Source organism: Dipteris shenzhenensis, chromosome 2 (assembly GCF_047967505.1).
Source record: "Dipteris shenzhenensis isolate YYH24624 ecotype China chromosome 2, Dip_SZ_1.0, whole genome shotgun sequence".
NCBI lineage: Eukaryota > Viridiplantae > Streptophyta > Polypodiopsida > Gleicheniales > Dipteridaceae > Dipteris > Dipteris shenzhenensis.
This window is the reverse complement of record NC_141597.1, coordinates 36,803,491-36,927,464: the sequence shown is the minus strand read 5'-3', so window position 1 is coordinate 36,927,464 and position 123,974 is coordinate 36,803,491. Positions and strand designations below refer to the sequence as shown.

General features: G+C 42.2%; 1 protein-coding gene across 2 annotated transcripts; it reads left to right on the top strand.

Annotated features, from left to right (window-relative positions):
- The first annotated feature begins 6,930 nt into the window (after positions 1 to 6,930).
- LOC147904704 (uncharacterized) lies at positions 6,931 to 85,316 on the top strand. 2 transcript variants are annotated; one of them, XR_015542414.1, is made up of 12 exons: positions 6,931 to 7,220; positions 8,950 to 9,076; positions 38,015 to 38,138; positions 58,007 to 58,197; positions 58,394 to 58,489; positions 58,610 to 58,705; positions 58,900 to 60,938; positions 61,169 to 61,299; positions 61,518 to 62,497; positions 62,665 to 62,780; positions 71,513 to 72,063; positions 85,114 to 85,316. XR_015542414.1 is itself a non-coding variant. In XM_087387993.1 (11 exons), the coding sequence occupies exons 2-11, from the start codon at positions 9,059 to 9,061 to the stop codon at positions 71,889 to 71,891; spliced, it is 4,170 nt and encodes a 1,389-aa protein (XP_087244119.1). In that variant the 5' UTR covers positions 6,931 to 7,220; positions 8,950 to 9,058; the 3' UTR covers positions 71,892 to 72,231. The 2 variants fall into 2 exon arrangements, 1 of the variants encoding a protein (XP_087244119.1); XM_087387993.1 differs by lacking the exon at positions 85,114 to 85,316 and having other exon boundaries at positions 71,513 to 72,231.
- The last annotated feature ends 38,658 nt before the right edge of the window (positions 85,317 to 123,974 follow it).

The window sequence follows — 123,974 nt, the reverse complement described above, 5'->3', positions numbered from 1 at the left end:
AAGTTGCATGTAGGAGTTGCAAGTTACATGTAGGAGTTGCATGTTGCATGTAGGACTTTCCTCATTCTTTCCTCATTTTTATAATTGAACTTTCTTGCTTTGGACTTGTTGTGGAATGATTTTTTTCAGAAATAAATAAAGAAAAAGGTTTATCTAAAAAGTACAATGTAGTATCTACTTCCTTGTTATTTTTTTGAGATCTCTGAGTTCAATTGTGAAGTTGAAACAATCCTCTTTCATACATTTTTGCTTTATGGGTTTATGAGAGTGAACACCCGAGTGCAATTAAAAGGTAGAGGATGTCAAAATTTGGCATTTTTTTATTTGCCAAAATAGGCATTGTCTTCTCAATCCCTATTATGGGAAACCTTGCTTTACGTTTGGTGCAACAAATTGGCTAAAAATTCACAAAATTCATATTGTGATGCACACAATTTTTTTAGATGGTGCAAAAAAGCATGATATTCATCTAAATCATTCCTTGTCATTTGATTTGATATATAATATTATGCCATTTGTATTTGACAATCACAAGATGCAGGGATGTTAAAAACTCATCTTTTGAGCCAAAACAACCAACTTTTGACAACTTTCAAAGATATAGGTATGTAAAAATGTCATCTTTTGGGCCAAAATAGGGAGCGCATTAATGCGCTCCCTATTTTGGCCCAAAAGATGACATTTTTACATACCTATATCTTTGAAAGTTGTCAAAAGTTGGTTGTTTTGGTAATGCGCTCCCTATTTTGGCCCAAAAAATGGCTTTTTCGCATCCCTGTATCTTTTTATTTAAAAGTCCAAATGGGGTCATGTTACATATCAAATCAAATGGCAAGGCATGATTTAGATTATTATTATGCCTTTTTGCACCATCTAGTAAAATTTCATGCACCACAATATGAATTTGTGGTTAATTTTTTGCATTGCATTAGTGGTATGTAAGAGTGAACCATTGTGGAGGGATGTTTTTGTAGTATCAAGGGTTTTGTTCCAAGAGTGAATAGAGTTGGAAAAGCTAAGCATTTACATATGCATGTAATCTAAACTAATCCATTCAAGGAGTCCTTGGAAACACCCCACTTGTGTGAAAGGTTGCATTGATGATCTCAGTTACTATTGTGGAAAGAGAGAGAACTTGATTGTTGTAGGGTTTGTTTTTCATACTAACAATGATGTGGAAATGAAACATACAAGCTCTCTTATGGGTGATGCGAAATTTAGTGTTAGTGGCTTTAAAGTTATATGCATATTTAACCATTAAGCATGAGGAAACATATGGACTTTTAAATAAATTATATTTTTTTGTTACTCAAATAGGATATTTATAAATGTTTTATTGTTTTGGTGTCGCTCACTTCTTGTCACTTACTTTTTGGTAATCCTCCTTTGGAAGAGAAGAGATTGGGATAAAATGGATCTTTGTTTTAGCAAAGAAAAGGGGATGAGCAAAAAAGAGATTGGGATAAAATGAATCTTTGTTTTAGCAAAGAAACGGGGGAGGGGTTTTAAAAACATGTGTGATGTGGCTTTTTACAAAGTTCATCAAGCTTTTAGCTAGCCCGGAAGGGTAGGTTTTCGGTTTTGAAGAACTAAAATCGAATCTAGAATTTTAGAAATTCATTGCCCTTTGATGATAAGTCCAAGTTCCACTTGTTATTTTCTACCGCCTCTTCCCCCCCCTCTCTCTCTCTCTCTCTCTCTCTCTCTCTCTCTCTCAGCTTTCAATTCATCATCTGCCCTCTTTTCCACGTTGCATGGCCAATTCGTCATCTCTTTCGCTATTTTGGATCTCGAGAAGGCCTTATGAATGATTTATTAATCATTTACCTTGTTTTTTTTAATGAGCTATACTGGGTTTTTTTTTACTGGTTTTTTCCCCTCGAGTTGTACTAGAATTGAAAGTGCCCCCATATGGGGTAACCAAGATAGAGTATCTTGTTTTTTCTTCCCCTGAGCTGTACTGGAAGGTAGAGCCATGAGCTGCTGAATTGAGTCCCTCGGGCTTAAAGTCAGGACGTGCACATACATCCCCAGGTGTTATAGCCACTCAAAAGTTGGGACATCTCAAGCTTTATTGGAATTGAAAGTAGATAGAACCCTAAGGTGTCAAATTGAGCCCTTGCTGAGTATCTTGTTTTTTTTCCCTGGAGCTAATTGGAATTGAAAGTAGATAGAGCCCTGAGCTGTCAAATTGAGCCCTTGGGCTTGAAGTCAAGACCGGCACATACATCTCGATGCGTTTTAGCTGCTCAAAATTTGGGACACAAGATATGTGTTTGAGTAATGGAGGACTAGTGGGAAACCTGAGTGTTACGGTGGTAGTCACAAAAGAAATAGCTCAACAACTTCAATGCTAAATGTGTGATAAGGAACTCCAAGCAAGTCTGTGTGCATAACTTTCACCTGAGTTGCATTTATGGCTCCCATGAAATACTCCGTGTTGAGGAGACATACATCTTCAAACCATCAGTCCTGTGAAATCATCTTCAAACCACCAGTCCCCTGGAATCATCTTCTCTAAATAATCAGACAATGAATTATGCGATTGCTTCTTCCCTCCACTTGCCATGGCTGTGAATGACTAATGGATGCCTTTCAGATCTATACAAGTCTTCCAAGCAATGGACTCAAGGCATCTCTGAACATTGTCTACGCTGCCGCAGGGAAAGCGGCTCATTGCTCACATCTTTGCAATACGAAGATCGAGGTCTTCCATGGTGCTAAGATCATGCAAAGCTCATGAAAGCGTCTGTCTTGGACATAAGGTTCCCCTCTTCTAAAGCCTCCATCATATTGAGGCACTCCGTAGTGCACTATAAACATCAAACAACGTTGAATGGTTAGTGTTAACTCTATAGTCACCCCATGACAAAAATTTCATGCAAGCCTTAGTACCTATTAACATGATGTGATATTTCTCGATATCCCTTGATTCAAAGACGTTAACCCGTTGAGATGTAAAAGACATCCACTCGACTTCTTTCACTCTATACTTCTGGCATGCCCTCCTCTAATCTCACCCTTCCTTCATCAACCCCCTTGCTTTCCCTTCTACATTCTCATGGCTTGGAATCATCTATTTTTGTCCAGTTCCTTTGCCTTGCTCACCATCTCTTAACGTTGCCCAACCTTCCTAGCTGCTCATGCTGCTTCCACACTCGTCACCTCCTAATGCTTTGCAAGATAATCAATCTTACCTCAAGTTGTTTCTTTTGAGCAACTTTCTCAATAGCAATGCTTGCCACATGCTTGCAAATGTGTTTCAGGTTAAGGACTTAACCTAAGGTTCATTCAATTCAATAACACTTGATGTTATTTTATAGCAATAGGTGGGATTTGAAAGTTGCAAATCCCTTGGTTTGTTCTGGTTTCCAATCTTATCTCATCATCTTGTAGCAACCAAGGAAAAGAGGCTACATACAATACATTAGTCATGAAACAACTTGTGTGGTTTCTCTTCATTGTTCTTGGATTGATGATTGTTGTTCCTAGATTGATGATATTTTGTGTATAGAGCTCAGCACCCTCCTCCCCTCCTTAGTGCCTTAGATGTGTTGTTGGCATTCAAGTAGGCCATCACCAATCCCTTGCCTCTTGGAATGTAATCACCATAGCCCATGCTTACAATGCATGGATCGGCCCACAATACCACCCAAATTGTCTATCTCGAAGGAGTCTTTAGGGTTCCATCACCCCCATGCTCTCCTACCCTTGACCTATCCTCCAATAATGTGTCTCAGACCTCCTCCCTCAACCTACCTAATCCATCCTCAACTTGTCCTACAAAAACCTCTCAGGTTTCCTTCCTCCACAACTCGGCCTCAGCTGCCCAACCTCTCCTACCTCGTGGGCACCTTGCCTCCCTCGTTTGCTAACCTTTCAACCATCCAAGTCCTCGCCTTAGAAAACAATAGCCTCCATGGCTTCATCCCACCCCAGGTGCTAGCTCACCTTCGTAGCTTGCTTTCTTTCACTTTGTTCAACAACTTTTGTTCCAGCATCTTGCCTGCAAAGATAGGCCATTGTGGCTCTGTCAATAGCTGGGGTCGTCAAAATTTAAATCCCAGCCATTCGATCAACAATCTTTCAGAATCGTAATCGACATCGCACAGATTAATCAGATAAATTACCACAATGATTCCAAGAAAAATAAAACTACAAAAAATAAATAAATTACAATTACAACAAATACATGTAACATAACAACTCAGATCATTAAAAACATGAAGTAAAATTTTATTCCATATAATCCAAGAATATTTACAACAATCGGCTAAACTGGCAACATCTAATTTCTTTCCCAAAACACTACCGAAAAAACGGCACCCCCACTAGATATAGCACCAATATCCTTCTCAACAGAAGCATCACCAACAACACCAACAAAAGAACCTGCGAAACACAACAAACACACAGATCCGTGAATAACGTACACCCACTCTCCTACAAATCAAAAACCATATTCCAACAATACATCCAAGACTTGCTACTACCAACTCTCCAATCCAATTCTGCAGACACGTAATACCGAAGTGTTCGTTGCAAATTATCGTCTCTCTTGCAATTTTGTTCGCGTTTGTGCAAGAAAGGATAAGCCCTTATAAACCCTCTCCAATTACAAACATACTTGGCAAAACACCAACACTAGCACAACCAACCGAACAAACAACAAAACCCAAACCACCACTAGAAATACTCCCAGCACCCGAAAGCTCATCAACTCTAGGAGCAGCAACAACTAAAACAACACCTATAACAACAAAAAAGACAAAATCAATACCAAAAAGTTTAATAAAAAAAACACAAAACATTTACTAACAACACATACTTGAAGAAAGTCCACTGCAGCAATCAACATTGACAACAATAGAATCAGAAACATTGGATAGCCCTGCACCTACAGGCACATTCATAGAAACTACACAAAACAAAATCAATACATTTAAAATGACAATACATCAAATATAATCAACAACAAACAATACAATACAAAATAAGCTAACCAATAGAAACTTGAAGAGCACCATCACCAACATTAACAACCTCACTAGAAAACACGCCATCCACCTTTTTTTAATACAATTTAACATTCTCTTCAAGCACATCAGGATACTTCCTCAATTTCCCAGACTTCTCGTAAGGATTAGAGATGATAGAATGATGAGCTACAACTGTCTTCAGTGAGCTGCTCTTATCATACTTTCAATAACTCAACATCCTCTTATGCCCAGTCACCAATTGCCCAACATCCTCAGGGACCTGACAAAGACTCAACCGAGTAATTGTAGAAGACCTTACACTCCTATTACTCCTTTTTTGAGCCAATTCGTGACCAATAGTCGACAACATCGAGTGTATGAGTTTATTCAACATTTTTTCACTCACTCGATTTGTATTAAGCCCGAGTGTATTCCTTCCTCTCGCAAATAAAGAATTTGGACAAGCAATAATATGTGAACCTTCGTTGAACCCCACGAGGATGATACATGTTGGAATCAATATTCTCCAAGATTTTACGCTCCTCCCCCACACCGACAACACAACCACCATCCTTCTCACCACCGTACCACGTTGCACAGAGCGATCCATTGTAGTAACAACAGCCACTTGACTTGACCTAAACATAGGATTCTTCACGATGTCGAAAGGAACTTCCATCTTCCTAGAAGCCGCAACCCTCACATTCTTGTTCCCTCCTCAACATCCGCCCAAAACACCGGTACATACCCATCAAAGATTACAGAAGATAAAGACTCTCGTCACTCTTCACCATTTGCAAAAAGAGCTGCTTCAGAAGATCATTCAGCTTCCTATATTCCAAACTCTCTAACCTGACAGACACATCCAACCCATTAACCTACCTCCACAAATCGACACCTCACCCACTCATCCTTAGCAATACTCTTGTTAGACCCAGCTTCACTAACAATGCACTCCTCCTCCTCATTGATCACCAAGAAGGGAACAGACACAATAGAAGACGCGGCAGCTGAAACACACAAACCACCTCCGCCAACCTCAAAACAAGAAACACCCGAACTAGCAACAAACCTGACTCCAAATCATCAGAACCTCCAGTAGATACCCCTAACAAAAAGATGGCACTTCAACACCATCCATCGCAGAAGAGACAACCACAACAACACACCCACTGACCTCACAATAGAAACCCGTATAAATAATAGAAGATTCGACAAAGGAATCGCCATGCCCAACACTCGCCATTGCCAGCCCCATAGAGAAACCTTTAGTGTCACCTCCCGCAAGCCATGCATGATCAACTTCCCTCAGCAAACAAAGAGAAACAAAAAACACAAACGAAGACAAAAATCCAACCGTCAAACCACACTAATCCAATGGCTCCAAATACAAACCTATGTGCACAACCCACAACCGTTTGATTAAAACACATCTAACGACCCAAAACCAAAATCAACAAGCACAAAAAACAACCAACCCACAAACAACACGTACCCAACCAATCACATGACCATACACACATGCATCACACAACCACAAGCCAACAGCCACACTAAATGCACCCAACAGAAAACAAACATGCGTCCAACAATCACGCACACACACACACACGCACACACACACACACACACAACTACCACACACAAGCACAAACCACCAAAAACACCACGCCACACAAGCACATACCTGCCACGTCAAACAACACATCATTCGTCGTCGCGCCACATAAGCCGCGCACACAAACATGCCACTGCCCCCATCCGCAATCACACCAAATCCTCCGCCAACTTGTGACCAACACGTGGACACCTCCGCCTCCCAACATCTGCTCGCGGCCGAGAATTGGCACTGGTCGCCGATCCCAATCGAAAACCGGCAATAGAGTGCCAACCTCCGGTAGGTTGCCGGTATGCCAAGTTTCCACCCGAGCCGATTCCCTACGCGTTGCAGCTGATGGAACTTGCTCTCGGGCCCTTTGCACCTATCTACACAGTGTGATAGGCCATACTTTGAAGAATTGGTTCCAAACTGAATTCGTTCGTCTCGAAGTACGGTGCTGTTGCATTGCACATGCTTATCTCTCCTATCTTTTTGGGGCAATTTGTTCTTAGGAAACATCCATAGACGCCTTTTCCTAGCTCTCTTAGTTCGGAATGTGGAACAACTGCTTGTCTGCAACTTCACCTGCATCTCTCGTTCCAGCCTTGGCAAACTGACGCTGGGCTAGAATCTATTTTCAGGTATCATTTCCAAACCCGTCAACCATCACCTCCAATGCTTTGCTTTCCTCGTCCTCTCTTTCCTGGTGTTCACAGATTGACGTTGGCAATACGTTTTGGAGCGTGAACCTTTCTCGAACTGGAAGGTAGAATGAATTTGGCAAGACCCCGACTCTCTCTCTCTCTCTCTCCCCGCTCCCTGTTTCTCTCTCTCGAGCAACCGATTGTTGAGCTTGAAGGTAGAACTCTCTATTAGATGACACTTGCCATGTTCTGCGCCTCCAAGCCTCCACGGGTCCTCCCTTTTGTCCATGGTTAATAGTTAATAATAGGTTAAAGATTACTTGTGGCAGACAAGTTCTTCATGTTCGACCTTATCTTTCTGACGACGTAGGTTTTTGGTCTGCTACATGTTTTCCCTAGAAAGGTATGCTAATTCAAATTCTACTCTTACTCTGCGCTTGTTTGAATGTCGCAAATAGTCCTCAGTCTCAGCAAACCATTGTTCCACCAAGCCTGACGATCAAACAAAGCTTAGTGTAGGAAATCTTTCTGTTTCTTCTGTGAAACCACCATCATGAGGTGTGAAAGAGTCTTACTTATGAGGTAATCACTAGAATCACTCGAGGGTTGCAAGTCCCCTGGTCGTAAAAATGGCACCACTAGTCTTGGGAAATGCTCAGAAAGGCGGTGGATAATTAATAGGAGCTCAACAATTTGGTCCACGTGGATTGTTAGATGTACCTTCGCGCACGAGACCTATATGTGTGTTTGCGGTACTGACGTGATGAAGGGATGCTAGACAAGGTTTCTTATCAAGATTGTATTCTTTGAAATGATATCAAGTTTTCAAATGATTGTTGATGCATTCTATTTCTTTTATGCATATATTTGTTGCTGCTGTTATTTCTTTTATGCATATATTTGTTGCTGTGTTCCTGCATCCAATGCTTCTAAGCCTAGGTCTGCCCATGTAAATCTATGAACTCCTGCTATTGCCACATGAAATCAATAAAATTAAGTCACCGTGGAGAAGTTCTCAAAATTGGTGAGTAGAAATTCCCATTCAAGCGTATGATTATAAGTACTGCTCAATGAAAATTCTTTATTTTTTTGTTCACATGTTGTCAATGACAAATATCTGAACTGGGGATCCAAAGCATCGGATCAAGTTCAAATGGTTTTTCCTTGAGCTTACCATGCATTGTTTGTGTACAACCTGTAAGCACACTTCCCATGAGAGACTCTTCCTTGCGAAATCATAGAATTTTCTTAGGTTAGAGGCATCACCATCTCATGGCTCATAGACATCCTTTCTTCGAATGTGTGAAAGTTTGTAAAGGTAACTTGTGGAAGGGTCTTTGAATTGATAGGCATTCTCCGTTCTATGCCACTGAACGCATGAAGCGTTATGCTTTCAAGAAGCTTGATGTGGTTGGGTTCAGGGGTACGGCCAGGACATGAATAAACATTTGTCTGCCCTGACATCCTCTCACATTGCATTTTTGCATTTATAGCAACTGAGAAAAGGATTTTGTTTTCCATAAGGGTGGCTTGGCAGTTGTTTTAACAACAGGTTCTTTTAATAATATAGCGGAGGTGGGATTTGAATTTTATTAATTCAATTTATGCAAGTCTTAAACTGGCTTATTTCCATGTTACGGTGTTTCAGCATTTGGATTTAATGCAATGAGGTACACGCTTTTTCCTAAGCATGCAATTTATAGGGTGGCTCTTCTACATGTGACAGGATAACAACACATGTTGAAACTTGGTGCTTCAAACCTAATGAGGATTGGAGCTTTTTCAGAAGACAATTTTCTTCACATCATTATATGTAAATAATATCCAGGGGATCCATGTTGTCTGCAGAACAGGTATGATTCATACTCCCTTCCCTTTGCTGAGTTACAATTAGTAAGTTCTCAAAAAATTGCAGTGATTTAAGACTGAATTGCTCAATCTCTGCATAAGGTGACACCTGGCTTTCTTGCCCTGGAGATTCTATGGACATGTGTGAAAAAGTTGCGGCCTGCTGGTATTGTGATAATTCTTTCTATCTTAAATGGTGCGTTGCCCTATCGGCTAGATTTAGATTTAGATGCTCGTTGGGGAGAGACTAAAATGAAAATGTTTAGACTTCACAAGCAGTTGTAGCTTGAATGAAGAGATTTTGGACTACCTTTTGATTAGCCTTCTCCTTTAGTGCTAGCCTTCATCATGGCTGAGTCTGCCCTTCACCTCCGGAGTGCCGACAGAAACTCAGTACGAAGACTGTGTATAAATGTATGCTCAAGTATGTGTGGGTGTGTGGATTTGTATGTGTGAGAGCATATTTTTATACTATGGTCTACACCCACTGTTGGGCACTGATGACGTCAGTGGGGATGTCATAGTAGCTAGTCCCTGCTATGCATGATGGAGTTTATGGTTTTCAACCTTGTGAGTGACTATCATGAGATTGAAACTGCACTATGTTGTGTTTTTAGAGGATGAGTTTGGGAATGTTCCTGGATTCATCTAGGTATATGCTTCTGCCGTATTAGCGGACATGCAAATTTCACCTTGTGAAGTTTTCGTCCAAGTTGCGGCCTGCTGGTATTGTGATAATTCTTTCTATCTTAAATGGTGCGTTGCCCTATCAGCTAGATTTAGATTTAGATGCTCGTTGGGGAGAGACTAAAATGAAAATGTTTAGACTTTACAAGCAGTTGTAGCTTGAATGAAGAGATTTTGGACTACCTTTTGATTAGCCTTCTCCTTTAGTGCTAGCCTTCATCATGGCTGAGTCTGCCCTTCACCTCCGGAGTGCCGACAGAAACTCAGTACAAAGACTGTGTATAAATGTATGCTCAAGTATGTGTGGGTGTGTGGATTTGTATGTGTGAGAGCATATTTTTATACTATGGTCTACACCCACTGTTGGGCGCTGATGACGTCAGTGGGGATGTCATAGTAGCTAGTCCCTGCTATGCATGATGGAGTTTATGGTTTTCAACCTTGTGAGTGACTATCATGAGATTGAAACTGCACTATGTTGTGTTTTTAGAGGATGAGTTTGGGAATGTTCCTGGATTCATCTAGGTATGTGTGAAAAAGATTGCTTTGCTATGTTAAAAGGGGTCTCAGGAAGGGTTGGATGTAGTCACATCTACTTGACACGTTGGCTGAGTGGCAGAGCGTTTATAGCATGCCTAACCTGTGAGAGTAAAACTGGGCAATGGTGCTGCTAATGTGGAGAAAAGTACAAGGATCTCTGTTGTCTGAAAATTTGCACTGTGATTTTGCTCAGTCCCTGAACTCGTATTTCACAATGAAGATTTTGTTAAAGTTGGTCATCCCCTGTCTGTGCATTAGGGTGTGAGGGCTTCTATGTGGGTGTGCACGCCCAGAGAGTGGTGTAGTATTTGTCTCCTTTCTCACTGCATTTTCTGCAGGCAGTTGGGGGTTTTGCCAGGGTCAATAGTTGGGCGAAGGGCTGATTTGGGGTTGGTAAGGGAAATAAATGGCCAGCCTGTGTAGAGGGGGTGGGGCCAGTTAACCGACCAGCCCACCACCCCTTGTATTGTATCTTGTACCTGGAGGTTTTCTCAGCTATTTAAGCGGAGTTTTTCCTGTGATTACTTGCACAGAACACTCTCTCTCTAGTCGCGATTCTGCTGTCTCTCTCTAACCGCAGATCTGCTCTCTCTTTCTGTTCGCATATTCTGCTGCATTTTGACAGATTTGTCCCCCTTTTAGTTTAATGTCATGTTTTGGGGAAGTGCGATGGTTGTCTCATAGAAACTGCAGAGGCTCTTTTCAGGCTAGCTTGTCTCCTTGGAAATCCTCGTTGAGTGTTTCTATGTTTCTATACTCTTTTGTTGTAATAGATGAGATTATTATAATTGCATTTGCTTCCTCTGATTTTGACAAGTAGCTTTATGGGTCATTCAGCTTGCTTGAAGGTTTTTATTTTGGCTTTGGGGAAGGTATGGGGCAGAGGAAGTTGGTTACCTAGTGAAGCATTTCCAACAAAATGTGAGCCGATATTGCATCGAGAAGCAAACAAATGCAACAAGAGGGAGAAAACAGACGGTGATGAGACTGGCAGAGCTACACTGAAATGCCTTTATAGCTAGATGAACAGTCACGTTTGCAAACACACTGAGGGGAAACACAATCCCAAGATGAACTCAAAAACCCATGGTCCACGGCTACACAGCCATGAATAGAGTCAGAGATGCGTTGCATTCTTCATACATTAGGTCACCTGACTCTATTCTAGACTCATGAGGCCTCCCATCGATCACGGGCCTTGTCATTGGGAGATCATAGACTTCCTCTTTAGAGAAGAAGATATTGGCAAAAAAATCCTAAATTTAATCATGGAAATACACCTCCCCCCTGGGGAAAACTAGGACCGTCTACCATACCTCCCGAAAACTACTTAATATGAACTGAAAAGAACTAGAAATGGATGAGCAAGAACTGGAGGCAGATCCAAGATTCCAGACGTGTCAAATCTTATCCTTGGCAGCCATGAGTAGTCTAAATTCCGCATGGGCCTGACTAGGGTCTCATTAGGGTTCTCGGTATGTCTGGAACATATCAGAAATCTATTGTTGACATTCTCAGCTCCTCTTCATGGGATATACTCGTGGGGGATGTGAAATAGCCTGATGTCAAGATGCCACAATGATAGTACCCCAGATGGGTCAGGTACTCGGGCATGTGTGTACTCTCATGCTTTCCTAACGTATGTGAAAGTTGAGGTCCCTATTCAACGTCTCAATCCAGTAGACATCAATAACTCTGTTCTTTCATTCTTTCTTTCTCTGAAGGATGGTGTTCATTAGACGTCAATAAGCGTCTCCTATCTTTCTTTCTCCGAAGGATGGTGTTGGGGAGATGGTTGCTAGCATCCTAGCCTAGAATATCTGAGTAATGTGCTATAGTTTCGTGGAGGGTGGCACACTGGGCTTGCATCCACCCTTGTCAAGATTTGGCATGATCCTCCTACAACAAAAGGGTGGAATATTATTTTTGTCGTTGTAGATAGAATGACTAAAGTGACCCATTTTCCTACTAAGACCACCTATCGAGCTTCTCAGATTGCTAATCGATTTGTGGAGAATATTTCAAATTGTAGGCCATCTCATGGGCTATCCATAGATGCCACTTATACCTTGGTATGTGCCTTGTAGGCCTAGTTATAGTCAGTTAGGACTATTGGTATAGTTAGTTTATGTACCATCTAGGTCAGTTAGGACACTTAGTCGAGTTAGGGCAGTTAGCTTTAGGGTTTTGTTATGTTGGCTCTCCCTTGAGCCTCCTCACTACAGTTTTGCAGCAATCTATTACAGCATCTCGTTTTTCTCCTTTGTGCTTCCATTGCTTCCAACACCCAACAGTGGTATCAGAGCAGGTCGGGAATCCATTTCCTCAGCCATTGACAGCTTTCCCAAGCTGTTTGGGAGCCTCCTGAGCCCTCATTCCTGCTGGTTTTGCTGGTTTCTACACACCCGTGAGTGTTTGAAGCCTCTCCAAGCACTTCTGTCGTGAAAAACCCTGATTCTATTGGGCAAGTTGCTCTTACTTCTGGCTCTGGTGGTATTGTTACTCTAGAGCATGTGCTTTATGTTCCAGGCATTCGTAAGAACCTCATTTCTATCAGCCATTGCTACATGTGGCTTTCAGGTTCTTTTTGATGGTGTTAGGTGTGTATTGTATGATGCTACACATGCCTCTACCATGGTACTGGCACATTGTCTAGAGGTCTTTTTAGACTTGATGCTTATGACAGATGTCACGGGGACGTGAAATTCTAAGTACTTTAATGTACTACAAGACCGTGACAACTTTGGTTTTAAAAGTCCAAGCGTGGGCTTAATAATGTGTAATTAAACGCGGCATGGTGCCTAGCACATAAGCGTAATTAATCCTTAGGCCCAAAGGCATTCCAAGGAATTAAAAGAGTGGTTGCTGGAAAATGATGACGTGGCATTTTTAATGGGCCCCCTAGAGGGCCATGTACCTTCAGTGGCCCCCCTAGAGTTCCAGGTGGCTCTAGTGCCTTCTACATGCTCCTTTGCCATTCCTGGACCTTCCTGGGCCTTCTAAACTTCACATGTGTGGTTTTCTCTCTTATCTTCTCCCTTTGTTGAGATTTTGGACTGGTTTTTCAGCCTCCTTCAGCTGAATTCCGTTTTTCTTCATAACTCCACCCGTTTGGATTCCTCGACTTCCGTTTGGCCCGATGGCTTCCCCTCTGCCTCCCCTTCGTAGTGATATGCTTTTCCCTCCGTGCGTTTGGTAGAACGGGTAGAGCTGAGCACTTCTTTTGCTGGTCGAATTTGCAAAAGTGGCTTTTTCTGGACCTTTTTTTTTTTTCGACCGCCTCCTGGGCCTCTCCTCTTGCAAAGCTACAGCTTTCTGTTGAATTTCGAGTGGTCCGACGCGCTGGTTGACTGGTTTTTCTCAGTTTCGGAGGACTTTCCGGCGATGAAACTTCTCCAAAACCTTCTCAATGCATTCCTCTCTGAAGCACGCTTCTTTTGAGCCCAAGAACTCCCACTTCTTCGCGACAGAAGTGCTTCTTTTCGCATTTTTCAGTGGAATTCTTGCTGGTCGGCTCTTGTAAATGCTCTTTCTTCATGCCTTTGCACTCCTCTTTGGCTGAGAATGCAATTGGGCATTGGCTACTATGTCCTCTTGGCGATTGAGGACTTGGTTCGAGTTTTCAGGGCTTGGTGAGTTGTGATTTTGCTACTGCAATTTCTTTTTGCCATAAGCTATTGGTTGGCCTTGTGTGCCGCCTCTTTCTTGGCTCGCAGGTGCCCAGGTAGAGCTACATGAGTCATTCTTTGGTTGGGTACTTTGCTGATTTTATTTTGGAGCTTTGAAAAGCTTTGTGAATGCCATCTAGAAACCACTCAAAGAGAGTGCAGCTGGGGTGCAGTGTGATTGCATCTGGACAGCCAATGGAATTGTACTCGGAAAAGAGAATGCCTTTGGGTTGAGCCTATGGGTTAAGTGCACTTATGTGATGGTGTTCTATGCTTGAAAGCCTTGCGAAGGCTTAGTGAATTGGGGAGGCGTGCTCAGTTGCAGGGAAGGTCTCCCAGATGCAACTTGTAATCATTTCACTGTGAAATATAAAGAAATACCGAAAGGGGCGCCACGGTGTTTGGGGCCAATCGGGTGCACTTGTCTATGTCTGTTGAGCAGGGGCATTCTAGCCTCCATCCCTTTTTCAGTGATTTTGTTTGTGAACAAATGGGTAAATGCCAAATGGTGATCATGCAATGGTTAATGGTTGTGATATATGCTTTGTGAGCTGTAAATAAGTGCTGAAGTGATTAAAGGTTTAGTTCCACTGCCCTCTGAGTGATTAGAGGCCGGTTTCATTGGTTCCATTGCGGGGATACCACACACTCTTTCTCAAGAGGTGGGCCTCGGTAGTTTGGTGGAAGGATATCTTTGCTGCACTTTTTGACAGCTGAATATTACAACCATAAACATGGTGAGTACCCATGAGCAAGAGAGCTCCACAACTCCTCAAAGGAGAAGGCAGGAAAGCCTTAATGATCCAGCTAGTGTACAGCTGCAGGAAGCACAACAAATGCCTTTTGAGCAGGCCACACATGAAGCTACAACTGAGCTCAACGGTGATACTAGTTCTAGCAGTGAGTCAGATGATGCTACTATGTTGAATGCACAGCTTGCAAGTGCAGTGACTGCTTTGACTCAGCTGGCTCAAAATTTGGCTCAGATTGTGCAAACAAATGCCAAGAAGAAGAAGAAATCAAGAAAGCACAAGCACGGAAAAAGTGAGTACACACATGCATCAGCTTCTCATGGCGGACCGCACACTCATGCATCAGTTTCCCATGAGGGACAGCCATCAAAAATGACTCAGAAAGTGACTTCCAAGAGAGAGGAATCGCCCAAAAGAGCACTTGAGAAAGAGGTACAAAAAGTACATCCAGTGCAACAGTATGAGCAGCCAGCACAAGGCCTTGGTTTGGGTATTTCTACTCCTCAAAATAATAATGTGCAGTTCATAAATGTGGCTCAACCACCCTAGCCATATTTGAGGCAGCAACCTGAATATTTTGGTACAGATTCTATCTTTGATGCTATGTTGATTTCACCGCCAATTGGGCATAGAAAACAAGCCATGTATGACAATGTGGGAATGCAGCCAGGCATGCAAGCCACAGCATATGCTCCCATGCCTAATGTTCAGCCAAGCATGGCTCTCCCTAGTGAAGGGAAAGCTGCAAATATACAGCCATCTTTGGGACAGCCAATATCAAATGTATATAAAGAATTTAAGGATGGTGGTTCTCATGTCAAGTTTGATACATATAATGGAGTACAGGACAGGTACAAAGCCCTCACATTCCTTCAACAGTTTGATGCTGCATTTCTTGGGGGTTTGTTTACAGAAGCATCCAAGATGAGGAAGGTTGCCACATTTTTGAAAGGCAATGCACTTAAGTGGTACACCAACCTTATGCTTCATGGAGATGCACCTACTACTTGGCTGGAATTTAAGCAAGTGTTCTCTTCTACTTGGCTTACTCCAACTTTTGAAGTTGAAGTACTTTCACACTGGCATGACTTGTCATACAAACTTTGCAAGAATCTTGATGATTACACCCAGAGGTTTTGGGATGTTTTGCTGCCATTGAGCTCTTACAGGCATGTTTCTTTGAAAGAGCAAATAGAGAGGTACTGTTGTGGATTGCCTAGTGAGCTACGTGATTATTGCATCAAAACCAAGGTGGGTTCTATGACTCAATTAATTGAGAATGCAAGGACAGCATATGCATGGATGCAGGAGAAGAATTTGGGCTTTATGGACAGCAAGAAAGAAGACAACAAACGGGCTGCCAAACACCAGGATAAGGACATCAAATTTGAAAATAAAAATTATGGCAAACGACCGTTTCAAAAGGGAGGAAAAGCCCAATTCAAAGCTGGTCAAAGGCGTGGACAGCCTAATAAACAGCCCCGTACCAAGTTATTTGATGAAGAGAAAAAGTCACTCATGGAGCAAAACAAATGTTTTATATGCAAAGGAGAGGGACACCGCTCTTATGATTGCCCATTCAAGAAAAGAGACAGGTCAGATGATGATAAGAATGGTGATAAACAGGCTGATCGGAAGGGCAAAAAGCCTAAACCTTCTGCAGGACTTCTTCCAGATGTGATTGGGAGTTTGCCACATGCACATGATGAAGTGGAAATGAAAAAGACTGAGATGTGCAGAGCATGGGGAAAAATCAGAAATCAAAATTGTTTGTTTTTCTTTGATTCTGGGACAAAGGCAAATTTCATAACTCCTGATATGGCAGGAAGGCTTGGCATTGAGCCTGAGGAAATGGGGCCATCCGGCATGTGTGATATGGCCAACCCTGAACTCAACACACCTGTCACTCCTATCATTGGCAAGTTGAGGATGCATATCCAGGGATATCAGGATGCAGAGGACTTCTACATTATGCCTTTGCCAGAGTGTGATGCTTTGCTTGGGATGCCTTGGATGTACAGGGTGGGGGCTGATGTGCAGATGAGAAACAAGAAGATTTCTTTAACTCATAGAGGCAAAAATCATATACTTGATGTAAAGTTGAAAGGGGAGTCCATCCCTATAGTTTCAGCTTCTTGTATTTCCAATGTAATTGGATCGGTTGGAAGGTTCCTCAATGTTCAGTCGTATTGACCTTAAAAGTGGATACCATCAGATAAGGATACGGCCTGAAGATGTCTACAAGACTGCCTTCCGCACTCCATTTGGCTTATATGAGTTCCTTGTGATGCCTTTTGGTTTGACTAATGCACCTGCCACTTTCAATAGAATGATGGACAGAATTTTCAGAGCACACAGAAAGTTTGTGGGCACTTTCTTCGATGACATCATTGTGTTCTCTAAAAATGAGCAGGAGCACAGGAAACACCTCACTATTGTGTTTCAAGAGTTGAAAAGACACAAGCTATTAATAAACACCAAGAAAAGTGAGTTCTTTATGCATGAGATTCATTTTCTCGGTCATATAGTGTCAAAGGATGGAGTCAAGATGGATCCTGCAAAAGTTGAGGCCATAAGGAGTTGGCCAATTTTGAAAAATCTGCATGAAGTCAGAAGCTTTCTTGGGTTGTGTTCATACTATTGGAGGTTTATAAAGTACTTTGCAAAAATTGCTTCTCCCTTGCATGCTTTACAAAAGAAAGCTGTACCGTTTCGGTGGGGACCAAAGGAAAATGCAGCTTTTGAAGAGCTGAAGCAAAAATTGTGTTCTGAACCCGTTATTATCTTGCCAGATCTTGCAAAACCCTTCGCTGTAACTTGTGATGCATGTGGGAACAGCATAGGAGGCACTTTGATGCAGGATGGCAGAGTGGTTGCATATGAGAGTAGAGTTCTCAAAGATGCTGAATTGTACTTGCAGACATACGAGAAGGAAATGTTAGCAGTGATACATGCTTTGACCACATGGAAACATTACCTTCTTGGAGCTGATTTTTATGTGCAAACTGATCATCAGTCACTTAGATATTTTCTCACGTAGAGAAAATTATCTGAAAAGCACATGAGATGGGCTAACTTCCTCTCAATGTTTCATTTTCAAATTGTACATGTGCTGGGTAACAAAAATGTCGTGGCTGATGCACTTTCCAGGAAACCACAGCCTGAAGCAGTCTCCAAGAAACCCAGTGTTTCAGCAGTGAGCATTGCTTATAACAATGTGTTAGATGTGATGAAAGATGAGTATGTTAATGATGCTGATTTTTCAACTATTTATGAACAGCTTTTTGATGGTCAAAGGCATGATCACTATATGTTGAAAGAGGGTTTCATTTTGATGCATGGACGACTCTGTGTCACTGATCAAATGCGACAGAAAGTCATAATGGAAAGTCATGCTCCTCCATATGCAGGACATAGGGGAATTACAGCAACAATTACAGCAGTGGAGCAATACTTTTATTGGCCATCTTTGAGGAAAGATGTGGAAGAATATGTGAGAACATGCATGGTTTGTCAGAAAGTAAAGTTTGACAGGCAGAAGGCACTTGGGTTGTTACACCCTTTGCTAATTCCGGATAGACCATGGCAAAGCATAGCTATGGATTTTGTGTTTGATCTTCCACGTACTCCTACTGGACATGATGGATTGTGGACAATAATTTGCAGGTTTAGCAAACAAGCCCACTTTGTGCCAGTAAGAAAGAAAATTACAGCAGATCAAATGGCCAAATTGTTTTTGCAGCATGTCTTCAAGTATCATGGGATGCCTGAATCCATAATCAGTGATAGAGATCCGAGGATGACCAGCCTCTTTTGGAGAGGACTGTTTGAAAATATGGGCACTACGCTGAATTTTTCGTCATCTTTTCACCCTCAGTCTGATGGACAATCGGAGCAGGAAAACTCTACCATCTTGGATATGTTTAAATGCTATGTCTCAGACCAGAAAAGCAAATGGGAGCATTATTTGCCTTTGCTGGAATATGCTTACAATAATACGGTGCACACATCCACACGTAAAGCACCTTTTGAAATAGTGGAAGGTGCCAGGAAGATACCTCCCATTTTGCATACAAAAGAGAAAATCTTCGAAGCTGATCGTTTTGTGGAAAGCCTTGAAGAGGCTTACAAGAAGATCAAATATGCCTTGCAAAGAAGTCAAGACAAGCAGAAAAGAGCAGCAGATAAGCACCGCAGGGAATTGGTATTCACAGAAGGTGATTGGGTTTTGCTGCGTTTTCAGAAGGCAAGGCTGAAAAATAAGAAAGGCAAGGAAAGGTTGTACACAAAGTTGAACATGCGTTACTATGGTCCTTTCCAGGTTTCTGAAAAGATAAACGAGGTAGCTTACAGGCTGAAGTTGCCTCCGCATTGGAAGATACATAATGCCTTTCATGTGAGCTTATTAAAGCAATATCATGGAGATATTCCCGAGGATGTACCTGATGAGGTACAGCCTGAAGTGGAAGAACAGGATGAACTTCTGGTCCCAGAGCAGATTCTGGCACACAGAGATAGAAAGCTCAAGGGTAAAGTTATCCGTCGCTACTTGGTAAAATTTCAAAATTACCCATCACTTGATGCGAAATGGATGGAGGAAGGTGAACTGGCAGATTCACCTGGGATATTGCAGCTTTACCTTGATGCTTTCCAATTAGAGCCGACTGCGGCCCGGGCTCCTACAGGTAGTTCAGCAGAGCGAGCGTCTGGAGCATTACCTGATGTTCGAGAGGGGGGTAGCACCTCCACTCCCTCAGTACAGACGGGCTCACTGTGATTTCATGAGGTCGCTTGATGACACTGTATGTTTCATCCGAGATACTGAGCTGACAGTATTTCTGCTGTGAGACTTCATGATATTGATGCATCTTGACTATTGATCGCCGAGGATCACATAGATTTTGAGCAGTATATATGGATGGATGCATGCCTCTCCTAGCCATATTTTCACTGTCTCTGTATACTATAGGTGCGGCTTTCTTGTTTACTCTTTTATGCTATATTTCATGCTCGCTCCTGTGTTTTGGGGCAGCAAACTGTGGTTTGCTGTTTCAAGAGAGGGGTATGTCACGGGGGCGTGAAATTCTAAGTACTTTAATGTACTACAAGACCGTGACAACTTTGGTTTTAAAAGTCCAAGCGTGGGCTTAATAATGTGTAATTAAACGCGGCATGGTGCCTAGCACATAAGCGTAATTAATCCCTAGGCCCAAAGGCATTCCAAGGAATTAAAAGAGTGGTTGCTGGAAAATGATGACGTGGCATTTTTAATGGGCCCCCTAGAGGGCCATGTACCTTCAGTGGCCCCCCTAGAGTTCCAGGTGGCTCTAGTGCCTTCTACATGCTCCTTTGCCATTCCTGGACCTTCCTGGGCCTTCTAAACTTCACATGTGTGGTTTTCTCTCTCATCTTCTCCCTTTGTTGAGATTTTGGACTGGTTTTTCAGCCTCCTTCAGCTGAATTCCGTTTTTCTACATAACTCCTCACCCGTCTGGATTCCTCGACTTCCGTTTGGCCCGATGGCTTCCCCTCTGCCTCCCCTTCGTAGTGATATGCTTTTCCCTCCGTGCGTTTGGTAGAACGGGCAGAGCTGAGCACTTCTTTTGCTGGTCGAATTTGCAAAAGTGGCTTTTTCTGGACCTTTTTTTTTTTTTCGACCGCCTCCTGGGCCTCTCCTCTTGCAAAGCTACAGCTTTCTGTTGAATTTCGAGTGGTCCGACGCGCTGGTTGACTGGTTTTTCTCAGTTTCGGAGGACTTTCCGGCGATGAAACTTCTCCAAAACCTTCTCAATGCATTCCTCTCTGAAGCACGCTTCTTTTGAGCCCAAGAACTCCCACTTCTTCGCGACAGAAGTGCTTCTTTTCGCATTTTTCAGTGGAATTCTTGCTGGTCGGCTCTTGTAAATGCTCTTTCTTCATGCCTTTGCACTCCTCTTTGGCTGAGAATGCAATTGGGCATTGGCTACTATGTCCTCTTGGCGATTGAGGACTTGGTTCGAGTTTTCAGGGCTTGGTGAGTTGTGATTTTGCTACTACTGCAATTTCTTTTTGCCATAAGCTATTGGTTGGCCTTGTGTGCCGCCTCTTTCTTGGCTCGCAGGTGCCCAGGCAGAGCTACATGAGTCATTCTTTGGTTGGGTACTTTGCTGATTTTATTTTGGAGCTTTGAAAAGCTTTGTGAATGCCATCTAGAAACCACTCAAAGAGAGTGCAGCTGGGGTGCAGTGTGATTGCATCTGGACAGCCAATGGAATTGCACTCGGAAAAGAGAATGCCTTTGGGTTGAGCCTATGGGTTAAGTGCACTTATGTGATGGTGTTCTATGCTTGAAAGCCTTGTGAAGGCTTAGTGAATTGGGGCGGCGTGCTCAGTTGCAGGGAAGGTCTCCCAGATGCAACTTGTAATCATTTCACTGTGAAATATAAAGAAATACCGAAAGGGGCGCCATGGTGTTTGGGGTCAATCGGGTGCACTTGTCTATGTCTGTTGAGCAGGGGCATTCTAGCCTCCATCCCTTTTTCAGTGATTTTGTTTGTGAACAAATGGGTAAATGCCAAATGGTGATCATGCAATGGTTAATGGTTGTGATATATGCTTTGTGAGCTGTAAATAAGTGCTGAAGTGATTAAAGGTTTAGTTCCACTGCCCTCTGAGTGATTAGAGGCCGGTTTCAACAGATGTTTGGATGATGATGCTGCACTTGCTGATGCACATGCCTTTGCTCTTGATTCTACCATGGCAGATACTCATTTGTGGCATGAGAGGTTTGGACACCTCAATTTGGAGCCTCGGTGAAGTTATATAAGGAGGATATGGTTGTGGATCTTCCCAAAATGCATATGCCTACCAAACATGTTTGTGAACCATGCTTGCTTGGTAAGATGCACCGTGCTTCATTTCCCAAGGATGGGAGAGTTGGTGCTTCACGCAAGCTTTATCTGGTTCATAGTGATGTTTGTGGACCCATGAGGGTTGCAGCTCTTAGGGGGTTCTACTATTTTGTTACTTTTATTGATGATTTCACTAGGTACACTTGGATTTTCGCATTGAAATCCAAGTCTGAAGTTTCTTCATGCTTCAAGCACTTTATTGCCTTGGTTGAAAATGAGAGTGGGCTGCACATTGCTCACCTTAATAGAGACAGGGGGGGTGAATACATGTTGAAGGAGTTTGTTGTTTTTTTGGCTTTCCGTGGCATCAATCATCGATGCACGGTGCCTTATACTCCTCAACAGAATCCCATGGTTGAGCGGAAGAATAGACTAGTGATGGAAATGGCTAGATGCATGTTGAAAGGCAAACATTTGCCTAATAAGTTGTGGTTGGATGCGATCATACTCACATTTCCCACCTCAGGACTTTTGGATGCTTAGCTTATGCTCATGTGCCTTCACAGAAACACACTAAGTTGGATGATAAAGCTGACAAGTTCATTTTTTTTGGGTATAGTTCAGAGAGCAAGGGCTATAAGCTGGGACGGGCAAGTGTTTTGTTAGTCGGGATGTTGTGTTTGATGAATCTTGCACTATACCTTTGCTGGACTGTCAAAAACAGCCCGTTGTTGATGCCCTTGACATATTTGACAGCTTGATGCCTTTGTTTCCATTCGATGCTCGGGATGATGTTCCATCTGAGGTTGTACCTCCTCCATTTGTTGGTCATTTGCAGCCACATGTGCAGCCAGAAATTCAGCTTGATATGCCTCTCATTGATAAGGATCATTTACATAGAGCTCTTGACCAAGAAAGAGCAGAAATTCAAGAGCCCAAAAAGGTATCCCGTTGGCTACTTGACACATTAAAAGACAGCAAACAAGATACTCCTCTGCCAGCCTGTACTAGAGCAGCTGTCCGGAAAGAGCATGCTAGTTTTGTTGCTTATGCTTTGGTTGCTACATCATGCAATGAAGAGCCCTTATGTCATCAAGATGCCTTTCAGAATGATTGTTGGAAGAAGGCCATGCAAGCTGAATTGGATTCTATCCATTAGAATAACACTTGGGAGTTGTGTGATTTGCCTCATGGCAAGAATGCCATTGGAACTAAGTGGGTTTACAAAATCAAACGGAAAGCTGATGGTTCAATGGATTGTTACAAAGCCCGTCTTGTTGCTAAGGGATATAGCATGGCATTGCCTTTGAGGAGACTTCTACTCCCACTTCTAGGATCACTACTATTCGCGTTGTTATTGCCTTTTCTGCCCACTTTCATTGGCAGATACATCAGCTTGATATTAAGACATCTTTGTGAGTGTTTGGAGAGAGAGAGATTTGAGAGCTGAAAGCTTGAAGCTTAGTTGCAATAGAAGAGTGTGAGAGTACAACTGAAAGAGTGAGAGATAAGGTTTTGTCCTAGTGACAACGTTAGTAGTCACTAACCATAGTTAGTGAACTAACTGCGGTTAGGGGGAAAAACCTCTTAAAGAGGGAAAAGTGTCCCTAACTAGCTTATTAAATTACATTGGTCACTGCTGAATTATATCTATAATTCTAACAAATGTGAGTGTTTGGGGAGAGAGAGAGCAAGAGAGAGTGAGCTGAGAGCTGAAAGCTTGAAAGCTTAGTTGCAATAGAAGAGTGTGAGAGTACAACTGAAAGAGTGAGAGATAAGGTTTTGTCCTAGTGACAAAACCTTAGTAGTCACTAACCATAGTTAGTGAACTAACTGCGGTTAGGGGAAAAAACCTCTTAAAGAGGGAAAAGTGCCCCTAACTAGCTTATTAAATTACATTGGTCACTGCTGAATTATATCTATAATTCTAACACCCCCCTGCAGTGCCAATGTTATGTACAAGGCTGATCAATCACCAAACGGATATAAGTTCAGGGCACTGTGAAATGCCTCAAACTTTTCACGTGGTAGTGCTTTGGTGAAAATATCTGCAACGTTGTCATGTGTGGACACAAAGATCATACTGATCTCTCCTACATGCAACTTCTCTTTGACGTAGTGATAGTGAACCTCAATGTGCTTCGTGCGAGCATGAAACACTGGATTCTTTGCCACTGCAATGGCACTCTGACTATCAGTGAGAATTGGAGAAGGACCCTCCAAAAACAGATGAAGATCAGCAAATAGACGTCGTAGCTAGACACATTTAAGTGTTGCTGTGAAAGCTACCTTGTACTCAGCTTCACATGATGAGGTAGCCACTGTAGATTGTTTCTTGCTCAGCCAGAAAATGCAAGATTTACCCAAAAAGAAACAATTGCCACTAGTGGAATGCCTAGTGTCATAATCACCACCCCAATCTGAATCACTGTAGGCATGCATCTACAAGTCACCCCCCTTGGGTTTCAGCCCATACAAAGCTTTGTTTAGCTTGCATACCTGAAGTGCATTTGCTGTAATTTCAAAGCTTGGAGGTTGTTTGACATAAACCTCTTCCAGCAAGTCTCCATTTAAAAAGGCTGTTTTTATGTCCAACTGATGAACATTCCACTCAAAATGTGCAGCCATTGCAATAACAGATCGGATGGTGGTCATCCGGGATGTAGGAGCAAAAGTCTCCTCATAATCTATGCCCCGAATTAGCACCGGCCGTGTGCCTTGCTGCACTGCGAGTCCTGCCAGGTAATGGAGCATGAATCTTACTCTCTCTGAGAGTCTGTAACAGCCAGTTTGGGACTGTTTTTGCTGCATGTATGTCTGCAATTTCTTGCTGAACCAGCTGTTCCACTGCCTGTGGAGGTGGCAAGACATCTTGTGGCTGAACTGGAGCATCGGGAGGTGGCTGTAAATTCTGATTTGCATCAGAAATATGAGCAGGGGAACCCAAAGCAATGGGTAGTAACCCCTCAAAAACATCCTCTGAAGAAGAAGGCATATGAAATTCAGCTTGAGTGTGAGCTGAATTTTCTGCAAATATCACATCTCTACTGACAATGATCTTGCGTGTAGCAGGATTGTAGCGACGGTAGCCCTTGCTTTCTGCACTGTACCCAACAAATATGCACTTAATTGCCTTATCTGACAACTTGTGCCTAAATTCAACTGGCACATGAGCATATGCAAGGCATCCAAAGACTCGGAAATGATCCACTGAAGGCTTTCTCCCATTCCAGACCTCATAGGGAGTTTTTATTTTCAAAGCCTTAGTGGGAGCCCGATTTAAAATGTAGTTGGCACACATCAGACCTTCAAGCCAGAATTTGTGAGGCATGTGTTTGCTTTTCAGCATACATCTGTCCATCTTCATAAGAGTTCTATTTTTTCTCTCAGCTTTGCCATTTTGTTGAGGGGTTAGCCTCACTGTGAGCTGATGCACAATACCCTTGCCTTTCAAAAAAGCATCAAAATCTGCAGACAAGTATTCCCCACCTCTATCTGTGGGCAATGTCTGTATCTTGAGTCCGGTTTCATTTTCAACCATGGCTGAAAAGTGTTTAAACACCATGAACACTTCTGATTTGCCCTTCAGCCCAAAGACCCAAGTGAAATTGGAGTAATCATCAATAAAAGTAACAAAGTAGAGATGACCACCCAATGATGGAGTCCTCATGGGACCACAGACATCACTGGAACCATCCTTTTGGAAGGGCAATCTATGCATCTTGCCTAAAATGCACTTTTCACAGGCATGTGGAAGAGGTATCTCAAGAGGTGGCAATGCATCAACCATAGAGTGCTTCTAAAGTGTCATCAAGCTGTTGCAATGCATGTGGCCATGTCGGGCATGCCATAATTCTGCATTCTGCACGGCAGCAGTAGGGGTAGAAACTGCAAGAGCATGGGCTTCTCTTTTCTCAAAAAGATCAAGCTGAAAAAGCCCACGCAGCAGAGTACCAGATAATCTCAAGGCATAATCATTTTCCTTGTCTCAGACATCACATTTGTCATGCTCAAAGATGACCTGAAATCCAGCCCTGTTAAGAGTGGACACTGAAAGGAGATTCTTGGTGATACCAGGCACATATAAGACATATGAAAGTCTGAAAACTGAGCCATCAATGGCAGTAAGCTCAACTTCTCCTGTGCCACGTACTGAATATGACGAGTTATTGGCACAAGTGACTTTCTTACCAACGGGAGGTGGATGCAAGGAAGTAAAGAGACACTTTCTAGAAGTGATATGCTTGGATGCACCGCTGTCAAAATACCAAGTATTCAGTGTTTCATTGACACTGAAAGCAGATGCATCCGTAGAAGAGTAGTCAAAAAAGCATATGTATCATCATTACAAGTGGCTGTACTATCCCGAGCATCTGGAGCAGCCAGCCTAGAATCTAAAATGCAAGATAAAAAGGCATAATCCTGTCCAACAAAGTTGGCTGCAGCATCCCCACTGTCAGATGCATGAGGAGCTGAATCTAGAACAGCCATACCGGAGCTGTTTTTCTTCTCTTTTGCAAGCCTTCTCCTGCATTTTGCAATGTGATGACCTGATTTTTTGCAGTAATGACAAAAACCCTTCTTCTTGGGCTTACTTGCATCATTTTTAGCCTTTTGTGAAGGCTGTCCTGACCCACTGGAAGGCTGATTTACTGATGTCTTTGCCTGTCCCTTTGTTTTTGACTTGAACTTTGAGAGCATAGCTTGTTCACCTGCACGTGAAGCCAAGTTTTTCCTGGTCTGCTCTTCCTGAAGCAGAAGTCCTATCAACTGGAACAACTCCTCGTGGCTCGAGGTTTTGTCTAAAAGTCTGCCTCGATAAATGACTCCCTGCTTGGTGCACCTGATCGGTAGGTCTAGCTGCCGCCAATAAGAGGTGTTGGAAGCAATGGAAGCTCAAAAATGGAAGTACAATGGAGAAAAACGAGATGCTGTAATAGATTGCTGCAAAACTGAAGTGTGGAGGCTAAAGGGAGAGCCAACGTAACAAAACCCTAGGGCTAACTGTCCTAACTGACCTAGATGGTACATGAACTAACTGTACCAATAGTCCTAACTGACTATAACTAGGCCTACAAGGCTCATACCAAGGTATAAGTGGCATCTACGGATAGCCCATGAGATAGCCTACAAACCCCCCTCCATGGTATGGAGGGCTGAAGTATCCTAGACATGGCTCAAGATACCTAAATATCTAGTGTCATAGTTGCACATGTACGTACCGTAGGATATAGCAACCTATGATTGTACAAAGTACAACAGATCAAGTTACAAAAGATACTAAGTTTAAAGCTTGCTGAAAAGCCTCAAACTTAGGTCGAGGTAGAGCCTTCGTAAAAAGATTTGCCAAGTTTTCTTTAGTGGGAACATAAGACAAAACAATATCACCTGCTGATAATCGCTCTTTGACATAGTGATAGTGAACCTCAATGTGCTTTGTGCGAGCATGGAAACTGGATTCCATGCGATAGCCAAAGCACTCTGACTATCAGTAAAGATGATGGTAGGAGCAGTCTGACATGCACAAAGATCTGCAGTAGCTTTCGAAGCCAAACACACTCCACTGTAGCTATTAAAGCCGCTTTGTACGTACTCAGCGTCACAGCTGGAAGTAGCAACTGTACTTTGCTTCTTGCTGAACCAAGAAACACATGAATCACCAAGCATAAAACATCTGCCACTATGTGTCACACGTGTGTCAGATCAACCAGCCCAATCACTATCAGTGAATCCATGCATGACAAGTGAAGTATCAGTCCCATAAAGAAGGCCTAAATGCTGAGTGCCTTTAAGATATCTGAAAACACACTTCACGGCATGCCAATGGTGCATAGATGGGCTGTGCATATATCTGCTCAACTGTGAGACAGCACACTGTAGATCAGGTCTCGCATGGCATAGGTAAATCAAACAACCACCTACTTGCTGATAGAGAGTGACATCACATGTACCGTTGCCATTCTTAGAAGAGAAGTGAAAACCAGTCTCTAATGATGTGGATACTGGCTTGCAATCCTCAAACTGAAAACACTGCAAAAGCTGTCCAATGTACTTGGATTGTGACATCAAAATGCCCCCCTCACTACTAGCAAATTGAATGCTCAGATAGTAGTGCAGAAGACCAAGATTAGACATAGCAAATGTCTGCTGCAAATCAACTTTAAAATCTGCAATTTGCTGAGCATGTGTCCCGGTTACAAGCATGTCATCCACATAAAATCAGCAAACCTGTCCCACGCTTGCGGATGTAAAGAGTAGCCTCTGTAGGGCTGTTCTGAAAGCCAAGTGTGAGCAAATGAGAATGAATTCTCGAATACCAAGTCTGAGGTGCCTGCTTCAATCCATAGAGGTCGTTTTTCAAGCGGCATACCTTGCTTTCAGAACCTTCAACCTCAAAGCTAGGAGGTTGGGAAACATAGACCTTTTTCTGCAAATGCCCATGAAGAAAAGCTGTCTTAATATCAAGCTGATGTATCTGCCAATGAAAGTAGGCATCAAAGGCAATAACAATGCAAATGGTAGTGATCCTGGGAGTGGGAGTAAAAGTCTCCTCAAAGTCAATGCCATGCTGCTGAGCATAGCCCTTAGCAACAAGGTGGCTTTGTAACGGTCCACTGAACCATCAGCTTTTCGTTTGACCTTGTAAACCCACTTAGTTCCAATGGCATTCTTGCCATAAGGCAAATCACACAACTCCCAAGTGTCATTCTGATGGATAGAATCCAATTCAGCTTGCATGGCCTTCATCCAACAATCATTTTGAAAGACTCTGCGGGTCTTTAGAAACCCAGTATAGCTACTTATGCTTGGGCACTGATGATGACATAAGTGTTGCTTTGCTTGCTAAGTATGTCTTCCTTTTGTTTTTTTTAAAAAGATTTTGTTTACCTCTGTTTTTCTTCTCTTTCATTTTCTCTTTTATTTTCTGTGTAGATTTTTGATCTTTAGAACAACAAAAAATTCTAAATTTGTATGATTAGACTTATTCTAGGCTTACAAAGGTATATATATATATATAAATCATTTTGAAAGGCATCTTGATGACATAATGGCTCTTCATTGCGTGCTGTAGCAACGAAAGCATAAGCAACAAAACTAGCATGCTCTTTCCGGACAGTTGCTCTCGTATGGGTTGGCAGAGGAGTGTCTTGTTTTGCTGTCTTTTAATGTGTCAAGGAGCCAACGGGGTAACTTTTTAGGCTCCTGAATTTTTGCTCTTTCCTGGTCAAGAGCCCTGTGCAAATGATCTTGATCAATCATAGGCATATCAGGCTGAATTTCTACATGCACATGTGGCTGTAAATGACCAACAGATGGAGGAGGGACAACCTCAGATGGAACATCATCCTGAGCATTGGATGGAAACAAAGGTGTCAAGCTGTCAAATATGTATGGGGCATCAACAACGGGCTGTTTTTGACAGTCCAGCAAAGGCATAGTGGAAAATTTATCAAACACAACATCCCGACTGACAAAACACTTGCCCATGCGGGGCTGATATAGCTTATAGCCCCTGTTCTTTGAACTATACCCAAGAAAAATGCATTGAACAGCTTTATCATCCAACTTAGTGCGTCTCTGTGAAGGCACATGAGCATAAGTTAAGCATCCAAAAGTCTTCAGGTGGGAAATGCGAGGCTTAGGACCCGTCCAAGCCTCATAAGGTGTGATAGTCTGCAATGCCTTTGTTGGACATCTATTCAAGATGTAATTTGCACACATGACCGCATCCAACCACAACTTATTAGGGAAATGTTTTCCTTTCAACATGCATATGGCCATTCCCATCGTTGATCTATTCTTCTGCTCATTCACGGGATTCTGTTAAGGAGTATAAGGCACCGTCCATCGATGATTAATGCCACGGGAAGTCAAAAAAACAGCAAACTCCTTCGACATGTATTCACTCCCCCTGTCTGTATTAATGTGAGCAATGTGCAGCCCACTCTCATTATAGCCAAGGCAATAAAGTGCTTGAAGCATAAAGAAACATAGACTTGGATTTCAATGCAAAAATCCAAGTGTACAGGGTGAAATCATCAATAAAAGTAACAAAATAGTAGAACCCCCCAAGAGCTGCAACCCTCATGGGTCCACAAACATCACTATGAACTAGATAAAGCTTACGTGAAGCACTAACTCTCCCATCCTTGGGAAACGCAGCACAGTGCAGCTTACCAAGTAAGCATGGTTCACAAACATGTTTGGTAGGCATATGCATTTTGGGAAGATCCACAACCATACCTTCCTTATATAAATTCACCGGGGCTCCAAAATTGAGGTGCCCAAACCTCTCATGCCACAAATGAGTATTTGCCATGGTAGAATCAATAGCAAAGGCATGTGCATCGGCAAGTGCAGCATCATCATTTGAACATTCTGTCATAAGCATCAAGTTCGTAAAGACCGCTAGACAATGTGCTAGTCAAAACCAGGGTAGAGGCATGTGGAATATCATACACTGCACACCTCACACCATCCAAAAATAACCTGAAAGCCACATGTAGCAATGGCTGAAATAGAAATGAGGTTCTTACGAATGCATGGAACATAAAGTTAGAGTGACAATACCATGAGAGACAGAAGTAAGAGCAACTTGCCCAATACCTTTTACGGTATATGATGCATTATTGGCACATGTGACACTGCCCCCCTTAGATGTAAGCTCCAATGAGCTGAATAACTTCTTGCAGGAAGTGATGTGCTTGCTAGCACCACTATCAAAGAACCAGGCATCACGAATATCTGGAACTGCCATACAAGCACCATGAACATCAGGATTATACTGACATGTAACCAAGAAAGCCCAATGGTGGTCTTGTGCGAAATTAGCGGACTCATGTCGATCTTCTGCACTAGAAGAACTAGATACTGCAAGACCAGACTCTTTCTTTTTCTTTTCAGATGCTATGCGCTTCCTGCATTCAGAAATATCATGTCCAGGTTTCGTGCAATAGTTACGTCTCTTCTTTTTTTTGTTATCCCGTGATGTGAATGATTAGCATGGGAATGAGAGGGCTTTGCAGTTGATGGGCAGCAAATGCTTGATCACTAGCCATAGTAGCATTGCGATTCACACGACTTTGCTCCTCCTGAAGAAGAAGAGCAACAAGCTGGCCAAATGAGAAATGATTAGCATCACCCCTTGCAACCAACCTCAATGTAGTAGCAAAGCCTTGATATGAATCAGGGAACCCATCAAGGGTATTAGAAACCAGCTGAGAATCAGACATAATCTCATCAATGTTGGCCAACTTCTCTTTTAAATCCTTCACATTACTGAGATAGGCATCCATGTTACCACCCTCATCAAGCTTTAAATCTTTTAACTACTTGCAGAGATAGGCAACCCTCGCCTCATTCCGCACTTGATACAAAGATGCAAGCTGATCCCATGCTTGCTTAGCTGTCTTGCAAGACTGAATATGAGGGATAATAGTGCGTTTCACTGAAAGAGCAATCAAGGCATGTGCTTTGGCATCACGACCATCCCATTGAATTTGCTCGTGTGAAGAAGGCAAAGCACGTGGAGCAGGAGGTGCAGGAGTCCTGGCTGTAGCAGTAGAACCATCACCTGAAGAAGCAGAGGCTGTAGGTGTAGCACCAGTAATAGTGCGTGTAGGCCTGGCCTCAGAACCTGAAACAATATGCCGCAGATTCTTGGCAACCAAAACATGTCCCATCATGGGGCCGATGACAAGCTTGATGGCACCAATTACCCCATGTGGTCATACAATCAGCCCAAACAAATCATCTTTGCCACCAGACATGGTGCTGAAATACAAGGCAAATGCACCAATTGGCAAAGCAAATGAGAGAAAGGCAACCTCTTAGAATCAAGTGCCCAAAAACTACCCAAGCTTCAAAGCTTATGTGTGCAAAAGACTCTGCTGTCCCAAGGTGTACTTGTTGCAAGAAAAATCCCCAAAGGCAACACGAGGCCTTCCAAGGCAATACAAGGCCTTTCCAAAATGCAAATGAAGCAGAAAATGGAAAAAGCCAATGCAACAACGGCTTACCCAATGATGTACAGCAGTGACAGGCTCTGAAAGCGAGAAAATGAGGGCTGGAAATGAGAATTACAGCAAAAGAAGTGCTCCCACGAGGAGGAGAGCACGAAATGGAATGAAAGAGCTCCAATGGAGAGAAGCTCGCAGCCCGAGGCAAAGGGATGCCAAATGAGGAGGGAAGGGCTCAAAGAGAAGTCTTCGGATCAATTCAGTAGCTCCAAATGGCTCCGAACGCCGGCATGCAGCTCGAGGCAGCTCCGAAATGCTAGAAAACCTGAGAAATGATTGGTGCGCACCCCGAGGTAGCCCCCGTATGGATTCCAGACAGTTGTACGGATTCCACACGTGCGAATTTTTCTGACAGTACGTACATTGTATGGAATTTTTGATAGAGCTGTACAATTGTACAGATTTCTAACAAATTCGTACACTTGTACGGAATTTTTGACAGGTCCGTACAATGTGTACGGGATTTTTGAAAGGTTCTGACGGGTCCGTACAATGTGTACGGAATTCCGTACAGTTAGGGTTTTTGCGCATTAAAATGCTTGGATTTGCTCCAAAATGTGTTTCCTTCGCGGAAGTTGCTTCAAAGTGCGGTCTTCTTGCGACAAAATGAGGTTTTTCGCGACAGAAGTGCTTGGAAAGGTCTCAAACACTCGTGGTAGTGTGAAAACCAGCAAGACCAGCAGGAATGAGAGCTCTAGAGGCTGCCAAACAGCTTGGGAAAGATGTCAATGGCTGAGGGAATGGATTCCCGACTTGCTCTGGTACCACTGTTGGGTGTTGGAAGCAATGGAAGCACAATGGAGAAAAATGAGATGCTATAATAGATTGCTGCAAAACTGAAGTGTGGAGGCTCAAGGGAGAGCCAACGTAACAAAACCCTAGGGCTAACTGTCCTAACTGGACTAAGCGTGCTAACTGACCTAGATGGTACATAAACTAACTGTACCAATAGTCCTAACTGACTATAACTAGGTCCACAAGGCTCATACCAAGGTATAAGTGGCATCTATGGATAGCCCATGAGATAGCCTACAGCAAGCAATCCTTCATCTGGAACCAGAAAGCCTATTGGCAGCGCCTTTCTCGTGCTACTACACATGGTCACATCAGTAACTCTATTGGCCATTTGGTTATTGGACCCCTCAACGTTCCTTTGGGGACATTGGCGCCAGTAATTACCTTTCTAGCCACGTCGGGTACAAGTACAAGATGCCTTGAGAGCTTCTCGTTCTTGAGCTGTCAAGTGCTTTTTGCCTTTCTAATTGGCTGTCAAAGCCTCAGGCTGACTGTCATAGGTACTATCGACGAAGCGCCCCTCCTTGTCAAGTACCATGGGGACCAGTTTCTCTCAGTTCAACTCATTCACCCCCATTGGTGATCCAGGATGAATAGAAGGCCATGTACTGAGAGGATAACTGGGATAGTAGAGTAATGGTCATGTCCTCTGATGAAATCTGCTTCCTTGCCTGGAGGATCTTTTGCTGAAGTGCCTGTAACTTGTTGATGTGGTCCTGCATCGATGAAGACTTCTTGGGATCCAACAACCTCATCTGGACCTCCAGTGAAACCCTCTTCATGGGAGAGGTGCGATTATACATGAACGCCAAATGCTCCCATATACTTTTGGCCAGTGTCATGTGCTTCACATGATTAATCACTTGAGGAGTATAGTTAAGAAATATAAATGATCTTACCCTGGCATTAACATGGTTCCTGAGCTTAGACAGGGACTCGGCCTCCTGCTCCTCCAGGATGCCAAGTTCCTTCGCCAGGGGATCTGGTCGGGCAACACCTATCAAAATGAAATCTGCCAGGTCGTATGACTGTAACACAGACTCCATCACCACCCGCCAGATGCCGTAATTTAGCCATCGAACTGCCGTTCAATCGGGAACGTGGACAACACTGGAATTCTAGTCTTGTTCTATGCCATCTCGGTCAAAGTTGCCATGTTGAGTGAAGAGGACAATGACCTGAAAGAGAATATGGAAGGGATACAAGGGAACTGAGGGTTGAAGAAAGGAGAAGGCGGAAGAAGAGGATGAAGGGGCTGTCAGCCCAATGTACCTTCACCTCGCTTTCCGTCCTTGGAAACACCTCCTCTCTGATCTGAAAACCCCCTTCAAAGTCACCCCTTTGTTGGTCACCCAAACAGTCCACTCCTTGCACACGCTCCTCCTCAAAGACACCTCCGAACAGCACCCTAATCCTCCTCTCTATGTGTTGGCTCAACACACCTCCGTTCCTCGGGTGTCAAGCCAACGAGAAGTGCAGCGGAAATGAACGGAAGAGAGAGAGAGAGAGAGAGAGAGAGAGAGAGAGAGAGAGAGCATGCCTCACACACACCAAACTGTGAAGTAGAGAAAGGAGAGAGAGGCACATGAGAACTGCAAGTGATCTCTCGAGAAAACCCCACTACAATTGGGGGAAAACCTCTGAACCAATGGGCTGCTCGAGAGCTCAGAACATACAGCTCAACAACCAAGTGGAAGGGAGCACAAGGGAGTGGAAGAACTGCTCCACTACCCTGCTCCTCAGGTGCTAAACTGGGCTGGCTCTACTTCTCTGCCAGGCACCGGAAACAAGTGATCACAAGGCCCTAATGCATGGGCCTGCCAGCCGACAAGCAGGGCGCCCTAGGGCCGACTGGCCCTCCACAGGGAGCTGCACCGGCCTATATGAGGGGATGTGCCCTCTCCCTCCAGCGGACCTGCTCATCAGGGAGCCGACTCCCTAGGCGCCTCAAAAGGGGCTGCCACGTGGCAGCATAGAAGGCCTCAAGAAGGCCCGAACAGCCCCGCACGTGGGCAGCAACCCCTCCAGCACTGGGTATCCTGCCAACCCTACTCTACCTAATCCTCACAAGAGGGGCGGGCACACCCACAACACTAGCCCTCACTCATCTACCCTAGCCTCGGTGGGCACACCCACAAACAAGGCCCTCTCTCTAGGTGACATTAGGAGATGTTGACACAATACAAAAGAGATGCGGAGTCCCACCAAACCGTGGTCCTCCAATCTTACCAAAAGTCCTCCTACTATGTGCCTGGCACCTCTAGATCTCTGAGCCTGTGTGGTCCTCTGAGCTTGTGTAGACTTTCTGTCCAGTGATTCTTCCACCTTACTGCCCGGGTAGTCAGCCTAGGTGGGCAGCATCTTCTGAGCTAAGTCTGCAGCTTCTTTGTGCCTCCTTCACCTCCTGAATATAGGCCCAAGGAAGGCTACCTGCTGCTCCTTTCTGCTCCTTTGAGGGCTCCAAGTGATGCCAAGAAGGGGCCCAAATGGCCCCTTTTATAGGGGCTGATCCCCCTTCAAAAAACTGACCAGCCAAGCCCGTCCGGAATTCCTCCCTACCAGCTGATTGAATTGCGAGGTCTATAAATGCCCTACTGGGCCTTCTCTTGCAGGTTCTTGCTGCCCTGCCTGGTCACATGTCATCGAACCACTGGACCAGGCTGTTAGGGGCCTACATCTGCCCCTATGCTGCCCCAAAAACCCTGCCAAACAGCCTCAAACCTTGCTTCTTCTTCCCACCCTGGTTCTGCCTCTGTTCAGCCTTGTTCCAGGTCTTGGAAAGCCTTTAAACAGTCCGTACTGCTGACTTAGATGTCTGTACTGTTCCGTACCCTGGCTGATGTAATCTTTTGTTTAAAACCCTGCCCAGATCTGCCCTCCATTGAGGCTCTCCTATGCTAGGGATCTCCCTTTGTCTGCTGCCCACATGGCAGCCGATGTGCTGCCCGTATAGCAGCCCCATGACCCAATGTATTGTCCTGTGGTCTACACCCCCGATGCACTCCTCATTTGGGGGCTCATAGGTGGGGAGGTGACCAACCCTAATCCAACACTCCCTCTCACCGACCCACATTGACCTGATCCAATCTGTCGATGAAGATGAGCTAGTAGCTCCTATGTAGTAGCCCTCTAGATCACATTGGTGTGGTCATATTCTTTTCCTAGCTTTTCAACTAGTGGATCCTGCTCCGCCAGGTCCGGTTCCACATAAGCACACCAGTCTGGTACACAGGTCGATCCAAGGTAGCACTTGTTGGCACCACCACCTTCAGTCACGAACCCGCCTTCAAACTTGAGCACTCTAGGTACCAGCATCCTCTAACTATCCCCCTCATGATGGGTGAACAGCTTGAAGTCTTTTAGGCACCAAGATCTCAGGGTTTGTTTCTACCTCTCGTCTGTCTAGGTCTACAACCAAACAACATACCCAAGACATTATATCCGAGGCATGAATCCAGATTACTTGGACCGTGAAGCTCCATGTGTGGTTTTGTGTTGCTCCCCTCCAAGTGAGAGTCTCCGTTTGACTCTGAGTCCTCAGGTCTTGTCGAAGAGTCCCCCTCTGTGTCAGCAACACCAGCCAAGCACCCAGATGGTTCTAGGCACCCATCACTGCCCATCACCTTCACAAAAATTCTTTGACTCCTCTCCTGACCAATCCTCAATGTTGGACATCTTGACAATAACATCGAGGTCATAGACCTAATCTCAGTAGCATTGGGAGATGCCACGAAGAAAAGTTCCTCTTTCACCACCACCAATTGAGCTGACTCCTCTGACTCTGAGCTAGCACCGTTCTTCTTTTTGCAATCCTTCACAAAATGCCTCGGCTCATCACAATAGAAGCATTTCTTTTCTTTCTTTTTCTTCTTCTTATTCTCTTCATCTGAAGAATCTGCTCCTTCGTAAGATTTATCTTTGGGCTTGCCTGTGAGGCTTACCCTTGCCCTTTTCTTTGGTCCCCTTATCCGTTCCTTCATATTTCTTTTCCTAAGCTTCTTGTTGCAATAACAATGAAACCAGCTCCTTGAAAGTTATTGGCGCTGCCTTCTTTGAAAAAAAAAAAGTTATTGGCGTTGCTCTTTGTCGTGCAACCATTGTAGTCACAAAACTATAATAGCTCCGGGGGAGCACTTTGAGCAACATCCTTACCATCTCGGTTGAGCTCGTCTTGCCGTCAGCTGATCCTGCACCACCTTCATCTTGGTGATGTGTTTCTGTACCGATACCCTACATCCATGTTGATGCCATACATCCAAGATTCTCGCATTGTTGTCGAGCTCATACATGTCCCTCGATGTTGTCCAGGCCTTGAAAGAAGAGTTTACCATCTATATGTGAGGAAGCACCACATCTGCTGTCATACCCACAATGATAGCCAAGGCTTCCACATCCTGGATCTGCCATGCTCTCACTAAAATAGGGTCCGCTGGTGTTGTCATGACTGCTGTAGTTGATGTGGCTGGAGTTAGTCACTGTGGCTTGAGGCAACAGCTCTGTCCCCGTCGCAATCACCCACGACTTCCTCAGCACTAAGTGGCTCCGAACCTTCATTTTCCATAATGGGTAATTGGCCCCATCGAGCTTGCCCAGCTCACCAAAGTTAAGGATCTGATATTTGTTGGCTATGACATGAAGTGAAAGGAAGAGAGTTTAGAGTGTTGTACACCTGTCTGAACCCGAGTCTCCCACATGGGTACAATCCTTTAGACACCTGCCTAAACCCGAGCCTCTTGCCTGGGTACAATCTTTCAGAGTCTGAAGTTAATTCCTCCGAGCAATGAATCAAGGTCATCCTTGAGCAACGTCCTTGCCTTCAAGCTCCACTTCCCATGAACTTCCGTCAGGGCTCTAATACCATGTTAGAAATTGGAAATCCCACGAGAGGGCATCCTGCAGCACAAGATTGATAAATGAACCTAGGAATTACATGCGGAAGTGTTTCACTACGGCATCAAACTTCATTAATTGTATGTATGTCAAAACCATAGATGTGTGTGCAAGCTAGTAAATAGATTGTTCATCCAAGACAAATATAGAGGCAACAATGATATATCTCCGTCTGTCCAAAACAGAACAATCAATACAAAAGAAATGCGGAGTCCCACTAAACCGTGGTCCTTCGATCTTACCAAAAGTCCGTTGGGCACCGATGACGTTAGTGTTGATGTCATAGTAGCTAGTCCTTGCTATGCGTGATGGAGTTTATGGTTTTCAACCTTATGAGTGACTATCGTGAGATTGAAAGTGCACTATGCTGTATTTTTAGAGGATGTTGTGTTTTTAGAGAATGGGTTTGGGCATGTTCTTGGATTCATCTAGATAAATCCTAGACGAGCGTATCTTGAGACATATGACTATTATTCAAGAAAGATCATGTATATTCTCGTATTCTAGGCTGTTCTAGCTGCTAGTTCTCCACTGAATGTCTGGCAACGTCCAAAGATAAAGTGCTTGTTTCCTTCCTTGCACTGCTTTTTCTTTTCCGTAGTACTGTACTTTGGTGATATACCTAAGGTATTGCATTGAGGGATTTCTATGTTTCTTACACTTCAGTAGAATGTAAAGCTAGGGAGAGGGATTTTGAGGTTTTTAAAGTTTTTGGAACGCCAAAAGATTCTAACGTGCAGTAATTACTTGCTACATGGGTAGTTGGCAGAAAAACTAGAGAAGAGTGAAGCTGGCAGGAAGAAGCTACGACATGCAATATCTATTTTACAGGAGAAGTTGGATGCTACTGATAAAGTCCTTAAGATTAATGAGACCCTACGGCAAGGTATGTTGTGGGGCCCTATCTCCCTTTTGCACCAATGTATCACTGTCTTCTAACAAAATATGATGCCAAGTTGGGGATCTTCTAATTTTGCATGTTTCAGTTGATATCTGTGTTTGCCAGCCAAGAACCATGTTTTGAAAATTATGTGTTCTGTGTTTCAGGCCATGAAAAGGTTAAAACTGGCCACAAGTAGTACTAATACCACTATCAAATGTTTTTTCCCTTTTCTTTAATGACCCTTTCCCGTGGGAATGGCATTGGATTTAGAAATACTCAAAGTAGAAGCATCCAGTTATACATGCCTCTTTGATATACCAGACTCTTTAAGTGAAGTCATGTAGCAATGTGTGTGTGTGTACACGCGCGCGCGCACACACACACACATATTTATGTATATATACATACATATATGTATGTGTGTGTATATATATACATATATACATATATACATAATACACACACACACTCTCTCTCTCTCTCACACACACACACACACACACACACACGCGCGTGCGCGCACACACACATATTTATGTATATATACATACATATATGTATGTGTGTGTATATATATACATATATACATATATTCATAATACACACACACACACACTCTCTCTCTCTCTCACACACACACACACACACACACACACTCTCGGATATATATGTACACACACGCACGCACGCGCACACACACACACACAAACATAAATGGTCACCTCCCCATCGTGCATCAGGGGGGTGGACCATAGGTGGAATGGCCTGTCACATGGACAGCATCTTGGCTGTCATGTAGGCAGGAGATTCATGGTGGAGAGGGGGCTGCCACATGGGCAGTGTCATGACATGAGAAATGAAAGAAGAAATGAGACCAGCATCTTGGCTGTCATGTAGGCAGGAGATTCATGGTGGAAATGCTTAAAAACATCTTATTTTTTCTTTAAACCATAGACCCAAGTGTCATCAATAAATCTGACATAATAGAGATAACCACCCAATGCAGGAGTCCTCATGGGAACGCAAACATCACTATGAATGAGCTGTAATTTATTGCATCATCCTTCTTGAAGGGAAACCCGTGCATCTTCCCAAGTATACACCCTTCACAGGCATGAGGGGGTGGTGACTCCAAGAGAGGCAAAGCATCAACCATAGAGTGTTTTTGAAGTGTCATCAAGCTGCCATAACTCATATGTCCATATCTCGCATGCCATAACTTCGCATTCTACATAGCAACAGTGGGAGTAGAAACTGCAAGTGCATTATCTGATCTTTCTCAAAAACATCAAGCTGAAAAAGACCATGAAACAACGTGCCAGATAGTCTCAAGGCATAATCATCTTCTCTATCTTGAACTGCGCAGTTGTCATCTTCAAAGACAACCTGAAATGCTCTTTTATTGAGAGAGGACACTGAAAGCAAATTCTTCTTAATTCCAGGTACGTAAAGCACATCATGAATTCTGAAATTTGTGCCATCTGTGGCTATAAGTACAATCTCACCAATACTAGGAACTGAATAAGAAGCATAATTTGCACAAGACACCCTTTTACCAGCGGGTGATGGATGCAGAGAATCAAACAAACACTTCTTGGAAGTGATATGTTTGGTGGCACCACTATCAAAGTACCAATTATTCAATGTCTCATTGACATTACAAGTGCATGAATCCTTAGAAGGATCATAACTGCAAGTCAAAAAAGGCATAAGAGTCATCCTCAAATGTGGCTGTAGTATCTGGAGCAGCCACCTGAAAATCAGAAATGCAAGTCAAAAAGGCATAGTCTTCTTCCACTAAATTGGATGAAGCATCACCACCATCATGAGGAGCTGAATCTGTAACAACGATCCTTGAATCCTTTTTCTTTTCCTTGGCAATTATTTCATTGCTTTCTCCTATGTGGTGACCTGGCTTCTTTTTGCGAACTTTCTCTAGATCAAGCTGTCAATGATATAATCAAAGATGATCCCCTTACTGAAGAATTATGAGTGGCGGTTTGGAGACAGGATAGATCCTTTGGCCCTCGTAGAAGACAATGCAAATGAAGTGTAGCTGCAGCAGCAGCAGTTCAAACGACAATTGTATGAAGTCCTTGCCGCTTCGAAGAGGAAACACTTGTCTAAAGAAAAGGAGAACCTAAAGAAAGTCAAGGATCAAGAGCTGTTTGGTGCTAGGACTGATGAGATATGGGAGGCATCGGGGCTTGGATTTGGTCATGGCCGGAAGCATAAGAAGAGCGAAAAGCTCGGAGAAGCAAATATTATGTATGCCATGGCCAATTTGAATGACAAACGCCCTTTTTCTTGGGTTTCTCTGCATCACTCTTAGCCTTGTGAGAAGGTTGTCCAAAATCAGCTTTATGCTGATGTGTAGGCTGATTTGCATGCTGCTTATGCTGCGCCTTCCCTTTGAGCTTGAATTTCGAAAGCATGGCATGCTCACCAGCCCGTGAAGCCATTTTCTTCCTGGTTTGTTCTTCCTGCAACAAAAGCCCTATCAACTCATGAAAGGTGAGAGGGTTGCCACCCCCCTCAAAGACAAGTTCAATGAGGTGTGAAAACCAAGATAAGACTCAAGTAGAGAATTCAAAGTGGTAGTAGCCATCTTTGAATCTGGAATGATATAAGTGGGTTAGGGGCACTTTTCCCTCATAAGAAGTTTTTTCCCCTAACCACACTTAGGATCCCTAACTACAGTTAGTAGTTAGGATAAGGTTTTGTCACTAGGACAAAACCTTAGGCTTGTATCTTGTTTCCTATATCTTTCAGTACACTTGTGTGATTTGCTCTCTCTTGCTCTCCTATTCTCCTTCATTTGGTATCAGAGCAGGCAACTCCTAGCCTTTTCAGCCCACCATCTTCTTCGTCTGCTTCAGCCTCCCGTCCGTATTGATCATACATTGGTCACTGCCATGAATTATGGCGGGTCCAACACACCCATGGCACATAGAGTCACCAAAGCACACTCGATTGAGGTCCGACCTATCACAGCTTTTCTCAGAGGAGACCGCCCGAGACGAGGGGTCACTCTAAACATAGCTCAGCGGGTTCTGAGATCGAGGAGACTACACCCCCCTCCACCACCACAACATGTAGACGCAAATCCGAGACATTTTCGCTACTCATAGACCAATCATCACAGAGCAGGGTTCGGATTCTGATTCTGAGTTCCAGTCCAGCTCCAGCCCTCATCCTACTTCAGATAGTACATGATATGATATGATATGACATGTGCCAGGCAAGAAAATCTTTGCTTCAAATGTTTGGGCAAAGATCATGCTGCTTAGAACTGCCCTAAAAATAAACAAGCAGGAGCTAAAGCCCCAAATAGACCTCCACAAAAACAAGTACATGCGGTGCAAGTGTTGCCGCTTAATGATACTGAGAAGTACACTGAGGTAGAGGTCTATCATGAGAATAGCACCCCCATGTGTTGTCTATCATCGGCAATGTGGCAGCCCACCTTTGGTTCGCATGATTTAATGAGGATACATGGAAAAATAAAGAGGCAAAAAGTAAGAGTGATGGTCGATGATAGTGCAACACATAATTTCTTGAAATTAAAATTAAAATTGCTTGAGAGTCCAAGTGCCCATAAATATGTGGTCTCTTTGGCAAAGGGCAATGATAAAAAAGTTTGGGACACCATGATACATGGTGTGGAGGTGGATATTCAAGGTTATCAAGATGCCTTTGATTTACAAATCATGCATCTCGACCGAACAGATGTAGTGCTTGGTTGAGAATGGCTGTATAGTCTTGGGCATAGCTTACAGCGGAGTTATCTTAATAACTCCATCATGTTTGAAAAAGAGGGTAGCGTCTTCCAGATTCAAGGAGAACATGATGTGCCTAACTCTCCTCTTATTTGTTCGATGGAATTGGAACGACTACTACACCAAGAAGAATGCGAGGTATATCTCTGTGAACTTACTTTCATTGGTGATTTTATGTCTTCTGCATCAGAAAGAAGTAATATTGTTTTTTATAATGTTAAAAAGTATATACCTTCTTTCAATGATTTAATGTTTGAATTTAAAGATGTTTTTTTGTCTCATTTACCTGATGGTTTACCTCTTGAGAGAGAAGTAAATCACAAAATAGATTTAATTCCTGGATCTACCCCTGTTTATAAACCCCCATATAGGCTTAGTCAAACGGAGAAACGTGAGGTCGAAAGACAACTAACGGAATATCTTAAGAAGGGCTAAATCCAACCAAGTAGCTTACTTTGGTCTGCACTAGTTTTACTGGTAAAGAAAAAGGATGGTACTATGTATTTATGCATAGATTACCGAGCACTAAATAAAATCACCATATACTATGCCTCGCATTGATAAGCTCTTTGATCAATTACAATAAGCAAAATACTTTACTAAATTTGATTTAAGATCAGGATATTACCAAGTACGAATTAGGAAAGAGGATGTTCCTAAGACATCATTTCGTACTAAGTATGGACATTACCAATTTAAAGTAATGCCATTTGGATTAACAAATGCTCCAGCAACTTTCATGACACTTATGAATAGTGTCTTAAGGCTATATCTAAGAAATTTTGATGGAGTATTTTTAGACGATATCCTTATTTATAGTAAAACCAAAAAAAAGCATTTGGAACATTTGTAAAAAGTATTCCAGCTGCTTAGAGATAATTCACTCTTTGCTAAAGAATCCAAATGTGAATTCTTTCCAAAAGAAGTGAAATACTTGGGACATATAATATCCCAAGAAGGGGTTCGTATGGACCTTGATAAAGTAACATATTGGAATGGCCACATCCTACAAATCTAGAAGAATTACAGATATTCTTAGGTTTGTCAGGATTCTATAGGAGATTCATCCAAGATTACGCTATGATTGCTGTTTTAATGACAGACCAGCTTAAGGAGAAGAGAAGCACATTCATATGGGATGAACCTCAAAAGAGAAGTTTTGAAAAATTAAAAGTAGCTATAGCAACAGCTTCTATCTTAAAAGTAGTGGATCCCAATGAACCATTCGTGGTTGAGACAGATGCCAGTGATTTTATTGTTGGGGCGGTACTTATATAAAAAGATCGACTAGTGGCTTTTGAAAGCAAAAAAGTTAGATCTTGCCCAACGGAATTACTCAACATATGAGAAGAAACTATATGCTATAGTCTATGCTTTAAAAAAGTGAAGGCACTACTTATATGGTGCAAAATTTGAGATCATCTTTGATCAGGAGAGCATTAAGTGGATCTGTAATCAGCCAAAGCTTAAAGGTAGAGAAGCTAGATAGGCTGAGTTAATGCAAGAGTTTGATATACAATTGACATATAGGAAAGGGAAGTTCAATGTGGTAGCAGGCTGTCTTAGCCGAATGCCAATTGTTAATGAATTGAGTTTTACTCAATTTCAGAATGATTTCCTAGAGTCTTTAAAGGGGAAATGTGATTTTGATCCTCACTTCTTTGAAATATGGAAAGCAATTAGAAATAGGAATCCAACTAATTGAGAGGCTTTCACTGAGGAGTCGCATGGAAATGGCGACACACCACAGGTTGGTGATGAAGGACTCAAGTGAAAAAAATATACTATTGAAGATGGCTACCTGCTCTAAAAGGGTGAAGTATGTGTCACGAATAATAATGACATTAGGCGCCAAATTATTTTTGAATGTCATGATAGTCCGAGTGCTGCCCACCTGGGAATTCAGAAGACATATGTGCTTCTGAAAAGACAATTCTTTTAGCCAAGAATAGGTAAGGACGTCCAAGATTATGTATTGAAGTGCCAAAAATGCCAGCCAATAAGACTAAACGCCTTAAGGTAGGAGGTCTCCTACACCCTTTAGAGATTCCATCGGGCAAATGGGAAAGCATCTCCATGGATTTGATTGTGGGATTACCTAGGACACAGAGGGGACACAACTCAGTGTGGGTAATTGTGGATCGGTTGACCAAGATGGCTCATTTTATTCATGTCAGTGAAGATGTTAAAACTCCAAAATTAGCTAGGCTATTTATGGAGCATATCTATAGATTATATGGGCTACCAGCCGGTATCGTTAGTGACCGGGATAGCAAATTTAACAACCATTTTTGGAGAGTTGTGTTTAAGATATTAGAAACTTCATTGAATATGAGCACCACGAATCATCCACGGAGTGATGGTCAAACTGAAAGGATCAATCAGATCATTGAGGATATGCTTCAAGCATATGTAAGTAAACGGCAAACTAATTGGGAACAGTATCTACCCATATTAGAATTTGCATATAACAATGCCAAGCATTCAGCTACAGGTTTTAGTCCATTCATGATGATATATGGATTTCAACCAAGAGCCCCAATGACAGTGGGACTCGAAAAAGAGAAGGTTGAAGCGGCCAAAGTCTTTCTTGAGGATATGAATCAAACGCTTAAGTTAGCTAAAGATAGAACAAGAAGAGCTCAGGATAGAGCACGAAGTTATGCAAACCCCCACCGTAGAAAGTGGGAGTTTGAAGTAAATGAGAAAGTCTACCTTAAGGTACCTGAATCTTCAGAATCTCTAAAGACAGGTAAATGTCCGAAGTTGTCTCCTAGGTATTGTGGACCATTCACGACACTGCTTACAATTAGCCTTACCTGAGGGATGTAGAGTACATCCAGTTTTTCATGTTAGAAGGCTAAAAAGAAAGTTAGGAGATGATGATAATCTCATTGGAAATGAAGTCCTAGTTGAACTCATTGAACCTGCATCTTTACCACATGAACCAAGAAGAATTTTAGATAGACAAGAAAAAAGAACGCAACACACAATATGGCAAGAATGTCTGGTTAAGTGGAAAGATAGATCTGAAGAGAGTTCAACATGGGAAAGGTTAAGCAATCTCTAGAGGAAGTTTCCCAATTTTATTTTTGAGGACATAAACCATTCTTAAGGGGAAGGGAATGTTATGTCAACCATAATCCTGGAGCCATACGACACAATTATGGTGAGGTGGGAAACAAAGAGGGCTTAACACTACAACGGTGGATGCAATTAATTGTGGCTTGGTATAAGTGGGGCCTAGCATTAGAGAGGGATGCCAAGAAGGGGTAAAGACTAAGGTCCCCTAGAAGGACACTTGGCATCTGGAAGTCCACATGGCATGCAGTGGGCTAGGAGGGAGGATTCTAGAGGGAGCTCAAGAAAAAGGAGGTTTGGGGGCAGAGAACCTCACGACTGAGGAGTCACGAGAGAAGAGCTCATGAGTAGAATCCATGGTTGGGTGGATAATGGCAGAAGAAGCCCTCCAAGCTTAAGGGATTGTAACACTTAGGCCTCTACACAGAGAGTGAAGGAGAGAGGTGTTGCTGCAGACTTAGCTCCACGGAGAGGCTGAACCTAGACTGTCTTCTAGGGCAGAAGGTTGCTGAGATCATCATCTTCTGGAGCAGCCATTCACAAGCAGGTTGAAGCAGTGGAACAGCTATCTTGAGGCCTACATTCAAGAGGACCAAGAGGATCTTTGTGCTGCAGACAAAGCTTGGCAGGGGCTGCCAACCTAGGCTGACATTTAAGGCAGCAAGGTTGAGAACAACACTTTAGACAGAGAGTCTACATATGCTCGAGGTGGAGCACGTGGGCTCAAAGATCTAGAAGTGCTGGACATTTAGTAGGAGAACCTTTTGGTATTGTATCCTGTCCTACTTTGTGGATGGACGAAAATATAAAGAGTTGCTTCTATATTTGTTTCTGAGCATTGTCTATTTACTGGCTTGCACATCTATGCACATAAGTTAAGAAGTTTGTGATTCCACACCCCACACGCACACTGTGTGAGCTCCTAGGCAGTACTATCAGTCTTCCGCTGTGCGTACCCTCTGTTGGGTCATTTCTAACAAGTCTCCTCTAGAACCCTGAATCCGCGTGCTCCACCTCGAGCGTAGTAGACTCTCTGTCCAGAATGTTCTTCTCCACCTTCCTGCCTAGGTACAGCCTAGGTGGGCAGCCTCCTATGAGCTAGGTCTGCAGCTTCAAGGTCTCTTTCTCCTCCTGAACATAGGCCCAAAGATAGCCCTGCTGCTGCTCCTCCTGCTGGTGGATTGGCTGCTCCAGAAGATGTGATATGAGGGCCTGGAGGCCCTCCTTTTATAGGCCCCCAAGGGCTGTCAAAAAACCGAGCCTCATCCTGGCCGACCAGTCTGCTTGCTGGCTGACTTGGTTGGCTGGTCCAACCAGCCCTATATAGGGCCTTTGCCAGGCCCTTTTGCCAATGTCTGTGCCTATTGCGCCTATTGCAGGCCCATGTGCTGCTGCTCCAGGTCTCCCATGCAGGCGCCTATTGGCCCTGCTCATGCTGACTCTGTCAGCCCCTTGTGCAGCCCTTGCAGGCGCCTTTTGCTGCGCCACATGCGCGGCCTCTGTCCCACCTCCTGTGTGCCTCTTTTAGGGGCCTGTTCCAGCCCATACACACGCGCCTTGCTGCGCCTCTGCCAGGCTACTGTGCTGCCCACACGGCAGGCCATGTGCTGCCCATGTGGCAGCCCCCCGACACTTTGTGGCAAAGGTTGAAAATGAAACAGGACTCAAGGTGCAGGTTCTATGCCTAGATAGAGGGGGGGAGTATATGTCTCATGAATCTGAGGCTTATAGGCATCACACATTAGCCTACAGTGAGGCTTACCCCTCATCAAAATGGCAAAGCTGAGCGGAAGAATAGAACCCTTATGGAGATGGATAGATGCATGCTCACAAGCAAAAAGTTGCCACAGGTTTTGGCTTGAGGGTCTCATGTGTGGCAACTACATTTTGAATCGGGGTCCCACTAAGGCTTTGAAAACAAAGACTCCTTATGAAGTTTGGCATGGAAGAAAGCCTTTAGTGAACACTTTCGTGTCTTTAGATGTGTTGCATATGCCCATGTGCTTGTTGAGTTTCGACATAAACTGTCAGACAAGGCACTTAAAAATGTATATTTGTTGAGTATAGTGCAAAGAGCAAAGGTTACTGTCTCTACAATCCTGCTGCACATAAGATTTTTGCAGCAGAGATGTAATCTTTTCAGAAAATTCAGCACATACACAAGCTGAATTTAATGTGCCAGCTTCTTCTACATCAGATGATGTTTTTGAGGGATTACTACCCATTGCTTTGGGTTCTGCATATGACATCCCTGCTGAAAACCAGCATTTACAGCAAGATCCTCCTGTTCCACTTGCCCCGATTCACCCACAGGCTGATTTAGTTCCTCCACAGGCAGTGGAAGATGCTGTCAGGCAAGAGATTACAGAAACACATGTAGCCAAAACTGTTCCGAATTGGCTGCTCCAAACTCTCATGGAGAGTAGGCTTGATGCTTCTTTGCCTAGTAGAACTCGTAGTGCAACAAGGCATGAAGGGGGAGCTCTTTCTGTTGAATCAGCTTACGCAGGTACTCTTTTTGATGAGGAAGAGTCTGATACTTTTGAAGAAGCTAAGGACAATGTGCATTGGATGCATGCCATGCAAGATGAGTTGTAGTCTATTGAGAAAAATCAGACCTGGAATCTTGTGGATTTGCCACCAGGAAATAATGCCATAGGTACCAGATGGGTTTTAAAAGTAAAAAGAAAGTTAGATGGGTCCATTGACAGGTACAAGGCACAGATGGTTGCAAAAGGCTATGCTCAGAAGAAGGGCATCGATTATGTGGAGACATTTGCTCCTACTTCCAAGGTGACCACTATCATGCTATGTCTGCACATTTTGATTGGAATGTTTATTAGTTGGACATAAAAACAGCTTTTCTTAATGAAGACTTGTTGGAAGAGGTTTATGTCAAGCAACCTCCTGGCTTTAAACTTTCGAGTAATGCACATAAAGTTTGCAGGCTGAATAAAGCTTTGTACGGGCTGAAACAAGCCCCACATGCATGGTACTCCAAGATTGATGCCTTTATGACCAGCAACGGGCTTCATAACAGTCCAACTGTACATCAAGAAGGATGGGGGGGATATTTTAGTCATCATTCTTTATGTAGATGACATGCTGCTCACAGGGTCACATGAAGAAAAAATTGCATATTTTGAAGCTGAATTGAAAGCTATACATTTGACGTGTCAGATTTGGGCATGCTACATTTTTATTTGGGGATCCAGTTTATACAAGAGAGACGTGGCATTATTATGTCTCAATCCAAGTATGTGCAAAAGCTCTTGATTAGAAGATGCCACACTCTACAGCCGGGCTGTAGGATGCCTCATTTATTTTTGCAATACACAGCCCGATATTCAGTTTGCAGTATCACAGGTGAGCAATATATGCACAACCCAAAGACAACACATTGGCAGGCTGTAAAACACATTTTCCGTTACTTGCAAGGCACAAAGTCTTATGGCTTGATGTTTCCCAAGGGGGGTGACTTGCAGATGCATGCTTACAGTTACTCAGATTGGGTTGGAGATTATGACACTAGGCAGTCCACAAGTGGTAATTGTTTATTTTTGGGATATGCTTGCATTTGTTGTAAGAAACAAATCTACTGTGGCTACTTCCCACCACATGTGAAGCTGATTACAGGGCAGCTTTCAGAGCAATGTGTAAGGCTGTGCCGCTTATTTGCTGATCTTCATCCATCATTGGAGGGTCCTTCTCCAATTCTCACTGATGGTCGGAGTGCTATAGCAGTTGCAAAGAATCCCATGTTTCATGCTCGCACGAAGCACATTGAGGTTCATTATCATTATGTTAGAGAGAAGCTGCATGTAGGGGAGATCAGTATGATCTATGTCTCCACACATGACACTGTTTTAAACATCTTCACCAAAGCACTTCCATGTGAGAAGTTTGAGGCATTTCGCAATGCCCTAAACTTATCTCCTTTTAGGGATTAATCCTTTCCTTGTACATCATCACATTGGCATTGCAAGGGGGTGTTGGAATTACCGCCATAATTCATGGCAATGACCAATGTATGACCAATAAGTGGGTTAGGGACACTTTTCCCTCATTAGAGGTTTTTTCCCGTAACAATAGTTAGGACCCCTAACTACAGTTAGTACTTAGGATAAGGTTTTGTCACTAAGACAACCTTAGGCTTGTATCTTATTTCCTATCTCTTTCAGTATACTTGTGTGGTTTGCTCTCTCTTGCTCTCCTATTCTCCTTAATGGTGGTCTCTGCGATCCTCTATTGGCAATCCATACTGCCCGCATATCATCTAGCTTCTCCTCCTCCATCCCCATGGGGCTGACTCGAATGCATAGAAATTTGTGACATGCCGCTGTGTCTGGTCAATCTCAGTGTCTTCTTGTGGTTTGGTCACCTCTTGCTGATCTCTGATTTGTTGTAGCAAGATATCCCTGTGTCGGCGCATCTCAAGCAGATAGAGTTTAATGCAGACCTGATCATGGAAGTGGATCAATCGTGACAATGGGCCGAACCCGCTCCCATCCTGATAGAGACATTGGTATCGCCCTCGGATCTCATAGTAGGCTAGGCTGGCACAAAGAAATTGCTCCTTTGTCTCAATCACTCCTAGTGTGCATAGCATGCAAATCCGTTGCTCCCTGGGTATGCGTGTTGGTCTCCTTGTCTCAATCCTCAGTTGATGGCATGAAGCTCGCATCTACCCAATGGCAATCATCAGTGCGTGTGCACAGCATGGAGATCCGCTGCTCTCTAGGTATACGTGTTGTGTCATGACAAGAGAAATGATTATTTAGTTAATTAATAGTCATTAGAACCTTATTATTGTTAGGTGCCAATTTGATGGTGCAGTTATATGTTTGTATTTATGATCGATCAAGCGGTGTAAATAGTACTGCCAAAACTATGTAACATTGGCCAATGATTAGTAATAAAGATGTGCACACATGTGTCTAGGTCCTAGGGGCAATAGGAAAGGGAAAGGGTGCATAAGAGTGCATTGAATAGTAGGTGCATGGGTCATAGGATAAGGGTAGGTGTAAATGGGAAGATGGAACTTGAGTGATCTCAAGGGACATTAATGAAAGGGTATCACCCTTTCATTGTGAATCTCACGTAGCATTCTCTCTACCACATTGCATTCATCCGCCATCTCTCTCCCACCTTGCACGTAGGTTGAAATAGAAACAAGTACTCTCACGAGGGCGCTCTTCCCCATTGGAGGGCCAATTGGCATTCAAATTCTGCATGCATTGCACACATTTGCATTCTCGAAAAGTCTGGTTTTTTACATTTGGTATCAGAGCAATGACGGTCGACAAGCGGGACGAGAAGAGGGTGAGAGAGCAACGCACAGAATCGTGGCGGAAGCACTAGTGGGGAAAAGGCATGACTTGTTACAGCTGCGGATGACGGAAGAGAAGGACGACGGGAGCAAGTACGGAAGCCGCAAAAGAAGACGCGGCTAGGAAACGGGAGACAATGAAATCTGACGACGGAACCTCGACGACACGCATGCTCTGCGGACAGCACAAGGCGCACACTTTTCGGGTTGCAAACAACTCCTTCTTGACCAAGCAACCCTGAATTCTTGAGGTTCTGAAACAAGGGAAATTTCTGAAAATTCTTGGTCTTGAACGGTGAACGGGGTGTCCTAATGGGGTGACTTCCCCCCCCTTGTGTGAATGTACCCTTAAAATCCTTAAACCGTGAGGAAAAGGGACCCCCCCATTCTCCCCAACGGAAACTTGGATCGGAACAAGATTTTAAGGGGGTGATCCACCCATCAAGTACCCCCTATAACGGTATCTAGAGCTCCAATCTGCTCAAAACAAGTAGCCCAAACGGAGCGTATCAGTTTATAGCATAAATACAAGAAGAAAAACTTAAAAGAGAATGAAGAGGAGGTCATTTTAAGTGTCTTCTCAACACAAACGAAGCGGGAGTCGGATAAGTACCACCAACTCTACAACACTTGACTTTTGCTGTAAAATAGACCCCTTTTTTGAAATTACAGCAAGTCATTTTCTCTCGTGTTACTAAAAGGAAAGAATGGAAGGGGAAGGGAGATATAACAATGAAATTATTCCTTTTCCTCCATTACCCCAAGGAGAGAGAGAAAGAACACCTTCACCCCCTCGTGAAGAGGATGGATTAGGTGAGAGTTACACACATCTTGAGTATGATAACCCACAAATAGATTTACAGTAGAGGGAGTTCTCCTTTTGTAATGAAAGAAGAAATGAGACCAGCCAAGAACAAGGTGACGAGTTTACGCTTTCAACTCAAAACCCAGCACACATGGATTATAATTCAAGTGCAAGAGGAAGAGAGGAGACTCTTGTTGATAAGCTGATTTTCTAGCTTAGCAATATGATTGAGCAGTCCATTATGACAAGATTAGGGACTAAGAGGACTTCAAACTTTGGGGATGAAGAGTTGAGTACCCCTTCTAAGAGGTCCAAATTCCAACCGCGAGAGAGAATTTGGTTCCCCAAATATGATGGGGCAAGGGAGGCTGACAAAATACTCAATTGGATTCGCCATTTTGAGCTATACTTTGCCCATCAAGGCAAGACCAAGCAAGAGAAGCTTGCTCTTGCCACATTGCATGTGTAGAAGGATGCTCTAATGTGGTGGTCTTTGTCACAAACAGGAAAAGAGTCTAGACATTCATGAATGGGCTAAGTTCGTGGAACATTGAAAGCCACTTTCATGCCATCAGGAATGAAGAGAACCTAACCTTTCGTTGGGAGAGGTTTAGGCAGTTCGATAATGAGAGTAATGCAGATTTTACAGCTAGATTTTGGATGAGGACAGGAGACTAGGCGGGAGACCCTTCGGTCCAAATTTGCATACGCGTGGAGATGGGGAAGGGGAACGGTGACAAGGCGAAAACACAAAAGCAACTCAGTATGGAGGACTTCAACAAACGCAGCAACCAGAGCGGTTTGACAGTGGACAGCACCGCGGCCTAGAAGAAAGGGGCCCACCCAAAGCCCATGTCGCTCACCACATCCTCAACCTCTATGGTTACTACCACTATTTCACCACCATCATCTGCCTCATCATCTACGCTGCCTCTCTCCTCCCCCTCTATTGCATCATCATCACAGGTCTCCTCTCCAGTAGCCTCACCACTGGCCCCACTGACCACGGCCCCACAGTACTTTCTCCTCGTATCACCTCTACCTCTCAGTCAGCCACCCTTCATCACCTCCTCCGGCCTCGCTACTCCTATATACCACTCCCCCGCCGAGATCATGTTGTCCCCACCCTCAGTACAACCTCAGCAGTCCAAGCTCCCACTAGATGCTTAGGACTTCCTATTGGCTGAGATACACAGCATCCGGGTCCGTTAAGTAGAGCTGACACATTACACCCAGGAGCAGGTCCGATATACCCAAGAGTAGGTCCGCATTATACACGAGCAGGACACCCTTATCTAGGGACTCAGACACGACATCACATAGCTTCGAGAGGAGCTCGGGACCCTCAGAGTAGCGCCTGGAGGGACCCCAGTCACAGAGATGGAGGCACAGATAGCCATGATACAGTCGGCTAAAGCAGAGACGACTAGATGGGTGGACGTGGCGAAACGGGAGCCCGCAAAGGTAATTGTTTCAGCCGCCATATAGGAGCAGCAGTAGAGGGATTGAAGGCCCTCAACATCCGGATACGAGGGATCACGCGAGACAATGCCAACACCACTACGACGCCCATGGAGGAGGCGATCACCTTTGTGACCACCACCATGGGGGTCGCTGACCATGGCATAGAGGAAGCATGGCGTGTTGGGAGAGATCCCAACCGAGAGTAGCCCCTAGTTATTCACTTTAGAGATTCACATGCTCGACTAGCGACACTCCAATGCCAAGCCGCTCTACGAGAGCATCCCACCCTGTCCATGGACGAGGATTTGACACCACTACAAATTGAGGAGCGACAAGTTCTTCTACAGCAGCGGGATGTTGCCTGCAAGGAGGAAAAATGGGCCGTGGTTCGAGACGGTAGGTTGTTGACCAGCACCCGTCAAGCTCCCACCTGTACCTCCTAGGAAGACGGGGCCTATGAGACTCAGGTTTTCGAGACCCTAGACTGCACCATTTGGAATTGTAATGGTACCTTATAGTCAGACCCAGGGAACTTCTCGAAGTCTTATACAGGACGAGACTTTTACACGGAGACATACCAGAGCCTAGAGCGTCCACTACCGATAGTCAGTGGCTACACATGGGAGTCAGCGTTCAAGGATGAGACGAGGGATATAGGAGGAGTTCGAGGATCAGGCAGGGTTGTAGTATTGTACAGGTCTTCCCTCGCTGGAGCCATCTGCATTGAGAGGAAGGACGCACATTCCCGATTCATGTGGATCCGGATTTGACGCATAGACGCCCGTGACCTTTTCATAGCAATATGCTACTTTCCGCTAGACACATCTCACTTCGCCAGAGTGGCACAAGAGGTGGCACAAGAGGAGGGTGAGACATCGCCATATGCACCCTTACATCAGGATATCCCAGACCTTTCAGCCTACGGGGAAGTTCTCCTTGTTAGGGACTTCACTCCTGGACTTCCGAGACGACTCTATCATGCTACCAGACATGGACCTAGACGGAGTAGGTATGACCAGGACCTCATCGGATTGACACGGGCCTGTTACACCATATGGACATGCACTCCTTGATCTGGGTAGGATGCATGATCTCATCATCTACAGCAGGCTTGACCTATGGCCCTCCTCAGGTGGTTTTACTTGCTTCCCACACGGGGGGGGGGGGCACTAGTGTAGTAGATTATATCATGGGATCACCTACCTGCACTTCATGTATCAGCGACTTCACCATAGCACCACTCCCTCCAGGAGCTGATCACACATATCTATTCTTCACTATCGCCACCCCACGCTTAGCCACACCACACACACCACATAGGAAGCACGACACCTACCACGACATACACTTTGATCATAGCCTCTCACCGGCCTATTCTGGACGCCTAAACAGACTCCTAACCTACATCGATCACATACCACTCATAGAGGACCGTGCTGCCCTGATTAGTCGCACACTCCACGAGGCTGTCCTCCAAATCTTTCCCCACACCACACGGTCCACTAGACCACCACCTCTTGGTTCTGTACCTTGCAACAATTGGTACGATGCGGAGTGCAAGGCTTATCGCCGACAGCTCTGACTCGAAACCAGATGTCACCTGCCGAACACACCAGACATAGTATGCAAGTACAGACGTTTCGTACGTCGGAAGAAGCAAGCATTTCTTCGTCGAAATGAGGAGCTGCTGCACATCTTGTACAGCAACAACTCTAAGGATTTTTGGCGGAGATTCCTTGAGCGTAGGTCTCCATCACCCCTCACCGACACGAGAGTCTGGCACACGTATGTACACCATCTTTATGATGTCCCACACCAGCCCACTCTAGATCTCTTACACGCACCTTACCCCACCACTTACACGTTGTTCACCAGAGGGGGAGTCAAGGACGCGACATTGACACTGCACAATGGCCGAGCTAAGGATCACGAGGGGCTATGCATTGAGTTTATCGCATATGGGATCGACACGTTAGCCCCGATCCTAGCAAAGCTATTCAATGACGCTGTTTGCCTTGGCTTCCCCCGCACTTGGATACTCAGCACCATCACCCCCATCCACAAGGCAGGGGATCCCATGGACCCGAGTAACTACAGACTATCATGATTGGACATGTGATGTCCAAGATCTATGCAGCTGTATTGGATGCGTCGGTTAGCTTGTTCGTAGAGATGAGAGGGCTCAAAGCAGAGGGTCAGGCTGGTTTCAGGCGAGACCATGGGACTATGGATCACGTGCTCACACTCAGGAGTGTCATTGAGGAGGCTAGATCACGGAAGGAGAGGGTATATTGCTGCTTTGTGGATTTTCGCAAAGCCTTTGACACAGTACCTTGAGCTCGTCATCTCATCACACGCCTACAGACACTGGGATTTCATCAGGAGATCATCTGGGTAGTCATGGCATTGTATGAGAGTCTCAGGCCGAGTTCGGACAGGTGCAGGTTGGATAGATGAGATCACTACGGATCTCCATCGGACAGTTTTAGGTATCATCACACCGCCTCCGCATAGAGAGCGGCAGAGCAGAGGGGATTCCTAGGGAGCATCGCTTATGCATATTGTGCGACTGTCAGGAGGCTGAGTCGGAGGAGCATTTTATTTTCAGGTGCCCAGTGTACTACGAGATCTGAGGTCGCTACCAGTGCCTCTTCAGGTACGGCTCCGGGCTCCTTTCCAGATTCCTCGCCTACCCAGATCAGAGATGCCTCGCGGCCTTCATTCACGAGGGGGTCCAACACAGAGAGCACTTACTCAGGCGACGGGGCTTGGCCACATCATCAGACACCTCTCAGAGCAGGATCACAGAGTTCTTTCCATTGAGTGACATCGATCGTTCAGTCTCTAGTCGTAGACGTGACAGAGACCCTGACCCGACGATCGCAGCACGACCCACGAGACATCGAGGGGACATACAGATCACTTTGGGGGACCTCCCGTCATTGTTTAGACCCGGGATACGTCCCACGGGAGTCACGGTGGCTCTGGTCTTGCATCGAGTCTCGTCCAGGAGACCGAGACGCACGGAACCCCTTGACGGGCGCCAGCGTCTCATCACCGGATATGCACCAGCCAGGGCGACATGACATACGGAGGATTCCCAGTCCTTTTCTTTTCATTGTTACATATAGATGTATTTGATTATGTATGATCAGACTTAGGATTCAGCACGGGTGATGATGCTTGTTTCAGTAGCTCCACCCTTATTGTGATTTGTATCAAGTTTTCTTTCAGTCTCGTAGACCCATCGGTCTTCCGAAGACTCTAATAAAATTTCATTCTTTCTTTCTAGAGTTACTCGAGAAGAGTGAGGAAGATAGGAGAAAGAAGTATTTAGCAGCCTTAAGTCCAAAAGTAAGGTACGAGGTTGAAATGTTTAACCTGACCACGCTTAAGGACCTCACTAAGTTGGCTGAAATAGCCGAGAGGAAATTGAATCCTCGTAAACCCTTCAATAAGGAGGGTGGGTCATCATCTAAGACTAACAACATACCCACTTTTAGGAAACCAAACCGGTTTAAGAATAATAAAGGGAAGGGTCAAGCTCTTGTAAGGAATGGGAACAGCCAATCACGTCCTGGATGGGTGCCATTTCCTTCTATGACGGACGAAAAGAAGAGGAAGTTGATTAAGGAAGGAAAATGTTTCGGGTGTAAGAAACATAAGCCAAGGCACGTATGGCATAAGTGTCCCGTTCTCTTGGCTAAGATTGCTAAGACGAATTTAGTAAAAGGGACAGCCAAGGCATCCAAGTAGGAGGGTGAGGATTCTACCTTGTCACCCTCAAAATCCAGCGTGACTATTGAGCCAATAGTGAATGCTGTCCATCTAGCCAATACCTTTGGGCCTCATGATCTTTTTAAGGTGTATGGATTCGTGAATGGACAGAGAATAGTGGTTCTCCTAGATGATGGATGTAATTATGACTTAGTGAGTGATAGATTGGTAAAATTACTCCATCTTAAACCAGAACCTATAAAAAACCTGTCGCTTTCAGGAGCTTTTAGGGGGCACAATGAAGAAGACACATCCATAGTACGGAATATTCCTTTTCGTATACAAAAATATAGAGATCGAAGGGATTTTCTAGTATCTCCTTTACAAGACGTTCACATGATTCTAGGTAAACCATGGCGGTATGATTTTAACCCTGCTATTCATCCTCATACTCATCATTGTTGCTTTGTACATAAGGATGAAAACATAAGGATTGTAGGGGATCGAGACGTGTATACAATTCCATTGATTACTCTTACCCAAGCGAAAATATTGATAAAAAGAGGGGTAGATTGTAATCTTGTGTATATACGGGATTCACGATATCTTCATATCTCAAAAGAAGATCGGAAGAGAAATGAGTTGCTCAGAGCTTATGAGGATCGATTTTCAAGAGATGGCTCATTCGAATTGCCTATGGAGAGAGAAGCTGATCATGCCATAGACTTAGAGCTAGGAGCTTCTCCTCCATGTAGAGCCTCATATAGGATGAACAGGATAGAAATGGAGGAGGTAGAAAAACAAATTGAAGATCTATTGTAAAAAGGCCTGATTCGACCAAGCAGTTCTCCATTTGGAGCACCTGTATTATTGGTCAGGAAGAAGGATGGATCATATCGTATGTGTATAGATTACCGTGCTTTGAATAAACTTACGATTAAGAACGATTATCCGATTCCAAGAGTGGATGATTTATTGGATATGCTTAAAGGTGCTAAAGATTTTGGCAAATTGGATTTGAAATCTGGTTATCATCAGCTTCATATGAAAGATGGGGATGAACATACGACTGCTTTTCGCACTCTCAATGGAAATTATGAGTTTTTGGTCATGCTTTTTGAGAAGGAGTTATTGGCAGTCATTCATGCTTTAAACTTATGGAAGCATTATTTATATGGTTCTGCTTTCAAGATTAAGACTGACCATCAAAGTATCAAGCACTTGTTTTCTCAACCCATTGTTTCTTCAAGGCAAATCAAATGGGCTGGATATATTCAATGCTTTGGGCAACCAAATATTGAATATGAGCCAGGAAAGGAGAATTTATTGCTGATGCTTTGAGTAGACGGTCCCAAGTTAATCACATTTCATAGAGCTAGTATAAAGGATCACTAGGTTAGCCAAGCATCGGTAAGGAGAGAGTAGGAGATCCATTTTCATGAGAGTGGGATCATGGTTTATTTTCACATACACCGCCAAAGGGCCTTCATGGCACTTCAGCTCTCTGGTCTCATTTCTTTTCTGTGTGAGGTTTGACACTGCTTTATTGTTTTTCTATGTATTTTGGTCCTACGTGGAAAGATCACTTGTTCCCCTAAAATACATTGAAAATATGACTTGCTAGCAGTAAAAAGAATGAAGGTTAGTGCTGTTGTTTTATGCAATATTGGCAGCTGATATTTTTCAATATTCACAGAATGTGAGCGGGAGCGGCAGCGCGCAGAAGAGCAAAAGAAAAAAGCAGAAGAGGAAAAAAGGCTTAGGTGCATTTTGGATAAAGATTCTGCAACATTTAAGGAGCAGCTTGTGAAGGTGCTACAACGCTTGGGTGTTGTTGAAAATAGGCAGAAGTCTGATAAAAAAGAATTTGACCGTGTGCGAGCTGAGGTAATGTTCATGATGCAGATTATTGAGCATTTCATGTCTAAGTAAAAAAATTGGCGAGTCCCTGGTATGCATAATTGAGTCGATGGATTTCGACCTTGTGGGTGACTATCATGAGGTCCAAAGCTGCATTTTCTTGCTTGCATGAATATTCTCTTGTTCATATATCATGTCTTTTGCTTAACTATGGAGGGCACAGGTAAAACTAGCTGTGGAAGGCACGCGTGCTGCTGCTCAAGCTGTGGATGCTGTACAAAGCTCATTTCAGAGCCTAGAAGCTTCTTTGTCTGAAAAGGTAAGGCTGTAACGATGCATAAGTTCAGTGCATCATGAGGTCCAAAGCTGCACTTTTTGGTTTGCATGTATCATTCTCTTGTTCATGTATCATGTCTTTTGCTAACTATGGAGGGTACAGGTAAAACTAGCTGTGGAAGGCGTGCACGCTGCTGCTCAAGCCGTGGATGCTGTACAGAGCTCATGTCAGAGCCTAGAAGCTTCTTTGTCTGAAAAGGTAAGGTTGCAACGATGCATAATAACTTTTAAGTCTGAAAGCAGATCTTTCGACACAAAATAGATTTAGGGTTGATATTGCATGATAGATTTAGGGTTGATGTTGCATGCACCGTCTTGCCTGCTGGCTGATACATCATCCTTTTTTGTATGGCTTTTGGTAAAGGATTCTGATGCATTCAGCTGCTGACACAGGTAAAAGTAGCTGTTCAAGGTCTTCATGCTGACTCTCGAGCTGTTAATGCTGTGGAGAGCTCAATTCCGATCCCGGAAAACAGTGTGACAAAAAAAGAAAAGAGGTCTCAACTCAAAATAGAACGTCAACTCTCTGTAATGCAAGGTTTGTTGAAGAAAGAAAGGAAGTCTCATCTGAAATTGGAACATCATCTCTCTGTACTGAAAGGTCTGTCAAAAAGAAGCAGAAGCAATGAGTTACTATCTTCAAATACTGCCAATCCTATCTCAGAAGAGATAGTACCCTTTGAGACGATAGAAATGGATGAGTGGGGAAAGAAAAGGCTAACATATAATGGGGACCTTGCAAATGTAAACACTAGAAAAAGGAAGAGATGTCCCCAAGAGATTGAGGTTAGAAATCATGTCTCAGGAAAAAATAGTGAGAGGGAGAAGCATACCAGGAAGCATAAAAGGACTAAGAGTTCTGTTGGGATTAAAAATCGATTACCATCAGAGAAACCGGATTCCTTGTTACAGACAGGATTTAAGTCTCCTTCCTTCCACACTCTTAGCCAGAACCATGTTGAAGCTCAACCTTGGGAGAATGAAGGTCGCCCAAAAGGCATCAATGACCATTTGCTCTCGCAAGCTGACCATCATCACAAGACGATGCCAGGAGAAAGCCATGAGGAATTTTCATTTGGGGAAAAAAGTTTAGTATTAACCTTGAATGATGGGGAAAATAATGTTTGTATTCATGGTAATGATGCGGTCATTGAGGGACATGATCAGGACTTTGATTTTGTTTCAAGTGATAGTGAGCTGGATGATGATTGGTGGTCTCGAGAGAAGACTCTGCTATCACCAACTTTGCCAGAGCTCTATCCTCCAATCTGTGATCCACCTTCTTCACACGTCGAGCTGTCTTCTTTCAATATATGTACATCTTTAACTCCTGAAACTGCTCTAGGCCAAAATGATGTAGCCACGCTCGACAAAGGTAGCAGGTTTCTTACTCCGGAACTTGATGATCGGCATCATAGTGCTACACAAAATGATTTTGAAGATCATGAAGCTCACCTTGAAAAAAGAGCAAATATTCCAGATATTGAAGTTGTTGCTATGAATGAGCCAGTTTTACTTGCTGGTACTTATAACTCTGCTGAGTGTGAGTATGAGCATGTTAAGAATAAGGTCAGCTCAAGTAATGATAAGGACATCACTTGTACAGGTCAAGTACGGAATAATTACGAAGATGACACTCCAATTCAAAGCACGCATACAGCAATGACCTGTGACAGAGATACCTATACGGCAAAGCAGGAAAATATTGCTGATTATCTCAGTGAAGCCTTTCCTGTGTCACATCCTTTTCTTGCACCCAAGGTTGCCGGCTGCAACTCATCTGAGAGAAGAGAAGACATAGCCCGGGGATATCATGGTTGTTCTAGCCTTGAGGCTGTTGATAATATGACCATTAAAGAACTTAGCACCTTTTTGGACAACTTGCCATCTATTACCTCTACTTCTGGAAAAGCTGCAATGGATAGTCTTGTTGGAGTAGATATAGCTAGTGTACCAGAAGTCTCAAGTGGTATTGAATTGCCAGATTGTGACGAATTGAGATCCTGTGAAAGCAATGATCCTTGGTTGAAAGACATGATCAGGAGCATCTCTTCTACATCTATGAATGACATATCAACCAATGGCTTTGTAGATACATCATCAAAAGATGTGCTTGACTATGGAGGCAACGTTGGGATCAATAGGGAAACAGAAGTTTCTGCTGCCGTGCACAAACCAGATATTGTGGTAGGGACCCTAAGCTCTCAGCTTTCTAAAGAAGGTAAATCTGACCCAAGACTGAGCTCTATTCAAGTGACTCTTCTGCAAGGGTTCGATTTCCTTCAGGACACGGACACATCCAATTTGACGATGGCAGGGATCATTGCAATGATACTCAAAAGATACATGTCATGCATAGGTTTAAATAAGGAACGACTGAAGGTGCAGGGTGCTCTAATTGCATTTGCAGTCGGCTCCAGACTTCCCATTGAGTAAGTGTGTATCATGCTATGCATATTTATTCTTCTTGTATGCTGGTAATTCAATTTAAAACTAAATTATAAGACTTGGTGCTGTGCAGGAATTTAACATCCGTGGTGATATTTGTGATGATAGAATGTCTGAGGGGTAATATTAATTTTTCCATAAGGGAAAAAATAACATTGTAGAGTCAAACGAGGAGGTCTGCTAAAACATGTGCATTAATGTTGGTGAATTGCAGGTGTTTAGCTTGTAGTTTAATATCAAGTATGGTAAGCATGGTTAAGACGGAGAATGCAGGAGATTGTTTGTCTCCCAAAGTGGATTCACTGAGTGATCTATTGCAAACCTTTATGGAGCTCATAAAAAATGGTATGGAGATGTCTTTTCTTTTTCTTATTTCACTGGAGCTTATTTCCTTTCCTGGCTTTTCTGTATTGGTTGTAAGACAGCAGTTTGGTGCGTTGAATGAATTTGAGTTCTTGAATAGCAGCTGTCACCACAGACATTAAGATCGGCAGCTTATTTGAAATTCTTTCAGCTCAATTTTCACTCAGCATGGATCCTCACAAACTTGCTGTTTTCTTCAGTGTTCAGTGAACAGGTCAGTGAAATGTTGGATGCCATCTTTGCACAGTTAGGCAGATTTTTAAATGAAGGAAAGATCATAGAGATGACATTCCAAGGAATCGAAGTTCCAAGTCAGGATGTTCTTATCAGTCCTGGCGTAATTGGTTTTGAAAAATTGTTGTCATATAACCACTCCACTGCTACTCTGGAGGATGTCCGTGCGGGAAGTAAGGTATTGGCTGGTTTATGTCAACTCCTTTCTTGTGTAAGTCACTTACAAACTGTGGTTTATGAGGTTCTTGGCTGGTGCGATGAGGACGTCACCTGGCTTCTTACGATTTTTTCTTCCTTTGCTTCTATATGTGGGCACACCTCATTTGCATTGGGGCCAGCTGATCTCTTGGGGCATGCTATTTGTGCCATTATTACAGAGCTTTTGACCAGTGTTGAGCAGGGCAATACTAAGACAGTGGAACTCATCAATCAATCTGTGCAAAGTTCAGGTGATGTGAATCTCTTCTCTCAACTGCCACACGGATGGGAAGTTCTTAAGGACAGCTTAGAAGTAAGGGGAATGTTCAACTTGGAGACAGTCCTTTTATCAGTGTTGGTAGCTCTGCAGCACATTTTCATTTCAGGATCTCATCTCTCTCTTATCGACAACCTAGTGCTTAGTGTGGACTATAGTGATGAGGGATCAAATCCAAATGAGGGTGCAGTTACTACTAAGCATGACACAGAGCACAGAAAGGAAGTTGCTCTCGCTAATGACGTGAAGGTGAAGGGATCAGCATTTGACCAGAGGTTAAGTCAGATGAGCAGTGATGAGATTCCGTCTACTTACCAATTGGTCAAAGAAATTTCTAGAATAGCTGAAAAGGGACAAGATTGTATTTTCCTTGCCCAGGAAAAGGTGAACTTAGAATGTTTAAACTGGGAAAGCTGGAAAAGGAAATATGATGAGGTGATTGGAGCATTGGAGCTGATTGCTCTGTACATGGTACATAAAATACCTTCCTTTACTCTTCTTTTTGTTTGACCTCAGTTTAGTTATCGTGGCTTTGCGAAACCAAAAACTAAGCACGTTTATTGTGGAAAAATAGTTCAGAAAGCACATGATATCAGAAAATTTTTCGAGACGATGATAAAAAACGTGGTTTTCTGCAGGGTTGGGAATGGACTTACAATGACCTCATTATTGGACACCTATGGAAAATGGTGGTATCCGGTTCAGCTCCAATAAATGTAGCTTGCATGTCACATGTCCTCAGCATACTAGGAAGGTAATGTGTTTCAGCAAAACTTTTTCCTGCTCAATTATCTCTTGTTAAGTGGATTGAATATCCCTGTGAGAAAATATAATGAGCTTTTGAACTTTAAATTAATATAAGTTACAGAAAGAAGATGTGGAACGGGTTGGAAATAATCCAGCTGTAAAATAAGGATACTATAAAAAATAATGACAGTGGTTAGTGGTTTCTATTTGCTGGACTAACAAGGATGTTAGTATTGGAGATCAACATCTCCTGATGTCACTCTAGAGGTGTGGGGTGGGAGTATATCATCCTCGAAATGGAATGATTTGGAAAAAATGCAGAAATCTTTTATTAGGAGACACCTTGGCATCAAGGCTACTACACCCTACTCTCTGCTACTTCTAGAGACAGGATGCTTACCCATAGAGTTACATGCTTTAAAGAAGGTACTCAGATACATTACAAAGGTCAAAGGCATGGATGCTGAAAGGCTGCCAAAGAGGGCATGGGGAGAAAGTCAAAAGCCCCAAAAGACAAACAAGAGCAAGATTTTGGCATCTGGATGGGCACTAGATCTGAGAAATTGGTTCAGGAAGTGGGAGGTAGAGGAGTACCTGAACCACTCACCAGAGGAGGTAGATGAAGATGCTTTTCATCGTGACCTGCTGAATGCACTACACAGGAAATGGCAAGCTGCTAAAAATAGAGATAAGTTCGAGTACTACTGCACATTTATCAACCCCCAATATTGGCCCACTTATACGGCAGAGGAGTCAGCCACGCAGAAGTACATTTGCACACCTATGGCAATGCATAAGCGGAGGGCTTTGGCTTCACTTCGCACCCGATCACACCAGCTGCAAATTGAAATAGGAGGATGGAAAGACATGCCAAGAGAGAGCAAAATATGCCAATTATGTGACTAGGGTATGCCAGAAACAGAAGAACACATGGTAATGATATGCCCTTACTATGCACACATTAGGAAAAAGTTCAGCTCTCTTCTTAAGGGACATAACAGACTGGCTGATTTGCTACATAAGGCGTCACCCTCAGCTTTAGGAACATTTGTATCTAAGCTTTTCAAGCACAGAAACTCACCTAGACATAAAGGTAGTTTCTCTTATTACCCTCCCCTTTGAGGGAGGAGTCTTTATGTATGTAAGGTTTTGTATTGTTTCAGGTCCCATAGGCCGATTTTTGGTCTTCAGAGGACGATAATATATTATTATTCTTCTTCTTCTTCTAGAGAGACAGGGCCTTGCTTGTGGGTGTGCCTGCCAAGAGAGAGGTTAGGATTGGGTACAGAGAGAGGGCCTTGTTGTGGGTGTGCCCGCCCCCGGTGAGGGTAGAGTAGGGTATGCAGCAGCCCCAGCCCTATGGGCCCAGTTATGTGCAGAGGTGGGCCTCGGTCATCTGTCTGCCTTGGTTTTGGTCTGTTTCAGATGGGGGAGCAGCCCCTTTTATGGCTGTGTGCAGCCCATGTGGTGGGGCCTCATGTAGGGCAGGGGTTGGCCCCTAGAGCCTGCTGGTCGGGGGTGTTTGCAGGAGGGTTGCCCCTTATATGGGCCCCTTGCAGCCCATCTTACAGAGTAGGAGGGGAGTAGTCCAGTCGGACCTTGAGGCAGGGGATCAGCCCCTCTTAGGGCTGTTATAGAGGGCTGAGGGGGGGGTTGCCCCCCTAGCAGGAGCAGTCGGCCCCTCACCTACAGGCTGTCGGTCGGCCCTATACTACCAACCGACTAGGAGGGGGGGAGGCTATATATGTGCCCCCCCCTTCCATTGTTGTTTGCATCTCATTGTGGAGCAGTCCAGCCATATATAGCAAGAGGTTTTCCCCACCGGACGGGGGTTTTTCCTGAGATCGTTTGCAATTCTCTCATCTCTTTCTCTCCTCTCCTGTTCTGTGAATGTGAGGCTCTCTCTCTCTCTCTCTCTCTCCATTTTCATTTAGTTCCGCTGCACTTCATAGTTAGACCCTGGTCAGAGGTCAACATGGAAGGTTGGGCAAGTAAAGTGGATATTGTCTTTATTGGGACCAAATTTGTAGGCCATCTTCTCCCAGTTCTAGTGATGCCCTATGAGCCCTGGTATGTGCCTTGTAGGCATAGTTATAGGCACTTAGTTTGTTTTGTGCCTTTTATGCCACATAGGACACTTAGTCCTATGTGACACCTAGGACACTTAGTCCTAGGGTCTAGGTACAAGTACTATGTACTTCTCTTTTCTTAAGACACTAGTTGACGGTCTACACTTGTCTTTCAGCTCTCCTCAGCCCCTTGAGCCCTCCATTGCTCATTGCAAGTCTGCTCCTCTGTTGGTCGTCACTGCTCCAGCTTGTTCGCTGTACAGCCTCATTGGACCTGACTCCTACCACCAAACTTGCACCTGCTCCTTGTACCCCCATCCGTACAGTTCGTACGATTGTACGGACGTTCGTTAATCTTACGTTAGTTGCTGTACCTACGCCGTACGTTGTCTTCTGCATACGGTACCTGTTTCGTACATTGTACTTGTGTCGCCGTACAGCTCCGCACTTGTGTTTCGTACAGTCACGTACATGTTCCGTACACTGCACTCCGTATCTGTGTCGTACATTGTACCCACACCGTACATTGTACCTGCTCCGTATGTTGTACCTGCACCGTATACTATATCTACTCCGTACATCCGTACAAGTATATCCGCAATGTCCGTACAGGTATACATGCAGTGCTGTCCGCACAGCTCGTACCTGTTCTGCACGTGTGAAGCTATATACAGGACATTCTCAAAATTTGGGGCTTTGCTTTTAAGGGCTTTTGCTGACCGTACCTTCCTTTTACTGTTTGAAGTCTTATCAAGCTATTTCAACAGTTTGGACAGCCTACCTGTTGAGGTCTATACGTTGGGACAGTTGCACTTTTGTAGTCACCTTGTGGACAGCAAGTCCTAATTTTGCAGTTGCAAGCCTTTGGGTCAGATTGCAGGATATTGAGTCACTTTTACAGGACATTGGATCAGATTACAATACATTGGGTCACATTTGCAAAAATCTCAGCAAAATTTGGGGCTTTTCAGCATTTGCCCTCTTTTTGGCCTATTTGCCCTACTTAAATTTGGGGCTTTTGCTAGATTTGCTTTCTTTGCAGTGAACATTGCCTAACACAGTCACATTTGGGTCAAATCTGCATATGCCCTCTGATCTGGGTTGGAAATTTGCAATCAGATTTTTCTTGATTTGCGGCACATGAGAACATTTATTTGCAGATATTTGCTGTCATTTTTGGACAGCCAGCTCTTTGTAGTGATAGCCTTGAGGCTTTTGGGTTTTCAGGTCTTTTTTAGGGTATCCCATTTGCAATGGCTGGCAACAATTATGATCTATTTAGCATTCTTTGTGAAGATGATAAGTTGGATGGCACCAACTATCCGATGTGGTCTTATCTCATGAAACATATTCTTGTTGCAAGGCATTTTTGGAATATTGTTTTTGGGGTTGATCTGAGGCCAGCCAATGCTACAGTGGTTGCCTCTACTGCTAGTCCCTCTGCAGAGGGTACTCCTCCTGATGCCTTATCTTCTAGCACCCCTGTTGCTGCTCCCCCAACTGAGGAACAATCAAGATGGGATGCAAGAGATGCAAATGCACATTCCTGTATTGCTTTATCATGCAAGAGAATCATTATTCCACACATCCGGTCTTGCAGGACAGCAAAGGATGCTTGGGACAAATTGGCTTCTCTTTATTAGATTCGCAATGAGGCACGTGTTGCATTTTTAAGAACAGGAAGTTAGTATGAATGAAGGTGACTCTATGGATGCATACCTGACAAAGGTCAAGGACCTCATGGAACAACTTGCAAATATTAATGAGGTGTTGCCAAATTCTCAGCTTGTCAGTACCACAGTGAATGGATTGCCAGATTCATATCAAGGGTTTGCTACAACTCTTCGGTTAGTGGCCATGGGTAATCCAGACCACTACCTTTTGATCAGCTAGTCACTTTGCTTTTGCAGGAAGAGCAAAGTTGAGCTAATAGACAAGCTATTATTCCTGATCGTGCTTTTGCTTCACAGCAGACAGGAAGAGGAAAGGCTTCCAAGCCTATGGGCAAGCCTAAATGTACGCATAGCAATGGCAATTCCTCCAATGCATCTACAAATACAGCAGATAAGTCAAAGAAGAAAAGATGCAACTATTGTCGCAAGCCTGGACATGACATTTCAGAATGCAAGAAGCGCATTGCTTCGGAGAAAAAGAAAGCAGGATTGACAGTTAATGCCTCACATGCAATTGAATCCCACGAGCTAGCAGATGCTTCACATGCACATGCTCTTCAGGATGATTGGGCATGGGCTGTCCATTGCTCATTTGATCCCTCCAAAGTTGATGCACTCTTTATTGCTAATGATGCTCAGTCTTGGTATTTTGATAGTGGTGCTTCCAAGCACGTCACATCTTGTAGATAGTTGTTTCATTCCTTAGTTGATGCGCCTCGTGGGAGAACTGTCACATGCGCTAACAATGCCTCCTATGCTGTAAAAGGAATTGGAGATGTGCAACTCACATCCATTTGAAGCCATCCTGTCACTTTGACAAATGTTCTCTCTGTGCCTGGAATTGAAGTCAACTTGATTTCAATTTCAGCAATTGCCACTTTAGGTTTCGTGATTTTTGATGGATACAGATGCCTAGTATATGATCTTCGTGATGACAATGCCATAGTCCTCACTGGCACTTGGAAAAAGGGGCTTTATCACCTTGATCATCACTCAGCTGCATTGTCTATTGAAGCATTTGCTATTTTAGATTCACTGCTTGCTGAAACTCATTTGTGGCATGAGAGAATGGGTCATCTTAATTATAGAGCTCTTGCAAAGCTGCATTCAGAGTAGATGGCAAATGATGTACCTCAAACTCACACAGTTTCCAAACATGTGTGTGAGGGTTGTCTCTTGGGTAAGATGCATCGGTTTCCTTTTCAAAAGAATTGTCCAAAACTCTCACAAAGGAAATTGCAAGTAGTACACAGTGACGTCTGTGGCCTAAGAAAGACAACTTCCATTGGAGGGTACAAATATTTCCTGACTCTCATTGATGACTTCACAAGATATTGCTGGGTATATGCTTTAAAAGCCAAATCTGACGTGTTCTCATGCTTTCAAAGGTGGCTGAATATGGTTGAAAATGAATCAGGATGCAAGCTTGTCACCCTCAACACAGATAGGGGGGAAGAGTATATGTCAAAGGAGTTTGATGCATTTTTGTCTTCATGGGGCATTGCTCACTTATGCACTACTCCTTACACTCCTCAGCATAATCCTGTTCCTGAAAGGAAGAACAGGTCAAATATGGAGATGGCCAGATGCATGCTCAAGGCCAAGTCCTTGCCCAATAAATTTTGGCTTGATGCAGTGATGTGTGCCAACTATGTGCTGAATAGATCACCCACAAGGGCATTGAAGACTGTTACATCTTATGAAGCATGGAAAGGCAGGAAGCCTTTACTCTTGGGTCTCTTGCATATGTTCATGTACCATCTCAGCTGAGACATAAGCTTGATGACAAGGCAATCAAATCATATTTATTGGTTTCAGCCAGGAGAGCAGAGGGTATAGGTTATACCAACCAAATATTGGGAAGATTATTGTCAGTAGAGATGTAATCGTTGCTGAACATTCGGCTTCTCCTCTTGTGGACTGCAAAGCTAAGCCAAAAGTTGACATGTTTGATGCCTTTGACTCTTGGTTACCTCTGCCTTCCTTAGAGGAGGGCTTTGACCAGCAACATGAGCCTCCTGTAGGCCCTCCAACAAGCAATGATCAGCTAGTATCCCATGCTGATTTGCAGGTTTCTCTTCCAGCACGAAACGATTCCATTATTCATGATGCAGTGATTGAAGAAAGAGGTGTCAATCGACAGCAAAGGCAAGTTCCCAGATGGCTTCTTGATACATTGAGGGACAGCAAACAAGATCAGCCTTTTGCTGCCCGGACAAGATCAGGGAATAGACAGATGCATGGTCACTTTCTTGAGTTTGCACTCCTTGCTACAGCTTGCAATGAAGAGCCTTTGTGCCATAAAGATGCTTTTGAGAGCAAAGAGTGGATGGAAGCAATGAGAGCGGAGTTACAATCCATTGCCAAAAATGACACATGGGAATTAGTAGATCTCCCTTCTTGTTGCAAAAGGGTATGCCCAACAACAAGGCATTGATTTTGAGGAGACATTTGCTCCCACATCCAGAATTACTACCATAAGAGCATACTGTTTCCTGTTTGGAAAAGCAAAGGGATGTTTTTCTAACTGAATTTTCAGATTGCTTTTCTAATGAGTTGCCTAGTGAGCTTTCATCAGAAAGGCCAGAGGACCATGGGATTGACATCATACCTAGCAGTAGTCCACCCAATAGACCACCTTATAGAGTTAGTGCGGCGCAGTAGGAGGAGATCATGATTTAGGTAAATGAACTTTTGGAGAAGGGGCTGATTAGAGGAGATCTAACTGTATGATACGGTTGATCTCATCTTGTGGGATCGACCTAGGAGAGGCGCGTCCATGTTGTCCTGAAAGGGGGAAAGTCTATCCATCTGGATACGGCGCATGGCAAGCCATATGGATATACGTGCACACCATGTGTTTGCTCTGCTCTCTGCTAGTTGTCTTTCTGACTTCGGGGCAAGCCTCAAAAGTCTCCAGTGAGGTAAGTCTCAAATTCTGTGGATGAATGTCACTCTCTAAAAGATGGCATCAACCTGAAGGGGTATCATGGCGAACTCTGCCTGTACTATCTCATGTGGAACTGAGGGATTACTTCGAATCATCTTGGACCCCATAATCATTGGTAGCTGCTCAAATCTCCTCCACTCTGTCCTCGGGAGATCGCATCCTTAGAAGAGTTCTGCATACATGGCAGGCAACTGCACTAAAGTGTCGAAAAGCCACCCGTCATCAGTGGATCCATCGTGAAGATGGGTCTTGTGAAAACTGTTCCCAAGTATGTGCAGGACTGCACTATCTCCACTGGCTCAGCACTTTAAGTGAAGATATGTCGACGAAGCACTGTGCGTGAGGTGTTGAAGATCATTACCTTGGTCTTCCCAAGGCTGATTGTCAGATCTGTGTGTGCCGAAAACCTCTAAGGCCTCTAGGAGTCTTTGCAACTCCTTTGCTGAGGATGATTTGCACAGAGAGAGAGAGAGAGAGAGAGAGAGAGAGAGAGAGAGAGAGGCTCATCACTGCCCCCACATCATGATCTTTGGGAGCTGCAACTCTTGTAATGTCTTGATTAAGCGGGAACATGTGATAGTATGAAATACCTTACGACACTCTACAAAGCAAGTGTAGACTTTCGGTGCCTCGACTTCGCCTCCTCAATGATAGCCCTCAAGGTGAAGATGTGGTCCAGGTTGGAGTGCTGTCTCCGAAAGCCGCCCAAGAACCTGCTGCCCATGACCCGCTGTGTGACCATTGATCTCCCTCTACCCATCTATTTTAGCCAGAGTGTGGCCAATCATAAGAGTACGATAGTTCCCAGTATCCATGGGATCACTTGCCTTTTGTATCGGTACTATGGTGGTGACGCTCCAGGTAGGTGGGAAGCCATGGCATACGGCATGATTGAATAAGTGTGCTAGAACCGGGGCCAAGACCTCCTGCCCATGTGCAAAGTGCTCAGTGCGCAATCCCTCATGATCTGGTGATCTCTGGTTATGAAGTATGAGAAGGGCAGCCCGTACATTCTCTGCAGTAAACAATTGACACGTAGTGGCCTGGGCATAGAGGACTTATTAGGTGGAGTCTGACCTAGGACATCGTAAAGGGAGGATGGCTATGTGTGCCAAACCACTGGATCTGTGATGGGGATGGGCTGCTTCTCCTCTGCTGATAAGAGCCCCCAACCTGAAGTAGGATCCCCTCCGCGAAAGGATCCGATCACCTTATCCATCTTGTGTATGAGGAAAGCTCGCTTCTTATGCCGTGTCACTTGGCGTGAGATTTGTTGTGCCTTTGGTGAAGTCAAATGTCCCAATGTTCGCTCACGTGTGAGATTGGGCTCTCATCTCTTTGCACTCGTTGTCAAATGAGGGGTTTTGGGACATCTTCCCGTCTGGGACACCTCCAGATCGTGTCGTGGGGAAGGATGTGGTGACAGCCTCCTATACCACCGAGACAAGGGTATTTGAGGTGTGGGCGAGGTCCATCCCATCCCCAAGTAAGATTGGGAGCTCCGAGGCCAAGTGGCTCATGTATATGGGATCAAGAGCAAGGTCAAAATGGATTTGAACACGAGTGGGTGCAGGGGGGCCCTCCTCATTACTGGCATGGTGGCCGAGATACAGAAGGCAAGGTATGAGTGGTCCGCACTGAGTGGAGTAGGGGGCACAGTAAAGGCGCGCACTCATGAGGCAAAAGATGCTGGACCCAACAGGTAGGCCACTGTGCTTCTTCCCTCACCATGTGGGAAACAAGTGAGCCCACGAGATGATGGCCATCTCCGGAGACCATTATATATAATCAAGTCATGGATAGCCCCCAGGTGTATCTGCATCTGCTGACTGCCTCACTAGCCCCAACTCTGCTGCCAGAGAGAGAGAGAGAGAGAGAGAGAGAGAGAGAGAGAGAGAGAGGACTATTGTGATAGGTCTGCCTGCCATGTGTTGACATTTGTTAGAGACATTTGGTAGATATGCGCGAGTTAATATTTGCTCGTAGCCAGCAATTGTATTTCCATCTCTAGTTGGGCTGATACCTGTTTGTGTTTCAATTTTTGCAGGCTGGGGGTGGACAAAGGAGTGGAGTTGCCTGGAGTAGAGGAGTTGAAAAGGTCTTTGGTGCATATTTTGCACACAAGATTTGCAAGGACAGCAACATCAGACTCACTCTCTTTTTCCTTCCTTTCCCAGGCATCAGCAGCAACTGCCTTGCTGAATCTTGCAAAAGAAAGTTGTTTCAAGAGAAAAGTGATTGACAAATCAGATGAGATGGTGTCTCATGCTGCAGATCGAAATGCACAGGAAAGCAGCATTTCTAGCTATATGTATAGGGATTATCTGAAAGAATGGTTTCATAATGTTGGGATAGAGAGGCAAACAGTACTGCCAAAGTCCTTCAAAGAAGGATTTGCTCTTTTTCCCAGTCACTTGCCTCCTTAAACCTTCTCTTTATTTTGAGCTGTTGGATCTACCCTTGTTTTTGCACTTTTTTAGTTGTACATATCATGGTTGTCATGCAGAGTAAAAAGTTTATCCAGTGAGAGGTGGACTCACGGTGTGTGCTTTTGTGCGCATCTTATATAGCCATTGGAAGAAAAGCTATCTCAAAAAGGTATGTTCTCTTGTTTCACCTTGGTTGGGAACTTAAAGATTTTAAAGGAATGCATTGCAACTATATACATACTTGATGATGGACTTAAAAAAGGGAATCTGTACTCGAGCCAGAATGTCCAGGCTCTTGCTTGGATTATTTACAAAGGTGGAAAGTGCATAACATTATGCTTTTTCACTAGGAGGAGTGAGATCGAATAGGCTATGTTTGTATAGAGGACTATTTTACACCACTTGACAATTTGCTGCTAATGGACATGCCAATTGTCCACATGTTTAAAGATGAATGGTCTATAAACCTTATGATTTTGAGAGCCATCATATTTAAAAATCATTACAGCAGGCAGCCTAGAGGCAAGTTTGTGTTTCTTGAGCCCTCGTTGAGCCAACTGTTTGATTTTGGGCCCTTAGATTTTAGAATGATCCAAAGGCTTAAAACAAACTTCCAAATTTGAGTAAAAGCATAGGAATTGGCTCTTGTGAACTGCTTTTCAAAAATCATATGTTGTTAGTTGTTGCACCCATCTCAAACTCTCTTCTTTACTCCATGGGAGAGATTGCAGTCACTTGGCCATGAAGAGGAGCAGGTGTGATGTTTTCTCCTTAGATTTTTTTCTTTACATTTTTGGCCCTTACATTTTATAAAGGGAAAAATCTGATTTGCTTACATTCATCAAGAATCCCAGAAAGGGGTGGAAACAGGTTAAGGGTCAGAAGAAAAAGGTCATGGGCAATATCTGTGATGAGGAAATGCTGGAGTTTGTCACCAAGCTCTATCATCATGGGAAATGAAACAATGTCATATGCTTCAGCCAGCCCTTTCACTTTTGAGAATGTTGAAGCAGGGCTGAAAAAGATGGCAAATGGCAAGGCCTCTGACCACATGCACATGTGTGCTGAACTCTTTAAATGGATAGAAGACAGGGCACGACAGTGGCTATCCCACATACTGATGACAAACGCTTTACATCATGGCTTCCCTCCAGATTGGCAAGAGAATTGGGTTTAGCCTCTATTCAAAGGAGGAGACAAATTCAGTCACCAATTACAGGACTATAATGGTCAGTTCCACACTAGCTAAACTTTTTAGCACAGTGCTTGAGGCAAAAATCAGCAATTGGGCTGAAGAGGCCAAGAAGAGGGCCATTGGCCAAGCAGGCTTCCGTAAAGAACATAGAACTGCAGATCACCTGGTCACATAAAGAGTACTCATGGATGAGAGCAGGCTCAAAGGAGAAACTCTTTTGTGTTGCTTTGTAGATTTCAAGAAGGCATTTGATACAGTCCCGAGAGGTGGCCTATGGAAAAGAATGCAAGATCTCGGAGTTCCTCTGGCATTAAGGGTAGGCATCTCTCGCATATACGAGAAGGTATCATGCAGACTCAGGCAAGAACATGGATTGTCAACCGCCTTCCAAAGTATCAAAATCACTGAAAAAGGGATGGAGGCCAGAATGCCCCTGCTCAACAAACATAGACAAGTGCATCTGATTGGCCCAAACACCGTGGCGCCCCTTTCGGTATTTCTTTATATTTCACAGTGAAATGATTACAAGTTGCATCTGAGAGACCTTCCCTGCAACTAAGCATGCAGCCCCAATTCACTAAGCCTTCGTAAGGCTTTCAAGCATAGAATACCATCACGTAAGTGCACTTAACCCATAGGCTCAACCCAAAGGCATTCTCTTTTCCGAGTGCAATTCCATTGGCTGTTCAGAGGCAATCACACTGCACCCCAGCTGCACTCTCTTTGAGTGGTTTCCAGATGGCATTCACAAAGCTTTTCAAAGCTCTAAAATAAAATCAGCAAAGTACTCAACCAAAGAATGACTCATGTAGCACTGCCTTCGCACCTGTGAGCCAAGAAAGAGGCGACACACGAGGCCAACCAATAGCTTATGGAAAAAAGAAATTACAGCAGCAAAATCACAACTTACCAAGCCCTGAAAACTCGAACCAAGTCCTCAATTGGCAAGAGGACATAGTAGCCAATGCCCAATTGCATTCTCAGCCAAAGAGGAGTGCAAAGGCATGAAGAAAGAGCATTTACAAGAGCCGACCAATAAGAATTCCACTGAAAAATGCGAAAAGAAGCACTTGTGTCACGAAGAAATGGGAGTTCTTGGATTCAAAAGCAACGTGCTTCAGAGAGGAATGTTTTGAGAAGGTTTTGGAGAAGTTTCATCGTCGGAAAGTCCTCCAAAATTGAGAAAAATCAGTCAACCAGCTCGTGGGACCACTCGAAATGCAACATAAAGCTGTAGCTTTGTAAGAGGAGAGGCCCAGGAGGCGGTAGAAGCAAAAAGGTCCAAAAAAAGCCACTTTTGCAAATTCGACCAGCAAAAGAAGTGCTCAGCTCCCCATTCTACCAAACGGACGGAGGGAAAAGCATATCACTGCAAAGGGGAGACAGAGGGGAAGCCATCGGGCCAAATGGAAGTTGAGGAATCCAAACGGGTGAGGAGTTATGAAGAAAAACGGAATTCAGCTGAAGGAGGCTGAAAAACCAGTCCAAAATCTTAACAGAGGGAGAAGATGAGAAAACCACACGTGTGAAGTTTAGAAGGCCCAGGAAGGTCCAGGAATGACAAAGGAGCATGTAGAAGGCACTAGAGCCACCTGGAACTCTAGGGGGGCCACTGAAGGTACATGGTCCTCTAGGGGGCCCATTAAAAATGCCACATCATCATTTCCCAACAACCACTCTTAATTTCTTGGAATGCCTTTGGGCCGCCTAGGGATTAATTACGCTTATGTGCTAGGCACCATGCCGCGTTTAATTACACATTATTAAGCCCATGCTTGGATTTTAAAAACCAAAGTTGTCACGGTCTTGTAGTACATTAAAGTACTCAGAATTTCACGCCCTCGTGACATACCCCTCTCTTGAAACAACAAACCACAGTTTGCTGCCTCAAAACACAGGAGTGAGCATGAAATATAGCATGAAAGAGTATACAAGAAAGCTGCAGCTATAGTATACAGAGACAGTGAAAATATGGCTAGGAGAGGCATGCATCCATCCATATACACTGCTCAATCTATGTGATCCTCCGCTATCAATAGTCAAGATGCATCAATATCATGAAGTCTCACAACAGAAATACTGTCAGCTCAGTATCTCGGATGAAACAGATAGTGTCATCAAGCGACCTCATAAAATCACGGTGAGCCCGTCTGTATTGAGGGAGTGGAGGTGCTACCCCCCTCTCTAACACCAGGTAATGCTCCAAACGCTCGCTCTGCTGAACTACTTGTAGGAGCTCGGACCGCAGTCGGCTCTCATTGGAAAGCATCAAGGTAAAGCTGCAATATCCCAGGTGATTTTGCCAATTCACCTTCCTCCATTCATTTCGCATCAAGTGACGGGTAATTTTGAAATTTTACCAAGTAGCGACGGATAACTTTACCCTTGAGCTTTCTATCTCTCTGTGCCAGAATCTGCTCTGGGACTAGAAGTTCATCGTGTTCTTCCACTTCAGGTTGCACCTCATCAGGTAAATCCTCGGGAATATCTCCATGATATTGCTTTAATAAGCTCACATGAAAGGCATTATGTATCTTCCAATGCGGAGGCAACTTCAGCATGTAAGCTACCTCGTTTATCTTTTCAGAAACCTGGAAAGGACCATAGTAACGCATGTTCAGCTTTGTGTACAACCTTTTCTTGCCTTTCTTATTTTTCAGCCTTGCCTTCTGAAAACGTAGCAAAACTCAATCACCTTCTGTGAATACCAATTCCTTGCGGTGCTTATCTGTTGCTCTTTTCTGCTTGTCATGACTTCTTGGCAAGGCATATTTGAACTTCTTGTAAGCCTCTTTTAGGCTTTCCACAAAACGATCAGCTTCAAAGATTTTCTCTTTTGTATGCAAAATGGGAGGTATCTTCTTGGCACCTTCCACTATTTCAAAAGGTGCTTTACCTGTGGATGTGTGCACCGTATTATTGTAAGCATATTCCAGCAAAGGCAAATAATGCTCCCATTTGCTTTTGTGGTCTGAGACATAGCACTTAAACATATCCAAGATGGAACATATCCAAGATGGTAGAGTTTTCCTGCTCCGATTGTCCATTAGATTGAGGGTGAAAAGATGATGAAAAATTCAGCGTAGTGCCCATATTTTTAAACAACCCTCTCCAAAAGAGGCTGGTCATCCTCGGATCGCTATCACTGATTATGGATTCAGGCATCCTATGATACTTGAAGACATGTTGCAGAAACAATTTGGCCATTTGATTTGCTGTAATTTTCTTTCTTATTGGCACAAAGTGGGCTTGTTTGCTAAACCTGCAAATTATTGTCCACAATCCATCATGTCTAGTAGGAGTACGTGGAAGATCAAACACAAAATCCATAGCTATGCTTTGCCATGGTGTATCCGGAATTGGCAAAGTGTGTAACAACCGAGGTGCCTTCTGCCTGTCAAACTTTACTTTCTGACAAACCATGCATGTTCTCACATATTCTTCCACATCTTTCCTCAAAGATGGCCAATAAAAGTATTGCTCCACTGTTGTAATTGTTGCTGTAATTTCCCTATGTCCTGCATATGGAGGAGCATGACTTTCCATTATGACTTTCTGTTGCATCTGATCAGTGACACAGAGTCGTCCATGCATCAAAATGAAACCCTCTTTCAACATATAGTGATCATGCCTTTGACCATCAGAAAGCTGATCATAAATAGTTGAAAAATCAGCATCGTTAACATACATTGTTGTAAGCAATGCTCACTGCTGAAACACTGGGTTTCTTGGAGACTGCTTCAGGCTGTGGTTTCTTGGAAAGTGCATCAGCTACGACATTTTTGTTACTCGGCACATGTATAATTTGAAAATGAAACATTGAGAGGAAGTTAGTCCATCTCATGTGCTTTTCAGATAATTTTCTCTGCGTGAGAAAATATCTAAGTGATTGATGATCTGTCTGCACATAAAAATCAGCTCCAGGAAGGTAATGTTTCCATGTGGTCAAAGCATGTATCACTGCTAACATTTCCTTCTCGTATGTCTGCAAGTATAATTCAGCATCCTGTATATCCAAGGTATCCCAAGCAAAGCATCACACTCTGGCAAAGGCATAATGTAGAAGTCCTCTGCATCTTGATATCCCTAGATATGCATCCTCAACTTGCCAATGATAGGAGTGACAGGTGTGTTGAGTTCAGGGTTGGCCATATCATACATGCCGGATGGCTCCATTTCCTTAAGCTTGATGCCAAGCCTTCCTGCCATATCAGGAGTTATGAAATTCGCCTTTGCCCCAGAATCAAAGAAAAACAAACAATTTTGATTTTTGAAAATTTCCCATGCTCTGCACATCTCAATCTTTTTCATTTCTTCATCATGTGCATGTGGCAAAGTCCCAATCACATCTAGAAGAAGTCCTGCGGAAGGTTTAGGCCTTTTGCCCTTCCGATCAGCCTATTTATCACCATTCTTATCATCATCTGACCTGTCTCTTTTCTTGAATGGGCAATCATAAGAGCGGTGTCCCTCTCCTTTGCATATAAAACATTTGATTTACTCCATGAGTGACTTTTTCTCTTCATCAGATAACTTGGTACGGGGTTGTTTATTAGGTTGTCCACGCCTTTGACCAGCTTTGAATTAGGCTTTTCCTCCCTTTTGAAACGGTCGTTTGCCATAATTTTTATTTTCAGATTTGATGTCCTTATCCTGGTGTTTGGCAGCCCATTTGTTGTCTTCTTTCTTGCTGTCCATAAAGCCCAAATTCTTCTCCTGCATCCATGCATATGCTATCCTTGCATTTAATTGAGTCATAGAACCCACCTTGGTTTTGATGCAATAATCACGTAGCTCACTAGGCAATCCACAACAGTACCTCTCTATTTGCTCTTTCAAAGAAACATGCCTGTAAGAGCTCAATGGCAGCAAAACATCCCAAAACCTTTGGGTGTAATCATCAAGATTCTTGTAAAGTTTGTATGACAAGTCATGCCAGTGTGAAAGTACTTCAACTTTAAAAGTTGGAGTAAGCCAAGTAGAAGAGAACACTTGCTTAAATTCCAGCCAAGTAGCAGGTGCATCTCCATGAAGCATAAGGTTGGTATACCACTTAAGTGCATTGCGTTTCAAAAATGTGGCAACCTTCCTCATCTTGGATGCTTTTGTAAACAAACCCCCAAGAAATGCAACATCAAACTGTTGAAGGAATGTGAGGGCTTTGTACGTGTCCTGTACTCCATTATATGTATCAAACTTGACATGAGAACCACCATCCTTAAATTCTTTATATACGTTTGATATTGGCTGTCCCAAAGATGGCTGTATATTTGTAGCATTCCCTTCACTAGGGAGAGCCATGCTTGGCTGAACATTAGGCATGGGAGCATATGCTGTGGCTTGCATGCCTGGCTGCATTCCCACATTGTCATACATGGCTTGCTTTCTATGCCCAATTGGTGGTGAAATCAACATAGCATCAAAGATAGAATCTGTACCAAAATATTCAGGTTGCTGCCTCAAATATGGTTCAGGTGGTTGAGCCACATTTATGGACTGCACATTATTATTTTGAGGAGTAGAAGTACCCAAACCAAGGCCTTGTGTTGGCTGCTCATATGGTTGCACTGGCTGTATTTTTTGTACCTCTTTCTCAAGTGCTCTTTTGGGTGATTCCTCTCTCTTGGAAGTCACTTTCTGAGTCATTTTTGATGGCTGTCCGTCATGGGAAACTGATGCATGAGTGTGCGGTCCGCCATGAGAAGCTGATGCATGTGTGTACTCACTCTTTTCGTGCTTGTGCTTTGTTGATTTCTTCTTCTTCTTGGCATTTGTTTGCACAATCTGAGCCAAATTTTGAGCCAGCTGAGTCAAAGCAGTCATTGCACTTGCAAGCTGTGCATTCAACATAGTAGCATCATCTGACTCACTGCTAGAACTAGTATCACCGTTGATCTCAGTTGTAGCTTCATGTGTGGCCTACTCAAAAGGCATTTGTTGTGCTCCCTGCAATTGTACACTAGCTGGATCATTAAGGCTTTCCTGCCTTCTCCTTTGAGGAGTTGTGGAGCTCTCTTGCTCATGGGTACTCACCATGTTTATGGTTGTAATATTCAGCTGTCAAAAAGTGCAGCAAAGATATCCTTCTACCAAACTACGGAGGCCCACCTCTTGAGAAAGAGTGTGGTATCCCGACAATGGAACCAATGGAACCGGCCTCTAATCACTCAGAGGGGAGTGGAACTAAACCTTTAATCACTTCAGCACTTATTTACAGCTCACAAAGCATATATCACAACCATTAACCATTGCATGATCACCATTTGGCATTTACCCATTTGTTCACAAACAAAACCACTGAAAAAGGGATGGAGGCTAGAATGCCCCTGCTCAACAAACATAGACAAGTGCACCCGATTGGTCCCCAACACCGTGGCGTTTCTTTCGGTATTTCTTTATATTTCACAGTGAAATGATTACAAGTTGCATCTGGAGAACTTCCCTGCAATTGAGCACGCAGCCCCAATTCACTAAGCCTACGCAAGGCTTTCAAGCATAGAACACCATCATATAAGTGCACTTAACCCATAGGCTTAACCCAAAGGCATTCTCTTTTCCGAGTGCAATTCCATTGGCTGTCCAGGATGCAATCACACTGCACCCCAGCTGCTCTCTTTGAGTGGTTTCCAGATGGCATTCACAAAGCTTTTCAAAGCTCCAAAATAAAATCAACAAAGTACCCAACCAAAGAATGACTCATGTAGCACTGCTTGGGCACTTGTGAGCCAAGAAAGAGGCGGCACACGAGGCCAACCAATAGCTTATGGCAAAAAGAAATTGCAGCAGCAAAATCACAACTCACCAAGCCTTGAAAACTCGAACCAAGTCCTCAATCGCCAAGAGGACATAGTAGCCAATGCCCAATTGCATTCTCAGCCAAAGAGGAGTGCAAAGGCATAAAGAAAGAGCATTTACAAGAGCCGACCAGCAAGAATTCCATTGAAAAATGCAAAAAGAAGCACTTCTGTCGCGAAGAAATGGGAGTTCTTGGGTTCAAAAGAAGCGTGCTTCAAAGAGGAATGCATTGAGAAGGTTTTGGAGAAGTTTCATCGCCGGAAAGTCCTCCAAAACTGAGAAAACCCAGTCAATCAGCGTGTGGGACCACTCAAAATTTGACAGGAAGCTGTAGCTTTGCAAGAGGAGAGGCCCAGGAGGTGGTAGAAGCAAAAAGGTCCAGAAAAAGCCACTTTTGCAAATTTGACCAGCAAAAGAAGTACTCAGCTCTGCCCATTCTACCAAACGCACGGAGGGAAAAGCATATCACTGCAAAGGGGAGGCAGAGGGGAAGCCATCAGGCCAATTGGAAGTCGAGGAATCCAAACGGGTGAGGAGTTATGAAGAAAAACGGAATTCAGCTGAAGGAGGTTGAAAAACCAATCCAAAATCTCAACAAATGGAGAAGATTTTACAGAAAACCACACATGTGAAGTTTAGAAGGCTCAAGAAGGTCCAGGAATGGCAAAGGAGCATGTAGAAGGCACTAGAGCCACCTGGAACTTTAGGGGGGCCACTGAAGGTACATGACTCTCTAGGGGGCCCATTAAAAATGCCACATCATCATTTCCCAACAACCACTCTTTTAATTCCTCGGAATGCCTTTGGGCCTAGGGATTAATTATGCTTATGTGCTAGGCACCATGCCGCGTTTAATTACACATTATTAGGCCCATGCTTGGACTTTTAAAACCAAAGTTGTCACGGTCTTGTAGTACATTAAAGTACTTAGAATTTCACGCCCCCGTGACAACAACAAATGCCAAAAGAAAGATTGCCACATAGAGCATGGACTGCTAGTATGAAACTTCAGAAGAATCATAAAAGCAAGATCATCTGCACAGGATGGGGGACAAATATAAGGAAATGGTTCAACAAATGGAAAGTGAAATCATACCTGACTATGCCCCTTGAAAAGGTCAAGATGCAAGAATTCCAGTTGTCCCTACTATGCACTCTACAAACCTAATGGTTGACAGCAGAAAAGAGGACCAAGCTAGAATACTATCAAGATCAAATAAGTCCTTTATGCTGGTCATCTTTCATGACACCAGATGCCCCTGCTCGGCCATACATTAGTACTCCTATACCTCTTCTCTATCGTAGGAATATTGCCAGATTTCGCACACGGTCACATACCTTGGCAAGTGACAAGGGTGATAACAGGAGAGGGGGTGGACTAAAGAGGGGGTAGGAGGAGAGAAAGGAGAGGGGGGGGAGGGGGGTAGGAAGGGTTCGACGTGGTTAGGGGCAAGGAGAAGGGATGCCAGGAGATGCGAAAGAGGGGGATCGTTGTTGCTCGGGAGCTTGGGAACTCTGGGCCTTCTCCTGTACAACTGTGGTGGTGGGGGGTGAGTGGGTGGAGGAGCAACCTCCTGGAAGCTTCTTTGGCTTGTTGCTGCTACAGGGGTGCGTGTGCGCTTGGAGCCCTGGCTCTAGGGAGATCTGTTGGAGGAACTGGAGGCACACTCTCGAGAGTCAGTGGGCCACCTAAAGGAGGGTCACGTGATTGGTCCTCTTGGGAGTGGGTGGTTGCCTACACTCTCTTTTCACGATTAGCGCGATGTATGCGATTCTTTTTGGCCCACTTGCTTGGTTTCTTTTTCTTCGCCCTGGTCCACTTACTCTCAGAGAGCTCCACCCATGGAGTTTGGGACTCCTACTGCTGCTGCGGCTGCTTGTGGGGTCGCTAGGTCCTATCCTCTTAGTGATCCCTTTGCTGTCTCAGTCTATACTGGGGGGGACCTCTTGTGCAGTCACAAGATAAGTGGCCCATCTGCTTGCACCTAAGACACTGGCCTCATAACTTAGAAATGCCTAATCTTTGTTGAAGCGGTCCCCCCTCAAGAGTCTCTCGAAGGATTACCTCTGGTAGGGACTCCAGGCTCTCTACAACCAATTGGAGCTGTGGGTGGGACTCCATCATCTGCCCATGAGTGCCAGTGTCGACTCCATGGGTGACTCTAGTAGTGCACCAAAAGCTCATCCTATGGAAGAGACAATGGCCCAGCGCTCTCGCGGAAGCCTCGAGAATCATAGTGTCATCGAGAAGAGGGGGACGTGGTGAGTCCGAATCCATGTCCTCCACTATGAACTCATGGTACTAGGGGAAGAGGTACACCCATTGAGCGCCCAAGACAATGGCATGTGCTCGACGAGTGCTAGGGTTTTGTGGAGGGAGCTCAGCTGGAGGAGGAAAATGCCTCTTCCATCGATGGTGACCTCTTGGATATGGTCCCCTTCTAGGGCCTGTCTCCTCATGGGTGTGAGGCCGACTATTTTGCCCACTTTTGCCTTGTATTGAAGTGACTGCATTGCTTGCTTAATCTGTTGCTTGTCATCTAGAATGGGCCCTTGTGAAATTGTTATTATTTATTTTTTGTTGTTTAATTTAATCATGGCCTTGAGCAGAAAATGGTTGAAAAAGGGGCTTCTTATCTTATGTTATCTTGTTTTACTAAATGAGAAGTGACAAAAGGGTGGAGAAGTAGTTTGATAAATTGAAATAGTAGGCAACACAAACCCCTTCCCTTGGGGCTCCTTGTCTCTAGGGGTGTTCCTATAGTATGGTCACCATTATTAAGCTTGGTGGGCATGATGTATCAATTGCAAATTGAACCCATACATGATAGGACTATGTGATTCATATTGGCAGGAAATGGCGAGATAAGGAGAATATGGGCCTAGTGATTTGGCACATACCTATCCATGTTTGTTATATTCCTCACTTTAAGGTGGATTATGAGTGTTTAGATCAATGCTTGGAATCACACTTCAAGGGATTATCATACACATGATTGCCATGATATTTATAGTTTCCCTTGATGCTAATTTCTTTACTTTACTCGCCACCTTTTGTTACTTTTATGGATTTATTTGCCATTAGGGAACACTAAACCCCTTATTTGCATGTGGGTGGAGTGATGTTTAGCATCCCCTAGAAGTTTTTTCCCTATTAGTCATCTTTGCACATTGGAGGTGCTAGCCACGTCTTTATCTCGGCTAGATCCATGTCTCATAGCCAAGGGCACTTATAGATAAGTTCCTTGGATTTGCTACTCCAGCCCATTCAAGGAACTTATGATGCGTTCACCGATCTCTTTCAAGGTTGCTCTCACAACTATGATCACAACTATGTTCACCGATCGTGGTTTGCAAAAAGATTAGAAAAGGCTAACTTCTCAGGCTAAATTATGGCAAAAAGACCTTAGCCTCTGGTAAAAGGACTAGGGTCATGGGATCTATCCAGTTGAGAGCTTCGTTCCAAGTTTTGTGGTTCCAAGCATGGGTTTTTTGGCATTTAAAATTTTTACTCCCAACAAAAAAGAATCTTGATGTATCAAACCATATGCGATGTATTTGAAGAGAAGTTGTGCAACAATTGGGGCATCTTGCCTGAATAAGGTGAGGGGGTCTGATCATGCTATATGGTATATTCTTAACCATATCAACAATTTCATACAAGGCAACACCTTGGCAATAAAGATGTATTCATTTTTAAATGGTGCTCCTCTTTCTCTATTATCAGATAAAATACGTCATGATTTTTTCTTGTTACTGAGAAATAGTAATTAAAAGTGTAAAGTTGGTTATAATTCCTAGCCTTAATGCAATGATTTTATGACAAATAGGCTAGGAATTTAGGAAAGAGGTGGTGGTGGGGGAAAGAGGTGCAAATTTAATTCCTAGCCTTAATGGTCAAGGTATCAATTTAGTGAATTTGCAGGATAAGGCACTGGAGTATAAGGAGAAGCTACGTTCACAATCACTATGTAGAAGGAGATGTAATGGGCCATAAAACAATAGGCTTGCTAAATGTTGGGCGAGCGGTTGGGTCTCCGAACATCATTCACAAATCCCCACCTTCTCAAACCAATGTCTACCCTGAGTGTTCACATTAGGGGAATTTTGGACTCTAAAAGGGCGTCTTGGATTAGTCCCTTAAGATTTGTGATTAGTAAACTAGCCAATGGGAAGGCTTGGGCATTAAAAGAATGGAGGATTCCATATTGGCCTTTCATTGGTGGAGAGACGTCCCTTGGTCTCCATTAGGCTCCCACTTGCCTCCTCTTTTCCCCACCACCTCTTGGGGCATTTACTCCCTCCCTTGACTTTTTCATGGTGCCCCTACCCTCCTCCCTCACTCAGTGGGCTTCCAAAATCGCGAGTTTTTTTCCCTCCAAAAAAGCAAAATTTTTCAAAAGTGTCCCCAACCCCCCAAACACCTCCCAAGAGGCCTTCCAAAGTATTCCCATTGACTCCTGACATTTTTCCTAGCCTCTTTCTCCTCTCAGCCTCCTCCTTCTCTTCTCAACCTCCCCTCAACCTCCTCCTCTCAACCTCTTTCTCCTCTCAGCCTCCTCTCAGCTTCCTCCTCTCAACCTCAACTCATCCTCCCTCTCTCAATATCCTTAGCCTCCTCGCAACATCCTCACAACCTCTTCTTGCTCTTAGCCTCATCCTCTCAATCTCTTTCTCGTTTCTTTCTCCCATTATTTTCATATTTATGAAGCACTCCTCTTCCCCTAGACTAGATGTAAGACACATTTTGAAGGAGTACTTCATTTTGGGATTGCTCGAAAGGGGCTTGTATGGGAGCGAGGGTGAGAGGACTTTGTTATGGAGAGAGAGAGAGAGAGAGAGAGAGAGAGAGAGAGAGAGAGATGGATTCCCATGCATTATGTGCACGCGTGTGATTTCACAAAAAAAAATGTGTGATTTCACTAAAAAATTGTGTGTGTGTGTGTGTCTGTGTGAGAGAGAGAGAGAGATGGATTCCCATGGGGTGTGTGTGTGTGAGAGAGAGAGAGAGAGATGAGAGTGAGAGAGAGAGAGTGAGAGTGAGAGAGAGAGAGAGAGAGAAGCAAATGGATTCGTATGAATCATGATGTAGTGGACACAATAAAGATTTGATTTGATTCGATTCCTAGGCTTTGTTTGATTTGAAGTTATTTTGTAGATATTCTGATTTCTATTACTAAGTTAATGATTTTATAGAAATACTAATGATTTACTTATTGCAATTGTCAGGAAGCATCAAAATTGATTATTTAGGGACGTGCCAAGCACCGCTACTACAATATCTATGAGAAGTAAATTCACGACCACAATGGGGCATGCCTTACAATGATTATTATTTTCTTTTATAGATAAAAAAAGTTAAAGATCAAGAAGTTATTGGAAAGGCACATGGATGTAATACTATCTTTCATTGAATGGAAGCATTCATGTACATTGGCTAAAAATGATTTGATTGAATATACCATGCCACATTGGATATCTATATTTTGTTCAGTAAATTATCATATTAATTCTTTCAGAATGTATTACTTTAGGTTAATTGTTGTATTTAGTTAGTCAGGACAACTTTGAATTACGACATGAATTAGTGATGAAGGACAATAGGTTGTGCATGGATGAGAGTAGCTAGGTTTGTGGGATCTTGTCGATGAGGTGTAGATGTAAGTCTTGAAAACATTTCATGGGGCGATTTCTTTAGAATGAATTTCTTTATTAGGTAGTAGGTTGTCTTTGGAATCTTGTGGATGAGGTATAAATGTACGTGTTGTGTTTGGGATTTTAAATCAATGGGTATATGGTCTTTGAAAATGTACTACTTTTAAAGATTATGTAGGTTCAGTTAGATGAGTCTTTATTTACTTAAAAAATCCCAATGGTGTCAAAATATACCACCTCATGCATGGATGAGACAAATTAATATGTATTATGTTGTGTATATGAAATATGCATGTAGCTATTTTGAAGCTATATTTACTTTTTGGACATTACATCACATTTGAGAACAATCAGATATAATTGCATGTGATCACGTATATTTATTATTTACATAGAATGGGAGTTGGCAACTTGAGCCCCCAAGTAATACATGCTTTGATGGAATACTCTAAGTAACATTTTGAGAACGTTCTACTTTTAGGTATTGCTTATATTTAGAGCTAGATTGATTTTTTAATTCAATTAATAACTTTGACTCATGAATAATATTATAATTAAATATGTATTAAAAAACTTTGCTTTTATAAATTTTGTCAATTATATAACATTTTTTAAAGATCTTTAAATGTACCAAAAATTTGGGTGTGATAAACACAATGCGTCATTTTTAAATTTAAATTATGTGGAAATCAAGCATGCAAAGATTCAGTAATAAGAAAACATGACAAGGGTGGGAAAAAAATGTTCAATTTTTTTTATTAAAAGAAGTGGAAAGCTTTTGAAGGTTCAAGTTAACATATCCATCAAGACTTGATGAATGATATCCATATCCTATCCTAATGTTTCGCATCCAAAAGTAAAAGTTTTTTGTAGATCAATTGTACCATAAGCATAGAACATGTCCATGCATATGCATGCTATTGAATTGAGGTATAATAAGACTATTAGGGGCATACATATGTATAATATCTATGATTCTTGTATAAGGTAACAATTATTTGTAATGACAAATTGTCTCTAAAAGTTTAAGAGTGAGATTTGTTCTTATTTGTTTTAGTGTAAACACTAAAACAATAACTAGAGGACATAATACATAAGAAATAAATATGATTGAATTTATGTAATAGGTCAATCTTGGAGTATAATATGCATATGCATGTAAAAGTGAAAGGGATGCACATGGGACATATATAAACCATGAATAGAATTTGTAGATCAACCTTGTAGAGTATCATATGTGTACTTTTTGTGAGTACCCATTGTGAGGCCATAGGTCATTGCATTGTATTTTTGCTTCCATGATTTGTTTTCACAATTTCATTAACATATTAAGAGTGAGCACTTTGGAAAGACAAATATGTCTGAGAAGATGATTGATTTTGGAAAAAGTCTGTAAGAGAGAGTTGTAGATTTTACACCAAGCTACAACTTTAATACTTTGTGATTTACATGGTTCAACCATTTAGATGGGCAAATAATGGCCCAAAGATGTAAAAAAGGCACTCTGAAGTGTTTTCTTAGCTTGGATATACGTGCCCAATTCTAAATGCACATTTGAAGCCTTAGATGGCGAATTTGGACAGAAAGAGATAATAAAAGTTGTAGGGAATCAAAAAATTGTTGAAAGTTATGTTATGAACTATTTTCATATCTTGCACCATTTAGAAGATATGGGCCTCCAAACAAGGTTGTTTTCTTCGAGTGTTTAAAAAAAGAAAAAAAGAGAACTTGCTAGATCAAATCAATTGCGCCTGCATGTAGGCATAATATTTGGTTGCAGACTTGGATGGAACTAGGGGGTCGAGATTGCCTAAAATTTTCCCAATTCACATTTTTGTTATTTTATTTGTTGGGAACCGCTATTTGGGGCATGGAGAGACATTCGCCCAAAAAAGTTACAAAAAAAATTGCCAGATGGCCCTAGGTCTGAGCAGGCGTGAATTTGGGCCAGACGAGGATGTTGTTTGGCCCAAAGTCGTGCCTGTCACACCTAGGGCCATCTGGCCTTTTTTTTTCAAAATTTTTTTGGGGGAAATAGTGGTTCCCCTAAATCAAGGTTGCCTAATAGTGGTTCAAGATTGCCTAATATTTTTTCAAATAACTTTTTTTCTCTTTTATTTGTTAGGGACCAGTATTTGGGCCATGGAAAGACATTCGCCCAAAATTTTTTTGAGAAAATGGCCAGATGGCTCCAAGTGTGAGCAGGCGTGACTGTGGGCCAGGCCCAAAGTCGTGCCTGCTCATACCTAGGGCCATCTGGCCATTTTCTTTCAAAATTTTTGTGGGGGAATGTCTCTCCATGCCCCAAATACTAGTTTCCCCAAATCAATGTTCCGTAAAATCTGCTCCCCCAAATAGGTTTTTTGGAGGGGGGGGTTTTTCAAGATTGCCTAATATTTTTTCAAATCAAGGTTGCCTAATAGTGGTTCCCCCAAATAGGTTTTTTGGAGGGGGGGTTCAAGATTATCTAATATTTTTCCATATAACTTTCTTTTTGTTTTATTTGTTGGGAACCAGTATTTGGGGCATGGAGAGACATTCCCACCAAGAAATTTTGAAAAAAATGGCTAGATGGCCCCAAGTGTGAGCAGGCACGACTTTGGGCTAGACGGGGAATGTTTCTCCATGCCCCAAATACTGATTCCCCCAAATCAAGGTTGCCTAATAGTGGTTTCCCCAAATAGGTTTTTTGGAGGGGGGGTTTAAGATTGCCTAATATAACTTTTTCTCTATTTTCTTTGTTGGGAACCAATAGTTGAGGCATGGAGAGACATTTCCCCCCCCCCAAAAATTTTGGAAAAAAATGGGCAGATGGCCTCAGGTGTGAGTAGGCGCAACTTTGGGCTAGATGGGGTCATGTCTGACCCAAAGTCGCGCCTACTCACACCTGGGGCCATCTGGCCATTTTTTTTTCAAAATTTTTTGGGGGGGGATGTCCCTCCATGGCCCAAATATTGGTTCCCAACAAATCAAGGATGCCTAATAGTGGTCCCCCCAAGTTTTTTTTTTTTTTTGGGGTTCAAGATTGCCTAATATTTTTTCAAATAATTTTTTTTCTCTTTTATTTGTTGGGAACCACTATCTAGAGCAAGGAGAGACATTCCCCTAAGAAATATTTGTAAAAGAAAGGCTAGATGGCCCGAAGTATGAGCAAGCGTGACTTTGGGCCAGATGGGGACCCCGATTGGGGCCCAAAGTCATGCCTACTCACACCTGCGGCCATCTAGCCATTTTTTTAAAAATTTTTTTGGGGTGAATGTCTCTCCATGCGCCAAATACTGGTTCCCCCAAATAGTTTTTTTTTTTTTTTGGGTCAAGATTGCCTAATATTTTTCCAAATCATCTTTTTTCTCTTTTATTTTTTGGGAATCACTATTTGGGGCTCAATCTTATTGAAGCCTAGTTCAAGTGGTTGCCTTTCTTTGTTTACACAATACTTGTTCTTCTTGGCTCAATTGATTTTTTGTATAGATGTGTGGCTAAGGGGTGTATTGGTGTTCACTATAGAGAAGCTTGCTAATCACCAGGAAGGGGTCAATTAGGGGCAAGAAGTAATGTCATAAGACACAACAGAGTCCTCTTAGCCAAGCACAGATTTGGGCCAAACTTACATTGTTTTATCCAATTGCACACTGACATGCACATTGAGGCCAAGAGGCCTTTTTGAAATTGAGTTTTGGGTAAACTTTAACAAGAAGCAAGAATAATACAAAAATAATAAAACAACATAGATTATGATTTTACTTTATTTCATGAGAATGATAACATTTATTTATGTTAGAATGAAATAATATCAATTAACATAGAAAGGGCATGTACAAGCAACCTCCGTTGGGGAGCCAAAATATAGTGTCTACAAAAGGACACACTATAATATAATAGGTGTCCTCTAAAGGAAAAGAACACATATAAGACATATAAATGTTGATGGGTATAGTGGTAAATGCTAAAGAATGACCACTTCCATCACGTTGAAGAAGATTCTTCCCTCTACCTTTGATTGCCTCAATGTTCTATCCATCCATGCTCAAGTTCCTTGAAATCCAATCGAGATTACTTCCACATATTTGAAAAGATTTGAATAATTTTTATCCAATAAGCTATAGGGAGAAGGTAGCTCATAATCCCTAGACATAGCCCTCATGCACCATCACTACTACAAAACTAGGTAGAAATGGCAGCCCAAAAGTGACACGTCTACATTATTAAATGGCACTTTCTTATCGCCGTTTCCACATGTGCCATTTTTTGGAAATGGCAACCAAAAGTGCCATATATTTTTGCCATTTCTATGTCCTTAATGGCAACCAAAAGTGCCATATATTTTGCCATTTTTACGTATGAAATGGCAACTAAAAGTGCCATATGATTCTTCCATTCCACATGCAAAATGGCAACCAAGAGTGCCATATATTTTTGCAATTTTTGTGTCTAAAATGGCAACCAAAAGTGCCATATATTTTTCCATTTTTACATATCAAATGGCAACTAAAAGTGCCATATAGTTTTGCCATTTCCACATGCAAAATGGCACCCAAAAGTGCCATATATTTTTGCCATTTTGTATTAAATGACAACCAGAAGTGCCATATATTTTGCCATTTTATGTATGAAATGGCAACTAAAAGTGCCATATAGTATTGCCATTTCCACATGCAAAGTGGCAACCAAAAGTGCCATATATTTTTTCCATTTTGAGGTTTGAAATGGCAACCAAAAGTGCCATATATTTTGCCATTTTTATGTATGAAAAGGCAACTAAAAGTTCCTTATAGTATTGCCATTTCCACATGTGAAATGGCAACCAAAAGTGCCATATGTTTTTGCCATTTTGATGTCTGAAATGGCAACCAAAAGTGCCATATATTTTGCCATTTTTACATATGAAATGGCAACTAAAAGTGCCATATAGTTTTGCCATTTCCACAATCGAAATGGCAACCAAAAGTACCATATATTTTTGCCATTTTTAATGCATGAAATGGCACTACAATAGAGACCAATTGTGAAAGAAATGGCAAAAGGTGACATAAAAATTGTCACTTATTATATTCGAAATGGCAAAAGATGACTAAAAATTTGCAAGATTTCATGTTGAAAATCGAAATAAAGCGACATACAAAATGCCAGTTAATATGTCACAAATGGAAAGAAATGGAATCATAATTGCCATTTCTTCTTTTATAAATAATAGCATTCAAAATGGGCAAAAACATTTAACTCCTACTAGCTTTTAAAATGGGCCAAAAGGTTACATGGCATTGGAATCTTAAATGACAAATTTTACATTTGATACTTGGTATCCATGAATGAAATTTATGGTCTGTGTGAAAGATTAATCAAAAGTCTTAAGTACATCAGTACTCATATAACATAGTGTGAAGAAGTCATCTAAAATTCTAAGGATAACTTTTACCTTTTATAACACACACATTTTACTTGATAACAAATATTATTCGATAGTTGATTGAGAAATAAATAATTCTATTTTGACATAACAAAATAAAATATAAAATTATAAAGACATTACATGAAGAGTTTTCCAAGCAACATTCAAGCCTACGGCTTGACCCAATGTCTAAATCTCATCATTTGCTTTGAATATACAAGCATCCTTAATGATTGCATCATCAACTCGTACTGCTACATAACCAACTCCTTTTGGTATAGTATGAACTCTAAATGAAGGATCCAAACTAATTATTGTCCCTATTCCAGCTATGTTTTTTGAGTCCCTATGTAAGATCTTTACTCGTTGCCCCCTTTGAAAAGCATCAACCTACAAAGGTACATTCAAGAGATCATTAGTAGAATATTTATTTAAAATATCTTTATGAAAAATATCCAAAAACATTATGGTCATTGCCATACTAATTAAGAAAAATAAATAAATTTAACTTACTTGGAAAATACGTGTCATTTGTTTGTGCTGCTGTCTTTTCTACTCTAATTGTTGATTGATGGACATTTTCTAAAATAGAGTAAATATGATACTTAATAATGCTTCATGTGAATGCTTTCTACTCTACTCAAAGATCCATAAACCTTTTCAAACAATATCTACAGTACATGCATGCACGCGTGCATGTTTGTGTGTTTGTGTGTGTGTGTGAACATGAATCATCTTTTTTGTGAAAATTAACATGAAGTAGGCATGAAATTTACCAAAGGTGGAGCAGAAATGCTTTTCCTCAAATCATTAAGTTTTTCTTGTAGGGCATCCATGGACTTATCCTTGTCATGAAGCTTTCTTTGCAACTTAGCAGTCTTCTCAAGTATCACTTGGTCTAAATCACTGATTGCAATTTTTTTTTTGCCACAAGTAGTCTTTTTAGTAGGTACAACCAGTCTTGGACTAGAAATATTATTATCCCCATTGTCATTTGGATTAGGATCCTACACAATAAAAAACATGAAATATATCAAATTGATATTATATTTCATTTATTAATAATTTCTATTCATAAAACAAAGAGAACATGAAGTACCTCTAATGAAACAACACTGTTAGTCTGTTTAGACAACGCATAGTCAGATAGTATTCCTCTTCCTTTCATTCCATATCCTTTGGAGGTATGGGCTTCTAAAAACACCTCTCAATATGAAGGAGACCTTTGAAAGATAGAGATCTAGATGTTTAAAGTATTTGTCATACATGTGAATTTATCAAAGAGTACTACTTTAAAAACATGAATTATGAAAAGAAAGAAAACTATTAAACTTACAAGTCCTTGTTTCATTCCAACATAACCCTTTTGACCTAAATTTGTAATGTTTTCTTGGGCCTTTCTATTTCTCTTATTTTTTTCACTAGATCTTTGAAAAACAATGTCAAAATGTAGTTAAGTCAAATAGAATAAAGAAAGAACATATGATACTTGCAATAAAGTGTGTGTGTGTACCTTGAATTCCTTTGAATTTACTAGTTTCTTTATTCTTTTCCCTACATCATCTGGTAGCCATGTTGGTTTTTGTGCATCATATCCATCCCATAAGTAAACACTATAAGCCTAGCATCAACTCATAACAAACAACACATTAATAAAAACTCAACAAAATCAATGTTAAAGTAAATAAGTTTTTAATAGAATACTTAAAAAATTCACATATAGCCTGTTTGTTCACTCTGAATGCTTTTGAGACTTTAGTTTTCCAGCATTTGTCACTGATATTACATTCATATCGAGCCTATAAATATAATAAAATATACACAAAAGTATTCATCAATATAAAAGAAAATTTAAATACTAAACATTTAAAAGTAAGGCCATCGAAAGATATCAAGAAAAAGTCAAGCCTTACATCAACATATCTTCTCACTGCCTCCTTGTGAATGATCGACACAACTTTAATTGATTGCAATGAGAGATCCATATGCCTATGGATGGCTTGAGTTATTGTCTAAGCATATGAATCTTTGTGTATTCCACAAGGAACTTGTTCCTCATTTACATCCACCTTAATACGATGTCCCATCTCAATAAATTTTGCTTTCTTGGCCTCTCTAGATGTCTTTCTAAGATATCTTTCTCTTTCTATCATTGCATCATCCTTTAATATTCTTCCTTTTTTGGTTACCAGTGATGTAACTTCTTCATCGTCATGGACATTATTTGGAAAATTTCCTAGAAAAAAGTGATAGCAAAAATAAGAAAAATAAGTCACACAAAGATAATGTCAAGATATTGAAATCAATCAAAATCAATCCAAATAATAATAAAAATAAAGAATGGAATGTTAAATACCTGATATATAATTATTCTTTGAATTATTAACTTGATGTTGACAATGATAGCCTTCCATGATATGTCGGTGGTCATTTTCATATCTTGATGATGATGACGAGTGGGCTATCAAAGAAGAAAGTGTCCCTTTATCTTGATTAAATCTCGATCCTCTTCTAGTTCTCTTACAAAATTTTCCTAAATTTTTTGGTATCCTTTTAGCCTAAACATTTTCCACATGGCGAGCAACATTATCCATGACTGTAGTATCTATTCATTTAATTAAAAGCTATTTATTAAGCATACATCTTTCTCTCCTGTGTGTGTGTGCATATGCACACACATATAGATGAATTCTATATGATGCAACTTTGAAAAGTTTCAAAACATTCTCAACTAACATAATTGATTGATCCTAATCAATTATGTTATCATCATCACAGACATCTTCAATATTCAACAAGTCTATACAATATTCTCCTAAATTTTCAAGTATCATTTCAAGCCAAACATTAGTCAAATACAAGGCAAGATCATCCATGAACAAAATCTCTCTCTCTCTCTCTCTCTCTCTCTCTCTCTCTCTCTCTCTCTCTCTCTCTAATTTTAAAAAGTTTTAAAGAAATCACCCAAGTGACATTATTGCTTAATCCTCATCGATTACATCATCATCATCATCATCATCATCTCCAATATTCACCAAGTCAACTAAAATTGGTTCCTCTCCCTCTCTAGGTCCATCATAAGTATCTAATATATCATGTGGAAATGATGATGGGCATGAGAAATCTCTAGACATAGAGAAATCAACAATGGAATCACTATCTGCCCCTGCTCTTGGAATGTGATCAAGCACAACACTCCAATTTTGTTCCTTTAGGTCAGGTACATAAAAAACTTGTTGTACATGTGCAGCCATGACAAAGGGTTGGTCATCAAGATTTGAAGAGCTCAATTTCCTTGTGTTGACTAGTTGGAATCCATACTTATCTATTTTCATTGTAGTATTCTTTCCTTTGGTATCGGATTTGAACCAATATCATAGTATGATAAGATGGTAGTGAAAGACCCAAAATCCAATTGAAGTATCTTCTCAATATTTCCAAAAAAACGAATAAAGCTTTGTGTTGGATTTTGATATTTGATACTACTTTGGCTTAGTATATCGAAATATGTTGCAACTCCACAATTTTGTGTTTTTTTCCCAATATCTCCATCTTTTGTCTGTAGATGGTATCCATTGACAAACATTCGTTGATGAGAAACTGCCTTATGACTAGGACCTTCTGCCAAATGAGGAAGTGTAAAATAGTCATCACCTTCAAAGCTTCCACTTTGAACTAAGTCGGTGACCTACAGGAAGAACATAAATAAAGTTAGAACTATCTTTAGTCCAGCAAATCTACATGTGAATGAAAATCAAGGGTGTTATTACTCACCTTTTGTTTCAACCACATTGGAAAAGTTCCCAAGTATTTCATACTTTCATTATGAGAGACCTTCTTTCTTGAATGTTGAAACATCACTTCAGCCTCCTCTTCAAATATCCTATTAGAAGATCATAATAAAAAGAATGTAATTTCATAATATTTTAAAGAACATGATTGGATGTTCAAGTTGGTTGAAGCAATTACCTTTTCCATTTCATGATGATTTTGCTACTTTCCAAGACACAAAGATGGGCTTGATGTCTTGTCAAGTCATCAAGTACGATCTCCACTACATTCCCTTTCAACTCCTCATTGTAAAAAGTTTCATGGTCCTATACATCCCATACTCTTTTGCATGATCCATCAAACTTGCTAATATACTCTGAGAAGAATCCCATAGCTTCTGTGATTGCATATCCCTTAGCCATACTTCCTCCTGGCCTTGCCTTATTTTTCACATACTGTTTCAAAGTCCTCATATTTCTCTCAAAAGGATACATCCATTTGATACTAACAGGTCCACAAAACTCTCAATTCCTCAACTACATAAATGAGTAAGTGTGTCATAATGTCAAAGAAGGAAGGAGGAAATACTTTTCCCATTAAACATAAAACATATATGGCTTCTTCATACAATGCATCCCATTGTGTCATGTCCAAAGCTCCTGTAGATATTTTGCGAAAAGAATCAGTCAAAGAATGTCTTATTGCTAGTGGAAGTATCTACTGAAGGAAAATATGATAATGTGTTTTCATTCCTTGTAGCTTTTTGCTAAAAACATGCTTCTGTAAAGATGCTGAGTACCCTGTTGGAACTTTGATATTCTTTACAAATGCAAAAAAATCATCCTCTTCCTTCTTTGTAAATCTATATGACACAACTGGTATTTTCAACTTGTCATTTCTTCCATGGACTACTTGAGGCCATAATTCTGGTCATATTTTCATATTCTTCATGTCTAGACGAACTCTTAAGAAATCTTTATTTGATTCTTATATGAGTGTCTTTAAAACATTTTCAGCAATATTTTTCTCCACGCATCACATTAAGAGTGTTACGAACAAGAAGGTGCTGCATGGAAAAGAATACAACATTTAATTTTTCATGAAAGATAAAACAATGTATTTTAATTTTTTAAATCGTGTAGAAGCATGTGTGCTTACCTCCCAATATGGTAATGTATAAAATATTGACCATCTTTTCCACCCAGTCAATAATCCTGGATCTTCTTTAGGCCTCCTATTACTTTCCGATAGCGACTTCTCCCTTTGTCTGGAAAGTTCCTTTATTTCCTTACTATGCATAAATCAGCTAATATAATATGAAAAGGTTTACTTTTTGGGTCTTATGGACTTCTTCCAATCTTTGAAAAGACCATATTTAATAACATGTCTATTGTGTGATATCCAGTGCACTTATTGCAAGGACATACATTCCAATAAAACTTAGTGCGCTCCCTTTCTTTGTTGCACTTTCGTTGATAAAATTCAACCAAATTTCTTGGTCGATCATCTCCTAAAAACTCATTTTGTGAACGATATCTCATGGCTATTTAAAAAAAAATAATGACTTTAATTTTAAATGATAAATAATGAATACATAAGAAGTATAAAGAAATTAAGATTTCAATCACGCGATCCAACTCGAATAGATGATGACTGACCCATTGCCATTGTATTATGAGATGAACCTAGTATAAAATATAGATATAAGAGGAAATGAAAGAAATGAAAAACACTATATATAGTACAAGTACATTCATTTTAAACAAAAAATATGCAATTTAATAACTTGGATTAGCAACTAATTGGTTTCGAGTGGAGATTTAGTGAAAGTAGTGCCATGAGATGATCCTACAAAAATAAAAAATACATCAAAGGCCAAATAAACAATAAAGATCATAGTCCATGCTTGGACTTGGACTACATGATTCTATAACACAGAATTGAGTTAAAGAAATCATATTTAAGACCTTACAAACTTTTTGAGATTGAAAGCATTTATAAAATGAAACAATTTCACTCTTCCTACCATTCAACGAAGTTTGATGAGTTTGCGCTAGCGTAGGGGGAGAATTGGCAATAGCTAATGCTCCTACACCAACAGAAGCCACAGGACATGCTTTCTCTTGAGAGTGCACCCCATAATTTCTTTTTGTTCCTTTTGAACTAACCATTTTCTAAATCCATAAAACCAATAGACACAACATATGCATAAATTAGCGCATATGAAGAATTTACATTAACAAACATGCAAATTTACACCAATAAATGCATACTATGAATGCTAATCTAGACCATTGAATACCACAATCATTCAACCAAGTGCATGCTCAAATAATTTCAAATGAGAAAAATTATAAATGGTATGATCATCATTTCATCCCATATTTATTAATGCAATTTAAAGCATAAGTGGCATATTTATTTTCCAATTGAAGGGCGACGAGCATTTTCTGAGCAAAATCTTCCAAGCATCCGAGCGAAGGAAAAAAAGCTTCCAACTATGCATAAATATGGCAAAAATCGATCAGAAGAAAACATAGTTTCACTTAGAAATATGCAAAGTATTATAGCTATGCCTATTTTATACAAAAATCTTTAGGTGAATCTTTAGGAATGGTGAGAGCATAATGGGATGGCTTTTGAAGAAACCCAAAAGTAGAGTAGACTTCTCTACGAAAATTCTCTTATGATCCTTCTGACAACTTTTAATTAATAGGGGTGACATTGAAAACCCTCTCAACCTATCTTCATGAAAGGGTTTCTTCAAAGAAAACTCATTGAAGCAAGCCATCTAGGTAGTTTTGCCAGCAAAACCCCTTTGAAGCAGGTCTCCCAAGGTAGTTTCGCTAGCAAAACTACCTTGGACAGCACTTTTAAAAGTGACATAACTTTCATATCCAATGTTCAAATATAGTCATTCAACCACTCAAATTGATTGGAACACCCCCTTTGAGCACATCTATGGAGTTATATCTTGCATATATAGTATTAAATATTACATGTATTTTATGAGAGTGATATATAAGCCCAAGTTAATACTTATTTATAATAATTTAAACTTCTTTAGAAAATGTCCATAAATATCATGTTATTTATGCTATATTTATGCTATAAAAACACTAAAAAGATTTTGCTCTATGATATAAATGTGTTAATAAGTAATTATATATGCATAGTATTATTACATTGGGAGTGATTACGAGGGATGTTTCTTAAAGGAATCAACACTTTTTAAAGGTAATAACAGGGGTACAAAGGGATGTCTCTAAATAAGAAAATTATGTTGTGTAGAAATGAATGAGTGACTAGTCTATATATTTTTATGATAAAGGGATCTAGTTCCAGTGAAAATAAAAGTGTAAAAGCCATGTTTCCTAAAGATATAAAATTTTTTAAATCTCTTGAAAAACACGCTCAGATAAACCTGCTCATAGGTTTTTGCTAGTAAAATTGATGCATCCCAATTGAAGTGCGTCCATAATACAATAATGAAGCTTGAAATCACAAGAAGTAACAATAAAACAAATAGCTACCTAGAATCAATATGAGCCAAAATAGGGCACAAAAAGGCTAGGTACAAAAAGAGGACTCAAGCTAGACATGTGTACAATCTAGTGCCACGGTTGCTAGATAGAAAACAAAAAAACACAGTTAGCATTAGGTTGGCTAGGATATACACCACATATAATCAAGAAGGCTAATGAAGTAAATGGGCATTAGGTTGTCAAAGTCAACATATGGAGCCTTGGTCTTAAGAAGGAAGGAGATCTTAGACTCTGCATCAACTACTGAGCCCTAAATAAAGCGACACTAAAAAAGAGACACCCATTGCCATATATGTAGGAGATTTTTGACTCCTTGGTGCATGCTAGGTACTACTCCAAAATAGACCAATGTTCCGGGTACCATCAGATCGGTATCATAGAAATGGATGTGGAGAAGATCATGTTGCGAAAAAGGTATGGAGCATATGATTGGCTTGCATTAACATTTGGACTAACTAATGTGCCAGCAACATACTCTACTCTAATGATGGTAATATTAAGGGATGCATTAGGTGAACATTTCATTTTGTATCTCGGTGATATTCTTATATATTGCCGCACACTACAAGAGCATGTAGGGCATCTCCACTCAGTTTTCAAAAGACTCATAGTTAACAAGCTGTATTTGAAATGAAGTAAGTGAGAGTTTGCCAAGGAGTTTGGATCAAGATGACAAATTAGCAAGCTCCTTCTAGCAAACGTTTTTCACCATCTCTAGAATGGTCCTAGCTAGCATTTAGTAGCTCGTATCTACTGAATGAATCAACCAAATTTTGAAAGATTATATAAAGGTGTAGAAATGGAGAGGGAGTGTGATTAAGGCATACTCATGTGGCAACAAGTCTTACAAAAGAGCATGGCAATGCAAGCTTTATGGCAAGACTACACATCAAATCCGCTTCAACACAAGGCTGCTCAAGCTATGGTTTTGTGAGTTATAGTAGATTGTGGAGCATTTGAGGCTTGGAATTTGCTGGGATTGTGAACAAACTATGAGATGCCATAGCCAATAGGTTTTACTTGTATACTATAAAGGTTTACTGTACATCACTGCCCTTTAGACAAGCATTGTTTTTATGCCATGAAAGTATGTTTTTACAGTCAAGGAGTACTTGTATGCAGTGCTTCAGTCCCCCACGTGCTCTTCCACTTGCTATAGATGGTGTAGCACAAGCACAATTAGAGAGCTCCTCCCTCATTGCCACTGGCCACTTTCCTCCACCCCTCAGCATGAAAGTATGTTTTTACAGTCAAGGAGTACTTGTATGCAGTGCTTCAGTCCCCCACGTGCTCTTCCACTTGCTATAGATGGTGTAGCACAAGCACAATTAGAGAGCTCCTCCCTCATTGCCACTGGCCACTTTCCTCCACCCCTCAGCTACGCCTTTTCTTGACTCGTCAATCCTTTGAGCACTTGACCCCTTGATAGATCCTCAGGAGTGGCCCATCTGCTTGTGATCAAGCATTGCAACTCCTTGCTTGCATGTAGTGAGCTCATGCAAGGCAGCATACATATTACGCAATCATCTTCCCATGTTTCTGCATAAAAATTTCCATTGCTGGAGGGGATTTGAACCTTAGATGATATATTAAATATGACACTCTCGGAAAGAGCCATTTCAATATTAAAACTTCCTATGCAGCTGTCAAATTCATAATTCTAAATGGTCGAACCATATCTAGGGCCATGCAATTACATGACAGCTCAAGACTTCATACTCTCAAGAGTCCACTAGCCAGTCAGTTTGTCTTCTTTTTCTTAGCTTCCTCCTCTTGAAATTAACACAAGCGTTTCAACAAGGGAGAGTTCAAAAAAATGATGGCTTACTTCATTAGCTTCTTCACAAGCTCAAAAGTAGATTTAGCAATTTTACAAGGAGGGGACTGCACCAAAGGGATTGGATAACTACCCAGCACTCTCAAGAAACTCATGACCTCTTGTAATTGAGTAAGTGCATTTTGGGCTTGCGTGTCAGCCATGGATGCTTCAAATTTGATGTAGACTAGGTACTGGAAATACTTGGCTTTGCCACTGTTGGTGCCACCCACAATGCGAAGAGGCTTCTTCCTCTAAGGTCTGCTCTCTATCTTGGTGAACAAGAGACAATAGCTTCCTCATAGATCAATGCAGTACCCTTTTGCTGTGAGGGTTGTGATTGAAACAAGACTTTTTTGAAGGCAAACACAGAGAGCACTGTAGAGAGCACCTTGAAGAGAGATCCTGTAGCCTCTTCGTTCACAAAGGCGCTCCATGATGCAAGGAGGAAGGAGCTACTATCACCTATGGTGCATGTTCATGAGGCTACAAAATGAATAACTGACAGTCTATGAAATGAAGAACTAATTGTCTAGCAGCTTGGCACAGAAGGGGCAGAATTGCAAATGGTTCGATGGCGGTGTCTACCAAGGGAAAGATTCTTTGGACAAATCCACAGAGTGAGAAAGAAGGTGGTTGATTCCAACAACCTTTCTTTTTTCATTTTTTTAAATGTTCTTTCCCCACTTTGCAAGGTGGCAAGATTGCAATGCATGGCACTATTAACCCACTAATAGGGGTCCTCTTCCCTCCAAGATGAATATATTTTTTTTCACGAACTTTGTGCAGCGCTGGGACTAGGGTAATGCCAACATTATAATAGTCTGTAAAGAGCATGACGAGCTACTATCTCCAACATCCTATTAGTGAAGGGAAGAGCAAATTGATCTACTCTTAGGCTACATTATAACTCCTATAGCTACATAGATGCCATACCAGTCTTATGAAAACACAAGAAAAGTTAGGTGACTAGGTCTTAAATTTTTTCTTAGTTTCCCATTAGGTGACAAAGGTTTTCGATCTTGGTCCTTGACCTTGACCTTGACCTTATTGTATCCATTGTCCCCATCCATCAATGAGTACAAAGCATGAGGGTCACCTATCTCCAACATCCTATTAGTGAAGGGAAGAGCAAATTGATTTGCTCTTGTGGCTGCATTGTAACTCCTATAGCTACATAGACACCATACAAGTATTCTAGACTGCAATTGTTTCCAAAGTCAAATCCTTAGAAAAGAAGGATCCATCTCCTAATTCTTCCCTTGAGAGAGGGTTTATTCAAAAAATACATAAGAGATTGGTGATCCAAAAAACTCACTACCAAAAAGGTAATGTCAGTACTTAGCCATGGGCCCATACTCCATTTACTTGTATTTTAGTTCCATTTTACTCCATTTAATTGTCTTCTTGCAAGGGACATGGACAAATCTTCCTTGTGGTCTTTGTTGGTAGGTTGGGCTAAGATTGCACCAATGGCAAGAACTTGTCAAGATCGAAGCCGGTCTCTCTGACTCATCAAAAGGTCATCTCAATTTTCATAAGTGCTCTTCTTATACTATGTGGTAAAGATGTGAGGAATGCTAACCATTGAAAATAGAGAACACATCGAAAAAGTCCTCAAGGAACTTTCCAATATTCTCCTAGAAAAGTTAGGTGACTAGTTAGGCCACTATACTCGTTGCTCCAGCTTGGGCTTTGGGTTCAGGAACTTCTTATTAAGGTATTGCCATCGCACTTTCAATCGACCAAATGCATGCTCCACAATAATTACAGATGGAGGATAAATAGAAATTGAACTTGTGTTGTAGGTCTGTGCTAGGGGTATCATATAGATTGATAAACCATGTTGTAACTGCATATACACCATCTCCAAGGATGTACCCTTGAATGTGAAAAAACCATCAACAAAATGAGAACTTTGTAGGGATATGGAAACTACTCAAGACCTATGCAAAGTTTATTCCCAATAAGATGATTGGGGGATTATTGGAAGTATCATTGTTGACGATTGTTACATATTTTTTGTTCACATAATAGGATGCACATGTAAATATTGGCCTACCTTGGGACATATATGATCCACTTAGATGAAACCTATGCCTCCAACGCATCTACCTCAGTCCAAAAAAGGTCTCATTTTAAGGTAATGTACATATATGCTAGGGTTCAATAGCAGAAAAGATGGAGATGGGATATTTAATGTAAAGAAAAATGGCATTGAATGTACTTGTTAGTAAGCTTATCAATAAACATCTATTACAAACTAGCGGTAATAGGTTAGAGACTAGCCTAAAGAAAGAATCATAGGAGGCACGCCCAAGTATCTAGGTAACTTGGCAAGAAACCAAAATGAAATCTTTGCTCCTATGCTAGCTGTCAATAGTAGAAAAGGTTGGGACATCCACATCAATATTTGCATGTGGATGCTATGTAAGTGAAGGAGAAATGTGCAACGGACTTCCGCATCCATATATCACGCTATCAGATCAGCACCAAACTTTGCAAGGGTCGTAAAAAATTTGTTTTTAATGTCCTTGCAAGGTGTAAGGTGCATTGGATGCTGTTTGTGCCATGGGGAGCAAGAATGCACATATTTACTTGTGGATGCTATGTATGTGAAGGAAAAATGCACAACAGACATCTGCATATGTATATCCCACCATTAGATTAGCACCAAACTTTGGAAGGGTCTTAAAACAATTGGTTTCAATGTCCTTGCAAAGTATCAGCTGGATCAAATGATGCATCTATGACTGGGGAGCAAGAATGCACATATTCACACGTGGATGCTAGGCAATATGAAAGAAAAATGCGCAATGGACACCGATATCCATAAATCCCACCATCGGATCAGCACCAAACTTTGCAAGGGTCTTAAAACAAGTTTTTTTAAAGTCCTTGCAAAGTCTAAGGTGCATTGGATGTTGGATGTGACACCGAGGAATTAGAATGCCCATATTTGCATATGGATGCTTTGTATGTGAAGGAAAAATGCACAATGGACATTTGCATCCATATATCCTACCATCGGATCAGCAGCTCCAAGATTTGCAAGGGTCTATATTTTTTTTAAATTTTCATGGCTAGAAGCACACTAATGCATGTATTTCAATGCTCATGCATGATGCATTGTGAACAACTAGGAAATATCCATTCCAAGCCATGCAATTGACATTAGATGGGCATGATACTTTGCATAGGCATTGAAATTGACTTATTTAAGGCTTGTGCAAAGTATCACTCCCAGAAAATACCATTTTTATGGTTAGAAGCACACCAATGCATGTTTTTCAATGCTCATGCATGATGCATGGTGAAAAACTAGGAAATATCCATTCTAAGCCATGAAAATGACATGAGATGGTCATGATACTTTGCACAAGCCATGAAATCACCTATTTTAAGGCTTTTACAAAGTTTCATGTCCATAAAATACCATTTTCATGACTAGCAGCAGAACATCAATGCATGTTTTTCAACACTCATGTATGATGCATGGTGAAAAACTAGGAAATATCCATTCCAAGCCATGCAAATGACTTAAGATGGCTATGATAATTTGCACAGACATTAAAAATACCGAGTTTAAGGCTTGATCAAAGTATTTTGTCCATAAAATACCATTTTTAGGGCTACAAGCACACCGATGCATGTTTTTGAATACTGATGCATGATGCATGTTGAAAAACTAGGAAATATCCATTCCGTGCCATGAAAATGACAGCAAATGGCCATGACACTTTGCACAAGCCTTGAACTCACCCATTTTACTATTTGCACAAAGTATGATGCTTATCAAATGTCACTTGCATGGCTAGAAGTTGGCAGATGCATGTTTTTCAATGACCATGCATGATGCATGGTGCGAAACTAGGAAATATCCAATGAAAATGATATCGAATGGCCATGATTCTTTGCATAGGACTTGAAATCACCTGGTTTGAGGATTTTGAAAATTATCATGCACATCTTGTTGAGAGATCAAGCTCTACCCCCGATATATCTCCTGGATGACTATCATTTATGTCACCGCCTATGTTAGTTGTACTCGTGGTGTAGTTAGACTACCACGTATGTTTTTGGTTTGGGTTCACATATGAACCACGTATTCTAGGGTTTGACATATAGGGTATTTCCCTCTTCTATTGTATGGTTGTTGTGTGCAAAAGTGAAGAAAGGCTTCACCCTCCAACCTTGTGTCCTCTCTCTTTTGTGTGTTGTGAAGAAAGCTGAACTTGAGTCTCCTATCTCTCTCCCTTATTCTTTACATGGTATCAGAGCCTTGTTCGTGGTAAGGAGCTCAAGAAAGCAAGCCAAGTTTGTGGTGTCCTGGTAAGAGGACCAGTGTTGCTTTCCTATTTCGAGTTTGGGAGCAAATCTTTGCAGGTAGCACAGCCAGAAGTGCAGGAGTGCACTGTTTCAGATTGAAAGGCCCTTCGCGGTGTGGCGAGAGCGCAGTATATGACTTTATTTTTTTGATTTGAGGCCGTTTCGGGGCCCGTTTTGAAGGCGGAAGTTCTTCGCAGGCACTCAGAAAAAGGCCCTGTTTTTCGCTGTGCGACCACTGCGCGGCTAGTCGGTGGAAAGGTGCCACAGAAATTGCATCGTATGCCTGTGTGCAGAGATATTGGGAGTTGCAGATTCATGCCTATTGCCTGTTGATGCAAAATCGTCACTAGGAAGTGACTGTGTGGTGAAATACCACTTTCGTCAGTGTTGCAGATCTGCCCCTGTGAGGCTTTTTGCAGAAGTTTTGCTATTTGCCCTTGTGAGGCATTTGCTGTGTTTACAGGTTGCTGTTGCAATTCGTGATTTGTAAAATGTCTGAGAATCTATCTACTATTGTCAGTGAGAAGCTTGACAAGAACAACTTCCAAGCATGGAAGTTCAGGATGACAAACTTCCTTATGGGAAAGGGAGTTTGGGAGTACATCAGTGGTGAAACTGCAGAACCAGTTTTGGGTGCTGCTCCCACTCCTGCTGAATTGAAGGCCTTTAAAGAATGGCATGAAAAAGCCAGAAAATGCCTGTATTGGCTGTCTGTTAGCATTTCAGATTCTATGATTGTGCATATACAGGATGTAGAGACGCCTAAGGAGGCATGGGATACATTGGTGAAGCTGTATAGCACAAATACCAAAGCACGAAAGATGCAGCTAAAGCAGGAGTTGCACAATGTGCAAAGGAAAAATCTGAATATAAATGAGTATTCCTTGAAGGTGAAAGGCCTTGCAGATTCTCTTGCCTCCATTGGAGCACCTGTTGATGATGAGGACTTAGTGTCCGTGACCTTGAATGGTCTTGGGAAAGATTATGCACAGTTTCGGACATCCATTGGAGTCCGTGAAACATTTCCTGATTTTCAGGAACTTATTGCTCTCTTGCTAAGTGAAGAGCAAAGGAATGGTGGTTCAGCCACCTCAACTTCTCAAGAGACGGCTTTCTACTCGAATACAGGTAGAGGCAGGGGTAGAGGAAGAGGCCGTTTTGGTGGCCGTGCAGGAAATCAGAACCAACAGCAACAACAGGAAAACCAGTCCTATGGAGGAGGACATGGTAGTTCTAGAGGCAGGGGGAGCCAAAGAGGCCGTGGTTCATGGCAAAGGAACCAGCAAGTAAATAGCAGCACAGAATGCTATTATTGTGGAAAGCCTGGACACAAGGAGAATACATGCTATAAAAAGCAGAATGACATCAAAAGTGGGAAGTTGCAGCAAAGCAACTATGCATCATCAAGTGGGCATGGTGACGACAGAAATGAGCACCTTTTTGTGATGCAGCATATGGTTAACTCCATGTCAAAAGATGCTGCAGCTTGCAATGATGTTTGGTATGTTGATTCAGGTGCCTCTAACCACATGACCAGTCATGGTGAGTGGTTTCATGATGTTAGAAATTTGGATAAGCCAGGTTATGTTGAAACAGGTGATGATACTGCGCACCCAATTACGCAGGTTGGTAAAGTGCCATTGGCTATGCAGGATGGCAAAACGAAGTACTTGGCAGATGTACTTCATGTTCCAAAAATCACTAAGAACCTGGTTTCAGTTGGCCAGATGGTTGAGCAAGGTCTACAGGTTAGATTTAATCCTGATGGATGCTTTGTTGAGGACTTGAAAAATAAGTGCCGCTTGGTTGCGAAAGGCAACAAAAATGGCAGAATGTTCACCTTGGATGTTGATATGCCTGAGGTGAAAGCTGCTATGTTTGCGCATGGGAGAGGTGTCATTGCAGATATTGAGATATGGCACAAGCGCATTGGGCACGTGAATATACAAAGGCTGAAATCTATGGAAACGAAAAACATTGTTGCAGGTTTGCCTAAATTCAGAGTTAAGGGAATGCAAAAGGTATGTGAAGCATGCCAAATGGGTAAGCAGGCCAGACATGCATTTCCCAAAAATGCTAAGGTGAGCAGAAGACCTTTGGAAGTGATCCATTCAGATGTTTGGACAACCAAAGCTGCTTCTATTGGTGGATGCCATTATTATGTGACGTTTATTGATGACTACACTAGGAAGGTGTGGATTTATTTTATGAAGCACAAAAGTGAAGTGTTCAGCCATTTCAAGGCTTTTAAGGCCATGGTTGAAAAAGAGAAAGGTGTGCATATTAAAGTGCTAAGATCTGATGGAGGGGGAGAGTACTTTTCAGAAGAATTTTGTGAATATCTAAAAGAACAGGGAATTCAAAGGAAGTACTCATGCAGGTCTACCCCTCAGCAGAATGGGGTTGCAGAAAGGAAGAACATGCATATTGCAGAAGTAGGACGGGCGATCCTAAATGAGAAAAACATGCCTGATTATTTTTGGGCTGAAGCAGTAGCAACTGCTGTTTATATTATGAACAGAACCCCCACTGCAGCTGTCCATGGCATGACGCCTGAAGAAATGTATACAGGCCAAAAACCAGATATTTCTCACTTGAAGGTATTTGGTTGCATAGCTTATGTTCATGTTCCTGATGAGAAGAGAACAAAGCTGGATCCAAAGGCAAAAAAATGCATCTTTATTGGATATGCTCTGCACCAGAAAGGGTATCGCTGTTATAACCCTTCCACCCGCAAAATGCAAGTGAGCAGAGATGTTGTTTTTGATGAAATGAGTAGCTGGTATGCACCAACTGTTATGGTAGGAGATGCAGATGCAGGAAATGGGAATGTTGCAATAAATGCAGAGCAGCAATCTCAAGCCTTGAGTGGACCCAGAGAGTCCTCTACTAGTGGATCTAATGCATGGACAGGGAGATTGAGATCTAGTGAATCGTCACATGGCAGCCCTGATAGTGTTGTGCAGGTATCACATAAGGGAAAAGAAAAAGTAGACCATGCTCCAGTGTTTGATGTGTCTGCTGGTAGCTCTCATGTTGATGGAGAGTCAAGCGGCTCTGAAATGAGCCTTGATGAGGAACTTGGGATTCCTTCTGTTGTTACACTTGGTGCAAGGAAAACTAGGCATGATTTAAAGACTCCTGCAACTGATCCAGTTGTACGGAGGTCCACTCGTATTAAGTATCCAGTTGACAGGCTGAGATATGATGGGTATATAGCACATCACTATGCTTATATGGTCAAGGTTCTAGAGGAGCCAGAGCCCACATGTTTTGAGGATGCAGCAGGGCATAAAAATTGGGAAGCAGCTATGGATGAAGAGATGGCTGCCTTGGATGCAAACCACACTTGGGATTTGATGCCTTTGCCTCATGATAAGAAGGCTATTGGCTGCAAGTGGGTTTACAAAGTAAAGCACAATGCTGATGGGTCTGTTAGCAGGTATAAGGCAAGATTGGTTGCCAAAGGTTTTGCGCAGACATATGGAATTGACTATGAGAAAACTTTCAGCCCAGTTGCAAGGATGGCAACCGTGAGAGCAGTAATTACTATGGCTGCTACAAAGGGATGGTCTTTGCATCAGATGGATGTGAAAAATGCCTTCTTGCATGGTGATTTGCAGGAAGAGGTTTATATGATGCAGCCAAAAGGTTATGAGGATAATTCACACCCCGATTTTGTATGCAGGTTGCGCAAAGCCTTGTATGGCTTAAAACAAGCGCCGAGGGCATGGTCAGACAAGATAGGGCAATATCTTGTCACTATTGGATTTCAGATTTCCAATTCAGATTTTTCACTTTTTGTGAAAAGGACAAACAGAGGGATTGTGCTTGTAGTCATCTATGTTGATGACTTGATTATTACAGGTGATAGTGATGCAGACATTAATGAAGTGAAGCTGCTGTTGAAGCAGAAATTTGAGATGAAGGATTTGGGAGAGCTGCGTTACTTCTTGGGCATTGAGGTTATTAGATCCCCGAGTGGGATATGGCTGTTGCAAAGGCAATACGGTTTGGACATGCTGTCCAAATATGGGATGACAGGCTGTAAGCCTATCTCTGTTCCATTGGAGCAGAATGTGAAGATCAATACAGAGACAGGTGAGCTTCTTGAAGATATTACTATGTACAGGCGCATAGTAGGTAGCTTGATTTACATGACTATAACCAGACCAGATTTGAGCTATGCTGTGGGGCTGGTGAGTCAGTTTATGCAGGCACCGAGGAAGCCACATTTGGATGCGGCTAGGCGCATACTACGGTATGTGAAGTCCACATTGCATTATGGACTATTTTATGAAGCTTGGTGTGCATTACAGGTACATGGATACACAGATGCTGACTGGGCTGGTAGTGTCTCAGACAGGAGATCTACTAGTGGTTTTATGTTTTCCCTTAGGAGTGGTGCCATCAGTTGGAGCAGCAAGAAGCAGCCAACTTGTCGAGCACAGAGGCTGAGTACAGGGGTGCAGCAATGGCTACATGTGAGGTAGCTTGGTTACAGAAGCTACTTGCAGATATGGGACAGTCAATTCATGCAGCAGTTGTCATTCATTGTGACAACATTAGCAGCATCATGCTTGCTAATAACCCAGTTTATCATGCTAGAACGAAGCACATTGAGGTGCATTATCACTTTGTGAGAGAGAAGGTTCTAGCTGGTGAGATTGATCTTGTCTATGTCAGCACTGAGGAGCAGGTGGCTGATATTTTTACGAAGGCATTGGGTACCGAGAAGCTTCGCAAATTTAGGAGCTTGCTTGGTGTACGTGAGATGGATTTGAGCTTGAGGGGGAGTGTTGAGATATCAAGCTCTACCCCCGATATATCTCCTGGATGACTATCATTTATGTCACCGCCTATGTTAGTTGTACTCGTGGTGTAGTTAGACTACCATGTATGTTTTTGGTTTGGGTTCACATATGAACCATGTATTCTAGGGTTTGACATATATGGTATTTCCCTCTTCTATTGTATGGTTGTTGTGTGCAAAAGTGAAGAAAGGCTTCACCCTCCAACCTTGTGTCCTCTCTCTTTTGTGTGTTGTGAAGAAAGCTGAACTTGAGTCTCCTATCTCTCTCCCTTATTCTTTACACATCTAATACCATATGCATGGCTAGAAGTACAACAATGTATGTTTTAAAGGGTGCAAGGTGTGGTAAAAAAGGAGATATGATAAAAAAAGTCAACACGCACCCTAAAACAGGGCCTCCTAGGCTACGAGATTTTGTAATACAATACAAGTCATCATTTATTAAACTTAGTAAGAAACTACAAGTGAGAGAAGTACTATAAGTTTTAGGAAATGCAAAAACAAAAGAAAACTTTATTTTCGTCATTACAGATTCCGATATATACTAATGCCTATACCAATGTTGTGAATGGTAGGACTTAATCTTTGGCAACAATAGGATACTTTGCAACAACTGAATGGTCAACCATTGTGTAATTTTACTCCACATATGCATTTTGTGCTGCCATTTCTTGGTAAGAATGGCAGTTAAAAAATGGTTGCCATTTCTTCGTAAGAATGAGATAGTTGCCATTTTGTGCTGCCATTTTTTCTTAGAAAATGGCAATCAAGAAGTGCTTGCCATTTCTTTGAATGAAGTGGCAGTCAAGAAATGGATGCCATTTCTTACTAAGAAATGGCAATCAAGAATTTGCTCCTACCATTTCTTATGAAGAAATGGCAATCAACAATTTGTTGCCATTTCCTCATAAGAAATGGCAATCAAGAATTTGCTGCCATTTCTTCATAAGAAAGGGTAGTCAAGAATTGGATGCCATTTGGTGCCCATTTGGTGTTGCTAATTATTGCTAAGAAATAGTAGACAATAAAAGATTTCCATTTTTTGTTGCCATTTCTTTCAAAGAAATGGCAGTTCAAGAACTAGTTGCCATTTCTAACTGCCATTTTTGAAAAAAATATGGCAATTTGAGAAGCTGTTGCCATTTCATACATAAGAAATGGCAAAATTGGAAATTGTGTGCCATTTGCTATTGCCATTTCTACCTAGTTTTGTAGTAGTATGCGTGCAGCTTGCACCCTTTGATTAATTGCTTGCTCCACCGCAACCTGCCAAGAACACATTTTGTCACATGCGCTTGTAACTCAGAGAACACTTCTACTTCTTGTTGGTAACATTGAAATGGAACAATGAGAGATGTGAGAAAATAGATTTGAGTTACTGAGTGAAAGTAATTAAAAAACTTAGATTACAAAATAGCTTTATTGTTACATTATCAACTACCAAGCACCACATTGTAGGAGAATCTTGCAATGGAGCCATGAGAGGGTTAGAAAAGCGATGAAAAATAATTATGGTAAAAAGAGAAAGGATTCAGGGATTAGAAAGTGATTAGGTGAGAAGAAGAAGGATCGAGGCATTGGAAAGTGACTATGATGAGTAGAAGAAGGATTCAAGGGTTGGAAAGGGATTTGGGTGCATATGCATGGTTTGGGGGAAGGTTTGGAAGGGTTTCAGGTCATTTTTGATACTTTTGAAAAATTTCAAATTTTTGGGGGGATTAGTACCCGTGAGATGCTTTTAGGAGCGGGGACCACCTTGGGGTATAAAGAGGTTAGACTTCTTGCACATGGTGGGGATCCTCCAAGTGGGAGAGGGAGATGCACTTTTGGGGACCACCAAGGCCTAAGGAGGTATACGTTTTGGGACTCATATGGGGGTGATGGGATCCTTTATAGACCTTATTAGTTCTTAATCTATTTTGCTAATCCACTCCTTATGAGGCCCTTTTTGAGTCTAAAATTCCCCCAATGTAGTTTATAGTGAGCAATGAAGTAGAGTACTCAAAGGCTAACTTTCAAGGAGCCAATATGTCTAACGTAACCCAAAGTAAGGAGGTATGTATTTTTTTGGCATTAAGTAAAGAATTTTGGAGCTAGTTTATGGCATTGGCGGGTGTCCCCAAACTCCTAAAATTTTGTTAAGGACGTTAATGTACCCAATGGTGCTCATATGTTCATGTACATGTTAGACAACTTTGGCCATAATCCATTAGGGACTATCGTTATATCCATGTAAGGGCATCGATACATTTTCTTGTCCATCCCGTATCGAGGAACTACGGGGATTCCACAATTTGTGGGGATATAATAGATGCTTTTTAGTAAAGGTCATGGGCTACAATACTTGATCCCTTCTACTTAGCTAGGGGAGAGGCAGGGGCATAATCAAGTCTAAAGGATCTGTGGCATTGGGTTTAAAATGGGCAAAGTAGTCGCTAGACATGCCCTTAGCTCTCGAACTGTTGCTCCGTCTAATGGGCGTAATTTTTGAAGAGGCATAGAAGTTTTCATGTGGCTAGACATGAGTTTCCTCTATGGCATAAGTGCCATACTTTGCAGCTATTTGTATACTTACCATTTACTTTAAAAAAAGAGAATATCTTGGAGACAACTTTTCATATCTCTTTTTTTAGCTTCTTGATAAATAGTATAAGCGCTAGCTATAGTGATGGGCATAGGAACCCTCTCTTCTCTTATTCCCTCTTCTTCCTCTCTTTTCGTCTTTTCCCCCCTCTTTCTTCCCCTCTTTGCCTCATATGCTCATGCATAAGCATAAGCATAAGCATAATCTTTCTCTCTTTTTCTCTTATGCATATGTTTTTCCTTCTCTTATGCTTATGCTCTTTTCCCCTCTTCTTTTTCCCTTCTTTCAATCTCTTTTTCCCTCTTCGTTCTCTTATTTTCCACTCTCTTTTTTCCTCTCTTTTTCTCCTCTTTTCATAAGCATATGTATTTGCCTATGCTTATGCTTATGCATGAGCATATGCTCATATGCTCATGCATAAGCACAAGCTTTTGCTTTCTCTCTTTTTCTCTTATGCTTATATGCTCATGCATAATCATAAGCATATGCTTCCTTTATTTTTCTCTTATGCTTATGCTCTTTTCCCCTCTTCCTTATCTTATGCTTATGCTCGTTTCCTCTCTTCTTTTTCCCCTCTTTCGATCTTTTTTCCCCTCTTCCTTCTCTTCTTTTTTCCTCTTCTTTTTCCCCTCTTTCAATCTCTTTTCCCCTCTTCCTTCTCTTATGCTTATGCTCTTTTCCCCTCTTCTTTTTTCCTCTCTTTCGATCTCTTTTCCCCTCTTTCAATCTCTTTTTCCCCTCTTTCAATCTCTTTTCTCCTCTTCCTTCTCTTATGCTTATGCTCTTTTCCCCTCTTCTTTTTTTCCTCTTTCAATCTCTTTTTCCCTTTTCCTTCTCTTCTTTTCCCCTCTTCTTTTTCCCCTCTTTCAATCTCTTTTTCCCCTCTTTCAATCTCTTTTCCCTCCTTTCAAACATATGCTTTCTCTCTTTTTCTCTTATGCATATGTTTTTTCTTCTCTTATGCTTATGCTTATGCATGAGCATATGTCTCCTTCTCCTTCTCCTTCTCCTTCTTTCCTTCTCTTCTTTTTCCCTATCTTTTTCTATTCTTTCCATAAGCATATGCCTATGCCTATGCCTATGCTTATGCATGAGCATATGCTCATATGCTTATGCTTATGCATAAGCATATGCTTTCTCTCTTTTTCTCTTATGCATATGCTTTCTCTCTTTTTTCTCTTATGCATATTTGGTCCTTTTCCCCTCTTTCAATCTCTTTTCCCCTTTTCTTTCTCTTCTTTTCCCTTCTCCTTCTCTTATGCTTCTCCTTCTCTTATGCATATGCTTTCCCTCATATGCTTTTCGCTTCTTACCCACTCTTATTTTTTGTTTTTTATTTTCGTGTTTGTGTCTATGTTTGTCTAATCCCCCCAAATTAGACATGGGATCACATCGCACGTCCAATGAGTATGGAAACCCTCATAGGAGGAGACATCATGATCTCTATTCTCTAGAGGACTTTGATTCCATTCAGGTGACACTTCAAGGGACTACCCCTACGACTACCCCTAGCCCCCGACTCCTCTCGGATGTAGCACTATGACTACCCCTCAAGGAACTCCTTTGCTAGCAACCCATGGCTTTGTTAGGAGTCTCGACGAGTTTATTGAACAGATGACCGATGCAGAGGCAGCAAGATTCTTCTCTCTGCTATCCCAGAGGAGCTCAGCAAATCCCTCTCCTACACCAATGGCTAGACTTATTGTCCAGCCATCCCCTCTAGGCCCTTCCATTGAGGGGTCATCACCTGGGCGTGCCCATCATAAGGGAAGGAAGAGTAGGAGGGGTCGCTTATGTTGTGCTGACTCGAGAGATGTAGACGAGGCAGCACACTCACATCCCTACAGGTCTCCACTTGGTTCTGAGACCCAGTACTAGTCAGGTCCCTTGCCTTCTCCTACTCTCACTGCTACCCCTCGCTCCATAAGTGCTCGCACAAACACCACTCGCTCTGACTCTGCCACTACCATGAGTCCTCCTTACCCGATTGAGGACCTGTCCTATGAAATCACGGTTGCTCAAGAGATAATAGAAAATAAAAAGGGCTTAGTAGTGATGGCCACCATGAGGCGGTTGATGAGCCACCACTTCAAGGGCGGCATAGCTCTCTATTGACTGGCGGTATCAAGATGAGGGAAAGAAGCAGGCAGTCATCGATGAATTGAAAAGACAATGTCCTAACCCTCCAAATTGGGAGTTCAATTCGGATTACATGAAAGAGCACATGGGGGTCCTCTTGAAGCATCGAAGGTCAACCTTGCATACTTCCATCGCAAAGGGGAAGGCCAACTGGGTAGACAAAGTTGATTGGAAGTTTTTCAAGAAGTAGTAGAGGGACCATCCCAAACTATTCGAGGGTTAGAGGAGGGCTATGAGGAAACGGCTAGACTCCGTAGGTACTTCGCACTTTGGTGCAAGCGGATGGTTGGTGTTCGAGGCAACCGTGGTAAGTTTACTTCTTCTCATTTAATGTATTGTGCTATTTGTTTTACTACATATTGCATGCACTTTATCTAACTCTCGTAAATTGGGCCCACATCAAGCTACGATGGGTCACCTTCCTATAAACATAGAGACAAGATGCACATTTTGCGTAGGAACAAAGATGTGGTTTATTGAGTAGGAGGCACTAGGAGTGATGGTCGATTGGGTTGAGGTGGCTGCTCGCACGGTATCAGTCTACTCCTACTTGTAATCTCACTTTTTAAACTATTTTATTCTTTAAGTTCCAATCTAATTTTTAATTAATATGGTTTCACTCTTAGAATCAAAGCTCAAGCATCCCATCAACAGAGGTGAGCAGTGATGATGAGGGATTAGGCTTACATGGCTTCGACGAGGGCTAGGGATCAGGCACAACTCACGAGGGCTAGGGATCAGGCGTAGCTCACGAGGGCCAGGGATCTCAGGCCAATGCGACGAGGACGAGGATGACGATTCGGATGAGCAATAGTAGTAGTAGTAGTAGTATTAATAGTAGTTTGCATATACTTCGCCATGTATATGCTTTTGTATATTGGCTCATTTGAGCGATTTTGTATCACCCTTTTCGAAAGGGTAATTTTGTAACAAACAATGTTGTATATCTTCGACATGTATATGCTTCTCTCGCTCAGTTCATTTGAGCGATTTTGTATCACCCTTTCTACAAGGGAAATTTTGTAACAAAAAACAATTCTTTTGTAATTACTAAATTAAAAACATCAATGGGGCAAAACAGGGCTTGCTGCAAACCCTGTTTTGCCCCACTAATGTTTTTTTTAAGCTTCTGTTAATCGTCGCTATATAGCAACTTTTACCAGTGTCACTATATAGCGACGTTTACCAGTGTCGCTATATAGCGATGTTTACCAATGTCACTATATAGCAATGCTTATATAGAGACTGTTTTTTTTTAATGCTTATAGTGACATAAATATTGACGTTTGCGCCTGTCAAAAGAAAACTTTTTAGTGTAAAAAAGGTCGGTATTTCCATCGAAAAATGAAAGGCCCCTGGTAGCCAATGCTTCATCAAGTCTATGACATTGTTCAAAATTACAGTAATACATAAGGGTGCAGCAAAGAGAATCACCAAGCAAAGAGAAATCTATTTGATTATCCTAGCTGCATTTTAAATAGAGGATCCAAGGGAATAGTTTTTTGTCAATTTCTCCAATTGTAAAAACCATAAAACAATTTTTGAATTGAGCAAGCTTTAAAGTAGTTGACTTTCTAGTTCTCATTGCAAACCGATATACATTTATGTAAGTGTGCATAATAGGCCTATATCTCTCGTCATAAGTCACCCAAGTGTATTCTTCAATGTTGTCAACATCCTTTCCCACAATGTTATGTCCAAGATGCTACTTTCAAATTCAATGGAGAGATGTGCCAACTCACCTAGCACCATCACAACCAAATGAAGTTAGAATAATTCATTTAAGCCATGTGGAAGCTAGAGGCTTCAATGCCGGCACACATTGTTATCCACGTCACTCTATCTAGACTAGTTTTATGAAAAGCCAAAAGTAAATATAAAAAAACTTGCATTGTAGGGACCTAGAAGGATCCACAAAGAATAGCAAACTATGTATAACTTAGCCATTGGTTACATACTCATAGAGCTCATTTTGTTCATGGTCTCTCTTTATATATGATGTTGAAATGAAAGACCCAAAAGCCAAAATGTCCCAGGCATAAAAGGGGTCGAGAAAATGGCCCCTCAACACAGAAACCAAATCATCATCATCCACTGGCAACCCAATGGAAGCAAGTGCATCTGCAATTTTCTTCACTTTCATGTGGTAGTCATTTATGCTCAAATTTTCTCTCTGCACATTGTGCAACTCCTATTTGAGTTGCATTTTCCTGGCTTGCGTATTTGTGCTATACATTTTTGCCAAAGTATCCCATGCCTCCTTTGGCGTATTTGCATCCTGAATATGCACAATCATGGAGTCCGAAATACTGATAGACAGCCAGTACATAACTTTCCTGGCTCTCTCATGCCATCCTTTGAATGCCTGCATTTCCTGTTGACTGGGAACATTAGGAAGAACAGGTTCTTCTTCATTTCCTGTAATGAATTCCCAATAGCCTTTTCCCATCAAGAAATTCGTCATTCTAAACTTCCATGCCTGGAAGTTGTTCTTGTTAAGCTTTTCAGTGACAATCTGTGAAAGAGAATCAGATGCCATTACAGAACACTGCAAAATATTCTGTCACTACAAAAAAACACAGCTTTTGCCTCACACGGGTAGATCTGCAAAACCAACGAGAGTGGTATTTCACCACACAGTCACTTCCTAGTGACGATTTTGCATCAACAGGCAATAGGCATGAATCTACAACTCCCAATATCTCTGCACACAGGCATACGATGCAATTTCGGCGGCACCTTTCCACCGACTGACTGCGCAGTTGTCGCACAGCAAAAAAAAGGGCCTTTTTCTGAGTGCCTGCAAAGAACTTCCGCCTTCAAAACGGGCCCCGAAACGGCCTCAAATCAGAAAAATAAAGTCACTGAGGACTTCGCCGTCGCCTGCAGCATATACTGCGCTCTCGCCACACCACGAAGGGCGTCTCGATCTGAAACAGTGCACTCCTGCACTTCTGGCTGTGCTACCTGCAGAGATTTGCTCCCAAACTTGAAATAGGAAAGCAACACTGGTCCTCTTACCAGGACACCACGAACTTGGCTTGCTTTCTTGAGCTCCTTACCACGAACAAGGCTCTGATGCCATGTGAAGATTGTGGGAGAGAGGGAAGGAGTCTCACTTGAGGCTTTCTCACATGCACAATGGGGGAATACACACGAAGGTGGAGGCTGAAAACAGTTTTCCTCTTCTTAGTTGTGTGTAAGCCAAAAGAACTCAAATACAAAGAAATAGAAGAATCCTATATGTGGGTCTCAAACCAAACTCAACTAACTAAGGTGGCATACTAACTGAGCCACGAACTAGTGTAGATAAGGATAGCTGTCATCTAGCTATTATTCGTGGGCGGTGTACCAACCGCATCTCCAGCTAACAAGTCGGTGACATAAGTACACAACGGTCACCCTGGCATATCTCGAGTGGAGCTCGATATCTCAACAGGAGTTTGGGGAGCAACTTTTCCAAGGGATTGGATGAGTTTGGAGAAGCCTACAAACAAGGAAAAAGCATAAGCTTATAAACAAGGAGAAAGAGAAGGAAGAGAAATACCAAAAAGAGAAGAGGCGAGTCTTCGTTCTTTCACCAAATCTCATTTTTTGTCCTTAACCTCTGAAAGTCAAGCATGAAAATTAGCACATAGCCTTAGCAATAGGAGAAACATGCTTCAACACTCACAAAGTGAAATCTCACAAAAAATGAACCTACATTGCTTAAAGAGACGCACCTTCTTGAAAAACTTCCTTTCACACAAGCAAAGAGGGAGAAGGGTGGAGAGGGAGCACAAGTATTGGGAGAGCGGCTGGGTAGGGGTGAGGAGTGGGGAATAGAGAGGAGGAAAGCGAGGTCTTTATCCCCACTTTTTCTCTTTTCACTTTCTCTCTTTTTCTCTCTTATCTCCTCTCTTTTTCTATCCTTTTTCTCCTCTCTTTTCTTCTTGTTCTCCTCTCTTTTTCTCTCTTTTTTCTCCTCTCTTTTCCTCTCCTTTCTTATCTCTTTCCTTCTCTCTTTTTCCCCACGTGAAGCTTCAATAGCCTACCATTGAGCAAGCAGATACAGACTTTTGTCACTCTAATTCAAAGAATGTAGGAGTCTGTAAATGCTTGCTCAATGTCAGGCTGTAGGATTCTAAGCTTGCTCAATGTCTTACAGGTATTCTAAATTGTAGGATTAGTGACATGACTTCTTTGTTGCTTTGAAAGAGGGAAAAAGAGAAAGAAAAGGGGAAACGAGAAAGAAAAGGGGAAAAGAGAGGTGAGAATCATCATGTATGTTTGAGAATCATCATTATTCAAAGCCTATGTATGTTTGAATTGTGATACGTTGCTCTAGAAGATGTTGCTTGCACCAAATACCATGCCCGCATCAAGAGATGAAGCAAAGAAGATGCTAACAATGGTGGGTATGGATTATGATACCATCCATGCTTACCGTAATGACTGTATTCTCTTTCATCATGAGCATGGAGATTTGGCTAGTTGTCCAAAGTGTGGGGAACAACGATATATAGAGATGACTTTCAAGGTGAACAGATACCAATAAAGGTCTTGAGACACTTTCCCATCATTGCAAGAATATAGCACATGTTGATGCAAATCCATAGCAAAGTTGATGACTTGGCATGCATCTCATCGGTCCATTGATGACACATTGAGGATTCCCATAGATTATGCAACTTGGAAGCACATAGACAATCAGTGGCTGAACTTTGTGAGGGATCCACACAACTTACATCTTGGGCACTCGCCACGGATGGTGTGAATCCTTTCGGCTTACGCTCAACATCTTGGTCGACATGGCCCATAGTCTTGGTGAATTACAATATCCCACCATGGCTAACAATGAAGAAGGGACACCTCATGCTTGCACTACTTGTGCCAGGGAAGTACAAGGCAAAAAATATGGACATGTACATGGAACCTTTGATAGAGGAGTTACAGATCTTATGGAGAGGAGTGCGGGTCTTTGATATTTTTAGAGCTCTTAGACATACCAATGATATTTTGGTTAGGGATATCTTGATGTGGACCATGCATGACTACCGAGGATATGGAGAGTGCGCAGGTACGTGGTTGTGTCTTTACATGTATAAAATAAGATTATGCTTTTATGACTCTCTTTTGCACACGTGTCTTATACTAACACATTCATGCACGCATGCAGGACTTGTTACAAGTGGGTATCATGCTTGTCCTATTTGTGGACCGGGTTTGAAATCACTTGCATGATACTCCAAACATATGAGGAAAAATGTTTATGAAGATCATGCTTGATACCTTCCATTGGACCATCTCACGCGTGGAGGTTAGCTTGATCCACCACCACCATATTTGAAGGCAAGTGACTGGATTCAAGCTTGGAGGGCAAATGGAGAGGAACCTCCTCGTGGTATGAAGAGGCTATTCATCTTTCAGGAGCTTCCTTATTGGGGTCAATTACAAATCAATCATCTCTTGGATCCCATGCATATCTTCAAGAATGTGGGGGCTACTATTTGGGCACACTTGGTTGGTTCCAAATACTCGAGAGGAGTGTGAGAAGACTTGTGTGCTATGAATAGGATGTCTCGTTTGTTGCCCCAAGTGCGTGCTTCAGGAAAAGTTGTCCTCCAGAAAGCAACATGGATCCTCTCCACGAGAGAGGAGGCAGTCGTCAAGGCGGACATTGCCTCTTTTCAAACACCCACACAGTACATGCATTGCTTGAAAGGAGCATTTTCAAAGGAAAATAAGCTTAGTGGGCTCAAGTCCCATGATTGGCACAACATCTTACAAGTATTCTAAGCTATAGGTTTAGTGTATCGATAATCCTGACGCGTTAGTATAATTATGATTATGTTATATTATTGACATGACTTCTTTGTTGCTTTGATAGTTCATCCTCCCAATTACAATAAAAGGGTGCTTACAAGAAGATGTTAGAAATGCTATATTCAAGATCAGTGGTATTGTGAGGTATGCTTACTATCAAATTGCATTGATTGCATTTTCTTCAATTTAATCTGAATAATCTGTTGACTGATTATGAATATATCTTACATGGGCATGTGAAATAGGTGGATATCTCAAAAAGAGATCTCCATATCAAGCATTGAGAAGGCTAGGGTGGAATCCATCGAAGCCGTATGCTTACTTGAGAAGCACTTTCCTTTGAGCATTATGACAACTCAAGTGCACTTGCTTGTGCACATAGTTGATGAGGTGGCCATTGCAGGTACCGTTCATAGTTGGTGGATGTTTTTCCTCGAGCGGTTGATGAAAACTTTAAAGGGATTTGTAAGACAAAGAGCAAGACCAGACGAAAGCATGGTAGAGGGATGGCTTGTGCAAGAGTCATTAGTTTATATCACGGGTTTCTTGCATTTACGGATCCCTATATGCTGCAAGCTTGGCATAACAAGGATGATGATCACATCATTGGCAAGGTTCCCCAAGGAAAAGGGATTGAAAGAAAGATGAGCAAAGAGCAAATGGAGAAATTCAATAAGTTTTGTATCCTCAATAGCAAGGAGATGCAGAAGTGGATTGAGAGATATGAAGCAGTCAAAGCAAAAAGAATAAATGCAAGGACAAGATTCAGAGTAGTGTACAGGCAATCACAACCATATCCACGAGATCTCACCCTTCTCCCCACTCACATGTCACTTGATTGGCTACAACTGGCTGTACATAAAGCTGAACGCAATGGAGAGACAATAAACGAGCACGAGTGAGAGTTATCATCTGGATGTATGATGCATGTAGGCTCTTGGGTCCACGAGTGCTTTGATGTGCATGTGCGGTACTTGTAGAGCTGAACAAGCAACCTAGCTAGCTCTGTTGTTATCTCATCTGTTAGTTGCATATGTTTAATCATTGCCTTAAGTAGGGTTATTTGTCTATGCTATCGGATCTTAGCATTATAAATTCTATCTTCCTCGATGGCCTAGTGCTTCATCCTGGACATTTCTGCCTTGAGCTCCTTGTCTCTATGCATGGCTTGAAGGGTGGAGATAGTAAGTGGTCTATAGTATCTTTTTGATTTGCTTTTGGTTAGGTAGCCGTCCATTTCTGTTCCATCAAGGGTGGCTATTCAGCACGACCCTTGAGGAGTGATCTCAACTACATGGTGGTAAGATACTAAAAAGTCACTAGAAGATATTTGCACCTGGCTACAAACTCTCAATATGGATAATGTATGAGTTATTGTTTTTCCATATAATGAAACGTTAATGACATAGCAACCTCATATTTGCTTTTGCGAGATGTAAGCCTAAGGTAAATTTTCAATTATGTGAAGAGCAATCGGAAAGGCACACATCACCCACACTCCGACCTAGATAGACACACATAGCGAGGGATTGCAAATTAACCTTGGGTCATTTTTAAATTAGGAAGGATGTGGTAATGAGAATAATAGCACTTCTCAAATCAACCCAAGGTCCATTTGTAATACATCATAGAATGTAAAGCCAAGTCTCCTTCCACCAGATCCTTGTTCATGAGGTTGTGGTTAAACCACTTTTTATGTTGGTACTTGGAGAGAGTAGGCTGCTCACAACCTTGTCTCTTCTAACTTTTCGAGGTCGACTAGCCTTTTGGCTAGCGCATTTTTTGTCAGTCTTTCTTTTATGGCAAGATAGAGGCTAGGAACTACATACTCCATTGGCATTATTACCTCTACCCCGAAGGCTAACTTGAAGGGGGTACAATGTGTTGCCACTTTGTAGGAGGTCCTATAGGCCCATAACACGGCTATGCACTTATGCACCCAGTCGGTATGACTGGCTTCTACTGTACATGTGATAATCTTACAGCAAGTCTTGTTGGAGCTTTTAGCCAAGCCATTTTCTCTGGAGTAATATGGTGTTGACTTCTTATGAATGATCATAAACTCGCTCTTGTCAGGATTGCTACGGTTTCATTGAGGAAGTGAGTTCCTTGATCACTAAATAACTCCAACGGGCATCCAAACCGTATGATGACTTGTTCATATGAGAACTTGGCAGTGGATCTTGCATCAGCCTTTACCATGGCTCTTCCTTCTACCCACTTAGTGAAGTAGTTGGCGGCGATGAGGATGATGTATCGTGCCCCGGTCCCCTTGGTGGTTGGGCCTATGGGACCAATGCAATCGATGCCCCATTTCTCAAAGTGTTGGTCAACCGAATTCTAGTCAGGGGCATCATGTCTACCCTGTGTGGGTTTTGAATATGTAGGTAGGGGTCACATCGTTTGACAAATTTGGCCGCATCTCTGAAGAGTGTTGGCCACTAGAGACCAGCTTGCAGCACTTTATGTGTCGTAACATCAGTGACAAAATGACCTCCTGCAATTCCTGAGTGGGCTTCTTCAAGTGCCTTGATGTATTTGTGTTCACACACACATCTTTGCAGTAGGCCATCCTTACCCACACGATACAAATGGCCTGCTATCAATTGATATGGTGATGCATCCTTAATGAGTTTACGGGCTCTATCCTTCTTGAGGACCTAACCTAAGGGTAGTCCATTGGCCAAGTAGTGGCCAATTTTAGTGGCCCATTCTGGAATGACGTCGAGGAAGAAGAGGGAAGCCTTGGAGAGATCATCTTCTACTCCCATTGGAGCTTCACCGTTTGGGATCCTCGATAGGTGGTCAGCTAGAATGTGGGTTTTTCCCTTATGCACAGTGACTATGAAGTCAAATTCTAGCAAGATCAACATCCACCTAGTGATGCATTCTGTCATGCAGAGTTTTTTGACCAAGTATAGCAATGCTTGATGGTCCATGAAGAATACAAACTTGTTAGCTAACAAGTAGTGCCTAAACTTTTTGATTGTATAGACCATGGCAAGACCCTCTCTCTCGGTGGTGGTGTAGTTAACTTTGGCCTCATTTAATCGATAGCTCACAAAGTATACTAGGTAATCCAAATTATGCTCCTTGGGTTGGACTAACACACATCTAATGGCAAAGTTAGAGGCATCAATGTGGACATGGAATATTAAATTCTAGTTAAGAGACGTCAATACTGGTGCGGTGGCGAGAGCTAGCTTGAGGGTTTCAAAGGATGTTTGGCATTCTTTGGTCCACTCAAAGGCTCCTGAAAGGATACTAGTAGCTTGTATAATGGGTGGGCTATGTTGGCATAAAGCAAGATGAATCTCCAGTAATAGCTCGTATGGCTAGTAAATCATTGGACTCCCTTAGCATTGGTGGGGGCGGTAACTCCAAGATGAGTTTGATTTGGTTGTGGTCCATAGAGATTCCATTTTGGGACACTATCTGACCCAGGATGGCACCATGTTTGACCAAAAACTAGCACTTAAGGGGGTTGAGAGATATGCGAGGCAATTGAGACTTGATTGTAACCTAAAAATCCATCTAGGAAGCTATATGCTTCCTTTCCAGCTACCCTTTCTAGAATAAGTTTCGTGCATGGCAAGGGGTAGTGGTCACATCTCATGGCCAAATTAACCTTCTTCAAATCCATGCATACTTTGATTCTTCAGGACTATCACAATGGGTGATACTTAGTCTGTATGCTCAATCTCATAGATGAATCTTGCATCTATGAGTTTCTAGATTTCTCCCTCACTATAAGTGCCTATTTAGGATTCACAGGGTAGGGATGTTGCTGTACTGGCCTGACATCATCCATCATAGGGTAGGGATGTTGCCATACTAGCCTGAAATCATCCATCATGGGCATTGTATGCTACACTATTGCGGCAGGTACTCCTTTCATGTCCATGTATTTCCACGCCATGCAGTCTGTATATTCTTGTAGGAGAGCTATTAATGCATTCTCCTAACTTGGAGTGAGGTCATCAGTGACAAATACGGGTTATGGGTCCTTCCCTTCCAAGGCTAGGTTTACCTCCTTCCGGAGCGAGTCCATCATATCCTTGAGAACAACCATCCTCTTGAGATCTTTTGGCCTGTTGATATAAGATCTTACGATCCTGAATAGTATAGGCCTTGTAGTGGGTTGGTACCTGTCATAGGTCTTCTTTATCCTCAATCTCCTCCTCTTTTTCTGCCAAAGTAGTGGAATTTTTGGCCTTAGCCTTGCCTTTGGATACAAGGGTTTT

What these genes read in the sequence shown, in the direction of transcription:
- LOC147904704 (XM_087387993.1), top strand. An exon ending in AAGCTTCTTTGTCTGAAAAG is followed by an intron (nt 58,490 to 58,609) that starts GTAAGGCTGTAA and finishes TGGAGGGTACAG; the next exon opens with GTAAAACTAGCTGTGGAAGG. An exon ending in TATGGAGCTCATAAAAAATG is followed by an intron (nt 61,300 to 61,517) that starts GTATGGAGATGT and finishes TGTTTTCTTCAG; the next exon opens with TGTTCAGTGAACAGGTCAGT.